Genomic DNA, 112,986 nt, shown 5'->3' on the forward strand with positions numbered 1-112,986 from the left:
TACCTGAGGAAATATTAGAGGAGCATTTGACTGAAATGATGTGCTAATGGAGGAGGTAAGCATGTAATGACGAAACCCATTAGACGATACACTCAGGCACAGTGTCCACTCATTAGTGAAACAAGGATTTGTTACAAATGTGTTTTCCCTCTTTCCATTGCCGTGAAGCAGTTTGGCCTTTTAGCGGCAATTCCCTTCAGTAGTTAACCATTACATTTATAAGCCATTCAGTGCATTAATTAAGTAATAAGATATTTTTTTTATATATATATATAGTATTTTACATATACTAAATGCTATTTTTTTTATTTCAGTCTTTTTTATTATTAAACTATATGTGCACTTTTTAAATGTATTTTGCTTACTATTTCACTTACTGTATATTAATTTATTTTATTATTTAAAGGTGACATATTATGCCCCTTTTTACAATATAACATATTTCTCTGGTGTCCCCAGAATGTCTCTGTGAAGTTTCAACTCAAAATACCCCATAGATCATTTATTATATCATTTTGAAAATGCCTATTTTGAGTGGAAGCTGAAACACACTGTTTTTCGTTCCTGTCTCTTAAAATTTAAATGAGTTACTGCACCCCGCCCCCTTTTACAGAATAGAGCACTGCCATCACAGCTTGTAGCTGCTAAAAACATATGTTTAGGTTCTGATTATCATATTTATCACGCTGAAATCATGCGTTTTAAACACACAGACAGAAAGCAGTCAAAGTTACTGGGTAAATTTTTTAAATAAATCCTTGGTTGGTAGATTCACCGAAGACCTGATTATCACACTTAAAACCTGAAATGGTTTTGGTGAAATGGTCAAATGGTCCTTTAAAAAAAACAAATAGTTTTTGTTTAACATTTTGCTATCAACACAGTAGGAAAAGTGTCGAAGAGGAAAAAAATAAATAACATCTTTCATTTAAAATTATCAGAAAATATGAACAATGCTTACAGCCACTGCAAAATGAAATCCCTTTTTAACCAAACAATTGATCCCAATGTGACAGATGAAAAATACTCCCATACATCAGACTTCGATCTGCCATCCTTATTCTGCTCTGTCACTCATCCACAACCTGGCCTCTAGCGTAAACCTGGATGAGGGCGTAAATATGGTAATATGGGACAGTCCGTAAGCACTCGTGGGAGGGACCTAAACAGTATGACATCATACTGCTCATAAAATGTATTAAATGTTTAGGTTTTTGGGGTATTGAAAAAAGGAGTAACTGGATTTGTTATTATTGTTGGGTTGTGTGTGCAAACACCTTGCAAAAGTGAATTTTACATCCCCTTGTATTTTAGTAAATATTTTTATAATACAGCGATGAATTCAAGTTGATTGGGACTCTTTTGCCAATGAAATGACTAGAGGACTCAATCACCCAGACCCTGTACGAAATGGTGCGATTCATGCGTACTTGCAGATTTGTGATTGCTGTTGCATGCGCATATCTGTTAAATCCACGAGACCGTAGGGTGAGCACTTTTGCCGAGCCAGCACTAATGGTGTCTCCACAGCAGAAGGGTTACTGCTGCCCACACACAGCTCTGAATGTCTTTTTCCCTTTGCTGCTCCCTTTTTGATAGTAAACAGGGTTCAGGCTTTTCATTTTCCGTTGGTAGTACACAATGTAACTACAGAAGGGTCAAGTTTTGAATAGGAAAATATCAAATATTAAAATATAATGAGCGAGATGCTATCGGTCTAATCAGATTCTATAATCAATGCTAAGCTAAGCTAAAAGTGCTACCGCCAGACCCGGAGATCGGTAAAACTCAACTGTTTAACTCTAGGATAGTTGAAAAATGAGCCTATTTTCCAAAATAGTGGCGTGTTCCTTAAGTGTCTCTTTAATTTAGTCCTTAATGATAGTCCTTTCATTTTAATAAAGTAGCTGCAATGTAGTTAGCTTGTTCATTATAGCTACTTCCAAACTATTGTTTGGCAGATGTTTATTTGCATTAAATTGTAATCACCTTCTAACTTGATAATACAGGTTTAAATTGGACCATGTGTGCTAAAAGTTAGGCTGCAGCCCTCATTGACAGATGCCTGCTTTGCTAAGTATTTCGGCTCTCAGCTCCTGTTGGGATGTGTAAAGTGTAGAAATTTCTTGAATTTCTTTTTTTTTTTTTTTTCTGATGTTTTTGTTTGGAGATGCTGGAACAAAACAGATACTGCCCTCATACCAGCAGGAAATAGATGCAGAAACTGAAGTCCCACGCTGAAACAAACACCTGGCTTTTCGTTTTCAACGGCGTGTGTTCGCAGGGTTACAGGTGATAGTGGAGGTCTAAGCCCTGTATTAAGACGTGTGTGTGCTGGTGCTAACACCTCCCACTCGCTGTATCCTGCGCTGAATCTTTTCCTCTGATTGAGCCATAGTCGCTGTGAATGAGTAATCAGCAGACATATTGAAAAAGCAAAATCAATGCATCCTTTGGCATTCAGCAGCATTGCTTTTGTGTATGGTGAGAGGCTCATTCATCAGTGCTCTTTTAACACTGCTGGAGCATCCAGGTTAAGCACTTTGACAGGGACACCCAATTGATTTCTGTAACCTTGGACTCAGAGTTCCTATTATTGAGCTGAAATAACTGAAAATAATACATCATTAGTTGTATTTTTTGCCCACATGTTGTCCTATAATGTGATTGTTAAAATGCTAAACTGCTTTCAGTTATTCTTGAATGCTGGGACAAAATAGGATTCCAAACTGAAAAATAAAACTTAATATCAATTAATATTTTCTAGAGGTACTCACTTGTTTTGGTATTTTCTGCTTTTTTTCATTTCAAATCATTTTTGCAGTCAACATTGTCAGATATTAATGTATCAAGTAATTATTAGTTATAAATAATTATAAATATAGGATTATATATAGTAAACTATATAGAATAAATATTTATGTAAACATTTTTATTAACTGTCAATTTTAATATATATATATATATATATATATATATATATATATATATATATATATTTATGTCGCTATAGACACTTTTCATATTTTATAATATAACATTATATATTGCTTTATTAGTTATATAAAAAAAAAATTTATGAATACTTACTTTTTAAACAAATTGTGTGTTATTTTATATTTTCCTATAAATAAGTTCTTAATTATCAGAACAACAATTATGAAATATTCGTGAAATATTTACACATTTTCAAATGCATTCTGTGTGTGTGTGTGTGTGTGTGTGTGTGTGTGTGTGTATATATATATATATATATATATATATATATATATATATATATATATATATATATATATATATATATATATATATATATATATATCACATTTTATTTTCTTATTTTTATTTAATCAAAATTTTCTGATGTCATTTGAACTCATAGCAGGAGAAATATGGAAACCTTCAGGATGGAGACTGACTTTGATATTACCTTATTATGTTACCTTATATTATGTTACCTATTACCTTATGTTTTCATGAATAACGGATGGTGCTGAAAAAAGGTAGGGACACAGCTGTGATACAGTTTTATTTATGAGCTAATCTTTTCAGATGATCCTCCTCCTTCTGCCAGGACATGATGTTTCTTGGAAAGATCCACATTCGTATTTCTGCTTCGTAAGTTTATTTTCTAAACCTGTGTGAGTTATTGTGCCTGTGTGGTCTGAACATAGATGATTTTAGGGGTATAGTGAGTGTTAATGTCATAACCTTCATAAACTAAAGAGAAAATTATACATTTGGTACATATGAACACACATGGTGCATTCTGTATCACAGATCTGCTCATAAATGATGGAATTGTACATCCTAATGCATCCAATTTATCAGGTTTATCACCTAAATACAAATGTATTTATAGACATAGTTTATATAGTTTATCATTTAGGTTTTTTGTTAGTTTCTCTTAGTATCTCTCAGCAACCAGTTAGAGACCTTATAAAGGAGAAAAGATAAATGAGATGTGCATGAACATTATCATAACCTCCACTCCATGAGGGACCAGAGACATTGCATTATCAGTTCGCAGAAGACTAAAGCAGCTGCATTATTCATCTCAAGGTCACAAATGCAGGTGAAATGTTGTAAGCGGTGATCTCAGTTGAGAGAGGGATCTCCAATTATACAGGTCGCTGCACTTTACGCACACATATGTATTCTGGTGCAGTGAAGTGCAGTGTGTCTGCTGTTCACACTCTAGTTGTGAGTCTCAGCGAGGTCGTGTGTTGTTATTACATTATTAATATAAGTGTTCAGCAGAAGCACAGAGGAGCACGCCGCACTATGTGACACACTTTCAAAAGCTATAACGTGGTCTTCCTCACAGTAGAGTTCAATCTGTCACAATGTTTGTGTGAAATGTTTCCCTGTGTGTTTATTAGTTGATATTTTATTTGATAGTTTCCCTCACAGTGGCCTTAAAACATGAGAAACTTTTCATGCACAAGACAATATATACAACTGAATGGCATTTCTTTTAAAGAAAAACAGAACAAGCAGAACTTTTTCAAGCCGAACATTGATTTAAAATGATTTTATGTTTATTTGAACAACATACCAGTGTTAAATGTCAATGTTATGGGACTCACTTCATCCAATAAAGATCCCCCAAAAAAATTAAGTATAAAAAATAAAATGAAAATGAAACGTTTCAGTATTTGTTTGCAGATGCCACTTTGGTTGATTTATTGCTGTTTTCTGTAATAAAAATAATACACGTTTCTTATGGTTCCAACTGTTATTTTGTTAATTTAGTATAACTTGGATGCTAATACAGTTTTAATTACTATTTAGATTTTATATACTGTATATATATATATATATATATATATATATATATATATATATATATATATATATATATATATATATATATATATAGTAAGGTTTCTATTTGTTAACATTAATTTATGACAAGTACTTCTGAAGTGTTTATTAATCTTAATGTTAATTTCAACATTTAGTACTGCATTAAAATAGAAAAAGGTTGTTTATATTTAACAATGTTATTTAATAATTATTATATTGTTTTATGATTATTCAATTAATCAAAGAAAATGTAAAAAATATTATAAAATTATATAATTTATAAAATATTATAAAATTATCATGTCACCTGTCTGTGACTTTGCAATTAGTTTTTTTTTTTCAGTTAATATTAGATAACTACATTATGAACTAACAATGACAAATGCTTAATCATTTATTAATCAGAATTAGTTAATTTCAGCATTTAGTAATACATTATTAAAATCAAAAGTGTACAGTATATGTTAATATTATTGGATGGCAATGAGTTTACATGAGCTAACAATAAATACTTGTATAATTATTAGCATGCAAAAAAATTCATACTGTAGCATATCTAATATTTATTGTTAATGTTATTTAATGCTATAACTGATGTTAACAAATGAGACATTTACTATTGTAAAGTGTTACCTTTTACACACTTAGCTTAGCTGAACTAAATGTATATATAACTAAATATATTCATTATATATTCAATTAATCTTTAATTTATATTTATTATCAAGTAACAAAACAGTTTTTTATCATTATAATTATTTTAGTTTCAGTGAACAGCAATAACCCTGGTTGCAAGATATATTTCTTTTCTATTCCATCGTCTGTCCTGGTGCTGTTTTCTTGAATCAACTCTACTATCAAGGGGACTGGTTTAATCAAGAAAAAAAATTCTGGTTTACTGTAGCAAGTTCTACACCGACTCTCTCCACGTTTCACACAGGGAATATATAATTCCGGTGGAATAAACCTTGTGGGAAACATTGGAAATGTTTCTGTCTGTTGTTTGGGATTGTTTCAGCCTCGTGCAGGTCTGTATGGAAATGACTGTTGCATTGATGCAGGAGAGAGTGTGATATTTCTCTCTCAATATACATTCAAGCTCTCCAAAAGCACCTGTCCTGGATGGAAGGTGTGAGACCATCTCATAAATCTTAAACTTACATTTACGTAGGGTAACTTGGGCCACTTTTCCCCATTTATCTCAGTGACAAAAATGGCTCAATTTACCTGTGTAATCCATATTACCATAGAACTGCTTTGTGTGTGTCTGCACACCCTCCGTGGGCAATAAAACCACAAACACATGCAAAACAACATCCAATTATGCATCCATTTCCTATCGTCTGATCATGCAATAAAGAAGCACTTCAGCTGTCATCATGTTTTCTGTGTCCAGAGCTGCAGAAACCATCCCTGCCCACTTCTCACTCTCAAGCCATTATTGTAAAATGCAGCAGATAATGTCATGTAAATGTACAGCTGGCTGCCTCTGAGCCTTTCTAAACAGTTTCTGCTGAACGTTGCTCTAATGTACAGATTTTTGTTGTTGTTGTTGTTGTTGAAGTGGCTGGCGGTGAGAATCGTGACGGGCGATTGGAGCGCTACATTTCTACTCTTCTATCTGTCTCCATCTCTTCTCTCTTATTTGGTCAGAATATGTGCACTTTGAAAAAAAATTATGTTAAAAGCAGCACCTAGCTTGAAAAGTGGGCAGTCTGTCTGAGTCATTCCACCCCTGCAATACATTTACATTTATTAATTTAGCTGACGCTTTTATCCAAAGCAACTTACAATTGCTATATATGTTAGAGGTCACACGCCTCTGGAGCAACAAGGGGTTAAGTGTCTTGCTCAGGGACACATTGGGGTCTCACAGTGGATTCGAACCCGGGTCTCTCACACCAAAGGCATGTGCCTTATCCACTGCGCCAACACCACCCCTATAAATATACAACACAGAACGAGTTCGTTTGCAAAACAGAATGAAAAACAAAGAATAAAAAGGCCACAAATCAATAAATAACTTATATAATTAAAGTAGTTTTAGTCTATCTGCATATACTGTTGCTTCATGTTTAGGTTGCTATACTAACGTCATATATAGCCAAAAAACATTTTGTTCAAAGTTGTGGTACTTTTTTTTTTTTTTAAACAACACAGAAATTAAAGTTGCTTGATAGAATAGAATAGAATAACTTTTTTATTGATTCGTTTTTTTAATTCTGTATGAATTGTCATTGACCATAAAGAATTTTTGTTGCTAAATTTGTTTCTAAATATCATTTTTTAAAGTGATTTTTAATTGTTGACTCAATTTCAATAGGAAGTATAGCTTATATTTATTTTAATAAATAATAATTTAAAATAACTTGTTATAAAATAACATTGACTTTAAGCCAAAGATTCAGATTTTTCAACTGGTTTGTGACTGGGCTGGAATCACTCTACTGTTTCTCTGCTGCATTCACAGCGATTCTGCAATGCCAAAGTCTCCTTTTGGTCTCCTCTGCTCTGCTCATCGCTCCCAGAGGGATTCAGAAACACATTCTCCTCTCACTGCACTCCGGGAAACAGAAAACATCTCACTGAAGATGTAGAGCCTGCAGTGAGGGATTTGCATATACTGCACCTATGGAGGCATGTAGCATTACATCACTTGAAAATCAATGGATCCTCAGCAGTGAATGGGTGCCGTCAGTCCACACAACAGATAAAAACATTATAAAACGCCCATCCAACAATTAATGTCTTATGAAGTGAAAAGCAGCGTGTTTAAAGAAAATCCATCTTTAAGACATTTTGAACTTAAAATGTGCCCTCTATCCTATATTGCTTTCTCTAGTAGAAAAGTTGTCGAATCAGGAGAGAAATATGCAAAAATCAAGAAAAGGAAAAAATAACTATTCTAAACAAATATATCTGTCAATTTTGATGTGAGAGGACAACAGGAGATGAAAACCTTTTAACTGGAGGTGTTAATATGGATTATGGACTCCTTAAATTAAGTTACATTTCTTAGTAATCATAGGTTTATAGCTTTTCACTTCACAACACGTTAATTGTTGGACTGGAGTTGTGTAGATTACTATTGTGATGATTTTATCAGCAGTTTGGACTCTCGTTCCAGTGGCTACTCACATTTTCTGAACTCACATTATCAGAAAGTGTGAATATGTGTCTGTGAGTTATACTGTATGTCTCAGCCTTCTAACTGTGAGCTTGGGTTGAGTAGACAGTAAAATCGACTGAGTAAAGAGGGAAAAACACATCAGATCCTTTATATCAGCGACAGTTCAATATGAGACAGCAGGCGAATGTTCTCCTAGCTTGAGAAATCTTTCAAAACGTAATTTCCCCACATAGTGCTGAGCTGGCAGAGACAGAAAGAGCTGTGAAATAAATGCTGTGGTTTTCTGTATCTCTCCATGAAAGTTTTTCTTCATATCTGCATCCTAACGTTATTTTCAATATGTCTGTCAAAGCCATGCATAGATATGCCGTTATGAACGCCTACCTTTCTGAAGAAAATATGAGTGCTGCATGCTTGCCTGTGCAAAAGTTGCCAAGGAGCTGATACTGGCAAACTGTGTAGTTACTATGGGGTTTCTAGGTGGTGGCTAGGTCATTTCTAAATTCATTTTTTGCCCATTTTTGTTGACTGTTATCTCAGGGCTCGACATTGACAACATTTCACATTGGTGACTATAGGGGATGTATACATGACACCGTTTACTGTTTATCAACCTAAAACAGAAAATGTTTTGAGTGTTTTGGCTATTCAAAATAATACTGTTATCATATCAGTGAGAAATGTGTCAAAATGGTGCAAGTGTATCAAGTTTTGAGTCTATAGGACACGTAGTATTTCTTTATAAAGTGGCATCACCAACTACTGGCCTGACATGCATAAAACAGTGTTTTTAGTCATTTCTGCAGGAAATGCATTCATTTTGATCAATGTTGTCATCTATATGTAAAAAAAAAAAAAAAAAAAAAATCAAAAGGACAAAGGAAATCCTTCTACATTTTTTGTATATTGTTGTGTAAACATACCCTAAAATAGTATTTGAATTAACACAACATAAGTGTGTAACAAATAGTGTGTGAAAAAAAAAGTTCCTCGGTTTTATTGAAATGTAACCTTATAAAGTCTTAAATAACTTTATAATAAACATCTTATTTACCATTTCAAGAGGTCTTAAATTTGGCCATGGAAAAAATAGGAATTGCTAAGCAGCCTAATAATAAAACATTTGATTAAGTAAATAAAACAGCGCTGGATTTTCTAAGTCAAAACATGGTGGTTATATGGAGTCTCTTTGTTTTTTAATTAAATATGCATAAAGTGTGTGTGTGTGTGTGTGTGTGTGTGTGTGTGTGTGTGTGTGTGTGTGTGTGTGTGTGTGTGTGTGTGTGTGTGTGTGTGTGTGGGTGTGTGTGGGTGTGAATACGTAAACACAGTTATATAACAAATAACACATATTTCAAAACTTATTGTATACAAATAACAATTAATATTTCAAAACCTATAGTGCTTTTTGTCATTGCACACATGCTTATTGGGAAAAATTTAAGTGTCAAGCCCTGTATCCCTTATTCAGTTTTTGATCTGAATAATGAAATATTTATTTGTATTTTTATTTAATTTTTTTGTTTATGATAAAAAGGAAGTAAATGATTTGTGTAACTGCACCTGGAAAATGGCTCCTGTGTTCCAGTTTGTTTCGTCAGACAGCTAATAAGCCAGATCTCCCGTAGGACGTCCAGGTTATCGCGGAGCCTTTGACCCCTGAGAGTGATATCATTGAAATCAAACGCAGTAACACAAGCAGCCTTAATGATAATGAAGCGCAATGAGATCCCTGCTCTCTCTGGGATAATGGGAGAATGTGAGCTCACCGCTCTTAATGAGTGTAATTAGAGAGAGAGCGTCTGATTCACAGAATGAGACTCGTCACACAGACGTAGCCGTGGCCCTCTCTGTGCTGAGGTGTTTCAGAGACGGCCGTGAGAGAGACTGTGGCCCTCTAATGACGCAGAGGACCCTCACGGTCTGGATGGTGCTGTGAACGTGTTTGTGTTATGAGCTGCAGATGTTTTTTTAATTAAGCACATTACTTATTGTCATTCGCTCATGGCCACAGCATTAATTAATAAGAAGTTGGTTTAGTGTAAGAGAATGACATGTTTCCATTCGCAGGCCCCCAGTGCATTAATTAATTATATTATTTGCTTAATAAAGGGGCGCTCGCATTTTGTCATGGAAAGGACACATATTATGATGAAATATATAGGTGAATATTTATTTTTATAGATTTTTTTAAAGGGGTCATGGCCTGAGAAATCAAAATCCCCTTCATCTTTTGATATAAAAGAGGCCATTGTATTATAAAAACATCCTGTAAGTTTCAGAACTCAAATCTTTCAGATTAGTCTAATATTGAAGCCAGTCTGCCAAAACAACAGCTTGTGGAATGTACCACTCCATGATGTAATAATGTGGATAAGCTCCGCCTCCGCAGAAAAAGATCAACACCTGCTTCTACTTCTACATCACTGCCTGTTTAGCCAAGCCATAAAGTCTCTTACTTTATGCTCACCTAGGGTTGATAAAATATTACAAATAACTGTTTCTATTTTAATATGTTGTAAAAATTGTATTTATTCCTGTGATGTAAAGCTGAATTTTTTGCATCATTACTCCACTCTTCAATGTCACATGATCTATATGCTGATCTGAGCTCAATAAAAATTACATATTATTATCAGTGTTGCAAACAGTTGTGCTGCATTGTGAGTTTTGTGGAAACCATGATGAATTTATTCTATATTTTTTAATAGAATGTTGAGAAGAAAAGCTTTATAAACACTTAATGCCACTTTTGAGCAATGCATCCTCTTTAAATTAAAGTATGATTTTGTATAATCCTAAGTATAATTCTTCATTTCTTCTTTGATATATTTATCACTCTTCCTTTCTTTTCTTGATATATATGCTAAACTATAAATGTTAAAATCTGTTATATTTAATGTTAAAAAGTTTAAAGTAACACAAATTACACAAATTACAGCCCAATTTTTTTAAATGTGATTAATTTTATATTAAGATTTTATTTATTTATTATAATTATTATATGATGTTTTATTTTATTTTACTAATTTTATTCTGAGCCCTCATAAAAACATTAAATGGGCTTACTGTATATTTTTTCCTGTCTACTGTGTTTGACTTCACAGCTGAAGATACTGAATGGTTCTCGAAGCAGTGTGTTAAAACACCACAGACCCAAGCAAGAAGACCTACCAATTTGTTATGTCTAGCATACTAGCCATAAAGCCAATAAGCCATATTAAAGAAGGTGCTTTAACAGCAAGAATATGAGTATTAGTTCTATGTATTATGTACATAATGTATTACATAGTCAGATGTGGTAGGTGGATGCTGAAACCTCCATCTGCATTAAGAGAATAAATGTATTTTTACATGTTATTCTCTATTCAGTGAATGCTAAAACTCTGGCAGTCTGGACCTGAGCAATAAAGTTTGAATGTGTTCAGAAAGCAAGAAATGAGGACAAAAGGGACAGATTAATTCAACTAAATTGCATAATGCTGGCTGTCGCTGTGGTGCAGTAACTTGAGGCGTTTGTGGACTTCAGAAAATGTCTGAAATCATGCCTTTTGAGATGTCTTACATAACAGAAACAGAATATAATCAAACTAACTTGAATAAAAGTGAATTCATAGTATGTATGTATACTGAGCACTAGTGTACGGGGTAATGCATTACAAGTAACACATTATTTTTTTCAAGTAACTAAAGAAATGACTTTCTTTTTAATTTACAAGAAAATATCACCATTTATTGATTAACAGCTCTTCTGTCTCTATGTTGAGAGAAATCAAGAGTAAGATGTCACTGTAGTTTTAGAATAAATGTGAACATGCATTAATTAATAAGATTAATGCATTAATCCCCCTCGCAAAAAACAAAAAAACAAAAAAAAAACAGGCTAAGTATTCCTCAAAATAAATAAAAACAGCTAAATGCAAACCTGCAATAATTTAATGTTAAATAACACAAATATCCTTTATGTATTTAATGACTCTAGATAAAAAAATATATATATTGCTGAAGTGTATTGAACTTTCTTAATTTGTGTTTATTGTACAGACGTGAATTTACTTTCTCTTCAGCCTCAGACTTATTCATTTGGCATTTGGTGTGAAAGGACTTTTACGTTTACCAAAAAATTTTACTTTTTTATATTAAAATCAATCAAGCAAGCCCTGTCCAGATTGAAAAATTAATGCAAAGTAACATAACGCATTAATTTCCATAATAATGAATGTAATTTGTTACTTTTTTAGAGAGAAACGCAATATTGTAATGCAATACTTTTAAAAGTAACTTTCCCCAACAGTGCTGCACACATCTGTTCTTACTAATTCAAACCCTACAGAGTGTCCTACATGACCTCTGAACAAAACATGATCCCATACGTTATTGTAATCCATCTTTTGGGACAGACGTCAATTCCTTCACTCCCCAGGCTTTGAGAGGTCAGAAATAAGTCTTGGGTATGTGCGGTTGCATGCACAGGTTTAGTCTGGGCTTGACACTGAGATCATCCTGTAGCTTGCTGCAGTGGCTCAGTGTCAGCCGGCCTGCTGCGGATGGCTTCTGTAATTGGTATAGTGTTTTTCCAGCTGTGGATGTGAATTGATTCAGTGTTGGAGAAGAGCGGCATGTGGACTGACTTTTCAGCATGTGGTGGGAAGTGAGGAGTGAGATTTGTTCTGGTGTGTTTTCTCAGGTCCTGCCGGAAGGATCTAGAGGGTTTGTGGTCGTAATGCAGCGAGGGGTTTTTCGTCATCCATATGAGCAGGAGGTCAGCCAGGCCCGATCTTATGTGTTTGGGTGGTAAGATGACTCATAATAAGTGAGTTTTGCAGTGTAAACAAATTAAGATGGGTGAGCAATAAATCAGTCAGTCATTTTGATCAAATAAACCCCTACTGACTGTTTCAGGCGTCACCATGAAGGGGTTTATTTATTTATTTTGCAGTGTCTCTTTCTATATGCTAGCCGATACTTCCCAAATAAACATGAAATATTCATTTGAATGTAAATTAATTAAACAATGTAAGTAGAAGGAAAATGTGAAGTGATATGACAGTATCTTCATTAAGTTACCAAAAAAGAGTTCTTGCATTTTAATATTATTTTAGTTAATAGAAGCACATTTTCCTGAAACTCTGATTACCATGATGCCAAAAATACTCCTCTTGATTAGTGTAATGCAATGTAACACAATGAATGATTGAATAAATGAATAGCCTACATAAATAAATAAAAGTATTAATGCATCATGGTTGTATTTGTTTTTTACTGTTAAATTTATGCTCACGTAATAAAATTCATTTACAGCATTAACTTTACAAAATCCTTAATCCTTAATAATTGCTGAAATCCTGACAATAATGAATGTAGAAAAATCAGCTTTTCATCACAATAACATACATTTTAAAATACATTCAAATAGAAAACTTTTTTTTAAATTTAAAAAAAATGTATGTGTTTACTTTTTTGGATGAAGTGCAGCCTTGGTTGATAGACTTTTTTCAATAAATAAATTATTAGAATATTACTGACTTTTGAACTGTTATGTGTGTGTGTGTGTGTGTGTGTGTTTGTGCCATTCACTCAATTTGCATTAAGGAGTAAAACACTGTGTTTAGTTGTAATAAAAATACATGCATACATACATATATCAGTGCAAATACAGTTTTATTTATTATTAGAATATCTTAGATATATTTTCCTTCTGATTTAAGGGTGTAATGTGTGGCCTTATTGTGTTTTGGTTAAGGTTCCCAATCCTGTTCTGAAGCTTTTGTCAGCATCTCATGGAACGTTCTTGTCTTTAATCTAGAGTAAAGCTAATGACCTCCTGGGAAATGTACACGTGAATCGATGTCACATCAACGTGTTTGGACAAAGCTCGGCCGAACATTTGGTCATAGCATCTTTCATTATTTGGAGGCCATTATGATTCGGCATGCCTCATCTCCTGCTCGGAGTAAAGCTGTCCGTGCTGTAGGCTTCCCTTGACTTTCAAGAGAGGAAGGGTCTTTTGAAGGAGAAGAGGCAGAGAGGGCTCAATCGATCAACTCCTCAAAGAAGATTTTGAAATGGGTTTCTCTTTTATTTAGCAGCAGGGCTGTCAATCATCAAAGCGGCGGGGGGAGAGAGGAGAAGGGGGCCGATCAGTTCATACGCGAATGTAAATGAAGATCAGGCACATCGTGAAGGTTACAACCACTGCTGAACTTCAGCAACTGTTGATCAGACATCTGTATCATTAGATCCAAGCGCCATTCACTCAATTTGCTTTATGAAAACATTGAGCTGAAGAATGAAAATTATGTGGCCCTTAAAGGCCACCTCACTGAGTTTCACATTTGATATTCATCTCGACAGACGCTCAGATATTCTCATTCTCAAATCTTCCAAATTTCTCCATTTGTGACCCACAGAAAAAAGAAAGTCAATTTGAGGGTGCGTAAATGATGACAGAATTTCCATGTAGTTAAATGTAGTTATCATGTTTAATCTTAATTGAAGGAAGGATGAAAACACATACTAAAGGTTTGGGGTCAGTAAGATTTTTTTTACTTCAAAGATGTTTATTATGTCACAAAACATATGTTCTGTTTCAAATAAATACTGTTCTTTTGAATGTTCTATTCATCCAAGATTTTTGAAAGAATGTATCACGGTTTCCACAAACATATGAAGCAAGCGAAAGTGAAAGTCATGACATTTGCCATTCTCAGAATTGGTGCTTTGCATTTAACTCATCCAAGTGCACACAGCAATGAGAAGTGAACACACACCCGGCGCAGTGGGCAGCTATTGATCCAGCGCCCAGGGAGCAACTGGGGGTTCAATGCCTTGCTCAAGGGCACTTCAGGCATGGGTATTGAGGGTGGAAGAGAGCGGTGTTCATTCACTCCCTCCCACCTACAACTCCTGCCAGCACTGAGAATCAAACCAGTAAAAGTCTGGCTCTCTAACCATTAGGACACAGCTGTCCCTATAAGCAGAACAACTGTTTTCAACAGCGATGCTAATAATAATAATAAATGTTTCAATACATCTTCACACAGAAGACTGGATTAATGATGCTGAAGATTCAGAAATATATTACAATTATAATAATACAGATTGTAATAATAAATTGCAATTATATTTCACATTGTCTACAGTATTTTTCTGCTCCTAATATACACTTCTTATAATCCTGCAAAATTGAACAGTAAAGAAAATAAAATAGATTTTAAAAAAGCAGGTCAAATTCAAATTCTTGACTCTCACATAAAACCTTCTCTTCCCGAGTCTATTACGTTGTTTCCATGTATCTGACTTATTTTAATTAAGATGTTTCCTTTAAACATGTTTTTGAATTTGCAATTCAGAGCCACTTCTGCAGTATCTGCACTGTCAGCATGTTTAAATGTGTCTTTACATATCACCAACATAGAATCGATGTGCTCAGAATGTGTGTGCCATTTCACTGTTATCTGACTGATTCAGACGCGCTGTTGGCCTAATGTACACTGAAAATATTTGACAAAGGTGAATGTGTGTACTGTACATTTCCATATAGACCAGTAGAACCCTGCAGTGCAGAAACTCATCTGTCCTGTACGAAACGACACACGAGAGCTGCACATGTGACCTGCAACGCATTGTGAATTCCCAGCTTGCTGCATAAAAAAACAGACAGAATATCTCAGCAAAAGAGGACAAAACTGCTTCAAATAAAACAAACTGCAGTCTTGTTTCACAGGATTGGAGAAGACTCATTTGATTTTTATTTTATTACATTTTTTATTTTGAAGACTAAACATACAGTAACAGGGAGATTTAACCAATAGCAGAAAAAGCAAAAGGTAGCTACTTTGAATATGTTGCAGTGAATGGGTGCCGTCAGAATGAGAGTCCAAACAACTGATTAAAACATCACAATAATCTACAAGTAATCCAAATGACTCCAATCCATCAATTAAAGTCTTGAGTAGCGAAAAACTGTTTGTACTATCACTTTTGGAGAAAATAGAGACAAATAAACACAAAAAAATTATCAAACTGCAACAAAAGTTAGTATAAATAAATCTAATTAGGCTGATGTCATGTGTGTGTACATTTATGTAAATGTTATGTATATCTATGTAAATGTGTGTGTGTGTTTGACTGTGAAGCCATTTGCAAAAATAATATGACACTGAAAAGCAATACTGTTGGGAAAATCTACTGAAAAACTAGGTAGTAGTAATACTTTTAGTTAGTTATTTCCCAATGCTGATTGAAACGATTCAGAACATACTGATTTTCTTATGCATATCAGCAGCTTTAGCTAATGAGTGAAGTGAGCGAGGGTTTTTTGAGAGGATTCAGGTGTTTAAATGAGCATTGTGTGTTGGGAGTCGCAGCTTGAGCTGTATGCATAAGGAACAGGCAGACTGTCAGACAAATGAAGGTCCCAGACTACTTGTTTCTCCAAAGATTGAGCTAATTGAGCAAACAATAATTTTGTCATTCAGGATCAGCGCACACTATGCAGATGTGTTTTGAAGACAGCTGTCAGGATGACTCTGTCTGATTAAGTCAACAAGGAGTCTTATCTAAGTATGCTAATTTTGTTGAGTATTAATTAATTTTGGGCAGGAAAATAACTTTTCCTGCAGCTTTCAAGCGCCATCATGGAAATAATTTTTGTTGTTGTTTTTTTTTTTTTTTTGGTCAGGGTGAAGATGCAGGAAAACATATTTGCACCTCTCTATTTAGTGTATGTGGGCAAAATCATAACCCAGTTTAATTTACTGATAACACTTTTTTATATATGACTAAAACTCTTCAGGGGCCCGAGAACCAGCAAAATTGCCACTTCACTTTTGTGATTATTTTTTTTTCAGTCTATTGTGTGCTTTGAATTTTTTTTTAATATGAAGTGAATGCACTTATCCAAAGCAAGCGAACAATCACCACTTGTACACAACAAAATGTTCCACCATTGTCCGGTGTGTTTACCCACAATACCTCAGTTGAATCATTTCATGTCCCATATATGAAACTATCACAGAATCCTGATGGAGCTCCTGCTCTTTTAATGCAGCTGGTGTCGCAGAAGGCTTTGGAAAATATCTCACATCTACATTATAGAATATCTCATATTGTATTTTTGACAGCACCCCTGAGCAGCGGGCCGTGACCTGATTCAGTGGTTCATGCTCCATAATGCATGGCTGTCTTTAGCAGGGCAGGCGCAGAGCTATGGTTCAGTGTGCACAAGAGCAGGGGCTATTAGTGCTGGATAGATGGATGAGAGAGAGAGAGAGAGAGAGAGAGAGAGAGAGAGAGAGAGAGAGGCCTGACAGACTGAACCCACACATTATAATTACATGCTTATTAGTTAATCAAATGGTGGTGATTTAAATATTTTCTGAGGAAAGCCCTCAAGTGATAATAATTTAAAGGCTTTGCAGTATAGGGTGCCAGGGGCGGACTGGCACCCTATACTGCCAGCTGCCGCTGTGCAGGCTGACGTGCAATAGGCTGTTTTGCAACTGCGAATTAATTGACGGTTTTATGAATCTACGAATCAGGCGATCGCGGAGTGAAAATGACACTACCACATGACCAAACATCAGCGAAGCACTGCCTAATTGGCTATATCCAGAGGCAGGCTTTATCTTAGAAAATGCGCAAAAAATGGAGCCGTAAATGCAAAGGAGGAGTAGAGAGGGAACGAATAAAAAGGAGAAAAGCCCTGGCCACAGACGCAGCAAATTGCTGCAAAATCCCAGCCATGTTCACCAGTAAGCGAGCAGGTCGGTCAGAATTACATTTATATTCACTAGGGATGGGTCGGTTCACTGAAAAATCCGAACCGCTCGGTTCACCACACTCTTAGCAAAAAGGGTTCATTGGGGTTCTATATAGAACCATAGGGTTCTTTACTCAACTCCAAAGAACCTTTTATGCTAAAAAGGTTCTATAATGACAAAAAAGAACACTTTTGGCACAAAGGTTCTTTAGGCTATTATTCATTCGTATATTACATTATTCTGCAACATTTTGTATTTGTAATTAAATTATTTTTTGTAGTAACTTAATATCACATTTTAATCATGCTGATTTTTGGAGATAAACTGAAATGGCACTCTTCGATGATATTGATATAAATATATACATTTTCTAACCCCCATATCTTGAATTTTGTGATCATTCACATGCATTCATAAATGTATTTGAATACCCCGAATAATGCACTCGGTCAAAATACACTATTAAATACACTACTAAAAGCCTATCCAAGTACAGCAATGATTCGCTAACCCACTTTGAACTCCCGAACTGACTCAAATGATTCGGGAACCCACTACGAACTCCCGAAGTGACTCAAATGATTCGCGAACCCGCTACGAACTCCCGAACTGATTCAAATGATTTGCGATCCCCAAACTGACTCAAATGATTCACGAACCCGCTACGAACTCCCGAACTTATTCAAATGATTCGCGACCCTGCTCTGAACTCCCAAACTGACTCAAATGATTTGCGATCCCCAAACTGACTCAAATGATTCGCGATCCCGCTCCGAACTCTCAAACTGACTCAAATGATTCGCGATACCGCTCCGAACTCTCAAACTGACTCAAATGATTTGCGAACCCGCTCCAAACTCCCGAACTGACTCAAATGATTCGCGAACCGGCTTTGAACTCCCGAAATGACTCAAATAATTCGCGATCCCCAAACTGACTCAAATGATCCGCGAACCCTCTTTGAACTCCCGAACTGATTCAAATGATCCGCGATCCCCAAACTGACTCAAATAATTCGCGAACTCTCTTTGAACTCCCGAAATGATTCAAATGACTCGCGATCCCGCTACGAACTCCCGAACTGATTCAAATGATTCGCGATCCCCAAACTGACTCAAATGATTCGCGAACCCGCTCTGAACTCCCGAATTGATTCAAATGATTCGCGATCCCCAAATTGACTCAAATGATTCGCGAACCCTCTTTGACCTCCCGAAATGATTCAAATGATTCGCAATTCCGCTACAAACTCCCGAATTGACTCAAAGGATTCGCGAACCCGCTTTGAACTCGCGAATTGACTAAAATGATTCGCGAACCCGCTTTGAACTCCCAAATTGAATCAAATGATTTGCGAACCCGCTACGAACTCCCGAACTGATTCAAGTGATTTCCGATCCCCAAACTGACTCAAATGAATCGCGATCCCGCTCTGAACTCCCGAACTGATTCAAATGATTTGCGATCCGGCTACCAACTCCTGAAATTATTCAAATGATTCGCGATCACGCTCCGAACTTCCGAACTGACTCAAATGATTCGCGAACCCGCTCCGAACTCCCAAAATGAATGCCTTCTCTCTATTAGCAAAACTAAACATGCTAGCTAAACTCTTAGAAAAATATATGTGCTTTTATGATTTATAAGGTCATCAGTAGTAGGACTGTGATCATGGGGATGTACAATCGATCGCTGCATTATTAATATAGATTATTGAAAGTGCATATATTTCATATTGCAAAGAAACTCAATATACAGAGTGAGAGAGAGGGGGATTCAGGGAAAGATTATAGAGACAGTGAATGCCTTGATACTTCTTGATACTTCATTTGATTATTTTGCTGTTAACAGTCTAAGGATTTTGATTTATTATTTAAGTATGACCCAATTCAAACAACTGAAAGAGCCAAAGATTTTAACAGTCTGGTGGACACATGAATTGGGTGGTGGTGACGGCAGCAACAGAGGTAGCCTGGTGTAGAGTCAAATTCCCGGCCTGATTTACTGTCCCAGTCCGCCACTATAGGGTGCATTCCAAAAATTCGTCCAGCTTTCTCTGAATGTGAATATGATTATTCACTTTTGTCCACCTAATGGATAATTTTTTCACAGGCTGTGCCAAAGTGTTTCCACACTTATTTTAGGCTACTATCATAAATCTAGCATATTTAATCATAAATATAAACGTTTATTTATTCATTTTAAAGCAACGATATGTAGTTTGTGTATTTTTGTGACTTTAGAGCCCCCTACGGTTAAGTGAGTGGAATTGACTTAAATTTCACAAATAGCCTTAAGATGGTAATCAAAAATGACTGCACTGTTCTTATGAGACGTTGTTTTATGCCCAATGTGAAATATCACTCCAGCTCAGGAGCAAAGAGTACTAGAATGCTGTTTAGACTGAAAGCCACCTAAATGTAATATTCTCTTAATTACCAAAGTCTAAGGGGCACCATTGGAAGAAGTCATTCTGTTAAGCAACAAGTCCATCAAACATCTCAAGTCATAGGCGGAAATAAATCTCTAACATTGTAACTTACATACATCTGCGCGTCCGGGATTCAGTCAGCGAACGCGCGCGAACTCAAAACTGATGAGTTTCAGCGATGAATCATCTTTACGCCTCTGATTGGCCTTTGCATTCCTAAACTCAACGGAATCGTGTGTGATTGTTTATAATGCGCGACACTGTAAAAACACCTAAAATGAAATAACGGTGCAACATGAGCATATATTAATTTAATGTCGCAATCAACACTTTCTATTCATTTACATTTTGTCATAATAGATTAAAAAAAAAATTGCAGGGGCATTTTTGCTCTGCCCTTGTCTCAAGGCTTAATAATAAAAAAAGAAAGAAAAACAAGATACGGTTGCATAACCTGCAATTGCAAATGCAAAGGCAAAACCTTTAACTTGTTGTACAAAGAAACTGGGGAATTGCAAAAACTTTCTTCCCAACTTTAGCCCTGCTGTTTACAACCAGATGCTTTATACTCTCATATCCCTTAAAAAGCATGCTGTAGTAGACAGAACTCCAATAATGTGCCAGTGATAAATAGGGTATGAAATAAAATATGTTCAATATTTAAAATAAACATTTAGAATAATATTAATAGTAAATGTTACTCGTAATATGAATTATATAACCTATTTAAATTATAAATTGAATTATTTAAAAAAATACTATTTTATATTATTATTACTACTACTACTACTATTACTACTACTACAAATAATAATGTTAACATTTTCAGATAGGACAATATTTTAAATATGATATGTATTAAATATTAAATGTAAACTATTTAAAAAGTACTCTTAATAGAAATGATTATGTTAATGTTAATAATTATTAATAATACTTTTCAGATGGAACAGTATTGTAAATATAATATGTAACAAATACAATATATATGTAAACAAATTAATAACCTAAGAAATGTTTCCATTCATATGAATTATTTATTTAGATTATATATACAGTATGCAGTTAGCAGCATGGGTCATTTAACCATCAATATACCATCTGAGCCCAAAGACCATCTCCGCTGACTGTTATGATGTCATTTTCCTGCATTTGGGTATATATGTTTTTAAGATGTAATAAACCATTGACTTGCCATTGACTTGCTGATTCACATACAATTTTTTAAAGGATAGTCGAGGATAATATTTGGTTTCTTTCTTCGCTGTAGTTTTGTGCTGTCTTGCGTGGCTGTGTTCCATCATACTGCTTTTTATATTTGTTATTGGATTGCCAATGCATGAAACAGCGGTTTACTGGCCGAATGATGCTGAACTCATGCTGTATTGACGGAGGGGAGCAGAGAAGACTGCGCCTCATAAAATATCGAACTCACAGACAAATTTAATTGGGCTGCTAGAATATCTGTTTTATTTTCCTCCGCACAGCTTTCATTGAGAAGGACTGAATGTTCGATCCTTTGAGCATATCTTATGGAAATATTTGTCTGCGTTGTGCAATTCCTTTATTTTGATGTTAAAATTGAATAGCAAATTATGAATTTAGTCTCTGGCATAAAATACATTCAGTATGTTAGAAATATATTGACTGAGTATAAGACCAACTTCCAGTCTAAGAATATTTTATTTCTTGTATAATGCAAGCGTCAGCTAATTTATGAGAACAAAATGTTCCAGATTAAATCTCAAGGAAAGTTGGGGAGGGTACAGTAGATAGTGTAGAGCCTGTAGCATGAATTAGATTTAATAATCCCCAGAGAAACCACTGAATTGTCTGTCCCAGTTCCATTTTTCCTTCTAATTAAAGTGTGTGCTAAGATTGATAACAACATCCTTAATGGAGATAGTATAATTACTTTATATTACATTTGTTTGTAGCTTCAGTTAAGTATGTACAGTATGTGTAAAAAAAAATAATAATAAGATAGGGCAAAATGTCTTGTTTTCTGAAATTTTTTAAAGTGGTCATACTATGAATTATATTTAAATTAATTGTTTAAAAAATTTTACTTTTATGTATTATTTTTTTCTATTATTTTGGGGAAATTTTGGAAATATGTATCTATTAAATATAACAAATACTCTCATTAATTAATCTAATTTTACTCTCATTAGTTTAATATATAATATATATATATATATATATATTAATATTATTTTATATTACAATTTTATATTATATTTAAGAAAAAATAATAGCTTAGCCAAAAATTACAATTTTCTCACATTCAGGTCATCTAAGATGCAGATGAGTTTGTTTCTTCATCAGAACATATTTGGAGAAATTTATAATTTCATCACTTGCTCACCATTTGATCTGCAGTGAATGGGTGCCGTCAGAATGAGAGTCCAAACAGCTGATAAAACACAATATTCCACATGACTTCAGTCCATCAATTAACATCTAGGTTTCCTCCGTTGTCCTCTCAAATCAAAATCCACTAACATATTTGTTTAGAACTGTTTTCACATGTTAACAGTGCTTATTTTATCTGTGCATATTTCTATCCTGATTCAGACAAGATGACTTTTTCAATGGACAAAGTAATGTTAAGGATAGAGGACTAAAATCATTGTTTATTAAATGCAGCTTTTCACTTCTCAAGACATTAATTAATGGGCTGTGGTTGTTTGGATTATCGACTTGTGGATTATTGTGATGTTTTTATCAACTGTTTGGACTTTCATTCTGATGGCACCCATTCAGTGCAGAGGATAGTTAAAAAGTTTTGTGGGTGAATTAATATCCGGCGATTTTGCCGTTTAAGTAAATGTATTGTGATTTAAGAATGTTTAGATATTTGTACTGCAGACAATGAGACAAAAATACTCTTTAAGAATGAATTCTTTGCAGTGTATAATTATAAACCTGAAAAATATTCACTGCATTTAGTGTGACAACTAGCCCCGCTATATATACTTTCCCTCCACCAGAGAAGTACATATTTGGGACGAGCTTCCGAGAATGTTAACCTGGATAATAAACTTCTCTTTGAATTCCACCGGGTTCCTGTGAGACGCGTCGTTTTTTGAAAGCAGATCTTTGAGGCACAAAGGACTGTACTGTGAATGCTGAGATCTGAAAACCCATGCAGCACCACAGCAGAGATCGAGAACATGCGGGCGGCCCGTTCCCCTCCCACCGACACATCTGTACTGGGTCCCACTGGCAGTACTAGTGTGGCACGTTGCAGTGTACGATGGGTAATTAGCCATCATGGGAATATTTGTGGGACTGAGATAAGTAGATGGATCCTTAGCGGGGTTCTCTTGAAACCCCTCCGACCACCCCAAGAGACAAAATCTGTCTCTTTTTGAGGACTAAACCTGCATGAACATCATGTACTAACCAGTTGACAGACATGGGGGAGACAGATAGTGTTTGTACTTGTACAATATTTGAAGAGCGAGATGCACTGCAGTTCACGAGACAGAAAACGAGATTCAACACACAACTGATTTGTGAGGAATACAACACATTTCGTTTAGCAAAATAGTAATGTTTTAAAACTATTTAAATAGATTTTTATTATTTAAAACATTTACTTACTTTTGTAGTGACATTTTTATTCTCTTGGTTAGTCTGGGGGTCTTTTTTTTTTTTTTTTTACAATGCATTATTGGATGTCACATTTGTAAGAGTAGGACCTGCAGTTAACAACTGATTGTAAGAAGAACAGTGCCATACTCTAGTGCATTGTTAATGAAATATTAATTATATTTATTTATTTTATTTTATTTTTGGGGGGGGGGGGGTTGTATACCTCTATAAGTTTTATTTAATGTATTTTTTGTAAATTCAATACTTGAACCTGTTAATGTTTTTAATTTTTTGTTAACATCATGTTTTCAGCTTAACCAAAAAACTTTTTAAACTGTTTGTTTTAAATTAATAATAACAATACTGCTTTTAAAAAAGGACAATAAAATAGGACACTTTTAATTATAAGTATTTAAAATGTATGTTTATATAATTATATTTGTAAATACATTATTTTCTAAATTATTATTTATTTATTTATTTTATTTTATAGTATTAAATTAAGATAAATTAATTATTTTTTTTATTTTTTTTTTTGCATTGGACCTGTAATGCCACAATGCATTATGTGATTGTATTTTTCCTTCAATTTTTCATCTTTTCCTCTGTGCTTATCTCACATCCATAAAGGCTCTTGACCTGTCATCTTACCGGCAGCAATATGGCAATCAGATGTTTGACCTGTAGAAGATAGAGACACCAGGGATCAATCACATCTGAGTACAGCCAATCAGGTTATCAAGCCAGCTTCATGCTGAGTCAGTTAATTGGCTGTCCAGTTCACACAGTTCACACGTTCTTCTCTCCGAAGTAATTGAGATGGTCTTCACAGAAAAGAAGATACTGTAATTGAGCTCAATCACTCATAGACATCCGACGGTCAATCAGTGGAGGCTTCTTTGGAGACCTGGAACATGTCGGCCTCATCAATACCAACCACGGAAAGAGCTAAATTCTCTGCGGGGTTTTAAAATGCTGATAAAATGGTAAGTGGGAAGGTATTCTATAAAATAATTGTATAATGTTTTTTTGTCTGAGATATTTCTTTTAATCTAGTAGTTGGTTGCTAAGCAGCTGGTATAAGTGGCTTGTCATTAAAGCATTGCCAGGTAGACTGTTATTTTAAGGGGTCATGTTTTTGTCAGAGATAATGATCCCGGGAAGAGACTGCCTGCTAATGCAAAAGAAATGGAGGGAATCAGTCAAGAACAGATAACATGCTGGAGGAGGAATTGAGAAGGAGATGAGAAATGGATGTCTGCTGGAAGTGGCAGAGGAATGGCTCGGGGAAGAGGAAAATCTCTGAATGATGAATTCATATGTCAGAGGTAAGTAGGTAACAGGTTACAGAAGAGATTCGCTTTTTAAAACGCAGTGTGCCACGATTTGTGCAGATTGGGTGAAATGTTTAAGCTCATAAACAAAACCACCAGTCACAGGAAGTGTGGAGTGATTTGTGACTCTGTCTGATTACACCTCACTAGGCATCAGCCAGTTCCCAAATTGCTTCATAAATGGTAACAAATGAACCCATGAACTGCTAAAACAATTCAGATGGTTTTTTCCTGAAGTATGTGGAGATCTTCTATAGCATGTGGCATATATCACTGTGTTCTCTTGGTAATGACATCATAATGACTCTCTTAAAGGAATAGTTCACTCCAAACAAAATTCTGTCATAGGTTATTCATTCTTATTTTATTACATATGACTTTCTTTCTTTCATTTGTTTTTTTCTTTCTTTTTGGGACACAAAATGCTGTCTCGCTGGCTCTTTTTCACACAATGACAAAAAAAGTATTCTTCTCTGTGAATTGGGCAACATATACAAGTCTGCAGAGTACATCTGATAGATTCATAGGAAGAAAAGACCAAAAGTTAGGTTGTTCAGAACATCCTTGTTTTGGTGCAAATTTTGTCATTACATGCCAGTAATGCCATTCTTTCTTTTGTGGAGTGCAAAAAGAGATGTCACAGAAAATGTTCAAGCTGCTCTTTTCCATTCAATAAAAATTACTAGGATTTTTAATACGTAATAAATGGGTTTTATTTTAATATTTTCATTTTTCATTTTTTGGTTTAGTTATGATTTTCATTTGTAATAATTTTATTTAATTTAGTTTCCAAGGCAGAATTTCTAATTTTACAATGTTGCATCTAATATATTTCAATTCAGTTAAAAAATACTTATTTTAAAACATTTTAAGACTTTCAGTTAACAGTATTAACAGTCAGTTAACATTTACAAATTGTTCTAAACAAATCAAACAGATGTGTAATGACATGAAATTGACTAAATGATGACAGGAGGAAAATTATTATTTAGAGGGAACTGTTCCTTTAAGGTGTTGAGCTTCAGGCAATAACATTTTGTCATTTCTTTGTAGACATCCTCAGAAACTGCTGCCAAAATCTTTCCTACTGTCTTAGAAAGGAATAATAGAAAAACTTTAATCTCCCCTTTTTCATATCCATCTTTTTCTGTCCCTCTTTGTCATCTTTTTTCTTTTTTTATAAGCATTTTTCGCCTATGTGTCTGAAAACTGGATTTACTGCCAGCAGTCAGTCTCAGTACAGATTCATGTGAATGTTTGAGTTCTGGTGTCCATGTTGTGATTATAAACAGAATCCCTGCATAGTTAAAGAGAAGCTGTGTAGGCCACGCTGTGACCAGCTGCATGAGTCTCTTGTTTCCATAGCAGTCTTGTACCAGCCGTTCTCTTGCTGCTGCATGAGCTGAAAATTCATGTCAGGTTGACAGTGTTGAGAAAGATGAAAGAGTTCACTCAAAAATTAAAATTATGTAATTAATAACTCACCCTCATGTTGTTCCAAACCCGTAAGACCTCAGTTTATCTTCGGAACACAGTTTAAGATATTTTAGATTTACTCCAAGAGCTTTCCCGAGAACGAGTCAGTCTTTTGTTCGTTATCTGGCTCGGCTCGGTGTTCATCTTCAGTTCTCTCTTCACCGCAGTTACATCGAATGATTCGTTCGCGAAGCGGACAACATTACACTATAGTGTTGTGAACGCGCTCACAACAGACACGGAAGAGAAGACTATGCTGAATAAAGTCGTAGTTTTTGTAATTTTTGGACCAAAATGTATTTTCGATGCTTCAACAAATTCGAACTGACCCTCTGATGTCACATGGACTATTTGAAGATGTTTTTTTTACCTTTCTGGACATGGACAGTAGACCGTACACACAGCTTCAATGGAGGGACTGAGAGCTCTCGGACTAAATCTAAAATATCTTAAGCTGTGTTCTGAAGATAAAAGGAGGCCTTATGGGTTTGGAACGACATGAGGATGAATCATTAATGACATAATTTTAATATTTGGGTGAACTTACCCTTTAAATGAATCACTGAATCATTTATTTACATAAACAGTGTGAATGAACAGATTCAGTAAAAAAATAACTAAATATTTACTCAGATTAATATAAGCATTTAATTAATCAGTTCGCAAATTTTACATATTTTATTAACTATTAAGAAAATACAAGGACTTGAGTCAGTGAATTATTTATTGAAATGAATGGCTGAATGAATGAACTAAAAAAATCTGAAAATACATGTTTGAGTTTTTTTATCTTGATTTTCTCAGTGGCAGAGCAATAAAATAGTACAAAATGAACATATTTTATTTTAGTTTTTGTGCTTCACCACGAGTTGTTGTTAAAAAAAAAGTTTATTAATGTAAAATCTACAATTTTCATATATGGAAACTATAAATATGTAGTTCAGTCAGTAGCATTAGTACTTTTAGTAAGTGACTTCCCAACATTGCAGGCTAATCCTTTGCGTTTAATTGTTGTGACATCTGTCAATGTCATATCTGCCGATGTCAACATTGTGAATTCACTGTGTTGCCAAAAGCAGTTTGTGAGCTGCTGTTTGACTTGCTCAAAAGCGCCAGTTCGCGCAGCCTTGATGTTTGCTGCATTTTATTCATGTATTCAGACGGCACGCTGCTGGGGTCTCAACTCTCCCTCCTTTCACACAGGAGACGGCCCGCTAAGGTTAACACCTGTCCCCGAACCAGTAATCTGCTCCATATTAAACATCTCAGTTAGACCGTGACCCGCATAATATAAAGCAATTATTATTTCACAGCAAGTCTTCCACACGGCCTAGTGAGATATTACCAATTTGGCAGGTTTTTCATTGCAAAGCGTTTTAGCACCTAGTGTGAAATAATCTTAGCGCTAATCACTAGTAAAACCAAATTAATAAGTCTAAGAAAGGTACACAAGTCTTGAGTGGGTTAGAGGTTAGCAGCCACGTCAATAAAATCAATAGGAAAAAATGAAAGGCACACAAGGGTTTCTTGTCTTGACAGGCCATCAAACTACATTCGTTGTTTTAGATTTCATGATCATATTGAAAAGGCAATCAGATGAAATTAAATATTACATTTTTAATAAACGGATGAAGGGTGGTGTCAGCAGCAGCAGCTGTGAACACTAAAACTGATGAAACGTACCACAACACTTCTTCACAGATAGCTGAGAGAAGGTTCATCCACCTCAATCTTTCCGTTTACACAGTGGGTCTGACAGAGCGATAATTGGAGAGGGAGAAACTCAAGTAAGCTGGAAAATCGAAGTTCACAAATTAAGCATGATTAGTCTTTTAGCTGTTTCTAGGTTGAGACGCATTCACAACCTGCTCCAGGCATGCCATTCTAGGAACAAAACCAAGAGAAAATGCAGCTGAAGTCTAAAATTAAAGTGATGTGTGGGAGGAAAAAAGCCAATTATGTTTCGTTAGATAGTACGTTTGGTCACAATGTCCACCTGTTTCAGTTTCAGGTTGCGGAGGTGTGAGAAGAAAATGAGCAGCTTAAGAAAAAAATGAGATGTTATTTTGACATTGCAAGTTACATACACTAAAGTTCATTGTGTCTGCCTTTAACAATTTCTAATAATAAGTAGTTTTTGGCTAGTTGGATGGTGTATGCATCAGTAGCAGCAAAAGTAATGTCTCACTAAATGTCTCAAAGGGTTTCTGAAGGTCTTAAATAGGCTTAATTCACCCCTCCACAACATAAGGCCTTTAAAACAGCATTAAATCAGAACAGAAGGTCTTAAATTGAAAAGTGGCATTAAATGCTGCATGTTTGCAAAATGACGATATGAAGCTGTTTATGAGAAATTAAAAAAAAAGTTTCAAATTCAAAAAAATTAACAAATATCTGTAAATGAAAACTTCTTTTCACTTTAAATAAAGTTACATTGGTGTTACATTCATTAAGTTACATAAAATTAAGTCAATTGGTGGATATATATATGTGTGTGTGTGTGTGTGTGTGTGTGTGTTTCTTTTTTGTTTCTTCAATATGAGCAGTTACACAGAAATAAAGACTAATGCCCATTTTTTCTCAAGTCAATGGATCTTGATTTAAGAGACCTAAGACATATGCATTGGAAAACAAGACAAATATACAAAGGAATAACATTAGTTTTCCTCACTTTATTTCTTACATTTTCTTTACTTGGTCTTGAAAATGCTTAAATTGACTTTTATATAAGTCTCAAAGTACTATAAAATGCCATAACGAGGCCTATTGTTTAGTTAACAAGTGGGGAATCTTTCTCATTTAATTAATCTCGATGCTAAATGGGAATCCAGGGAGCATGACTCATGTTATTGGGATCTCAAAGCTTATCTACCATGTTTGGTAATAACTTTTTTATCAAGGATATACTGAAAAGGTGCGCTTATGTAATGGCTAACAGCATTAGCTGCTTAAAAAGTTAGGTTAATAACATCACTCACCTGGTATAATATAACATGAAACTGGCAAGAGTTTTCACCCTTGACTGAAACGATACTTGACAAAGCATAGTTGTCTGATTCTGAATATTCATGTGACCTGGTTGACACATTAAACTAGTTTTTTTCCAAAGAAACAAAAAGTATAATATTTCGTCACTAATTAAATGAGGATGATTACATTAATGTTGTTAATGTAACGCACTTATACGCTCTATTTAAAGTGCCTGACCCTAAAAACGAGTGAATCATGTCAATATTTCAATTCTTGTGAGCACTGTTTCTTTAAAACAAACATGCCAGCTTCTTGGCAATTGGGTCAGTTGGTCTACTGGCACATTTGAGCTCCATCCATGTGCGTCGCTCCTCTCTCAGTGTGGCCTGTGTCAGTCTCCGTCACATTAACAGCTAATTAAGATCTGAGTGATTTCCTGTGGGGAGTGTGTTCTACTTAACCATCTTCCCAAAGCCTGTGATTCCCACATTAATCTTCCACCCCCCCGAAGAACACTTCTATCGGTTTGTGGTTCCTCGGGAACCAGTCTCATCTTGGAAGTGATGAACAGGATTAGACTGAAATGAGCATTCAGGGAAGCTGAAGAGAATCTGAGAGAGGGATATTTCAGTCAAAGAGCCAATTGCTTGTCTTTGTTACACTTTTTAAGTGCTTTGCTTTACTTGAGTGAAATGGTATGATGGTTTCTAATCGGAAGTAACCAGCAATTCTACTGGCAATTAAATATTACCAGATCATAATCAAAGATACTGATGTGAACACTGCCTCGATGTTCAGATTAATGGGATGATCAATATGGGTTAGAACAATAAAACCTTCATCTTCATCCGGAAGAAGGAGGTGGGAACCGGCGGACAATCAAATATAGACTTTAATTACAAAAATAAACACAAATCAGCCCCTCACGGACGACTGGTGCGCACAAATAAACACCAAAACATAAACTAAAGCCCAGGCCTGGTCCTCTCTCGTCCTTCACTGTCGTCGCTCCAGTTTTATATCCTTCCATCTCCACCGTGGGACTCGAGACCGGTGGTGTGTCGCAGGTGTCGCTCATTTCCCAATCAGTCCACCGGCCTCGCTCGTTCCCACATCCCTCGGACCCCGCGCCACTCGTCACAATGGGATTTTCAAATACCCGTTTGTAAGTTTTACATTTTGAAGAACATTTTGAGTATTTGTTTGCTTTCTTGAATATTAGATATTCAGATACTGAATATTCTAATTTTATCTCATGAATTCAGGGTTGTGTGCCATTACAAATTAATGTGAGAGTGCCTAATTAAAAATTAATTTGCTGACTTTGAGTTGAACTTCATTTGAGGTATGCAAATAGAAGTAACAGACGTGTCAAGGAATTTGTTTAACCACAGACAACATCAGAGGCGTCTTACCTGGGCTAAGGAGAAGAAGAACTGGACTGTTGCCCAGTGGTCCAAAGTCCTCTTTTCAGATGAGAGCAAGTTTTGTATTTCATTTCATCCTAGAGTCTGGAGGAAGGGTGGAGAAGCTCATAGCTCAAGTTGCTTGAAGTCCAGTGTTAAGTTTCCACAATCTGTGATGATTTGGGGTGCAATGTCATCTGCTTTTGTTGACCCATTGTGTTTTTTGAAAACCAATGTCACTGCGCCAGTTTACCAAGAAATCTTGGAGCACTTTATGCTTCCTTCTGCTAAACCAGCTTTCTGAAGATGTTGATTTCATTTTCCAGCATGATTTGACACCTGCCCACACTGCCAAAAGCATTTGGTTAAATGATCATGGCCAGTAAACTCACCAGACCTGAACCCTAGAGAGAATCTATGAGGTATTGTCAAGAGGAAAATGAGAAACAAGAGACCAAAAAATGCAGATGAGCTGAAGGCCACTGTCAAAGAAACCTGGGCTTTAAGACCACCTCAGCAGAGCCACAAACTGATCACCTCCATGCCACGCAGAACTGAGGCAGTAATTAAAGCAATAGGATCCTCTACCAAGTATTGAGTTCATGTACAGTAAATGAACATACTTTCCAGAAGGCCAACAATTCACAAAAAAAAAAATATATATATTATTGGTCTTTTGAAGTATTCAATTTTTTTTAGATATGAGCCAAAATTATCACAATTAAAAGGACCAAAGACTTAAACTACTTCAGTCTGTGTGCATTGAATTTATTTAATACATGTGTTTTACAATTTGAGTTGAATTACTGAAATAAATGAACTTTTCCTCCACATTCTAACTTATTGAGAAGCACCTGTATATCAAAGTCATTTTGTTCTATGTACTTAAGTTGTTGCTTAGTAACAGTGCTCATGAGACGTGTGATTCAGGTGGAGTTGGCATTAGGTGGAATATTAACTCTGATGAAGTGTTGTTGTTTTGACAATATTTCATGAAGTGTTTCCTCCCAAATGGTGAAAACTTTAAGGCAATGCTTTCAAACTCCTCCTCAGCTCAGAATGATTTGTTATCTCTTGTTATCTGACAGGCCTGAATCAACTCGCTGAGGACTCCAGCTGCCCAAATTTATCAACTTAATATCGAGTTCTAGCTTAAACTAATTTTAGGGTGATTCATTTCATATTGAAACAGGAGGTTGGAGCGGTATATTGAAGAGCTCGGCCTGTTTTTAATCATGATTTGTTGCTTGCTAATGAAAAAGAAATAGACAGAGAAGGATGCACTCGTTCTAGAAAGCATGAGATTGAACAAACACTTTTTATAGACCTATATGCATAGAAAAGCCATGAATATTTGTGATCCATTTTCTTGAAAAAGAAAGAATAAATTGATAAAATGCATTTCTCAGCTAAAATGTACGTTGCACTAGCTAACAGCAGCATTTCCTATTTTCATTTAGTTTCGCTTTATGCACTAAAATTCTAACAAAAACATAAACAATAATCAAATTTTAAATGTGTAGAAATATTTAAAAATGAATAATAAAAACTACAGAATCACAGAATAAAATGACTTAAACCTCAACAAAAATTAAAATGGAAACAATATAAAAATAAAAAATTTGAAAAACTTTCTAATGCAGTAAAAAAAAAAAAAATAATAAAATAATTTTATCTTATTTTCTAAACTTAAAAACAAATGTTGCTTCTCTCTCAAGCTTCTAAATCCTCATATGAACTGTGCACATTGTTTAGGAAAAATGAAAAAAAAAAAAACAATCTGCCATTTTCCATGCTCTTCAAAATCCTTCAGGCCTTTTATTTGACTAATTATGAGTTTATTGTAAATACAACCATCAACAAGAGGAAATGAGCACCTCACCATGGTACATTATCAATATTTATGCTGAACTGTGCTTTACACTCAGAGTCAAGTAAATGAATAATTTGTCAGTTAAATTTTTTTGTTGTTTGGTGAAGACTTACTTTTCCTGGAATCAAATTATTAACAAGCAACAATGTTTTTTTGTTTTTCCATGAACCCAGGCAAACAGCATTATACTAAACATTATTCTCATTTCAGCGGATTGAGCGAGCCGAGGCGCCCCTCAGGGCTGGATCCATGCCCACCAAACTGATTAGCATTGCATTTCCCGTCCTGCCTGCAGTAATTACTGTCATTCCAATAGGATAAAATTGATTTTCAGAAAGTGCTTATAAGAAAACTTCACTTTTCTGTGTTTTAAATAACCTTTGAAATCAAAACAGAGATGTTTACTCCATATCTGTTTGCTTTGAGGCCACACTGTATGGGATAATAATAATAAACATAAAGGCAATTGTGACTTTTTTTTCTCACAGTTCTTGAGTTTATATCTCACAGTTTGGAAAAAAACTGAACTGTACTATGCATTTATTACATAAATTCACAATTCTGAGAAGTAAAGTCTTAACTGTCAAATACAAATTTGTATTTGCAAGTGCATAAAAGCTTGTTGTCGCTGCTTTTTCCACCATATGTGACTTTTTATCTCTCAATTCGTACAACTGTGAGATAAAAACAAGTCTCACAAAGTTACAAGCTTTTATCTCACAATTATATTAAATTTAAAATTTATGCATTTAGCAGACGCTTTTATCCAATGTGACTTACAGTGCATTCAGGGTATCAGTTTTTACATATCATGTGTTCCCGGGGAATCGAACCCCCAACCTTGCGCTTGTTTGCTTGCTAGCGCAGTGCTCTACCAGTTGAGCTACAGGAGCTATTATTATTATTATTATTATTATTATTATTATTATTATTATTATTATTATTATTATTATTATTATTGACACCTTGTGTCAAATCAAATTTGGAGATGTTAAGTTAATTTCTGGGGGGGGGGGTTATCAAATTTGCAAGCATATATCTCACAATTGTGAGACATAAACTCAGAATTGCATGAAAAAGCTGAATTGTGATAAAATCATAATTCTGAGAAGTAAAGTCTGAATTAGATATACAAGTGCAAAAAAATTAATAAATCTTTTGAATTGTGGGAATTTGTGAACTAGTAAGAGTCTGGTACCATAATTTTTTATTTCTGGTCATTCCCACAGTTTTCCAGTCTCTTTTTGATTACAACCCTGGAGGACACTGACCGCAGTGTTCTTCCCATGATCATTCTGGATAACTGCTTCGGGCCTGTCTCTTTAAACTTAAATTTGTACCAGCAAAGCCCCGTGGAGTCAAGCAATCTTAAGGAGCTTCTTTCAAACCAAGTGTAACGTTTGATGAAACACATATTCATGGGCCATTGTTCACACAATGTGTTCTGTTATAAACCTCCTTTTATTTCAAACTGTGCACTGCTTCATTTGTTTTAATTAACTTGTTTACAATTCATGTGGCAGATTTTCCTGCCGCCTGAACTCTGAATGCAAAACAGCTGCTGCCCGTGATGACATGATCATATTTCTCTTGTTCTATACCTTGAATTTCCAGAAACCATATGCACCATGGTCATTAACACCATAATGCAGTCCAATTTTTGTGTGACTGACAGACAGTGTCTGAAGTTTTTGCACCCTGTACAAATAATGACCAAAGAACAAGTTTATTTTTCATATGCCGGAAAATCTGGACGAGTACGGCGAATCATGATACATGCAGCCAAGTGATTTATGCATAATCATGGCCATACTTTTGAGTATGAGTAAATCATCACTTTCATTTGGGTTTGTACAGTTAAATGATATTAGCTAGTTGAAAATGCATGCTTATACAGAAGAAGAATTATGTTTGGCATAATATTTTCAGTGTACTGTGATGCATCCCTTCTTCCTTTCTACATTATTTAGATAGTTAAGATGATATTAATGTTTTCTGAAGGGAATATTTGCATTGAAGTCCATTTTAGTTTTTGCTCTCAGGAGTAGGTAATTTAAATGAGACTATTGTTGCAATTAAATGTTTTAAATGATGTGAACACAAGGGGGAAATGACAGATCTCAGTCAGATCTGAGAGTTTACGGCTGACCAGATTTCCTCTCGTCTCTTCAGACTCTATATACAAGCGCATTAGCATTATCAGTGCAATAGCTGCTTCAGGCAACATCTCTGTTTGTCTATTGCTTTCTGTGATTCATCCAGAATTCAGTCTAGACAGGGCAAACGACAGTCAAAGGAGACAGAGAAGCGTAATGGAAATAAATCTGATCATTTGTTGCAGCGCAGAATAAACCGTCTGTGTTTTGAGAGAGTTTGTAAAGGGCAGATGCTTGTTAAAGCACTCGAGTCGTATCCCGTGAACTTCTCTCTCGACTCGAGTACTTACTCTGCACAAATGTACCAGACTGCTAATTAAAACTTGGACAGATTGTGTGCAGATTAAGCGTGACCGCGAGGACGTTGTTCGTTTAATAAGCCTCCAATCGGTAGGCCTCAATACATTTATGTGATTATAGGCTTTGGGAAGTACCAAAAGCTCACGTTTCTAATATTAACTCTAAAGCACTGCATGCATATGAACCAATATTACAGTAGATTTAGTATTTATATACTTGAAATTTGAATCGGTAACCAAGAAAATTAATGTAGTGTCAATCATATGTAATAAATTACACATTACAATTTAGATAAAAGCCACTTTTCTCATTCAAAACCTCTTACATCCAATATTCATAGATTATAATACTGATTTTAAGTGATCTGAAGATTTCTTCACATGGAGGTTTCTTCACAATACCTTATCTGTTCTCAATTAATTAAATAAATACGGCAGCTGGACTGGGAGTGTTCACAAAGGTGAGTTGAAACTTGTGAAGAGAAGCAGAAGAATGGCTGGTTGTTCGCAATGAGTAATCTTAGACTCATATGATATGATCCACCAAAAAATAATAATATCTGGAGGGGTCGAGATAACATCTGAGTTATTAGATGCCTGTTGAACACTTGTGATCCAGCAGACGGGAACAATGGCTTCATTTTTAACTCAGAATCAATCAGTCTTTTTCTGATTTACTAAACAAACGATGAACAGCCAGATCATATGCTGCGTGGCTTTGAAGTTAGTTCAGGCACAAAGGCCAATGTTGGGAAGATTTGTCTCAGGCCAGGAAAAATGTGGTGATGCCCTTTGGCTTTCTTGGATTTAGAACCAGTGTGACATAACCATTCTTCATCTTAACCCTGTATAGCCTTACGTATAAAATAATACCAAGAAAATGTACATTTGTAATGTAGAGGCTTTAGGAATTAATGTATCAAATATGACGCAGTATAGATTTTATATAGGCTTAATAAATTCACTTGATTCAGTGGGTGACATTATAATGTACATGCACCATTATTAAAAATGCATGTATGCTAAACATCACTTTCCAAAGACATGTACTGTATATAATGCCCTTGTCTTGAGGTCAATCGCTGTTTAACTTTAAATTCAGCATAGTGCCTGTCATATCTTACAGCGCTCTCATTCGCATGCTTAATACCTCGTCCTGATTTGTAATTCAATGCACCTTCCCTTCTGTGCAAGCATTCGTCAGCTTGACAATGTGAAGCTACTCACCTAATATGTTTGTGCACAAAGTATATTAATGCGTAGGGTATGTAAATCATTCAAAATACAGCAGCAGGCAAAACCAAGAAAAGCTAACTACATAAGCTGCATTCTCTAAAACGGCTGGTGAACAGCTCAGGGACCTGTTTTATGAGCTATACAGACCTTTCTATTAAGCAGATGAGAAAAAGTCACTCAGGAGATAGATTGTCTTTTGTGTCCCTATCTTGTATCATCCACAGCATTATTATTATTATTTTTTTTTTTTTATGTAGTCATTTTAACACACAGGTGAGATGGAAGTCGCATATGCAAACAGGCAGAGATCATAAGGACCACCATTACCTTTGTATCCTTTTCTAATGAAATGATTAAGCGTGAGGAGGCCGTCTTTAGTTACTTGCTGCCTCCTGTTGGACAGAAAAGATAATTACACATCAATCAGTTTTAGTCTAGTGCTTTTCGCATTTGTAAATAAATATACACTCACCTAAAGGATTAATTCTACGTGGCATTGATTCATGAAAGCATTCTTTAGAAATGTTGGCCCATATTGATAGGATAGCATCTTGCAGTTGATGGAGATTTGTGGGATGCACATCCAGGGCACGAAGCTCCCGTTCCACCACATCCCAAAGATGCTCTATTGGGTTGAGATCTGGTGACTGTGGGGGCCATTTTAATACAGTGAACTCATTGTCATGTTCAAGAAACCAATTTGAAATGATTCAAGCTTTGTGACATGGTGCATTATCCTTCACAAATGCTTTGCTGCATACCTCCGTTGTTATTTCATTCAAAGTTGCTCTTCTATCAGCTTGAATCAGTCGGCCCATTCTCCTCTGACTCCTGGCACAACAAGGCATTTTCACCCAGAGGACTGCTGCATACTGGATGTTTTTCCCTTTTCACACCATTCTTTGTAAAATGGTTGTGCATGAAAATCCCAGTAACTGAGCAGATTGTGAAATACTCAGACCAGCCCGTCTGGCACCAACAACCATGCCACACTCATTAGTAAAAATATTACTTAGAAATATTCATTGCACAAACTCCATTTTCCAGTAACCAGTAACCACAAACGACTGTGATTGGTCCATTTTACAAGTGACACTTGAAAAAGCATAATTAAGGCCTATCGAAGCTGTTCAAATATACACAAATTCTGTTCCACTACTCGGCACATTTTTGTCTTTTACCCATTTCTGTGAAAAAGCCAGTCTCCGTCATCTACTTGTGGTGTCCTCCTCTCCAGCAGGGGCAGTAGTGCGCTGTTCACAGTCCTGTGGTGTCCTCCTCTCCAGCGGGGGCAGTAGTGCGCTGTTCACAGTCCTGTGGGGTCCTCCTCTCCAGCAGGGGCAGTAGTGCTCTCTTCACAGTTCCGTGGTGTCCTCCTCTCCAGCAGGGGCAGTAGTGCTCTCTTCACAGTACTGTGGTGTCCTCCTCTCCAGCGGGGGCAGTAGTGCTCTCTTCACAGTACTGTGGTGTCCTCCTCTCCAGCGGGGGCAGTAGTGCTCTCTTCACAGTACTGTGGTATCATAGAAGAAGGAGAGCAGCGACGACGACAACAACAACAACAGCTATTGGCACCTGTGCGGTTATTGCCTAATGTGCGCTATCAAATTAACATTAAACATTATTAAATCAATTTGATTTATTTTTTTAGCATCAGGGCAACACGTTGGATCTTTTAAATATCTTAATGGTGAGTGAGATGTCATGACAGCCTGATTATATTGTAAAAGGAAGTTGTTTTTCTGTTGTAATGGCAGCTTTAAAATGTCTCCTGCTCATCCAGGATGATCAGATCTAGACCATAAAACTCCCGAAGATATCCAAAAAGCAGCAGTGAACTCTTCTCTGAGATCATGGCCCAACAGAGAGGAGTCAACAGCCTTCAGTTCAACCAAGACCAGAGTGAGTCTTAAGTGTAGTTTCCTTGAAAAACATCCTGCTGTTTAATTACGAATGCTGATAGGCTGATTGATTGATTATTTATTGTTTATAGTATTTTAGAAAACTGTTACCCTTAGTGCCTTATTGCAAATAATATTGTCTGTAATAGTTAAGCAACTCTTTACCACTAATAATTATTTGCTAAAAATAAAAAAGTCACTCAATATTTCATAAAAAAATGTGTGATTGACTGATTACCTTTTTTATGGCCAAAATAATACTAATATAACTGAAACAATTTCATGATTGCAAATGAGAAAAGAAAAAAAGTGCATTATTGATAAGGTGGATTTTTGGACTGATTAAAGGGGATATAAAGCCAATATATCAGGAAAATACTTGTTAGTCAGTATTAATGATGTACTAATGATTTTTAACTGTATTCATTAGTTTTTTTATTATTATTATTATTTAGGTTGTTTCTGTTGTGCCATGGAAACAGGTGTTCGTATTTACAATGTGGAACCTTTAATGGAAAAGGGCCATTTAGGTAAGAGAATTCTGTGTTTTTCCTTTTTTTTTAAAAACAAACAAACATATTTGTAGCATTGTCTGTGTTGATTTGGTTGATTGTAGATCACGAGCAGGTGGGCAGCATTGCTCTGTGTTCAATGCTTCATCGATCAAACCTCTTGGCTGTTGTGGGAGGCGGCGTCAACCCCAAGTTCTCTGAAATCTCAGGTACACTGGGAGTCTTAAGTGCACTTATATACTTAGATAAAGTACACTTAAATTCAATTCAGACTTTAAATGAGCCATTCACTTTCTAAAGTTTCATCTTATTTCTGGCAGTATTAATTTGGGATGATGCTCGGGAAGTGCGAGACCCTAAGGACAAATTAGTCCTTGAGTTCACGTTCACCAAACCAGTGCTGGCTGTGCGCATGAGGCATGACAAGTAAGACACTCAGCCATAAAACAATAGTCTTTACACTTAACAATTCTGATCGTACTAATAATGTCTCATATTATATCTTTGTACATGAAGAATCATCATTGTCCTGAAAAACAGGATCTATGTGTATAGTTTTCCTGACAACCCAGTCAAGATGTTTGAGTTTGACACTCGAGATAACCCGAAAGGTACTGTGAGCAACACTTGCAATTTCAAATAGTTTCATCAGAAAGAGGCTTGACTTGTTTTGTCTATTTTTCATCGCTGTGTTTTTGCATTTGTAGGTTTGTGTGACCTGTGCCCTAGCTTGGAAAAGCAGCTGTTGGTTTTCCCTGGGCACAAATGTGGCAGCCTGCAGTCAGTGGTAAGGCTTATGTGCAAATAGTTATAAAATATTACAGTAGTGAATTTAATTTTATTAAAACTTACAGTCATTTATTAAATGAATTAACTGATTTTTTACTTTAAAAATGTAAATTTTGTAGTCAAAATGTAGATGTAGAGGAGTTTGTTTCTTCATTAGAACACATTTGGAGAATTGTATCATTAGTGAATGGGTGCCGTCAAAATGAAAGAAATCCACAAAACTCCAGTCCATCAATTAACATCTTGTGACATGAAAAGCTGCATGTTTATAATAAATATATCTATCATTTAGATAGTTTAAGTTTTAACCTAAAACCATTGCTTCTGTCTAAAATATGAGTCCTCTAGTAAAATGTGGACTATTATTCTTACGGCACCCATTCACTGCTGAGGATCTAATTGTAAGTCATGTAATGCTAAATTTCTCCAAATCTATTTCGATGAACAAACAAACTCACATACATCTTGAAAGGCCTGAGAGTGAGTGAGTTTTCATCAGATTATCTTTTTTGTGTGAACTACTCCTTTAACGTACTGTATTTGTAGTAATGTAGTGTTATTATTTAACATTGTTCATGACTCTTTGGCAGGACCTTACCAACACCAAACCTGGCACATCATCTGCTCCTTTCACCATCAACGCCCACCAGAGTGAAATCGCCTGTCTGGCACTGAACCAGTCTGGCAGTGTGGTTGCGTCTGCGTCCAGAAAGGGCACGCTGATCCGTCTGTTTGACACTACAACACGAGACAAGCTAGTGGAACTACGAAGAGGAACAGACCCTGCTACGCTCTACTGGTATTGTATTTGAGCTTCTTCTTTATCTAGATTCCAGCTCTGCTCACTTTGGACATTCTCTTAAGTTCCTGAGGTGCATCCTGGGATATTTTCTGAGCAGCATTGAAAGTGTTCACATAGATACTGAACACCTGAATTCACTTCACTGTCTGAAACTATCCAAAAATCAATTCACAGAGAATTTTTATGTGTGAATATCGGTTCCCAAATGTTTTTTCCCAGCCAAACTACTAAGACATAAAATATTTATTTGAAATATCCCCTGTAAATGTAAATTAAAATGTCAATAATTTAAATGGTTCTGTGATGTATGATAATGGTCACACACATGCAAGAAAACAGATAAAATATTCATAATATATATTTTTAGATGTTTTATTTTAATTATATAACTGTATATATGTGTGTATGTGTGTATATATATATATATATATATATATATATATATATATATATAAAACATTTTCAAATGTGTGTAGGGCTGCACAACTATTTCATTTAACAACATATTAAAATTATTTTGCATTATTTTTATATATGTGATTTCATTTTACATTTGATTTAATTATTATTATTCTTATTATTAGCTTTTCGTGAACCACATTTGTGGAACATTTAAGTAACATTTACATAATTTAAGTAACAATTTCAGTAATATTTCAGCAGAAGCCTTTAGATCAAAAGAAAACATCATTTGATCTGAGTATGTCCAAACTTCTTCAGTGCATATTTGACAAATAAATGCATATTGCTGGGTTTTGTTGAAGAAAAACATACAGCTCCTATTTTGATGATAAATGAAATTAAACAGCAAAATTCAATAATTAATGATATGTAATTTTTGTTGTTTACAGTATTAATTTCAGTCATGACTCATCCTTTCTGTGTGCATCGAGTGACAAGGGAACTGTGCACATATTTGCTCTGAAAGACACCAAACTGAACCGCCGTTCTGCGTAAGATTATTCAAGTCATTGAATTGCAGTTTTCCTTACATTAGCCGTTCTTTAGAAATGTTGTTTTAGTTAGAGTCACTTGGTTTTATGTGTGGTTTCTTGTCTTCTCTAGTTTGGCGCGAGTAGGAAAGGTGGGTCCGGTCATCGGACAGTATGTGGACAGTCAGTGGTCTCTGGCTAATTTCACGGTGCCGGCTGAGTGCGCTTGCATCTGTGCCTTTGGGAAGAACACCTCCAAAAATGTCAACTCTGTTATTGGTATGTGGCATTTATTCCAAGACATTTGAGTGAACCATTATTGTTCTGTCAGTTTCTCATCACTTGTGTCTCTCTTTAAAGCCATATGTGTTGATGGTACATTCCACAAGTACGTCTTCACCCCTGATGGAAACTGCAACCGCGAGGCTTTCGACGTTTATCTGGACATTTGCGATGACGATGATTTCTAAAGCTGGAGATATGTAAAACAGTAGCCTCTTTAACAGAGAACTGTGCTGGTTGTTCCGATGCTTATTTCTGTGAGATTATGTTACTGCCTTGTATAATCAAATGTATATAAAATCGGCCTGTGAGTAAAAGTCTTGTTAACTTTTATCTTATCACTCCACGTGCAGGAGTTTCAAAGTCTGTGATCGTTCACTTGTTCTTCAGAGATACTCAGCCTTTGAACACTTTTGAAGGTTTTCTCATAATTTGTTTGTCCTGTTGGTGTCCTGTTACTCTTAAGGAATAAGGTTCCTTAACCTTAAAGGAACTTTATTTATGAATCAATAAAGCCTTTTGGGTCTAAATATATATAGAACAAGGTTTTGGCTTTATGATGTGTTTTAAATAATAGATGGTACAACGTCTAATAAGATAAATCATAGATTTTATCTATAACAAATCAACCCTTGTATTTTATGTTACACTTATGTAAAGAGAAAATATGCTGACTAGGTTTCGATGCATATACTTCAGTTCAAAAGTTGTTTATGGAAGAAGTCTGTTATGCTCACCAAGGTTGGATTTGTTTGATTTAAAAAAATGATAAAAAATAATGTTGTGAAACATTAATACAATTGATTAGAACTGTTACTCTGAAATAAATATATTTTATTTGAATACATTTTTAAAATGTAATTTTATTCCTATGTTGGCAAAATATTTCAATTTTGAAAACCGTTTCAGAATGTACAAGAAAAAATTAAACAGCTTCATATTTTTGGGGAAACTTGATATATTCAGGATTTTTGACTTGGAAAGTGAGAATTAACTGCATATATTTGAAATGGAAATCTTTTGTATCATTATATTTCTATCTTTTGATCAATTTAATGCATCCCAAAAGTATAAATTTCTTTAACAAATACAAAAAAAACAACAAAACTTTTGAGTGTAGTTACATGAAAACATTTTATATATCAAATACATTAGATAGGCAAATTTAAGACGCCCATTCCTGTAGCTTATACAACAGAGAAAATACAAATACACACTATATGAATCTAAAAATAATACTGTAATATAAAAAATAAAAAAATACTGATATATATTAACAGCATTGCATAGTTAATTATTCATTTTTACATTATATGCATTACTGTATTTATATTCATAACATTTTGTAAATACACAATAAATATTAGTGGACAGTTCTGTCAGGCAATGTAATAAATGGGTTTATATCAGTGGATATCACATTTACAAGCCACATATTGTCAGTTTTCGGTGCACAGGTCTACTTTTGTAACTTATTAAGAAAAAGATGGGTTTTCTTTATCTGATATAAACAGCACGACAGAGATAGATAACACACGTTTGCATTTGTATTTGCATTCACGTTTACAGACATAAAGATGATGGGTGTTGAGTGAAGGGAGGGAGTGCTTGCGGCTCATTATTACAGGCGGATGTGCTGAACTGTCCGTGACAACGTCCAAAAACACGCCACACGACCGAAAGAGCGCGTCCCGAGTCGACCAGAGACGGTGGAGGTGTCGTGTTGGCTTGTTTTTGTTGTATGACAGCAGAAGGTTGTTGAGTCTCAGCTGGGATTTCTCCTCAGAAAGTGAGTTTTTGTCATGCTAACATGCTAGTTAGTCTTCGCTAACACAACAGAAGTGACAAGTGTAAAATACTGAAACACTTCATGACTTAAAAGCTCTAAAATAACAATAATCTAAGATTTAAACGCTTTAAGAGTATTAAACGTGATTATTTATATAGATAACCTGTGTAAGTTAAATGTGTTAAATTTACGGTTGCGTTTGTGCTAGTTTTAACTAGCTTTTAGCCTTAGCACAAAACCATAAGCTAAACTGATCATTTGAAAACATTAGATTGTTCTGTATATAATTTTAATTTATTAAAAAAAAGTATTTTGAACTTTAACACTGATATTTTAATAACTGACAGGACATTTGCAACTGGTTAGCATGAATTGAAAGCTTATACTGACATTGACAACAAGTAACGTTATCTTTTTATTGTCAATAAAAGCGAAGGGTTCTCTTTTTTATTAATGACACGCTTTATATTACATTCAGTATGGTAGATTTGACATCGTGCGACCTTCCCTTTTCTACATGTTTATGTGTTTGGCAATCAAAGTTACTGCATGTCATTTGCGGAGGTTGCATACTAAATCAGTTAATTACATATTAAAGTGGCATCACAAATGATCTTATCGTTTTTTAGGCACAATTTAGTCCACAAGGATGGCTTCTCGTAAAAAGGTGCTTCTGAAGGTGATCATTCTCGGGGATTCTGGGTAAGTGTTGGCCTTCTGCTCCAATGATGCCTGACAGTGTTATTTAATTAGGTTCTCAGATACATAATCTTCGATTATACTATAATCGCTCTTGAATTTGTGTGCTGCAGGGTTGGGAAGACTTCTTTGATGAATCAATATGTCAATAAGAAGTTCAGCAATCAGTATAAAGCCACCATCGGTGCAGACTTTCTTACCAAGGAGATGATGGTGGATGACCGACTGGTGACGATGCAGGTACTAGTCTTTAGATGTGATCCATTTTTATTTAGCATATTATATATTAATATATAAATAAGGGTCACCATCATAAATTAAAGCTAAACCCTTTTTTTTTTTTTGAGAAATAAATGTTTTGGCAACTAAGTGAAAGCATTTTTTTTTTATTTTCAATTTGTTTTAATATTTAAAGTACTAAAATAAATAAATAAAGCAATATAAACATTGAAAGTAATACAATTACTAAAACACACAAAATAACTAACTAAAATTAAAGTTGAAAAAAAAATATCTAATTCAAATTATTAATGCATAATTATGCATAATTAATATTTATTAATTCATTTTTATTTTAGTTTTTTTACCTGAGGTCCATTTACAATGTTAGTTGAGTCTTTCGAAAAATAATATTTAGTATATAATGTATTTGTTTGTATTATTATTTCATGACGGTGTGTCACCCTCCTGACAACCCTAAAAATGAAACCGTTTTTTTTTAAATATATATATATATATATCAAGGACATTTTGATTTCTAATAATATGGCCCTTTAAATGCAAATGATGCAGCACTGTAATATTCTCCTGGCTCATGTTTCAGATCTGGGACACGGCAGGACAGGAGCGTTTCCAGTCTTTGGGTGTGGCTTTTTACCGCGGGGCAGACTGCTGCGTGCTGGTGTATGACGTGACCGCACCGAACACCTTCAAAACCCTGGACAGCTGGAGGGATGAGTTCCTCATTCAGGCCAGCCCTCGAGACCCAGAGAACTTCCCCTTTGTAGTGCTCGGCAACAAAATCGACCTGGAGAACAGACAGGTCGGCCTTTTCTCAGCCTCATAGAGTTTCATGCTTCCATTTTGACTTCAAATTCTCAGAGGAAAACCCCCATTTAATTTCTACATCTCATCTAAACACGGTCTTCTTCTGTTGTCTTATAATGATTGTTGTACATGTACAACATTTAGTTGAGGTTTTAGTAATTAAAATGGTATTTTTGTCATTTTATTGGTTTTTATCCTGCCTGATGTCCACTTAAAATGTTCCTTAAGTCACCTATAAATACTCTATCTTACAAATTATCACAAAGTATTTTTGTTTAATATTATTAAATCTATGTCGAAGTCATAGAATCTGTTGTTATTGATTCTATGTAGAAGTCTACTGGAAGTTATATTTGGGCAACAAAAGCGTGCACAGTAATGTTTGTTTGTTTTTGGCGTTGAAACCATCTATATATTTGTATTTAATTTTATTTCAGTCTGAATCTTTTTATATATCAAGTTAAACTAAATGAAAATTAGAAATGTTATGTTGGCAACTATCTGAAATAAATTTAGATTTTATTTCAATCTACATTTTTATTTTAACAATAACATTGATTTTAAAATCTGATTGGATGAGCCATGTATCAATTTACTGTATTGACCAGTTAATCGCCTTTGTGCAGGTGACAACGAAACGAGCCCAGGCGTGGTGTCAGAGCAAAAGCAATATCCCATACTTTGAGACCAGTGCAAAAGAGGCCATCAACGTGGACCAAGCTTTCCAAACGATCGCTCGCAATGCCCTCAAACAGGTACGCACCGTTTGACATGTCCAATAACAGCACCTCCACTCTGATGCTAACGTACATCCATCTCACAGGAGTCTGAGGTGGAGACGTACGACTTCCCAGACCAGATCAAACTGAGAGATGACAGACCCGTGTCCTCTGGTGACAGCTGCAGCTGCTGAGACGGGACGCTTGGAGATAGAGGGGACCAGAGAGGCAGAGGAGAGCCAGTGCGGGGCGGACCGATCTCAATGTGCAAAACATCCAGCATTCAGAAGAAAACCCTTCCTTTCCAAACTTGTATGTAAAGAACTGTTAGGAATTTAAAGAAACGCCCTGCTACAGCATCACTTTTAAGGATATTATTTCTATGAGAAAGATTAAACATGATAGTTGTTTCTATTATTTACAAGTGATATTTCTTTTTGTTTCTGCTTTTGTTAATTCCTTCATCCATGCAGATTATAGTCTTTCAGACTGGTCTCCTGTTTATATGTCTGTCTGTGCCTTTTACTTTTTTTTTTCTTTTTTTTTAAGATGTAGAAGCAGTCACACTTCCTTGAAATTCCTTTATTTTGCCAAATCCTTTAATATGCTCAACTTAAATCGATTCTTTAGCTAAAACCACACACACATTCAAAATAAACAGCCCAGCATGTCACAATATCAAATCTTCAGCAGAATTTAAGAGCTGCCAAAGCTAGAAAGAAATAGTCAAAGTCTGTGCCTAAGGAGACCCACCTACACGGTACAGTCTTCAGTACAGAAAGGCTGGTGGTGTCGAATGAATGCTTTGGGGATCTGGGAGCTCACGAAGTATTAAGTGCAATCATTTTAACAATGCAACACGATTCCTTTCACTTCGAATGAAAGCGTTTCCCCAGTTTTAATGGATGAATGTAAAATTAATGATTAATTCCTGTCTTGACCTCATACTGTTTAATTACTCAGTTTACAGTTTATTTTTATTTTTCTATGTTCATGTAGTAGACATTTCTAACGGCTCATCTCACTGACCAAATTATGGGTATGATGTAGGTCAAATAAAGGCACAAAATGCGAAGGAAAGCTGAAATTGAAGAGCGAGTCCTGACATCCCTTGAATCCATGTGATTTTTTAAATGTCTTTATTTCTGTCAATCAGTATTGTAGATGATTTCGATTTAAAAACTCTTAGTGATGTCTGCCAATAGAAACACATTTGTCCCTCTTTTATAAAACAAACACCTTTCCTTGAACACTGTTAAATCATCTCTCATCAACAATGCTCTATTAATAAATCTTTATTCAAATGACAAAACACTGGATCTTGTGTTTTGGCTTCTGTTACACCAAAAAAACTTAAAAGGAACGGTTCACACAAACATTACCCACCCTCAAGCCACCCAAGATCATCAGAACAAACGTAGCATTACATCACTTGCTCACCAATGGATCCTCTGCAGTTAATAGGTGCCGTCAAAATGATAGTCCAAACATCTGATAAAGACATCACAATAATCTAATTAACTGTCCCTGTTGTCCTCTTGCATCAGAATTCAAAGGATTCTCATATTTCTTTAGAACTGTTTTGGACTGTATTTGCTTGTAAACTGATCTGAGCGTATTCCACTTTTCCACTGGAGAGAACAATATTACAAACACACTTAATTGATGAACTGGAGTTGTGTGGATTATTGTGATGGTTTTTATCAGCTGTTTGGACTCTCATTCTGACGGCACCCATTCACTGCAGCAGATCCATTGGTGAGCAAGTGATGTAATACTAAAATTCTCCAAATCTGTTTCAAAAAAGAAACAAACTCGTCTACATCTTGGACAGCCTGAAGGTGAGTAATTTTTCAGTTTCAAGTTAAATTTTTGGGTAAACTATTCCTTTAACACAACTCAAAACAATTGACTTGAGACATTATGAAGTGCTGCACTTCTCAAACAGAGCAAAAGCGAATTCTTTATGCTTTTTGAGTCTTCGCAGTCCATACTTGAACACATGGCAGATGATGATTCTCTTGGACATCTCTCCTCTTTATGCTTTTATTTGTCTCTCGGAGTGTCATTGTGAAACAGGCGGTCCAAATACATCCATAGTTTCCATCACCAGACACAAATGGTCCAAGAATGAACTTACAGAAACACGAAGAATACGAGCTTCATCTGCGGTCCATCTCCTATAAAGACATGAGCAATAATCAGATGTTTTATTGTGTATAATAGGAATATTCCATAAATTTAAACAACACACATATGTCTATCACAAATTGTGGTTGGGGGAATTAAACCAGTGTGCCAAAGTGTGTCGACCTAAATCTAAATTAGGACAACTATTTGTAACTTTTTTTTTAGGTGATCGTCCATGTGGTGTAACTCACACAGACAGCGTTTGTCCTGATAAATCCAGGTTTTTAGTGATTCCTCCTTTCCTGGGTTCAGGATCAGGAGATAGAGACTGCAGGGCGATAGTTGCCTCTCTCTCGGATGGGAAAGGGACCTTTAAAAAGCTGATGATTTGTTTAAGTTAAAGCAAATAGTACTTTAAAAACATCCACCCCTATTTCTCATTCAGTTACCGATCTACTGTGCTACTGAGCAAATCCAGCAGTGCAAGCAGGTAAGAGCTGTAAAAGATTAAATAAATCATAAGATATAAAAGCAGAATGAATTAATTATTTTAACATTTAGGAACAGCAGTAAAAGGATACAATTCAAGTTTTCTTTCTGAACCGTTCTCAGTCATGCAAGCCGCCATGTTGACATGTTTTGTAAGGCTTCCGATTGAAAGCGGCATTTTCGTCGTGTTTTTATAAAATATAAACTTTATTTCCACAGAGTAACATTCGACAAAGATCGATTTGATTTTGCAATAAATCCTGCATTTAACAAAAATGTTTAATGTTTTCTTATATTCAGTGTTATGTTAAGAGATTATTGTACACGTGGTTTAGATTATCATATGTAAAAAAAAAAATTTTTTTACAATGATCATATTTTAGATCGTCTGGGACAATAAAATCTATTAAAAAATACAGTTGCAAAAGTAGTAGCAAAAAGTTATTTAAAACATAAATATCACGCGTTGATAAGAATTTTATTATTATATTATTTTGTTAAATTATTGTAATTAATAGTATAATAATAATATTTGTGATTTTTACTGCAGGTAAGTCCGATACAACGGAACATCTTTTATTACATGCTTTAATCTCTAAAATCTTAAAACATAAATATTTTTCCATTTCTCTATGTTATGATGCGACGTGATTTTTACAACGACCATTATAATAGTAATATTAATAAGCTTATTTTGTTTCCTGTTTTTCATTTACTGTTGCATATGTCTTTAGGATTGAATACTTAAAAGAACTTAGGCCTGTTATTTAGGCTAGAAAACAATGTGCTAAGCATACAACGTAATATATAAAGAAATATGTAACGTAGAAGTCACTTCTGTTCTATTTCATCTTTATATGGTCCTCTGTTTGTTCGTCTGAATATTATTATATATATATTTTTTTTAGATATATACTTATTTTATTTTGACAATTATTTTTATACATTGGGTTTTGTTTATTTGGGATTCAAACACCTTAGTTAAAACAGAAAATAAAATGGATTTTGAACATGTAAAACAAGGAAACATGATGTAATCGAAATATGTAAAACCAAGTACTAGGAGGTTATGAAATTCATAATTTTCCATAATTTAATAATAATTCTTCAAATTCAGCTTCACACTTGAAAAGTTGCTATAAAAATATGCAATAAAAAAAAACTATACAAAAAGAAAGCATTTTAAAATCCCACTATATTTTGCTTGCTATTTAATGTATTAATAGTGTATTTTAGGTGTTTGGTTTCATTTAATCAAAAATGTAATCAAACTTAAAAAGAAATATGTGAGACAAAATACTAACAAACAGTAAAACTCGTGTTCATTTCACTTCACATTTGAAGTGTTTCAGAATATAATTTGTAATAATAATAAAAAAAATTCTAGATCTCTCAAGTGTATTTACTGGCTAATTATTTTTATTAACACTGTATATCTGTTTCATTTCAACAAATGCATCTTTCCTTTTGTACATTTCAAAATTCTACAATTTTCAGTTTATTTCCAGGTTTAAATTGGAAAACCAAAACCATCTCAAGACTTTTGGAGCCCACTTTCTTCTATGAAAACTTTCCTTCCTCATTTTTGGAAACTGACTGAATAGTGATGAATTCTCAGGATGAATTTATTGATGTTGTGCAACAAACATCTATAACATCAAACTGCTTAAGAAAAAAAAATCCATACCTGCTGCACGTGATGATGTCATAAACACATTTTAGCTTTTCCCCCTAAATGTTGGCTAAAATCAGGTAAATTTGACTTCAGTCTCTCATGAAGGAGAAATGGTTGATAGGCATTTCCATGTAGTCTGAGAGTCAATGGGTTTTTGGAAAATTACAGGTCTATGGTGTGTGTGTGTGTTTATTCTTTAGACCACTCATTCACGTTATTCAGTAAAGATGTGGGTGTGACTTTCCTGCCCTACTTCAATAGTAACAAACAGGAACCTGTGTGAACAAAGGTAATAAAACCAAAATAGCAAAGTCTCCAGCCCAGTGTAGACTAGTCTACAAACCAGTGAGCGCTTTGATCATTATCAGTGTAATTAACCCTTTAGGGGAGGAAATTTCTTTAGGCTAATGAAATTCATTATGGAAAACACATCACTTCCTCCAAAGCCTTTGCGACATCCACTGATTAGACACTGATAAACACTTCTCTGTCAGACCCAGCACTGCAAACGATGGGAACGGATGCTTAGTCAACTACAAGCTACATATGTCTGTTTTCATTAAACCCCTCAGCATATTTAAAAACAGCTTGTTTTGTACCTTTAGCACATTTACCTTAGGTTACCATAAGAAATTAAACTTAAAGCATTAAATAATAAAGATGTGCATAATTGAAATCAGTCAAATTAAATCCAAACCAAACATGCACTGTAGCTGCTTTCATTAGGTCTCATTGAGAATGGCCTGCCTGAGGGCAAAATCATTTATCTTCTATATCATTACTGAAAGGGTATATCAAGATCCTCAAGATGAGAATGTAAACCACACATCATTTAGAAACATAAGAAATCTGAGATTGTTTTTTATGATTGGTGTTTAACAGTTTAGATTTGCTACACTCTTAAAAGTTAAAGAAACAAACACGAAGAACCTTTAACAACAATGGACACTTTCTGTGGCATAAGAAGGTTCTTCAGATATTTACATTAATAAGAAGAAGGAAAAAAACTCTCTTTTAGAACCTTTTATTAGTGTATAAGGTGCAACTTTAAAATGGACAGTATTTGCAATAAGTATATCTTTTTTTATCTAAATCACAGATGACAGCTTTCAAAATGTGCTGTAACGAAAGTTTAAATATCTAACTGGAGATAAAATCATATCAGGTGGGTCTGCATTGATATCATCCCGTGAATATTTATGAAGATACGGAAAGTTTGAGCTTCCAGGAATCTGCGTTCTGATTGGTGGTGATGGGGATTTATGAGCCGTCAAGCTCAGCAGAAGATCTGTATAAAGCTGAGGCTGTCGTCAACCTGAAGCACAAACTCACAGAATCAGCAAACTCCTCCTGTTCTGAGTCCTTGGTTTGGTTCTAAGTGCAAACATGCTCCTTAAAGGCGGATTTGTTTTACTCCTTGTTTTGGTTGCATCTGTGTTCGGAGAAGATCAAGAACCTGCACAACCAAGACGAGCACGATTCTCTGCCAACAGCCCTAGTAAGTAGTATTATTTCCTTTAGTGAATTGTCTGCTGTAGTTTTTTAGAGTGTGCATGGGCAAATTAGGATGGTTACTAACTGAAGGTTGTATGTTCAGTTCCAGAACTTCACCTTTGAGCAATATCTAAGCAACTTTAAGGACTGCCTATCTAGTAAAAATGTCTACTTTCAGACTTCTTTGAACAAAAGTACCTCCTAAAAACGTATTTATCTTCTTCCTCCAGCTGAGGTTGCCCGCTGTCTGAACGGTGCTCTGCAGGTGGGCTGCGCAGCGTTTGCATGTCTGGAGAATTCGACTTGCGACACTGACGGCATGCATGAGATCTGCAACACCTTCTTTCACACTGCTGCGATTTTCAATACAGAGGTACAAACGCTCATTGACCCGAATCCAAATGATGCCTTTTTACTTTTCGGTTGTGTAGCCTAATGCAATGCAAGCAGAGCCCTGAATGCAAGTCATGTTCGTTTTTTTCCAGGGTAAGACGTTTGTGAAAGAGAGCATCAAGTGCATCGCCAACGGTATCACCTCTAAGGTCTTCCAGACCATCAAACGCTGTTCCACCTTCCAGAAGATGATTGCTGAAGTGCAGGAGGAATGCTACAAGAAGCTTGACATCTGCGAGGTGGCCAGATCTAACCCTGAGGCCATCGGAGACGTGGTCCAGGTGCCCAGCCACTTCCCAAACAGGTATACTTGATTGATGTGCGCGAATTGGTCCATAGTCTTACAGGGATAGTAGACACATATGAAAATTCGGTACTCAAAATTAATTTTTTTAATGCAGCTTTTTTCTATATGATGGCAGTTCAAAGCAATAAATAAGTCTAGACTATTTGTTCATGTTCATTTTTACTTTCATGCAATAATCTGTTGCCAAACCAATGATACACATAATTGTAAAAATAAATATACTAATTATAAGGTGTTAAAATGATAAAAATCCTAATGCAATATACTGTACAATGTAAGGTAATAAATGCATTAATACACTTTCTATATTATTTTGCAAGGAGGATGCAAGCTATTTTCTGAATCTGCTAGACTTCCTAGTGCAGTAAAGGGTGAAAGTATTTCTATCGAGCCAGTTTACAATAAAATAATACCTTAAATTATAAGATATATGATATGAAATAACAGTTTGCAATAGCAAGAACCCTAAAGGGCTGTTTTTGTATGACTAAAATAACTGGAAGCAAACGACAGCGGAAGCCTGTTGTCACGTTAAAATAAGTTTGATATTGTGTACTATATTATAAATCTTCTGGCTCCATATATGATGAACTTTAAGTCAAACTTGTTTTATGGTGCTAGGTAATGTTTATATTTTTTGGAGATTTACCAAAATGAAATGAAAAAGAATTTTAAGAAACATTCTGCCACAATTTGTGTTTCTCAGAAAAAGGAACACCATACAAATATGTATGCTAAATGTAAATGTTAACAGAATTAACAGTGTTAACAGTATTCAACTGTACATTCTAAAGCATCATTCCTTGGTGTTGCAGGTACTACAGCACACTTCTGCAGAGCTTGATGGAGTGCGACGCAGACACCGTGGAGGTGGTGCGAGCCGGGCTGGTGGCCAGACTCGGACCTGATATGGCCACACTCTTCCAGCTGCTTCAAAACAAGCCCTGCCCACCCGAACCTGCTGCCGCCGGGTCTTCTGGAGTGGAGGGCCACACTGGCTTCCGCTGGGCTCCCATGTTCAAGATCCAGCCCAACCTGCGCAACAGGGACCCCACGCACCTCTTCGCCAGGAAACGCTCAATTGAAGGGAGCTCTTAGATTCACATCTTCACTCTCCATTTGCAACATGCATCATGCGAAGATGATAGTTAGTAGTGCATTAAAAATGTAGTTTTCTTACAGGACACATTGTAAATCGTTGCTTAGTTCACAAAAACCAACAACTACTTGATTCTTTAATTGCATTACATTCAACGTACATGCCAATGTCATTTATAGCAGAAAGAAAATGTTTTAGAGTCTTAATATTTATTGTAATTTTGGTTTATGGCCTTATGCAAGAGAGGCTAAATTGTGATGTGCAGGATATTATCATGAAAGTTTGGGGAAAAAAAGGAAACCTGTCACCTGAATCAACTTGCAGGACAGAAGTATTTATTAGTATACATTGAAAATAATTTATATTTATTTTTCCTACCAAATGTAATTTATAAAGTATATTATTGTTTATTGTGATCTTAAACGAACTGTATTCTTTAAGAGAGAAAAAACTACTTATTTCTGGATATGTTTCAGATATGTTTCCTATGCTGGTCATGGGAAATATTATATAATAATAGGATCAAGAAGGGCGTACTTTTATCATGTTGGTGATTATTGTATAGTTGATGTGCTTGAATAGAAATAAAACTTCCTGATATACTAATTTGTTTCATCTTTCATTGCTTACCATGATATTGCTAAAAGCATCCATTAAATTATACTGTTTATATAGAATCTAAATCTAAACTCAGCAAAGCGTAATGTTTACTGTGTTCGCAAGGGGGCGCTGCTTTCAAACACGTCGTGCTCTTACAATGTACCTGACAAAACACTCTTTTCCTTATGGTCACACATTTCCCCTAACAATGAGGTGTAACACTGAAACTGTATTTTCATATTCGTTTGTTACTTTTACGTTACATTAGAGATCATCTCGTAGGCCTGTTAGAACTACACAATTTTCATAGCTAAAAGAAAAGTTATATACTAAATAAAAAGTTTGTAACACAACACAAAGGCTATGTCACACAAATATTGAATTTTTCTGTTCTTCAGTATATAAAAAAACATGTATTGTTGATTGCCTAAATGACAATCCTGCTCAATGATCAAGCTGCAGTTTGGTCAAATTATGCAAAAAGTGTGTACTTAATCTAATCATAAATGGAAAACATTAAGTATTTCCCCCATATATATATATATATATATATATATATATATATATATGTGGCGTCCATGGTCAGGAGTGGGTGAAGACACAGTTCATTTATCTCGACCTTGATCCTTTGCATTGAATACATTATGTCATTGACGAGATGATTTTAACCGCATGCTTTTCTAAAACAAAAGCCAATTTCCGAGCTTCCCAGAATCATTGCCCAAAACAAAAGTGGTTTGAAGCTGTTGCCTAACTGAGACCAAACAAATAAACATCTAATCAAGTGATCCTAGAAAGCAAGAACGTTTCTTAATTTGATCTTAAATGTTTTGCGTGCAACAGGAACACATGGGGAACAACTGGTATAAACAGACAGACAATATGGTTATTATCCTAAAGTAACATCACAAAGGCTTTAAATTAGTCTTTCCTGCATAAATGATGATGAGGGAAAGAGCAGACAGACCGATCAAGTTACAGCTTCTAATGTATGTTAGTGTTTATGAGACAATGGAAAAGAATAAAGTAATTGTCTGTTGTACAGCTAGTATAAAATATGAACACCCTCTCATTCTGCGGTCATATCTTATTTTGGCACATGAACACTCATTAAATGTGATTTTTTTATTCCATGCACATCATAGTCTGACTCTTTCAGTAGGCTGTTTTCTTTCATGAATGGTCTATAAATAGATTTGTATTATTTGCTGTCTTTTCTAATATTTGCCACCAATGCAGTTTCATGTGTACTTTGAAAACTGGAAGGCTGAATATCTTTTTCGATCAAACGTGTCAGCACATCAGCCCTATCGTAAACACACAGACACAGACACACAGCTAAACAGGTGTCAAGACACCTTGACACCAAAACTACGAGAGCTTAGAAACAAACACAATGAGTGACGGGGCCATCACCAACACCTCAACGAGGAGACAGCGCTCAAAACACTGAGTGTGTGCAGACAGTGTCGAAAATGTCTTTAATAGAACTCATTTTAAAAGAGGAGATTTTCATATTAGTAAGAGAAAGAACAAAAATGACTAAAAAGCAACATCTACACAGCAGAAATCAGTGTGTGTGCTAAGAGTCCTTTAGGTTTGATTGAATGTGTATAATTTATTGAGGCTATAATTAGCCTACTTTTCAAGTGGCCCAATGCTAAATCATAATTTTCTTCATAAATCAACACTTGCTTTTCTGAAAAACACTGAGATTTGTTTCTTCTTCTTTTTAGAATTAAAAGTGCCATAATGTACTGTTGGAATTTTCTCGTGCGAAATCCAGTCATTTAAACAGGAATCAACGCTTTTTAGGAAATTCGCTGGAGGACGAAGAATTTCCTTAGTTCAACAACAGGTACAGGCCTGTCACCCCGAATTTGACCACTGAAGGTGACTTGTGTGAGGTGTGCTTCACATTGCTTAATAGACAGTGGACCTTTTTAGCTGCTAGAATTTCACTAATGTGACAACGTTTTAACAAGCTGTTACATAAGAACTTCAATACTAAAGTCTGTAGCTACTTAAAATGTTAAAGTACACAACAGATTCAGAATTGACATTTTATGTGTATGTTATAGAACAAAAACAAGAACTTGAAAAGGTATTTTCTAGTGCTATATATAGGAAGGTTATAAAAGGTTTATTAGGCTACAGCTTCCACAAAATGTGAGTGTATACTTGAGAAAGCAGTAAGGCATTTACCAACTTCTTAGTAATTTGTGTAGAACAAAGTTTATCTTTAAGTAATAATAAACTACAAAACTTTTTTTTTTTTTTGCCATTATTTTGATGGGACTGTTTGCTGACAAGAAGCAAAGTGGGAAAGTAAACCAAAAAATGGTTTACTTAAAAATCTAAAATCATTATTGTAAAAACCACTAGGACATTCCAGAAGGAACATGTGGCTTGCAATGCAGATAATTTTCCAAACTAAGATAACAAACTGAACTGATCTATATCACACATGCACAACAATGATGGAAGTGCCATTAGACATGCTTTTCTTAGTCTTTAGCCTACAGCTTGGTAACGTAACACCTTTATGGAGTACAAATAATCACATTTGTTTGCTCAAATGTTTGTCTAGAGGTCATCGGTTGTAATGACAGCACTGTCACTATAAGAGCACTCCAGTCGTTTATCCAGGACTTTCCTGGATCATCTGTCAAAGGTGATAATGGTTTTCGTTTAATTGCACCTCATGGCCCATTAGCTGCTCATAAAGGCAGGTGTGTAGTCCGTGGATAGCTTTTACAGGGGTGCAATGGCACAAACAGACCAGCAGATGTGACTCCTAACGGCTCCTATTTCCAGGCATTAATACAATTATGTCTCTTTCCTGCCAAGAGCAACAAGATTACTGAGATTGAAATGACAAAGATGCTGCAAGGCTTCTAAAGGATCGAGCAAAAGAAACACCCTGTAATACAAGTTACTGTTGCCTGGCGTTTCATGCTAATCATTTTTACAATTAGCCTATTTAATATCCAGTGCCAGTGTAAAATTCGCTCTCACAATGACAGGGTTCTTAGTGGTTGCTAAAGTGGTTAATTATAGTACTTATGTTGCTATAGATAAAACCGGCAGCCATATCACCCTGGCGCCCGAGACTGGTTGCCCACTGAAGCTAAGCAGGGCTGAGCCTGGTCAGTACCTGGATGGGAGACCTCCTGAGAAAACTAGGTTGCTGCTGGAAGAGGTGCTAGTGAGGCCAGCAGGGGGCGCTCACCCTGTGGTCTGTGTGGGTCCTAGCGCCCCAGTGTAGTGATGGGGACACTATACTGTCAACAAGCACCGTCCTTCGGATGAGATGTTAAACCGAGGTCCTGACTCGTGGTCAGTAGAAATCCCAATGTGACCTTGGCATCCTGGCTACATTCGCCCATTGGCCTCCGACCATCATGGCCTTCTAACAATCCCCATATCTGCTGATTGGCTTCATCATGCTGTCTCCTCTCCACCAGTAAGCTGATGTGTGGTGGGCGTTCTGGAGCAATATGGCTGCTGTAGCATCATCCAGGGGAATGCTGCACACTGGTGGTGGATGAGGAGATACCCCCTGACTATGTAAAGCACTTTGAGTGCCTAGAAAAGTGCTATATAAATGTAATGAATTCGAGAGTTACTAGTCCATTTATGGCAGTTCTGCATGCTTGATAAGAAGTTTCTATGGAAAAACAGTCCACCAATGTATCTATAGATAATAGAAACCTGAATTATTTAATTTTGAGTTTGATTTAGATTGTAAAATAGATTGCCATATTGGATTCAATCTACTGTAAAACTGCTTAGCATTAATCAAAGACGCTCGCTGAAGTGCTTTAGTTGTCTTGTTTCACTGCAGCGAGAGTTTTTCCTCCTGATAAACAGCCTGACGATGTTGTGTTTGCTCTTGTTGTTGGAGTGGTAAATCGATGAGGGGCCAGCGGAGGAGAAAAACACTTTCTTCTCACCGTTAATCATGCACTTAGCTCTCAACATGAGTGAACGATTCGCATTTAAGTCAGCAACTTCTTATGTTCATCTGCCCTTCCAACAACCTCTGGCCTGCAAGGAGAGATGTTTAGTCCATTTGTCATTTATTTCCTACGTGCAAGAGCTACGTATACAAATGCAAGATTATATTTTATATATAACATTTTTTTATTTATATACCCACAGGAAAGGCAATATCAGTCAGCTTATTGACAGCCTGAATATAAGTGCATGGCCACTGCCTCGAAATTTACATCAGGACATACATAATCAAACAAGTATCAAAACTCTATTCAAGAACACAATTTTACACTGTTCCTTACAATAAGTTGCCAATCCTGTCATATAAACCCTGTCGTTTGAGAGTCTAGCTTAAAATAACGAAGAAGCTACAGACATGCTATGCTTTGAAGCTGGTGCTAACAGATTGTCAACCACCATGCTGATGCTAAACAGACATGCATATTCCATCTGCTTCATATTAATACAAACTAAACATTCATTCACCCTTGAATTGAGTGTTTCAGGATGCTGCATTCGCACCTTACGATCGTAACAGCAAGCAATAGTAACAGATTTTATTTGTAGCTTATTTTAACATGTATAAATCTGTGTGACACCAACTTCTAAACAGGCACAAGATGACATTTTTAACCATAAGTTATTCATTTTTCCACAGTGAAAGAGAAAATGCAACACAGTCAAAACCAGTCCGAACATATTTGATGTTTATAGCTAAAGTGTGTAATTTCTGCACGACTAGCATTGCCAAACAGCAGAAAATATCAACTGTTTTCAAACAGGTTTCCTAAACTTTTACTTTATCTTCCATTGGTCGAACAAACAGATTCAAGATACTGGTCAAGCCAATAATGCTACACTGAGCAGGTCAGGATCAAAAAGACACATTTTTGAGAGTGCAATAGTGTTTACAGTTTTCAGGGTACCGTCCTTCAAATGGCGTCTTTGAATCGCTGAGAAACAAGAAAGTATCTGAACATCTAAACAACAAAATTACACACTTCATTATTAATAAAATATCCTATTATTTTTGACCAATGAGATTTCATTGCTGCAGAAATAGAATCCAAGCAATGACAAAATGTCACCATGTTTGAACATAAAAGCGGATAACTCGTACAACAATCATAATAATTATAATAGTAATATAAAAACAGTGTTTATATAATTTCATGTTTGTACAATTTCACTACATTTACTTGAAATTATTTCTCCACCCCATTGACTTTGTTGGCATTGATGACCATTTTATCCTTCTGTGATGCTTTGCGAGCATCTTATTTGTGAGGATCGATCCCACTGAAGGACAATTGATGGACAAAAAGTTTGATCGTTCCCTCTCTGTTGTGATCTGTCTTGTTTTTAGAGAGTGTGCTGGTCCTCCTGCTTGTGTTTCTGTGCTAGAACGGCCCAGGCTGAACTCCTCAGTCTCTGAGCCTGCGGAGGTGATGAGTCAAAAGAAGCAGAAAGATGTAGAGAGATCCTCTATGAACATGGAGGTCCAGGTGTTCTCTACTGTCAGCGTTTTGTGAAGGATCGTACAGTTTGTTGTGGGGGAACTGTCAGAGGGATACAGGGTTCTTCAGGTCCAGACTCTCTTAAAAACACTGAGTCCTGCTCGGAGGAGCAGGTGGAACTCCGTTCATTCAGGATGACCTGAGAGTACATGGGCTCCAGGGGAACGGAGAGGTCCAGATACTCCTGTAAGGAAAACATATTAATTAATAAGTCATTCCCAGAATGCACTGCAATGAGAACAGTGAACATCATGTTGGCAGATACATCAGCATATTTGCATTTTGGGGTTGCTGGACATTATGTGCATTTCATTTCATTCACTTATGAGGATTAATTTTGAGTGGGATGTTGACATAAAAGGCAGCTACCTACACAGTCTGCAGGCCTTACCTGATTGGATATCATGGACAGAGTGCGATCAAGGTCTTCTACAAGCTGTTTAAAAGTTGGCCTATGTGTGGGAACCGCATGCCAGCAGTCTTTCATCATCAGGTACCTGGAAAAAAAAATCTATTATATAACTGTCATTATGTGAAGACAACATGAAATATTTTTTGTATTAAATCCTATTGTGCACAATTTATCAGTGCATTTCAGCATTAAAAAATTTAGTAAATTGGAAAATAGAGTAATAAAAGGTTATTATGCATTTTTGAGTGGTTTATTTATTTATTTAAACAATGATAAAAAAAATTGATTTTAAACTATTGATTATTATTACTTATAATTTTCCTATTAAATATGTAGTCGGTTTCACACAATATTTTAATAATAATTAAGTAATAATGATTATTGTTGTTTAAATGAATTACAAAGTTGGTTTCATTCAAAATGTGTTACATAATATAAGTAAAAAATTTTTTTAAAGATTTTATTTAACTAAAAATGGAACTAAAATATAATTAAAATAAAATACATATTATATTTTTAACAGACAAACAAAAAATACATGGCATGTTTCACTTAAAAATGTGTAAAATTATAAAGTTAGATGTTTTGTGAATTAAAAGTTTGAAAGGTTTTGTGTAATCAAATTAGAAGAATCCTCTTTTAGTCAGTAATTATAACATTTGAAAGGGCCATACATCTCCTGAGTGCAGGCTGAGGGTCTGTCCATGCGATGACCTTCTCGTAGTAACTTGAAGAGCTCTTCCACAGGCACTCCTGGATACGGCGAGCCCCCCAGAGTGAAGATCTCCCACAGAAGAACACCAAAAGACCATCTACAACAAGAGAACACTCAGTTGGTACCAAAACAACACCAAAACAGAACATCTATAAGAGCACTATAAAACACGAGCCATCTTACACGTCACTCTGATGCGTGTAAATCCTGTCAAACAAAGCCTCAGGTGCCATCCATTTGACAGGCAGGCGGCCCTGAAGAAGAAATAAAGACGTTCAATTTGTCATAAATTTACTTTTGGCTCATAAATAGGACTATTTCAAGAACTGACTGCTTACATTTGTTGTCTTCTTGTAGTAATCTATGTGATGAACGTCCCGGGCCAGACCGAAGTCTGCTATCTTCATTACATTGTCCTCTGTTACAAGTACATTGCGTGCTGCCAAGTCTCTGTGGATGCACTGTTGGGGATTGCACACAGACCAAAACATTTTCATTTCAGCCCACATTTTGAAGACATTTTTTAATAAATCGTAAAATGCGTCAACAATACCTTTTTGGACGCCAGGTACTCCATGCCACGAGCCACCTGGTAGGCACAGGAGACCAAGTCTTTAATGGACATGCTCTCCACGGGCACCTGGTCAGGATTGTAACAGTACTCCATGCCATGTGGCCGGCGGGCACGCAGATATTCCCGCAGGTTTCCTTTAGAGGCGTATTCCACGATGACATAAAGAGGGCCTGGATGAAGGAAATAAAGAGTGTTTTGAGAGGGAAAATCCTTACGGTGTGCTCTAACATCTTCAAATGCGTGTGACTGTAAGAATCCTCAGATGGGCTCTTACCATCCTGGGTACAAGCTCCGAGCAGGTTGATGATGTTCTTGTGTTTTCCAATCATCTTCATCATCTCCATCTCTGAGATGAGGTCAGATAGGTCCTTCTCAGTGGCGTCAGCTAACGAAAACATGTGGAATCGTGATGAGGTCTGGTTCTACACGAGTAAACATCTGATAGATAACGTGGTTTGTTCTTAAAGACCCCATGAAATAAAAAGTGGAGTTTTATGACAATGTCCATGTCTGTTGGAACTACATTCCGAAAAGGTATTTTTTAAATAAGAATTTTTGTCGGATTTGACAGAAAATAAACATCTAAACCTTAAAACAAAGAGAACACTTTTGTTGTCACTTCATCCAAAATCAGTAAGATCCCTTAGATATTGTGTCAAACCATTTCATGGGGCCTTTAAGGCTTTTACTTTGCAAAACCACGTACATTTCAGCATCTTCACGGCGACTTTAGTTATGCGGTTGGGCTTGTCTTTGTCCACTCCAATGGCTTCGCCCATCACCACCTGGCCAAAGCAGCCCTCTCCCAGAGGTTTCCCAAGTACTAGCCTGTTTCAAACAAAAACAAAATTGATAAATGATGCCTAGGTTACAGAAGATAAGAAGCAAGAGAAGTTCAGATTTTGGATGAGCAGTGTCTGTACCTCTCTCGGGGCACCTCCCAGCACGGGTCCTGGGGCAGCTCGTACTCGGACACCCCTGACAGCATGGGCGACCCGCTGGAGGAGAGTCGTGAAGGTCGGACCAACATCACACCAGAGTTCAGAGAGGAACTGGATTCCACCGACACCTGAAGAGTGGGGAAGCAGAATGGGGGCGGGGGGATTAAGGGTCTTTAGAAGGACACAAGCGCTCTTCTTTGGACAGCATGCATCAAAGTCCTTATCTGTTACCTGTCTGCGGAGAGGAATGCTTTTGGCCAGCTTATGGACGGCCAGCTGGCTGTTGAAGTTGCTCTTCTTGGAGGAGCTGCGGACTTTGACGATGGTGGCAATTCCTACCATGAGGAATATGAGGAAGAATCCGACGCAGTAGATCAGCACCTCCAGGTAGGACTGACTGGGGACTGCAGAGGGAGTGGTGGGGGCTTATGGGGCAAAGAGAATGCTACCGTCAGTTACAAAAACTAGATTTAGAAATCTTATGAAGAATTCCTTATTTCTTTTATTCATATATTGATTTCAATTTTATTGCTATATTTTCAATAACTTTTGTCATTCTGTTGTGTGCTTTTGTAATATGTATTTGTTTTTATATATCTAAAGTTGAATCTATTTTCATTTCAATTTTTGTTTTTGTTAATTACACTAACCCGGTTTCATAAGTAGTATTTTGTCTCAAAAGAAGATTTAGCTTGATTTACATTACAAGCAAAATAATAAAAAAATGTAAAAAAGTTACAAAAATATATTACATAAAATTAAAAAGACTTGTTTTCAACAGAAATTCTATTTTTAATTCAGAATTATATTTATTTTAAGTACAAATAGAAAAAATATATATTGATTAGGATTATATGGAAGCCAGGTTCTGTCACTGATCAATAAAAGGGTAATTTCAACTTTTGATCTAACAATTCTGTCATTTTTGACAGTGCTTTGGACTGACACATACTGGTAGATGCTGGTGACAGGCACACACACACACACACACACACCGCTCTGTTTTATTTCATCCAGTGCATTTGACACTATTGGCACTGAGAAAAGAGCACAAGATTCCTTTGTTGCCGCATAATGGCTCCTTTGTGGCGTTGTATTTCGCCCCACATTCTCCATCGGCATGAGGCTGCAGTCATCTCATGCACAAGTATGAAACAGAACCATCCTGGCCAAATTGTCCTGGGAGGCCAAAGTTACACATGGCTAAACCCGAATGGTTGTTATTAAATTAGAGCTTTGTTCAAATAGAGTTGAGTTGTTCTGCAATAGTATGCACTGGTTGAAATAAAACAAATTCTTCAGATGATAAGGAACTAATTTTGTGATGCTTGATCATTAATAATAATTTTTCCCACAAGGAAACCCATATTAGTTAGTGATCAAGCTGATAATCTATAGATTAGAGGAAGTGACATCAAGTGACGGCTATCACAGTCACAAAACTCTACAAAAAATAGACAGCAACTTCATACAGTGGTAAAAAAAATATTTTAATGATGCAATGATAATGCAGCACCAAGTCACAGTAATTTCAGATTACAGTCAAAGAACTATAGCGCTGCTCCAGAATTATAAAAGTAATTAGATCCCATTTTAAGGCATTACATTCATGCTCCACACAAAAGGTGATTCAAAAACTAGGTCATAATTTTGTGGATGATTTTACTCAATATTTTTTGTAACATTTTGAGCAGAGGTTCTCAACCAGAGGGCCGAATAGGGGGCTTAGTAAACTTCTAAGAAGACTCGATATGACTTTAAATGATTAATATAACATAAAACAAGCATTAAAATAAGCCCAAACAACTACAAAAAATAAATAAATATAAATATAAATATCATAATATATATATATATATATATATATATATATATATTTTTTTTTTTTTTTTTTTTTTTTTTATTCATTTCTCAACAATGTTGTAGCCCATTTTAAAAAGTGTAAATTAATAAAGTCTTGGGCTTTGATTAATAAAACTCCATGGGCATTTTAATAATGATACACCTGTCTATTTATGCCAAATTATAATATTTGACTTTATAAAAATTGTGAGTTAAACATTTTAAAAAATGATCATTTTTAATCCTTATTGACTAAATCATGAAAAACTGAAAAGTCATGAAACCGATTATTGTTGTGGACTTAGGGGAGTCAAAAAGGTTGAGAACCAGTGGAGGAAATTACTGATTCGACATCTTAGCAATATTCAAATCGAATCTCCTTTCTGCTCACTAGGTATTGGAACAGAAATTTTGTGCTAAATGTTCTCATATCAGTCTGCTTACTCTCAAAATTAGCTCATTTAATCTGAATAAAGGTGACTTGATGTACACTAACCACTCATTAAAACAACAAAGATAGCAGGTCAGAGCGAGAAAATGAGGTATTTAGAGAAAGTTAAGTAGAAGAGGTGAAACCGTGCCATAATTGGTGTCATTTGCCAGGTCGATGGGAAGTAAAAACCCCTGAGGGCACCTAAGTAAGATGATACTTATAGGGGAAGATGTCACTAAAATCCAAATGTTTGGTCTACTTGGCATGCTGGTGTCACGCATGGGTGGTTGTGCACCTGTGGACGGCCACACACATTCCCATGAAACACCTCGGCCTTTGTCAACGGTGCAAAATATACACCAGCTAAAGTGATAGCAGAGTAAATGCTCTTTGACTTAAACGCGGATCACCTGAAGCTGGCGAACGACACAAACAAATGGCCACTGTTGGGAGCGATTGATGAGAAGGAAAGGCCTAGAGAGGACAGGAAAGAGTTGCCGGATACCTTTAACAACGGTCAACCAAGCTGAATGATGGGAGATCCCAATTGAATTGCCCGCCAAGCAAGTATACACCCCAGCATCCTCAAAGGACACATTCCTCAACTGGAGCACCTCCATCTCCTTGTCGGTGGTGTTGAGGCCAGCCGTCTGGAAGAGAACGAGAAAAGCAGACCCGAGGCCCAAGACATGAGGGAAAGGAGGAGGAAGCGGGACCACGCTGGATGCGCAGAAAACCACCTGAAACCTTTCCGTCACCTTTAGAGGGATCAAATATTGCTGCCCAGCACCATCACCTTCAATCTACCTCCACCCACATCAGGCAAGCCACATGGAGACTCTCTCCAGCAAGACCCAATCCATAGCGAGGGAGTTGTCGCCATTGGTTGGGTCAACTGGGAATTTCCATGGCATCATGGGATAGGAAAACCCAAAGCATGAGAGAAACCCAAGGCTAAAACCTCTACAGAGATCGAGATCACGTCAGACTATCCTTGGTCAAGTTACCTTGCATGTCAAGTCTAAGGACAGTTAACCAGGCTGACTGATTGGCTTCTCCTATATAATTGGACACTTTGCATATATACTCGCCGCCCTCTTCTTCTGTGATATTGTAGAGCGTCAGCACCTGGGTGTCCGAGCTATTGACCCCCGAGTGCTGGAGATGACAAGAGACCAAATTCATCACATCGGATCCCAAACCAAGACATCCTAATATGTGTGGACCACTGAAGAATCTGCTCCATGTAGGTCAGACTTAAGCAAACTGACAGCATTTCAATGTAACCCCTTACCTTTAGGACGCGTACGTAAGGGAGTCCATCAGGTCCCAGTTTGCTTCCGTTCACATGTATGTGTTTGAGCCACTGAATGTGAGGCTGGGGATCACTGAAGACCTTGCAGACGAACTCTACATCACTGCCGACCACAGCCGTTCGGTTTGCAGGAAGACCAGCGTACAGGATGGGCCTGTGAGGCGATCGCTCTGAAATATACATGTTTGTCAGATTTGGATTCAAGTGCAATATTTACTCCTAAACTGCCACTGGTTGATACTGAGAGATGACTGACCCACTACATCCAGCTGATAGGTGTGATTGATGCTTCCGTATTCGTTCTCCACAAGGCATGTGTAGTTGCCCTTGTCTGAGGGCACCACAGACTCCATGATTATGGTCCACATGTGTTCCCGCAGCTGAGAATGGAAGAAAATAAATATTATTTAAAATGTATTCATGCAATATTTACTCCAAATACACTGAAATTAAAAACCAAATCTGCATAACCCATTTACAAATCTCTTACGTGAAATACATTTTTGGCTTATTAATGGCTTAAAATGACTTATTTCAAATTAAAGACACCATCATTTACCATACAGATGTCTGAAAAAATAAAAGAACAATAGTTAATCACTTTCAGTTATACTGACCAACGTGATAATAATAATCTTTTAAAATTCTTACATAAAACAAAACATATGGGTAATAGGTAATAAGGTTATGAATCATGATTCTGAAACTGATTCACAGAAATGAATCAAACTTACTGAATGCAACTTTTGCTACTCAAGTTTAAAGACACTAAAACATCAGTTTTAAAGCTCTTGTAACTGCAAAAGTACTGCAATAATGCACCCTGAAGGGAACGTAATGGCCAAATAAACATCAAAATCACTTCAGGAATTAATAATATTGCTTAATTTTAATTGCTGGTCACTGAATGTTCTAGCACATTGTGCTACATGTTTTCTTGATATTTGCACACTGTCTCTCAATGTTTAGTCCTTTTTATCATTTTTGCCAAGCTCTAATCACTACGGCTAACTATAGTATGTGTAACCAGAGCTGTGATGTTTCCTGCACGTTTACATCAGGGTGTGTGTATTCAGGTGTCGGGTTCAGGGTGTAGAGATTCAGGCTGGGATTTTACCCTATTGTAAGCGGAGGTATCAGGTGCAGGGTAAATGAGGGCTGTATGTCCCACATAACAGTGATATCAGTCAGGAACTGAAGTCTGCTCAGGTGCAAACATACCTTGTAGCCCCCGATGCGCTGGTCTCTTTTGAACTCTTTTCCATTCTTGAGCCAGCGTAGTTTCGGCATCGGGTTTCCCTCGGCCTGACATCGGAATTTCACAGTTTTGCTGGCCGGTACGGCATGAAGCTTCTTCTCCATCTTTTCAGGCTGGGCCCAATGAGGCGCCATCGCTACAGAGGAAATACGTCATTAATAGGTTTATACAATTCATCACTTGATTTTCTTCCCGAAAAAGAAAGTGCATGCTTACGTAAGAGCTCCTGGCTACTTGACGGCTTGTTCTCCTCTGACGATGACTCATCGTCGTCCTCATCCTCAGAAGACGGTTCTGCATGACCTGTGACAAAGTGGACAGGATGTGCATCAGAGAATACATTCATACAGCTGCCCATAAAGGTCAGAATAAAGCATCCACAATTCATCATGCACAATTTGAGTGTCACAAATTCAGCAAATCACATGCAGATGTTATTAGTTATTTGTCCGTTTGTCCGTATATAAAATAAGTTATAAGTGTTAGATTTAACCAGTCATGAAGCAAATAATAGCAGCAGGTTGAGAAAGGAGAGGCTTCTGACGCTTTTATTTCTGAAATTATTTATGTGTTTACAATATTCTGGTGATTTTGTATTCTTTGCTTGATCTGGATATTGAACCAGAACGAAGTAGCGCATCCACCCTTCACAGAGTGTCTGACAGTGAGAGCGCATGAGTCACCGCAGGCTCCGCTCCAGAGCCGTGCCCACGCTTCCATCACACAGACGCAAACACACACACTCTGGGGAGCTGTCTAACAAATTCACCACTCAACGCCTGACACATTTCACAGCTGAAAGGAGAGAAATGGCCTCACAGTGTCCCAGTTATTCATCTATAACAACAAAACAATCTCAAAAGGCTACTTCAACTAGTTTTTAACAATTTTAGAAGACAATAAGTGGTGTTTGCCTGTGCAAAACTTACCAGCATGATGCCAGGGGGTTGGCTATGTGGTTACTTAGATCATGTCTGGGTCATATTTGAACCAGATTTTAAATTTAAAGGAAATAATTATATTATTTTGTAAATAGAGAATTAAGCCTTAAGCATTAAGGTTTTTAGCATTCTAACATTTTCATGACAATTAAGCATATTAAAATGAAGCAAATTACAGTAATGTAAAAAAAAAAAAAAAAACTTGGAATGTTAAAGATTTAATTGTAAAGTATTTATACATCGATATAGTATCTGTTGTACTGCATTTAAGTAATTAAAAATAATAAACAAATTCCAACTGAAACATTTCATGTATTTTAGGTATTTTAGGAATTAAAATACCCTTTGCGAAAAAACAAAACAAAAAAACAACAACAAAAAATATAATATCTGAATATTACTTTAAGGAAATCATATCGTTTATGCACATTTTCTTATCAAAATATGCACCTTAATTTAGCACATTTAAGTTTAATGCACATTTTGAGATTTTACGCGATCTCAAAATGTATATTAATATTGTGGGTGGAAACATAGCTAATGCAATGCTAAAAAATATCAAGTTGAATCTTATTGATTGTAAAAAAAAAAAATTACAAAAATAAAAATAAAAAGTTGAAATTACTCAACTTATTTTGTAAGTTAAAGTAAATGTAAAAACATAAGTTACCATGACTTGTGTGTCAAAAGATTCTGTATGATTTTCTGGTCTCTAAATATAGTACAGATTCCTCCTTCAATAGTAGTTAATATGACATTTTGACACTGGATTCCTTGTTCGTTTGCTTAGAAAAGTAGCAGAGCAACTCTGTTTAACAACCCAGATATCATTTATGTCCATAGCCCAAACTGGGCAAGTTGTGAAGAAATGTGTTTTTTCAATAAGAAAAAAAAGACAAAGCTCATCCCCTCCAAGCTCTTGCAAGACATACCCGTCACGTTAACGATGAAATAGGTAGAGTGGTTGCCGAACAAGCTTTGGACAGTGCAGGAGTAAAGCCCAGAGTCTGTCAGCTCCACTGACCCAATCTCCAGCTGGCCCCCGTTCACCCGCATGTGGTCTCCATTCAGCACTGCAGCATGGTTTTTAGACCAGATGACTGCGAGGCCTACGACTGGGGTCTCGTCTTGAGCCAAGCACTGCAGCACCAAACGCTCCCCGGGGAACAAAGTGTACAGCTCCATTTTCACCTCTGTTCGGATTAATGGTGGAACAGAAGACCAGCAGTTTGGCAAAGGTGGTAACTGGATCCAAATCGGAGTTTTAAAACAAAGTGTGAGACAAGACATGACTCTTGTCCAAAGAAAAGGGAAGAACCGCAAAACTTAAAGTTAAGGGCCATGACTAACAAAAGAGAGATGAGCAAAGCACCATGGAGAAAGACGACTATGGAAGTGATGCCTCACAAACTTAGAAAAATGAATGAATGGAACTATAAAAATATGGCAGAACCACCACTAACAAAAGAAATAAAGAAAACTGCGAAGCCACAAACTAAAAGATGAATACAAAAAAGATTAATATGGTTTGGGTCTCACAAAACCTGTCGTCAAGACCACATTTGGCCATATTTTAACGTAAGCTTAACACAAAGTAATTATTATAATTTGGACAAAATAAATGAAGCCTTGAGTGTTAATATTTTTAAATGATAACATTATGACAATTAAGCTATTACATAAAGTTTAATGTAATTACTACAACGCAAATAATCTTTAGACAGGAATGTGAAAAAATATTTTACATTTGTAAAGTATTTATACTTGTAAAGCATTTAGTAATTTCAAAATAATTATAATCATATTTTTAAAATAAATGAAAACATTGTATAACAATTTTAGGTACTACAGGAATATAATGTCTTCTCTTTGAGAACAATAAAAATTAGAATAAAAAAGGTAAAATATTTTTCATAAAAATAATGTCACTATGCACAAAACCGGACATAGTTGTATATTTTCTTAAATACACTGCAACAAAATTTAATTAGAAAATATAAACATAATAACTTTTTTTTTTAACTGTAATGTGGTCCAAGTATGTTTTTGATGAGATTCACCCACAGATTCAACATTGCACTAAACTCAAACACTTTGAATCTAAAATGCAAGCTTGCTAGCAAGAAATGTGATACTTCCTTTACCAAATAGGGGGAAGTTCTGCAGAAAAAAATCTAAACTGTTTAAAGATTAACCTCCAGTGGCCCATTACACTTATTAGGCCTGAGTTTCAGTACATACAAAACAAAAGCCCCAAAACCCCTAACGCCAAAACATACGGCTGTCCCATTCAAAGAGACCCCCCACCATCCTGAAGTCACCTTAATTGTCAAACAAACTAATCCATCCCTTTTGTCCTCCGTAGTGTTTCATGACAATGCGAGCGGATCCGTAAGAGACGGAAAGGGGAAAGAGAGCATGTTTGGAGAGACGGAGAAGAGCCTGTAACAGCAGGTTCCTCGGCTAGTTGTCATGGAGATCTCACTTGAGCCAAGTGGAGGTATTTCCTGGATCACAGGCCCCTTAATCCTGGCAGGGACGAGAGGGGGTTGGGATCAACTTTCCCCTCAGCCAATTTAGCAAAAAAAGCAGGGTGAGCAGGAAAAGTTGAGGCTGAGGGAGATGCTGGTCTTGAAAATAAAACGAGAACTGACGTCTCATCTGATATCCTTCCATTCCCTTTATTTCCAATCATTCCCGTCACTTTCTGGAGAACAAACATGACACACACCCCTAAACCTCAAATTTACAAGAAAAGCCTTAGAACTCACTTAGAACTGCAGTAAATAGGGCTGACATCTCCCAGCATGCCCTTTGATGCATTTATACTCAAATGAAATGCCTGGCTGTGACTGTTGTTGCAATAAATGTTGTTGTCTAGCATTAATTCTTCATAGACGCTACGTTCTCAAAACTCAGGCAATTTGATAATACCTAGAATATCAAAATCAACTGCGGGCGGCAGATCCTTTTCCTATTTGGCGCCTAAACTCTGGAATAACCTACCTAACATTGTTCGGGAGGCAGACACACTCTTGCAGTTTAAATCTAGATTAAAGACCCATCTCTTTAACCTGGCATACACATAACATACTAATATGCTTTTAATATCCAAATCCGTTAAAGGATTTTTAGGCTGCATTAATTAGGTAAACCGGAACCGGAAACACTTCACATAACACTGTACTTGCTACATCATTAGAAGAATGGCATCTACGCTAATATTTGTATGTTTCTCTCTTGTTCCGAGGTCACCGTGGCCACGAGATCCAGTCTGTGTCCAGATCAGAGGGTCACTGCAGTCACCCGGATCCAGTACGTATCCAGACCAGATGGTGGTTCAGCACCTAGAAAGGACCTCTACTGCCCTGAAAGACAGCGGAGACCAGGACAACTAGAGCCCCAGATACAGATCCCCTGTAAAGACCTTGTCTCAGAGGACCACCAGGACAAGACCACAGGAAACAGATGATTCTTCTGCACAATCTGACTTTGCTGCAGCCTGGAATTGAACTACTGGTTTTCGTCTGGTCAGAGGAGAACTGGCCCCCCAACTGAGCCTGGTTTCTCCCAAGGTTTTTTTCTCCATTCTGTCACCGATGGAGTTTCGGTTCCTTGCCGCTGTCGCCTCTGGCTTGCTTAGTTGGGGTCACTTCATCTACAGCGATATCGTTGACTTGATTGCAAATTAAAACAGACACTATTTCCACTGAACAGAGATGACATCACTGAATTCAATGATGAACTGCCTTTAACTATCATTTTGCATTATTGAGACACTGTTTTCCAAATGAATGTTGTTCAGTGCTTTGGCGCAATGTATTTTGTTTAAAGCACTATATAAATAAAGGTGATTGATTGATTGATTGATAGACAAGTGCCAAAAAAAAAAAAAAAAAAAAATTCCATAAAAACATCAATATTACCCCTCCCTTTTATAAGCCCAACAACATGCAACATTAGGAGTTTGCTTTCTAAATTGCTCTTGAACTTCGATTGTTTCAGTGGCTGAACTGGTATTTAATAGTCTGGGTAGTACTTTTTACTTTGTGTATGGTTTTTGAGGATGACGACACGTCTTTGCTAGCATGTGGCTAATTAGCTAGCTTCTACCAAGCTATGAACTAATTTGAAGCAAAATAATGTAGCATTTGATTTGAGCAAAAGTTTGGCTAATAATCACCAAGGCAAAATTTTTTTGCTGTGTTTCCATTACCCTTCAAATTGTGCAAACTGAAATGGCAAACTAAAAAATGTACAATAGAAACGTACATTTTCTCTAAAAAAAAAAAATAGCAAAAAAGTTTTACGCTCTTATGTGACGGGAAAACAAATATTGCGCAAAACTGCAATAGAAACAGTTTTTTTTTCCCGCACTCACAGGTTACCTGCCGTACATAAAGGACACATGATCATAATCCTTTGATTAAAAATAAAAAAAGTGTGTGTGGGGACTGCGATATATGTGTACCAACATCACAGTCACTTATCGTGAGAGGAAAAAATTAAGTTTAAGTCGCATTACATGAGTGAATAGAAAGACCATCATCAAGTATTTTTTATCAACATTTATAAAATTAACTAAAGTTTTGCGCAAATCTTTAAAGGAAATTTTTTCAAGGTACTTTGATGAATAGAAAGTTCAGAAGAACAGCATGTATTTGAAATGTATTTTGTCAAATTACAAATGTTACTCTCACTTTAATTAATTTAATTCATCCTTGCAGATTAAAAAAAGTATTAATTTCTTTAAAAAAATAAATAAATAACAGAAGATGCCATTTAATATTTCCATATATAATTTTTTTTTTTTCTAGGCAATCCCATGCACTTTTTCTTCCAAAACGGTTCACATGGACAATGTCCAGTCAGAAAATCATACAAAGCTACTGCACAAGCTTCAACTAAAAGGAGCTTTTTGCAAATAAAACAGCACTGAGAATAAAGATGCATTCAGATTTGATCCTCAACAAGCCAAAATTCGAACCATTCCTCTGGTAAAAAAGCAACAAGGGGAGGAGCGCACCTCCTAAACAGCCGAATTGGAAGCACATTTTGTTTACAGAAGAAATTCTGTGGAAAAAACACTTGTTTATGACTGCTACAAAACAATCTAACTAAATTAAAACTCTTAACATTTTCCACTAAACAGAAAGAATCTCGATATGCTCCTACGTCATTCTTCCCAGTCTGACCGACCCAAAAACACAAGCATGATTTCATCAGCGAGCCGTACCAACACACATCTGTGTGCTTCAGATTCAGACCGCTCCGGACTGGCTTCTTGGAGAAGCAGAAGAGAACGTGTTTTCTCAGAGGGAGGCGGAGGCCCGACCCATTTGTCTTGGTCAGTCTGTCCAAGCTGTAGTGGACAACATCTGTCTTCACCTCATTATTCATCCGCGACATCTTTAAAAGCCATTGCATATCAGATCATTACGAGCCTTTTAATGAACTAAAGCTTTAATAAAACAAGCCTTGAATCCTTATAGCTGTCTTTCTCTCTACATGGACCAGGATTGGTGCAAATCTCTGGACTTGGCTGGGAATCAGTAGAGGAAGTCATAGCCTGGAAGGATTGCTGCTGGGATTTCCTGCCTGGCTAGTAATAGTGCTGGGCACAGAGTAACTACAACAAGTCAATTCAGGCTAAAAGGCAAACAGACCATTCGATCAATGCTATCCAACAATGGAGCAAGAGTTTATACAGCAACAGGATACAGATTATTACTTTTCACATACAGAAGAGCTCTGTGGCCCACTGTGTACAACATATCAGTGTCTTAAGCGGCTGTGAATGGACAGTATGTCCACATGTATGCAAACATGCATCATCAATAAAGCTGTAGACAATCGAGGCTGTGCTGGTGCCAGACTGTAACAACAAAATGTATGTGTGTGTGCATATTACCACAATTAGATAAATCAAATTTTAGCTGATATAACCCTATGGTGCCAATATCTCAAAACCAAAAGGTAAGAGAGAAGCAGCTAATGGGCATTTCAGATTAAATATATAAATTATTCAAAGCCATTCTCCCACTGCTATAGAGGTCTGTATTGTGTTTGGAGACCTTTTAGCACATTAAGGAGTCTTTGCAATGCTGTGCATTCCACCAAGAACCATCTGAACCTCTAAGGTTTCAAGAAAGAGTGAAAGACCCCGAAGCTACTTGGATGCATAAAGGAAAAGCATCTGGAGTCCTACAACACATCAGACCCTAATGAGTTCCAGCTCCACTTGTTAACTCCACATCAAAAATGGAGCCGTGACCAGAACTCCGCTGCTGCATGAGGTAGAGCCAAGTGTAAACTGAACATCAAATGAATGTATGCGAGCCTAAATCACGCAAGGAAAACTAAAACGGGCTGCTTTTGTCCATTTGTTCAGATTAGAAAGAGCCTGGAATTAGACATGGGAACAGGGAAAAACTTACCTTGTTCGGTTACTGCGGGACGTGCGTGGGCCAAGGGGAACTGAGCTAGAATAACCCACAGGAGAAGCAAACGCCATGACTTCATCTTCCTGAGAGAAGCCATGCCAGGGCAGCTGGGCGAGGAGGGTGGGCCGAAACAGTTCATTCACACAGCTGTGGGCAGTACTGGCCCATCAACACTGGCAGCATACAGCTACCTGCCAAAAAAGTGAAAGACAAAGTGAACAGGAATTAAGTCTTACATGCTATGAAAACATACAAAGGAGGAAAAAATAACTTTTCATTGGATTGATCTGGCTTTTTCCCATTATTCTTTATTGGCATCAAAGATCCTTTCAAACGTGCACTTTTCATTGCACAAAAGGGGCTTTAAAGTGGAAAAATGCTTTCTTTAGATTATTAAATATTCTTTACACTAGAAACAATGGTTCTTTTGAGAACAAATCACTGGGGAACAAAAAATGGTTTGTATATGACATCAATGTAAAAGAAAAACCTTTGAAACTTTAATGTGTGTGTTCTAGAGGGTTATGGTTGGTTAGAATGGTTGCTTACACTCTTTATAAATAAAGGTTCTTTATCCCATCAATAGTTCCTTGAAGAACCTTTAACATTCATAGAATCCTTGCATTCCACAAAAGTTTCTTTATAGTGGAAAAAGTTTATTTTAGATAATTGAAATGTTCAAGCAATGGTTCTTTTAAGAATTGTTCACCCCCAAATGGTTCTGAAAACCCCATTTTCATCCCCTGATGTTTAGAGATCCAAAAAAGTCAAGTTGTAATGCTATTTATGAGTTGAGCGCATATAAACTCCACTACAATGTAAATACTTCTGAAAAGTGTTCATTTTAGTGGAGTGTTCATTTAAAACCATGACAAAATTAGTTTGGCCTCAATTAGGTTTTAAATGTAAACGCTGCACACTTTGTACACAATTAATGAAAATAAAACTTGCTAGAAAATACTACTCATCTAGATGACAAAGTGGCGACAGGATTCAGCGATAAATCCATGTCCCATAATTCTTTGTGGCAATACAAGAATGATAAACTACATACATAAAGCATCAAATGAACATTTGATATGCAGTCTTTACCTTTTATTTTCTAAATGAGTCCAGTTTATTCTGATCATAATCATCATATAACACACATCGTATAACAGTAGGAACAATTTCAAGCAACATAAACCATTCAAAAGTTTAAGGCCACTAAACTTAACACTAAAAAAATGTTCTTGATCAAATCAAATATAAATCAAATCAAAAAATAAAATGATTTCTGAAGAATCATGTGGCACTGAGGACTAGAGTAATGATACTGAAAATTCAGCATTGCATCACAGGAATAACTTACATTTTAAAATATATTAAAATAGAAAAAGTTATTTTGAACTGTAATAATACTTCACAATATCACTATATTTTTTTTATCAAAGAAATGCAATCTTTGATGAGCATAAAAGAATTCTTATTCATTAAAAAAAATCTTACCAGGCCCACCAGTTTCCACTTATAACTATATCAAAAAGCCACAAAATAAGCTCAACTACACTCACGCTCTGCTTACAAAGACCAGACCCCTCTCATTTACTGAAATAATAACGTCACCTGGGTAATAAAGCCCATCTGGTACTCACTAATTCGACTTCTAAGGCTCCTTCATTGTACTTAAATATTAATTAAGTTTGATTCCTTCATTGCACTTAAATATAAGGTTTGATTAGGACTGACAACTGTTTATGCATCAACCCATCACCCACTAAATAAGCCACTAATAAATAATGGAATAAAAATCTCCTAATTTCAAAGTAACAAGTATCTTATGACATCAAATTTAAACTTAACTTAGAAAAAGCTGTAACTTTGGGACTAGAGACCTGGAAAGTCAAAAATTGGTTCAAACATGGTTTTCCCACAAGTATGAAGAAAACAGAGGCCCCATACCTCTCGACCCCTCACCCGACAGCAGCTGGGCCCTGAATAGGTGTGGAAAAGGCCATCCCGGTGGTGTGAAACACATCTGTTAATGCTATGCCCCTCTTAGAAACGCCACTTGACACTTGTCTTTCCTCGGGACCCTAGTCACGCCTCCATCCCTGCCAAACATTACGCAACAAAAGTCTGTAATCTGCCGGTTGTTTTTGTACCCCCTCCTCCAATAATCACGCTGCAGACCATTTGCTCTCACACTTTCAACTTCACTCACAATTTCCAATCTGAAACAACACAACTTGGTGTTATATGTTTAGCTCTCATTACTGAGAATGAAGGGAATTAGAGTATTAGTGAATGCAAACAAAGTTGTCAAACTGATTAGCACTGTTTTCGCAAGTCTCAGCTTCGCACAAGTGTGTTTAAAATACTCAACCATGATGCATTTTCATCTAGAAGAGCTAACGTACAGAAGCATCTAATTCAGTTAATTATGATCACCTCATTAGAATGATAAATGAAGGATCTCCATTAATTACTGAAAGCTGTCGGACAGTTTTATGCCAAAGTAATTCGGCTGAAGGCAAGTACATGAAGAGACAGTCGTTCTGCGGTGGGTGGCAACCCTGAATGAAAAATCCTAAATGCTGGTGTGCAGCGGGTTTATGATAAGGCCATAAACGCAGTTCATTTACCTCACAGGCGCTGTCCATAACCATGTCAAAGCAGTAAAATTTAAGAATCTATTAAACTGATGAGAATGTGGAGTTATTCGTGGAACTTTTTCACACATGAAACCGCGGCACGCCATCGAGTTTCAAAGAAATGTTATTGGATAAGCTATAAAACTGTTTTTCAACAACAGTCATGAAAAAGAAATTGCTAACATGTTACACAGTTCCACCACCAGTCTGATGGATTTTGAAACAAAAAAAATACCTATAAGTAGTGGCTACTTATGCTATTCTCTTTTGAAAGCCGCTTTGGACAAAAGCATCTTTTAAATGGATAAATGCAAATGAAGAAACTTCTACTGAACTATCTCCACCAAAAGTGGAAAACAGCATTGAAACCTGCAGTCCTTTCAGAGTTCTCCACAGTAATGCAAGAGGAGCATTTGAAAAGCCCATTGTGATAATTAAAGGTTTGGGTTTGCTGTGTTCCCTACCCCCCTGAGAGTCCAGCCCGGACCCTTAATTACTATGCTGCTGCATCCATGCATGACATTCCTCGACTCCGTGTTTGTTTTGGGAGATAGTCATGCAACCCATCCCAGGACCCTCACACAACCCCAACCCCCTCTCGACTGCCTAGGTAGTTATCAGGCTTTACACCAGTAATTGTATAGATTAGGAAAGGAAATCCAACTCGAATATTTTGCCCTTTTCCTTTCCTACCCACACCTCCGTTGGCTTTGTTTTGCATAATCACTGATGCACACTAAAAAAACTCCCAAAAAGGGGAACGAACATTAGTGGTTATGTAAGCTCTCAAAACTAGAGGTTCTCTTTTTTGGCATCAGAAGAGACTTTAACATCAACCGAACCTTTCCATTGAACAAAAAGTTCTATAGTGGAAGAATGTTATTAAAATTTTCTTCATACATAAAAAAAGGTTCTTTAAAGAACTTCACGGTTCACTAAAAGGTTTCTTTGGGGAACCGAATATGTTTATTTTGTGCCATTGCTAAGAAAACCTCCTTCTGGAAGCAATATTTTTGCTCTGAACTCTGAATATAAAGCTTCAGCTGCAGTTTAATATCCAGTTATGCTGACAGTGATATTGAAAAGATTACCAGGAAGAAACCAGCAGCAGGAATAAGTCCCAGCGGGTGACTGAGCAGTGCTCTGACCAGGTGCACGGACGCGGCTTGTCTTTCAGCGTATCCAATATTACACATTCAATTTGGATGGGCTCCAGCTGACACAGTCGACTATGAGATTCGGCTGTAACTCAACACAAGTGCCACAATAAGTCAAGATGGGCTCCTCGGGGAGGGAGGTTGCGGTTTTGAAAAATATCGGTTTAATTTATGATTCATCTCTGAAATTAATGCTGGTGGAATGAGGTAGTCATCCTCAAAGATTCGGACATGCTGACACATTGACTTGTGATCAGAAAGTGACTCTAAAAGTAAATTAGCGTAACATGTTGAGCATGGGATTGAGGATGTTATTGACTAAGATATTTAGAATTACTCTACTAGTGCATCTTTCCACCTAAACTCTACGACAGAGGTCGGCCAGGGAGTTCAGACCACATCAGTTCAGTTAAATCACAAAAACCCCTGATTTATCATTAACACAGATGCAGATTGCCCTGGAAAGGTTTGTTTCCTCAAGGAACACAATGCATCCATAACAAACACTGGACAGACAATGCCACCTAGGGTTTTACAGCTCAAAATAGGTCACTTTTCATATTCATTGATATGGAAATTGAGGGAACACAATGTAGCATTCTTATTCTACTCCTGCTGTGAGCACCTATTCAGTGTTTGTCTCTTCATGAATGTGCAAACACAATGCAAATGAGAATGATTTACTTTAAAAAGCACAACTAGGCTATATAAGCCTCTATTTATATTTATATTGCAATCATATATAGCCTATACCAATACTTCTGGATTGACATATCTACATAAAACTTGCAAAAAAGTTTCTTTAAATTGAAATGTGTCTGAAGATAACGTATTTTTTGGCATGCATTGCGTATATAATCTTTCATATAACTAGGCTTATTTACAAAAAAAAGACCATCAAAGGCATCATAACACTAAACATTATGAGGTTCTTCACAAAGTTAAAAGCACTCACCTCTGAATGGTATTATGAGCACTGGGTTGTTGAAGTGGCGCTTCTTTGTGGGAGTTATTTAGGTTTGTGAAGCATTACTCCAAAACAAGCGATCTCTGTAGAAAATATCCCACGCTGAATTGAATCAAAACAAGCCACTCAGTCAGATTTCTCTCGTGCAGCTCGCCTGGTTTTTTGCAAAAAGTAGCGAGTCGCGTTTAAACCAGTTGAACCAAACAATAGGTTTTGGTCCAGGTGCGTAGATAACCAGTCAGAAAACTTCCAGGTCTTTGCTCTTTGGGAAGTTTTTCATTCATAAGCTCGGGCGGGTGTCTCGCGACGCACGGAGATTTACGAGTCACACCGAGGTAAACTGCTGCGAAGTAGCGTGTTTGTCGTGCGCTTTCTCTGTCGCTCACAGCAGCGATTCTTCCCCTGGAAAGACATATGAAGGAGGTTTTTTTTTCTTCGTACCTCCCACTTCCAGGATTTGAGGATTCAAGAATTCCACTGCCCCCCTCCACCAACCCCAGCGCGATCCCATTCACCTCTGAAACTCAATGCAGATAGACTGCTCAACCTTACCAACTCACTACTTTTTATATTTATTAGACAAACAGACAGACAGACAGATAGATTAGATAGATTTTGCTTAGTACTTAAACTGTTACAGATAAAATCATGTAACTTACTTCAGAATAAATTGTAGATTCTCAGGCAAAATGTGATGCAATTTTAAGCTGCTAATTTCCAACCATGATGCTAATACAGCTAACTAAACATTGGATGACAGGAGTGGGGTAACTTCTATAACACACATTTAGAACTTTAATGTTGTCTATATGGAGCTTTTTGGCATCTCAAAGACAAAGGAAGTGTGGGTAAAATGTGCCCTATAAAGTTTCTGGATCCACCAAGTCTGGTTAAAAACATTGGTTTGTCATGATTGTGACTCTGATTGAAAAAAATTCTTAAATAGACACAATCTCACACACAAAATTGTACAATTTATTGTTAGATCTACACATTCTTTACCTCGGTACAATGGAGTTGAGTGTTCAGTAAGCATAAATACTGTTTAGGAAGTTAGTAGTCTAATTTACACACACACACACACACACACACTCCTGCATCGATCAGAACGTGGATTTGAGCTGTGGTCATTTGTAGAAAGCACGACATTGTTTGGTATTGTTCTTTTAGATTGTTTCAATAAATGTGTTTTTGAAGCAAACTTTATTAGGTGGCTGAAGTATTTGCTTCTATTGTCTGACTGTTACAATTTACCTCAGTATGTGTTTCAACCTGTAATGGGGTAGATTGTAACAAAGGCACTGACATCAACTTATAAAGGCTGTGATTTTGCTGCAGAGGTTTGAATTGGTGCCTTTTGTGATGAAAAAAATGTGGGTACTTTGTATACAATTTTGAGCACCATTCCTAGTCTCCCCTATTTATAATTTGGTCACATGAAACCTCTGATGACAAATAGGCTAGAAGTAAAACAGAAAAGCAGTTCAAGTTCTAAATGACTTTAAGTGCATTTGATGAATTATCTTTTTACTGTGACACTGTTGTATTTTTCAAACTGCTCCCCATGAGATGCTTTACATCAACATTCAACTCCATTTGCTCACTTCCCTTTCAGAGTGATTGTATCTCCATCTGCTGACCCCGTCCAGCTCTCTCAGTCCACACACCACACCTGCTTTATTTATGAACGTCTGATGTGGTAAGTGGATGACTTGGATCATAGAAAAACCACCTAGTACGGGTCTAGGTCCCACAGCATTAACATCTGGAGATCCGTTTACAGGGGTTTTCACAGCAGTGTTTGTGTGTGTGCGTGTGTGTGTGACTTTAAGTCTGAAAACGAGTCTCTGGTTACAACTACAATGTGTTGAATGTATCTGAAATAAGTATGTACACATTTTTTTGATGAATTAAAGTAGCATTGATTAGTTACCACAATTACCTATTCAGTATAGGGAACAATTGAGAGAAAAATACATGAAGTATATTTGGAGATAATGGTCAGAAAAATCATGTCTTTGGTGCGTTAAAATGAATAAATAAATAAATAAATAATCAAATAAGATAAAATTAAATACAATAATAAATCAATAATACAATCAAATTAATAAATTATTCAAATAAAATAAAAGACTAAAATATACAAAGTAAGAAATATATAAATAATACAAAAATAAATAAAATTAAACAAATAAATTAAAGTAATTCAAATAAAGAATTAAATCAAACAAATTAAAAAAATATTTTATTTTAAAAAATCTAAATAAAATTGAACAAGAGTTTAAAAAACCGTCATAAACATAAATATATTGCGTGATTTAGCTTGTAAAAAATACATCTTTGTCACTATTTGTTACCTATTCATTTCTATTGTGAAAAATTAAGAGAAATATCTGTGAAATTTGTGCATATAGAGATAAAAAATGTTGATTATGGTTTTTGTACTTCAAAATGAATGAACAAACAAACAAATAAAGCCAAATTAGGAGGAAATAAATATAATAATTATGTCTATAAAAATAATCCAAAAGCTTTGGATAGGTTTATTTATTTATGTATTTTGTATTTTCAAATATATAAATACATACATACTAAAACAAACAAATTAAGAGAAATATTTATTAAATAATCTAACAATTTTGGGTATGGTTATTGTACTTTAAAATGAATAAATGAATAGGTAAATAAATAATAAAATACAAATAAATAAATTAATAAAAAATACAAATAATAAAATGAAAACACAAACATTATTTTTCATAAAATACAAAAATACAATATTTAGATTTCAACTACATCTATTTTAAAAAGAGCGATCTGCTCATCCAGCATGGTGATCTTTTTCATGTTCAGGCTAATAGCACTTGTTCCAATCAATAACTGAAGTAACACTTGCATTTTGTTTGGACTCCGTCCTGCATTACATTATAAGCACTCAAGAGAAGGGACATTTACCGTTGTAACTGAAGGGTCAAACACTGGTTAAATCACAAACAATGAAGGGACATTTCCACAGTATCAGTAACTGACAGCAGAATCAATGCAGTAGAATCAGCAATGCTGGCATCTCAGCCGTTCGGCTTCCACTAACACACTGATGGATGCCGTCGTTGAGGGGAGTCCACAATAGTAGATTGTTAAAAGAACTGATATATACAGTATGAATATATAACACTGGATTACCGAATATATAACACTGGATTAACGTCATTCTTTGAACATCTGTCACAAACGTTCACTATTAACAAAATATTGCAACAGATGTGATATTTTATCTTTTTGTCCTGAAATATGAACAGTACACAGGACTAAATGAGAAGGTCATGCATCTCAAAATGACGCTGGAGGCAGATGCAACTATTTTGTCAGAAGTATTGATTTTCTCACAACAGTGGTCTCATTTGCTTATTTTCATCTCAATTATCAGGGAGTGGCTGGATTTGTACCTGGTATTGAAAACTTTTATCAGACCTGTCAGAAAATAGAGAACAATAGCAGCAAAAGACAATACGGATAGCCATTGACTTACATTGTATTTTTTTCACCATATAAGTCAATGGCTACCGTTAACTGTTTGGTTACCAACATTCTTCAAAATAACTTATTTTGTGCTCAATGGAAAATACAGGTTTGAAAAAACTTGAGGGTGAGTAAATGATGACAGAATTTTTGATAGATGTTTTAAAAATAAAAATGAATAAAAACTATTAAGACATTAAAAAATGAATGAAAAATAAGAAAAACACAACAAAATAATTAAAATGAAAATGCCTTGAAAATGTTACTTGAAATAAAATAAACTGAATTAAACTATATATATATATATATATATATATATAACTATATATATATATAACTATATATATATATATTAAAACCTAAAAACATATTTTATTTTAGCTAGTTTCCAAAGCAACATTTGTCATTGGTTTAAAGTTTAACTTAATGTACTAATATAACTAAACTATGCAGATATAAAAAAAAAAAAAAACTACAATTAAAAACTATTTAAATAGAAAGGACAAAAACACCAAAAAAATATTTAAATGAAAACAGAAAATATACAAATAAAAACGTATTGTTAAAAACTAAATATTAATAAAAACCATAAAACCACTTCAATGACACTAAAATAACACTGTTTCAAATGATATACAGAATATTCTGCAACCATATATAATAACCCTATTAGTGACATCAGCTGAAAAGGAAAATGGTGCAAACCATTAATTTATAATTAGATATTATATAAATTCATTTTTTTATTCAGTATAATATGCACAAATGAACTGTGCACAACAGGGCCATGAATGTGCATTTGAAAAGTATATAGGGTAAATAACAAAAAAAGTCAATGTTTTTTGTTATTTATTTAGCTATTGGCATTTTAGACACATTCCTCTCACTAGATTCCTGCATTTAATTTGACCGCTGTTTCCCTCTAAAACAGGCCTGTGTCAATGTCTGTGTCTGTACTCACACACCGCGGCCAGACAGGAACACGCTGCTCTCAATGTGGCTGTTTTACTAGGCATCCCCTGACATGACCTCGTCAGCTTGCCTTAGACTGGCTCAGAGAGGACAAACACCTTCATCTTGACCCAAAATGAGTATAATACTACATTCACAATAGATTATATAACAACATTTGTTCGTTTGGTGTAGCCTGCTGCAGGATTTATGATTCGAACCTTTTCCTGTTTTAACCCTGGAGAAAGATTCAGATTATTCAGACTCTATCTTTTGTATTTTTTGTTATACCCCACAGCACTTTCCTTTCACACTAAGCTAAAACTGTGATTTTTTTTTGCTCATTTGTCATCATCCTGGTTTTTGCAGCTCTTGTGTTTTTGGATCAAATTTTACATCACAGGTTAAAAAAATACTAAACTGCTCGTACTTTGTTGTTTTAGAAGATGCTACACTGTATACTATTGTATTTTAATAATATATTTTCCAAAGTACATTGCAATTAGAATACAAAAAGGTTAGGCAGGTTGTTAATTGGCATCATTTCTGCTGGAAACTATGGTCATTTTCTTCTGCTCATCCATAATAACAGGCATTCATTACAGTGAAAATCACAGGCTGAGAGTGCTGAAAGCCACCCTGCGATTTTTCGTAATGACACACAGCCTTCATGGTTTATGGTCTTCATGTCCTTGTTTTGCCACCGACATTGACCTTGCTTCAGTGTTATGAAAGTATGGTGCCTATTAGAGAACTGAAGGATGATACGTCCACAGATATAAACGTCTCAGTTATTATTTGTTTACTATAAAAAATCATAGCAACAAGGTTGACATTTTAAGATCACAGCTGCTGGCAAATATAAAGCAAAAGATATACTTCAATTCAATTCAAGTTTATTTGTATAGCGCTTTTTACGATACAAATCATTGCAAAGCAACTTTACAGAAAATTAAGTTTCTACAATATTTAGTAGTAGCTTATCAGTGGTGGTGACTGTCAGTTTGTGTGCATATGATAGGAAGACGTAGTCAACCGATAAACACTATTAACAGCAATTATTATATGATGCGATCCCACTTGTAGCAATATTTGTTAGTTCTGTATGTTGTTGTGTAATTTGTCCTTGCCCTACTTGTCCTTGTTCACTTTCTGATGTCATTAAGACAAAGTTTTGTTGATTAATGGACTAGTTCTTTAACCCTTTAACTGTCACCCCGTCCCGTATATGGGACGCCTACATTTACTTCACTATATTACAATGAAATCTAATCTAATCTTGACAAACTATATATCATTGGAAAGGTCTAAGACTCCCAAATATATATTTTACCAATGTTTTTTGTTAAGAATTATGTAGGAAAAGTAATAGATTAATTTATGACAAGATGGTACCCTCAAAAATCTACATTATAACAGGAGTTTTGACCTTTGTTTAAAAAAAAGACTTCTTCGTCGCCTTTTTTTCTATCACATTTTAGAAATCATCAGAAGTTATATATCACTTGAAAACACAAAATCTCAAAATCCATCCTTTAAAACCCATTTTAAAAGCAGACATTGCATTACCATGTAAATGGTACATCAAAATCATGTTACAAAATGTTTTCAGTCATGAATTATACAAATTTAGCTTTTTATCATGCATATTCAAGTCTATCTTCACAATCGTGAGTGACAGTTATTAATGCTTCCCTGCTGAAAAAAGTATTAATTTATATATTTTTTTAAACATTCTTGCGCCAAAGTACACCAAAGTTTCCATTTTAGATAATACAAAATAATTTAATAAAAAATAAAATAAACAAATATTTATATTTTATAAATATTTATAATATTTATAAAACAATTTAGAATATTATTTAAAAAATACAAAATATTATAAATATAATATTCAAGTTCTAAACATAACGTAACATTTTTGAAAGTTGTTTGATTTTTGTTGACACCTTTAGACAAACGACTACATCAACACACTAAAATACAACATTAGCTATTTATTGTTTATTAAATGAATTTTACATATAAGCTGTAGACACAAATTGACCTGCCATTAAAGCTTCTCATTTGACCTCAAACAACCTGTTATTATTTCTAGCAGGGATGACATTCTGTATTGACGAGGTGTTTTACTTATTGATAGAGCTGCTTTTGTATAAATTACCTTTAATGTTTTTAATATCTAATGAAAGTGAACAGATGCTCTGGCACCAGCAGCTGCTTTGATCACAACACAACTGTGGCATGCAGCACGGCCGAAACGCAGTCAGATTCACATTCATAATCAGAATCAGAGGAGGGTTTACAAAGGCACCTTGTAATCAGGCACAATGTGCAGAACACATGTTAGCAGTGGCGGCCAGAGAAAGATGTGTTGGTGGTATTGCATGAAACTGATCAAAGACTTTATCAGCTGTAAATGATTAGCACTCGCAGACTCACAGCTTCATGTTGCTCTTTTTGCAAACGAATTTGAATGTTTTCATTTCACGCTCACTGTCAGGTTCTCCTAAACTTAGTTTCTTTATAGAGGAAGCTGGTTTTGGAAGCTACTGACACTTTCCTTTCGGAAAATGACATCCAAATTCCAAGGTTTGTGGTGCCTCTTAGTTGTTTTCAACTCCGAATCTGGAAGTTCTGAAGTGAAGCGAGCCGTTTAAATGTGCCTGGGTTAGTCCTCTCAGCATTTAGGAAGTGTTAGCGCAACTTTATGCCACAGTGGCAGTGATGGATGCTGAGGAAAGCAAAATGCGGTTTTGCCGGGCAAAGCATCACCACACCCAGATCGCCAGAAGGAGCAATCCGGCAAACACAGATCCGACGGAAAGCACAGAATGGTGCAAACCGTTATGATTTGCAGTTAACCAGTCTGCACGAAGATGAATGTATGTGCATGTCATATCATGATCAGTGAGATCACAATGCAGGCTGTGGACGGCCACACAGCTGGAAATGCAGTAATGGTGAGGTCATGTGGTAAACGGTTGCCACTTCTGTCACGATCGTCCATTAAATGGGAAATGTATCCAGTATTTTCAGTATCTGAAAGCCTGTCATTACTTGCAAAGTTCACAAGGGTTGCAGATTTTCAGAAAATTACATGCTTGCGTGGTTTAGCATCATTGCATATTCACAACCCTCTGTGGTGCACCAACAAATGAAACGAGGACCTTAAAGAACAAAGGGTTAGTGAATACCTAGGTCTGCGGTCGTGCTGTGAATTCTGCACAGGCAAGACACAGTTGGGCCAAAACCAGTCTGTTTTGGTACTTTCTGATCATGGCCAGAGTGTGGCTTTGTGCTGTCTAGGGGTTCGGTTGCCCAGTTCCTTCTATGACCTTGCATTTAGTCATACTGAGAGATTCACAGGAGGATAAAAATAACCGCTTCAATATAAACACGATCAGGTTCCCTGCGAAAAACAAATGATTTCTTGACTTCCAAAACCTATTTTTTTTTTAATGTTGCTTTGTTGTTTAATTGTTCTACTTGTTTTTAACTAGTTTATACTTTAAATAAATGGAAAAGATGCACTTATAAATACAGGGAAGCCTTACTGTTTGTCGCTTCACAAGTAAATTTATCTTGTTTTTTTAGATATTGTAACTGGAAAATTGGACAAAGCCATGTGCTTCCAATTTCTTCTTGCACACATATTGATTGATTAAAAAATATGAAAAAATAAAAAGACTTAAGTTGTGCCAATGACTTTTGCTTAATATATATATATTTTTCTTTTCTTTTCACAGACAATAAGCTATTTCATGAATCACAAAATAAAGAAATATAGAAATGTATCATTAGAGGACGATCTTAAAATGTCAACCTGGTTATGCAATAATGGTTTTGCAGAGTAAACTCATGATAAAGGTTTATTTTTGTTACTATATTATAAAACAAACTATAACTAAATCCACGAAAAATTTGAATTTGAATTACTTAAACATTAGCTGGAATAAAATAAATACAAAAATTAATAAAAAAATTATAATCATTCAGTTTGACTTCACTTTTACTAAACCTAACATTTTAATCAAAATGAATGAAAGTGACATATTTTTACATTTTTAAATTAAAACTTATAAATATTAATTTAAAAAAACTATCTCACCAGTTGTTTATCAACATGCATATTGGCTTTTTATTAGTATTTATAAAGCACATACTAATGGATTATGCGGCATAATAATATTTAAGATCCCTTAATCCATTCCATACCCAAATTTAACGACTACCTTAATATCTATGAATACGCAGCAAATTAGGAGTTTACTGAGGCAAAAGTGAGAATTAGTCCCCAAATATGTGAACAAAATAGCTGTTTCTAATAAACAGTTTCATGACCCTGATCCCTATAAACTGTATTTTTACTCAATTTAACAATTTATCTAATAATCATTGAAACACGAATAGACCAAAACACGTCAGGATTTTGAGTTCCTGGAGATATGATTTATGTACTTCTTGAACACTTGTTCTTTGTCTTCTAGTCGTATGAGTTTCTTGTGCTGTAAGGACAGACTGCTGTAATGTTCCCCTCGGTTTTTCTGCTTTCAGTCATTTTTGATGGTGAGATGGATGGAAACGTTGTTGTGAATAACACTGGCTGGTCGGGGAGTGTCTCTGGGTTGAAGCTGGAGTTCGTGGCAGGGTCTGGGGCTGAGGTTTGGAGACATTGATGGGCTGAGAGAGCAGCTGGTGGACGGGCTGCTTGCCGAGGAACCGTCCACATTTCCGTATTTTTAACCTTGCCTCATTCTGTGGCGAGTGCCATCCGTCACTGTGCTGTGCACTTCACACAAGAGTTCAACCGCTGGAGATCTGGCGGAGATCTGCATGATTTGAGTTAAATAAGGGACCGTTTAGATTAGTTAAAGAGAAGGAAAGCATTATTTACACAATCTGAAAATGAGGGAAATGTTTTTGTGCTTTAAATGGAGCGTTCACCCCAAAATAATTTACTCACCCTCATGTCGTATCAAACCTGTATGCATTTCTTTCTTCTGAGCAAGTTTTTTTTTTTACTTCCACTGACAAAAATACCATGAAAGTCAATGGGAACTGAAATGGTTTGGTTTCCTTCATTCTTCATCATAACTTCTATTTTCTGCAGGAAAAATAAGTCATACAGGTTTGAAACAATATGAGGATGAGGAATCAGTGACTGATTTTTTTTTTTTTTTTGCAAACTGACTTAAAGACATAGTTCACCCCAAAATGAAAAACTCACCCTGAAGCCATCCTCTGTGTATATGACTTTCTTCTTTCGGATGAATACAGTCAGAGCTCTTCTAAGCTTTATAATGGCAGTGGATAGTTGTCAAGATTTTGAAGCCCAAAAAAGTGTGTCCATCCATCATTAAACATTCTCCACGTGGCTCTGGGGGGTTAATAAAGGCCTTCTGAAAGAAAAGAGTTTTACACAAGTTTGAGTAAAAAAAAAAAATCAGTATTTAAAACTTTATAAACCGTAATCTCTATAGCTTCCAATAACTGTTGTACACAGGTAAACGAAAGAGTGGCATCCGATGGATGACGCAGGCGTGGGGTAATCTCCGCTGAGAATTTACTATTCTCACAAGAACCAAGTTTTGTTTACAGCGAAGGAAAACCTCTCCTTCTTGGCTTATATCAAAATCTTATATCGAATTCTCCAACATTTTTCTTTACAAATACTTTTTCGTACTTCTAATTCGTGGTTTGTTTAGTTTTGCTCTCTCCTCTGCACTTTCACATTCATCACTTCTCACCGAAGCTTACGCTACGCCTACGTCCTTACGTCATCCGCTGGAATAACACTCTCTCGTGAACGCACGTCCGACAGAGAGCAGAAGCTAGAGATTACGCTTGATAAAGTTTAAAATTGATATTTTTCTTATGAAATGCATCAATTCACTTCAGAAGGCCTTTATTAACCAGAGCCGTGTAGTACTTTTTATTATGGATGGACACACTTTTCTGGGCTTTAAAATCTCAACATTCCATTCACTGCCATTATAAAGCTTGGTAGAGCCTGGACATTTTTTAATAGGACTCCAATTATATGAATCTGAAAGAATAAAGTCATATACACCTAGCTTGAGAGTGAGAAAATCATGGAGTAATATATATATATATATTAACACATTTTTTTCTCAAAATAATAATCTGTGGAAACATACGGTCTCAATGTGCTCTCTATTTAATCTCAGTCGAGTCTAGGAGAAACATTCGAGCTATTAAAAATTTTATTTGTGATTTTCTTTTTAAAAAATCTTCACATTTTCAGTTCATGTTTTTTTCTATTAATGTGGTCGATAAGCAACATAACATATATACAATTTATACTCACACTATAGATGACAGAACATCCTGTGACTCAATGATCAAATAAACCCTCTATGTGGGTGTTTTCTCCACTGTGGGACGCCCCATATTATTCTTCCTTGTGCAAATGAGGCATAACAGTGCCTCTGATCACCTGACACAATCAAACTCCGTCCACATTCAGTTTAATGTTACAATGTGTATGTATACAAAGTCCAAACTGAGAGTATTTACACTTACTGTCTCTGTGCCATGGGCAGGGATACATCGGTAGACCGCTGGGCACCTCTAAATCTCCGGAGTTCGGAGAAGCTGGGACCAGGGCCTTCGTCAGCAATCACCAATGTTTATTGTTCAAGGAGTGAGCAAATGCTCTGCGGGATCCTGGAGCAAACAAATACACCGCAGCCTCAGCAGGGCATAAACACTGGCAGCCCCCCTCGCCCTCCACACAGGAAGCAGCTCTGCGGACGGGGGGTGTGGAGGACAGCTGAAAACACACATGCCACGCTACGTCAACATTCACGGCCACATTTACAGACGTGTCAAATTTAGGATATCCGAAGTGGTGGACTTCATTTCCTCAAATCATGAGACAGATTTCTGAAGCTCGTCCAAGATCTGACTGCTAGTTTTAGGATGAGAGTTGCATGGTTTCTAGCGGCTCGTTCAGCAGCTGGAGCTGTTTTATCTTAATTGAATGTCTTGGTCAAGTTGGTTTGGGCAGGTAGACCACCTGACGGTATTTTACAATTTTTTTTAAAGCATGCAATACTGCCAGAATAACACTTTAAATCAGCAGTTCTCAACCAGGGGTCTGAAACCTCCAAGGGGGCTTCATGTTGACTCAAAATGATAAAAATAACTAAAAATGTTAAAAATAAATAATTAATTTTTGTCTCTTATGAACCAGGATTCCCATCTTCTTTGAAAACATTTACAGTATGAGGCAACTTCATTGTAAAAGCATGACTTTAGATCATGAAGTCACGTTAAATCTAATAAGAATTTTATTTCTGTTTAGAATGAATATACATTTATGCCAAGCTCGAAATCCTTTTTTTCAGGCAGAAATTGTAAATTGTATATGATTTGTCCATTATTTTCAGAATTTCAGAATTGTTATTTTGATTTGATTTTTTTATAATTTATATTTTCACTTTGTTATTATTATTTTTTTAAGTTAAGCTTATTTAATTTTAGGTGTTTAGGTTTTAGTTAAACTAAACAAAAAATGGCATATGCCAAGTGAAATAAAATCTGTTTAGGGTTTTTAAAAACATTTCATTTCAGTAAATGTTTATCTCAAGTATTTTTAATGGTTTTAATTTAGTTAACTTTATAATCCAGCTTTCTTATATGTAATTCTGGATCTACTAAAGTAGACACCAATATTATTCAAGCAACAGTTCAGCTACAAATAAAAATTCTGTCAACATTTACTCACCCTTTTGTCGTTCCAAAACCATACACTGTTAATATCAAATATCATAATATTCCATAATAAAGTTTAAGCATACAGTGACAAGTGGCTATCAAGTTCCATAAAGGAAAAAGAATCATAAAACGAGACTACTGTGCCATAATCCAAAAAGTATTATATAACAGTTATTACAATACAAATATCGATTTATGTATATTTTTCAGCACTTTTGGCCATGGCTATATATGAACAAACAAAAGTGCCCATATACCAACTTCAGTCATCAGGCATATTCATTCAATAGCATATTTCCTGATTATGCCATGAAGCCCCTGTGAGCCCGCGATGGGGTTTCCTGTAAGCGTCTGGCATCGATTCAGGCTGCTGCTCTGTAAAAGAATGGCAAGTTAGAACCAGAGCATTGTCTAAATTAATCAGAGATGATTTATGAATGTTTCTTTAATAAAAGAAGTTTCAGAAGCCCTGCCCTCTCATCTCCTCTCTGAGGCCCAATGTGGCGCCAGCTGCCACCAGCTCCAGATGTGTTTCTGTCTTTTCTCCACACTGTACCCATCGACCACACATCTGGAATCTGGATGGTGCCAACAAAAGCCCTGCCGACTCTCCACCACGCCTCTACATCTCCAACAACACACGTGTGCGGTTTCCTCAGCAAGACTGCTCAGTGTCACCCATAAAAATTAACACACACACACACATGCACACATAGACTCTCTCCAGCTCAGGTGTGTGGGATTCATAATTCCTGAGGGAAAATATCTGAAAAGTGTCTTGTTTTGTCATCAATTTTTTTTTTGTTAGAGCAGCCAATGGAGAGCATGCTTTGGGTCCAGATAACGTAATTTTAACATCCACCAGCAGAGGTGACCTGGCCTGTTTTTAAAGTGTATAAAGTCTATTAGTTAAAAAAAAGTGTATATTTAGCAAATTATGCAACTGTGGCCACAGAAAGAGAAACAATGGGTGGGTTTATGATGTGCATTTATTACACCAGGGATTGTGTAATTTTACCCATTGGCACATCAGGCCTTGTGTGCTGGTGACAGTGTGTGGGTAAAATCTCATGAATCCCAAGAATACTACAAGGCCACATGTCAATCAAAAAAAAAAATTTTTTTTTTATTACAGTGTCCCTTAAAGAAAAAGAAGCACCTATTTTTAGAAACATTAAACAATTTCCACCATGAAATTCCTTTCAAAAGCAATCATTAATGATAATAAACTGCAATAATAAATCATACTGACTAATGAATACATATTTTTATTTAAATATATAATATCTGTAAATTAATAATAAATATAGTAAATTTGATATTTGACATCTTTTATGATGTTGTAAGGCATGTTGGTCAGTTGATTCTATATAAATTATGTTTTATACATAAATAAACTTTTACTTTGATAACACGAACATAAATGTTCAATAAAAAATATAATTTAAAATAGTATAAATATAATTTTAAAGTTCTTATGCCTTTATTTGCATAAATGTTATAAAACATCCATTATAAAACTTTGTTTTAATAAATTCATTCCATTTAAAACACTAGATTACAGTTTTTTCAAGCGTAAAACTGTACTATACATACATATATATATATATATATATATATATATATATATATATATATATATATATATATATATTATAGTCAAGAGATTTGCAGTGTATAGGATTTTTTTTGATTATTCATACATTTCAACATTGATAACAATCACAAATGTTTCTTGAGCAGCATATCAGATCAGAATAATTTCTGAAAGGTCATGTTAAGAATGGAATAATGATACTGAAAATTCAGCTTTGCATTACAGGAATAAATATATTTTTTTAATATATTCAAATAGAAATCAGTGATTTGAAATTGTAATAATATTTCACAATATTACTGCTGTTACTGTATTTTTAATTAAACAAATGCAGCCTTGGTAAGCATAAGAGATGTCTTTTAAAAGTTTATCTACCAACCCCAAACTTTGAATGATATAGTGTAAATCAGGACATTAGTGGTTTTGGTGAGCCTCACACATGCATGTTAGTTTAAAACAGAAGGGCAGTGGATGAAGGTTTTCTTGTGCTACTAAATAGCACCTTTACTCCTGTATTACCATAACCAAACATCCCAACCACAGTTATGAAATAACCTGCGTTTAAGTCCCGCTGGCATTTCACACATTTTCTGTTGCTTTGATACCACAGAAAAACCCAACTGTACTTGGATGATAAATGAAGTGTTGTTGTATCATTCTGGGTTTTGCTTAAATACTCCCTGGTGACTTAAAAACAGAAACAGTGGTAGATCTTTTCTACAGCCAGCATACAACACAGGCCGTCTTTAATGCAACCCAGATGGCCATTAGGTCTAATAACTCTGCGGTCGTCCCCGCTGGGGCTCACAGGAAAGGAGTGGGGAGTTCTCGGGTCAGGCCGTCCCTGGGCCGGACGCTGGCGGGCCTGTGGGTAGAGGAAATGGGCGGGAGGAAGGGCCACATGTGCGTGTGGGCGAGTGTGGGCCGGCTACTGGAGCCAGTCGTGAAGACCGTCCATTTGAGGAGGACAAACACACACTCATACCTTCACACCCGACACTGAGGGACCGAGAGAGAGGAGGTGAACGTGGGGTGCTTGACCGTGCACCATTTCTGAAGTTGCAACTTTAGTTGAAAAGCCAAAAAAATATTTAAGCAGGAAATGTGTCTTGAAGATACACAAGAGCAGTGTGACTGAAAGTGCACGTAAAAGTGCTGGAAAAATGACTTAACTGCGAATGCAGGATATTCCGCAGAAGTTCCTTGGAAATACGGCGCTAAAATAACTTGTAAACATCCGAATCCAAACCTCATACCACAATATCAATGACTTATCTAGTCCAAACAAAATGTTGCTTGTAAGTTTCCCAAAAGTGAAGCACCTGAAATAACAGCAGTGCTGGCTGAGTGATTACCATATTCATATACCAGCACTGCAGCAATGATGCATTTTTGTTGGCCAAACCAGAAGTGAGCATCACCTTGGTTCTCTTAACAAAAGAAAAAACAGGATTTTTCCCCCTTGACTTTCAGATTATTGCAGAAAATTAGATTTGTGACCAACAAAACCAAACCAAACCAAATAAATGTTTAAGCTTCTTCATGATAATCCTCTCAAACGAACACAACTTTCATGTATGAAGCCTAATTACAATCTCCTGATGTAAAACGCATAATATCATAGGATATAAACTAAATACAAAGTCTTATGACTTCAACGTCACCACCATGAAGCTAGATGGGTTTACGTGTTCGGTGTGATGAAGTGTAGGCCCATTTAGCCATTTGTTAGCAACTAAATTTTTCAAGACAAGTAAAACTTTAAAAAGGAAGTACTGCAATATGAAAATATCTTGAGCTTATGTTAACCACAGGCCTTTCGGGCATTTAACCAAAAACCTATTGACAGGGACGCTAATAACCTAACTCATTTCCAGGTTTTGGACTATAAAAAAAACATCCCTGCAGAACTCTTTATTAACCAAATGCTGTTTTAAGAATATTATGGATAAAAGTGCCTTAAAAGTTATTGTATGACTACAGAAGACTTGGAATACAGTGCACGAGTTATATGGAGTAGCTTGGAGCTTGACAGATCTGGTCCTTATTCAATGTCATTACATTAAAAGTTTTTTTAATGGTGTTGTTAAGCACTATCAGAAGCAATTATATATAACAAAATATTTAAGTGTATGACTTATGAACACTAATAATCACAATTCCTCCGCCAAGTAAGAAAGGCACATTGTTAACTCGACGTACTTACGTAATTTGGCTCATCCGTCCGGAACTTTTTTAATTCTTCTGAAAATTGTACAATTATTACTATAACATGGCATCTGTCAGAGTTCTGCACAAGTGTAAATAATATTTATACCTAATTGCTGGGCAGATGTTTAATACTAGCCTACAGGGAGTTCAGGCAGCAGCAGATCTGTTCATCTGCTCCTGTCGATGGTTTTTCCACACACTCAGGTCTAATCAATCAATTTCTGTGGCAGCGCATCCTGGCGAACAGGTTTCACGGTCTGCTACAATACTTATGTGCTGTGATGAGCTACTGACTGTCATGGATGAGCGGAGACTGTTCCCCGAAGGTGTAGATGGCAGCACGGCTCATCAACACGCATTGAGGGTGGTGTTAGAGACACTGCTGCCCCTGCTGGCGGCTTGATGATTTGCAGCATTATGATTTTCATCTGTTGTTTTATGACATAGCATACCCTAAGCAAAGTAAACTTATGTTTCGTATTCATCGTTTAACGTTATCACTACTGACATTTTTTATATGGTTTATGATATTTTACTCAAACAATTTATGTTTATGAAACACATCAAACAAGGCTGTTAAGATTTTGTGACATTGTCTTCACAATTAAGCACATAAAAAGTCTTATTACTGTAATTAATTTGACCTTTTTTCTTTTTTAATGATTCCTATTATCCTCAATAATGATTATCATTAGTTTTGAACTATTTAGCATTCAATATTTGATTTACTGATGTTGAATTTGATTTAAATTTGGGTATAGTTGATTTTAATTTAAATAATTAAGTCATGACAACAATTTTTTTAAATAGATAATCAGTGTAAATCTAGTAATATTGCGGTATTAGTAAATTTTAAGAACTTGTTTTTTAATTATTATATTTTCTGTTTTGACTTTAATATTAGTTGGGAGTTTTAGTCATTTTATTTATTTATGTATGTATCTATGAAGTTATATAGAGAGTGCTTGTTAATATAAACTAAAACTAAAAAAACTGAGAAATGATGCCTTGGCAACTAGCTGAAATTATTTCATTTTAAGTAAAAACTAAAAAAATTTATGGTAATGAGACTAAGAGTGAAGAGTAATGAGATTGAAATATCTGTGCTAAATTGTCATAAAAATCAAACAATCTATACAAACCATACAGCATTTGTTAATCCGATCAAATTTATTAAGATACTAACATTAAAATTCTCCTCTTACAATAAATGAACTGTCTGCCCTGAAACAATGCATTGCAATTGTGAAAACAGTAGAAAATTAAAAAGCCAAAAAGTCCTTTCAGTCTCCAGTGTTTGACTTTATTGGACCATTAGAGGGCTGGGGACATTAAACTAGCAGGTTTCAGCAGATGTTTTCCTCTCTGCATGCAGCACAGTCCAGAAAAGCCACGTAACAGTGAAACAAGCACAACAGTTAAAAAAATGACACGTATGAAAATGTATCAAACTTCGTATTCGCAGAACAGCCACATTCCTAAATAAGAATCAGATGCAAAAACACAAATATCAGACCCTCAGTTCACAGACCAGCAGTGACACATGTAAAAGCTTGGCACAAATATACAATGTAATGCAGAACATCCCAAATCTTGAAAATCTTGAAAAAATAAATCTTGCATTGAGAAATGGAGCAAACACCATCTATAATAATGCAATGAATCACAATAAATTATCTGAGGCAACAGTAGACAGCAGATGAACAGATAATATCAACAGGCATAAGGTCACATGACAGTAAGTTTGCAGGTACTGTCGGTTTTTAATTAAAGCTGCTCCGTGAACAGGCTGGAGGAGGCTATCTGACACTCTGGGACATGTGCAGCGGTGTCAGCATCTCCTCAAAAATGGCACCCTTCACGTTGGAGCCCCGCAGGTTCGCCTCCTGAAGGTCACAGCCGGACAGATCACAGTTCTGTTCGACAAAACAAAAAATAGAAGTGAAGACATGACAAACTACCAAAGGATTCTGAAACAAAACTGATGTGCGCTCACCTCCAGATCGGTTCCTGCCAGAGTGGCCCCCCGCAAGTTACAGTTCTTCAGTTTGGCGTTCTTCAGCGTGGCCACCCGGAGGTTTATACCCGTCATCTGACTGCCCTCCATATCCACCCCCTTCAGATTGGCTCCTGTGAGGAAATGACAAGAGTTACATACTGGGAAATATGAGATCCAAGAGAAGTCAAGTGTGCTCAATTTACCCTCTAGATTCGCTTTAAGTCCTGCGGGATCTTCAAAATTACAGCCTTTGAGGGATGCCCCTTCTGCATTGGTGCAAAGCATTTTCACACCCTGTAAATTGGCACCCTGGGAAAGACATGCAAAAAGACCAAATCAGTGTCACAGACAGAAAGACATAAATGCAGGATAAATGCTACAACAAAAGGAACCAAAAGACATGAGTGAATGTCTAAAATATGATATCCTTACATCTAGATTGGCGTTGGAGAGGTCTGCTCTCTCCAGGTTGGTACCACAGAGGTTGGCGTGTGTGAGGTTACAGCGGCTGAGGTTGGCCATCTTGAAGTTGATGTAACGCAGATCAAGACGAGAGAGATCCGCCCCGCTAAAATTCAGGCCCTGGGAAAAACAGTTTACATTGATATAATGTACAATAAAATTAAAAAATACATCACTGTAAATATTCAGTTACTTCATACCTGACATCTAAGTTCTGATTTAGTCGGAGTGGCAAGCAGAAAGCGCACAAACTCTTTGCGGGAGATGGGCGAGTGGTCTTCGGGAGGCTGGGAATTCTGAAGCAGGACGAAACAGCCCTCACTGTTATTTATGTCCACATTAAATAAATCACATTTTCACCTTATTGTAGGCAAGGCAAGGCAAGTTTATTTATATAGCACATTTCGTACACAATGGTAATTCAAAGTGCTTTACATAAAAGAAAGTAAAATAATCATGAAGAAAAATAACAAAAATAAAACAAGCAATTTTAAAACTTTTAAAATGATTAAGACATTTAAAAACAGTTAGAAAATGATTTTACATAAAAATAAAATAAAATAAAACATTGAAAATATAGTGCAATCAAAGCTAAACTTTTTAGCTTTTTTTCTTACCTTAATAACACCTTCAAGCTGCTCAGCGAGACGTTCAATTCCAAAGAAACGAGCTTCTTCAAGCACCCCTGCGTAAAATAACCCTCGATAGGTACTCATTTCACATGCAAAGAGTTTAGCCAATCATAACAGAGCTCATTTACATATTAGAATGTGTGTTATACAAAAAAATATAAAGGTGCAGTTCCAAAAGCAGTTTATATGTTGTATATACCATGTCTCTGCTCTCTTACCCAGCAGATTGATGCCGTCATTAATAATGAGCTGTCCATGTCTCAGGTAATTTAATATGGGCTCAAAGTAATCTGGACTCCGATCAATGAGATACGCCCCTTGCTCGTCCTGTTTGTTTCCCCATACATCTGCCAGGAAATGACAAAACAGAAAGAGCAATATGAATAGAAGTACATGCACAAATTATATTTGGAACATTAGACACTGGTTCAGTTCTCACCCTTGTCTCTGAACATGTGAGCCAACATGCTCTCCGGTTCTTTGACCAAAGTGCTCCTAAAAACAACCACAGAAAAGTGTTAAAGCGTTAGATTAATCACACAGCAACAGCTGTGACAACAAAAAAAGGTTAAAATTAAAATACATGTCAAAATTAAAATGAATTATAGTTAATATTTTGCATCACTAAAAAAGATTTTGTGACATGATTTCATTAAAATTGACAAATTTCCCACAATAATTCCCTTTACTGTAATGATGTAATGTTTGAGTTGCTCAAACTTTTTAATGCAAAGGGCCAATTAAGTAAATGCTGCATTAACTATACTAAAATAAAATGTTTTAGATATTTTTTTTTTTTACAAAATGTAAGTAACCAAAAATTTTTTGAAATGAACTTCACTTAAGGTTTTTTTTTACATTAAAAAAAATGTCAAAACAAAAAAAAAAAATTAGAAATTAAGATATGCTGTAATGACATATTTTTCCCTGCTCTTGTGACATGGCATGGTGGTTTGGTTTGGGCATCTCTGCTGTAATGCATTCAGAGATTTTGGTTTTTTATTAATTCCCATTAATTTCATCTGTGAATATCATTAAATATGCTTAACATCTTAATAAAGAAAAAAAAGTTAAAATCAGCATAATTAAAGGCATGACAACAAATAAAACCAGACTAGTATGATCTGTTTTTGACATCACCGTGTGGTTGTGAACCGTCGGCCTCCCACATTGAGGGTGATCCAATCAGTGTGTGCCCAGGAGAGAAACTCATGTGAACTTTCTATGTTATTTGGTGGATCTGTAGGACATTATTAAATTAAGACATTTTAAGGCAACTGAACACAGATCTAAGAGAATCACACACCAAATCAAAGTTATTATGTTATACTCACCAACAAAATAATCTCCTTCCGATATATACAAGACATCATCATCTCTGTTCCAGAGAAACAGCATGTTTTATGTTTATAATAATATACACATGTAAACAAAGCGGTTGTATGCACTAGATAGCTAGTTATTGTTCTTACCTAATAAGGGCTATATCATCAATATGACCTCCTTTCCCATTGTATATATTGGCAGCTTTTATTCCAAATTTTGTGCTTGCAACTGACAGTAGATCAGCTAGAGTTCCATAAACTGCCACCACCTGATAAAATATTGAAAGGAGCAACAACGTGTGATTTATTCAGGAAACACGCCTTTAATTATATATTAGGCAGACAATAGATAACAAAACACACTCACCTTGCCATTGTATGAGGTTCCATTTACAAACAGCGTGACTCTTCTCATGTCCGTGCTTGTATTGTGACTCCTCAGTGTCTATAATTATTGTTTTTAAAGTCCACGTTACTGTAATTCATTAAACCATTTCCGACTACTGAAGAAGGCTATTTACTTCCGTCAATACTGCGGCCAATCAGGGACTTTGAAAATAGAGCGCGGTACAACAACGCAGAGTCCAAAGGTGGGCGGGATTAAAGGACCGAATGTCTTTTCTGATTGGTCAGGTTCGATAGAGCAAAATAATAATATATTTTTATTTATTTTTTTGTATTGTGGATTTACATTTCAATGGATACTGACATTTCTCTCTTCTCGTCATTTAATACAAAATTATTGTCAAGGCCGATTTTGGAGTAACACGTAGACGACCAGGTCACGTGGTGTTTGTTACTTTTCTCAGCGCTGGTTGTAATGGTCGAATCAGTCAAAACTTCAGCAGACTTGAAAACCACTACTGTTAATAACATCAGCAACAATGCATAAGCAGACAAACACTTAAACACTGCTCTTTGTTTACATACTGCACAGAAGCTTATTCCAGACAGCATTAAATTATTTATCATACTGAATTTACAAAATTAAATGAAAAAGCGACAATTGAAGAAACACTTAATTTATTTATGTTTTATTTCTATTTTTATGTCAGGTACTAACTAATGAGATTGATTTAACAGGTGATATTTTGTATGTGTTTAACTGTATCAAATACTAATTTAAAAAAACCTTACTTTTTTTTTTTTTTTTTTTTTGAATGGCTCTCAATGGAGAATTCGTCTTTCTGAGCCATCATCAACAAGTGTTAAAATGACCAGCTTTATAAAATAGTAAATTTTTGTGACTTTTACGATATTTCATGCTCACTATTAGCAATTAACTCTAATATGTTATTATATAATTTTAATATAGTAAATTTAGGGATCTTTAAACTTACATTAAAAAAAAACTAATATGAATTTCTGGTGTACTACAAAGTCACACAGACTAAATGTGACAAAACTTCAGCAGACTTGAAAACCCCTGTTAACAACATCAGCAACAATGCATAAGCAGACAAACACACTGCTCTTTGTTTACACAGAATGCACAGAAGCTTATTTCAGACAGCATTAATTTATTTATCATACTGAATTTACAAAATTAAATGAAAAAGCAACAATTGAAGAAACAGGTTTGTACATTTGAGTCCTTTTTTCGTTTATTTTTTTGTTTTGTTTTTTAACAGTTTGAATAGCAATCCACTATGCACAAGGCTTATGATGATATTTCTATCTCTATCAAAAGAAAAGCAACCAAGATGCTCTGACCTTCCAATGAAGACACTGGAGTAAGGCGATTCTTAGGTTGGACAAACTGGACTTAAACGCAACCCTGTTACCCCATCATCCCATTAGAGAGCAGCTCTCTTTCAACAAACACTACAGAAATACTAGTGCCAGAAGAGCTTCTAAATCCATTCGGCCACCCTCTGCCTTCGATATCCACATCGATGAGATTTACAATGAAATAACACACCATCTCAGTCGTTCTGTTGAGTTCATGCACTAATCTGGAATTTGGGGAGAGTCTGAATTTACATCGAGATCGTGCCACAATGATGAGACGTCTCATGGCAACGTAAAAATCACTGGATGACTTCATTAAAGCTTCAGTCAACAGCTCTGGTTCTCGAGTTAACAATATGAGGATCATGGGAAATGTTCAGAGGAAGAACGTGACTCGAAAGGGCTGATGTTCGCATCAAGTCAATTTTTGTGCGGTAACAATTATGCTTTACAACTTAAAGCTGACAGACATAATTCTAAGAGCAAAAAAGACAGTAAACAACTAGAAAGTGTTTCTTAAAAGCCGGCCCTTTTCATAAACCGATGATTCCATGTTAAAATGTGCTGTATACTAATAAGAACACTTGTCGACGTGTCAAGCAGCGATAAATCTAGCTACCTACCGTGTACTTCGTATTTCAGTATACATTATTTAGTTCCCTTGAGCTATAGAGTGGTTTCAGCTTCGAGATGGGAGTCAAGAGAAGGGACACAGACAGGAAACACAGTAGTGTCCATTAAAGTGAATTGTTGTAGTGGTGAGCGATGCCTTTTTCTATTGTATACGCTCGTCATTAACAAATAGGAATAAAAATACTACGCTGATAATTGCGACATTTAAAGAAAATGATCGATCTCTTCGGTTCTGGAATGAAATTCTTACAACAGAGTAAAACATTCACCTTCATTTTTCATTAGAATAGATATGACAATATCATACAGGGCAGGGTAAATAGTGTAATAAATATCTAAAGCGCTAAATTGAAGCATTGGCTTTGAATGAAACAATAGTTAACAGTATTGACTGATGCCCTGAAAAGCCTTTTTGTTGGTGTTTGTTGGGTGCAGAACCCGGTGGTATCCTGCCCCAGTGCCATTCGTCGGGTGTCCCGAATGAGAGCTGGGCAGGGGACACGGAAGGCATGCCTTAGCTGCGGATGGGAGGCCCGGCAGGTTCGCTGTCGGGACGGGTGGGGAGGGAGGGTAATAGAGGGAGGCCAAGCGAGAGAGGAGAGGGATGTGAAACCGCAGAGATGAGGGAGGCCAGTGGCCTTAAACCCCATTAAAATGTCTTCCGGTGGATGGCACGGGCGCGATCTTCCTCATATTCCTTCTTGGAGACCCACATCTTCTTAAAGGTGTCGAGTGAAGCCAGGATAGATCCCCTATACAAAAAAAAAGGAAAAAGGTAAAGTAAAATACACTAAAACATTTTTTTAAAAACATACACTAACATTCAAAAGTTCGGGGTCTGTAAAAATGTCAAATTTAAAACAACTTTAATTGAATATATTTTAAAATGTAACACTGATTTTATGTTTTTCTACTCTTTTTTTTTTTTTTTTTTTTTTAAATACTTGAATTTTATTAATTAATTTTTTATTGCATTTCAGTACATTTAAATTTTATTTAAATGTACTGAATACAATTTTTATATTTTATTATTGTCATTATGGTTTTTGTCTTTTTTATTATTTTTGGTTTATTAAAAAATTTATTTAGGTGTAATTAATTTTCATTTTAATTTTAGTGCTTCAACTTAAGATTTAATGGTCTTAAATTAGATTAAACTTATTGTATTTCCATTCATTAATTTTTTGTTCTTTTTTGTCATTTTGGTATTCACTTGTCTTTTTTATTTTTGTTTAAAAAAATAATTTAAGTGTAATTTATTTTACTTTTGTTTTAGTTAGCTATCAACTTCAACTTAAATCTTTAATTAGCTTAAACTAGCTTAAACTTCATTTTTTTTATATATATATATATATCTAAAAAGGAAAAAATAATATTTCATTTTACTCAAGCTTTAATTCAATTAACAAAAATGTTTTAACAGTTTTAGTTAATGATAACCCTGATTTTTTAGGAATCTTTTTGGGGAATATGAATTTTAAAAGAACAGTATTTACTCTAAATACAAATCTTTTGCAACCTTATAAATGTCTTTACAGTCACTTTTGATCAATATAATGCATCCGTGCTGAATAAAGGTATTAATTTCTTGTAAATAAATAAAAAAAACAGTAGTAAATCTTTTTTGTGTAACATTGGCATATATATACACATTGCTCTTACCCTATCCATGTTGAATAAAGTCTCTCCTGTGGTGCAGATATCTGAAACAAGAAAATATATATATATTTAAAAACACAGTTCTCACACTAAGCTAACATTTCTTAGCCGTAACAGAGTCACCTTAATTTTAACGTCTTTGGGTGCAAGTTTCTTCACTTCGCTTAACAACCGGTCTCCAAAACCTGCGAGGAACAAAGTAAACATAGTGAACATAGTGTCTCAGTTCTGTCACTGGATGGAGAACTGAAAGATGCTTTCGACTGATCTCTTCGCTCTACCTTTGAGGAGCGTGGAGCCACCAGACAATACTATGTTAGAGAAGAGCGTGCGACGCAGATCCATGTCTGACTTCTGAATGGCGAAAGCCAGCACCTCATGAATTCCCTCGCTCTCATCTCCAATCAGATCAGGCCTGAAGAGAAGCTCTGGAGCCCTGAACCGGGCTGGACCGATCTGCAGGAGATAAACCGCTGTGAGTAACACATCAACTCAATGTGAAATTAAAACTGAATCCATTTACATTCTTAGTACACAATTCTGTTGCTATCATGAGTGAGTTATCGGTCCACTTTATCCCAACAAAGGAACTTTTGCCACATTATAGAAGGTTCTGAATGTCATGTTGACTTCAGGAAGAACCTGAACTGAAACTCCACTGAATGTAAACAAAACCAGGATATGATGCTACACTAACATATATGAGCCATTTCATTCTTACATCTAGAGTGCTTCCGTCGGGGAGTGTGTATTGAGCTTTTTCAGTTTCTAGAGTTTCATCCTTCTGGGGGTTGAGGGAAAGGTAGCAGGCTCTCTGGAAAACAAAACAGCATTTCTTCATCGTTTCGTATCTAGATTATAATTTCCACCAAGAAGGAGCTGCAAAGAACATGTCGTATGAATCCCGATGTGGTGTCTCATACCTCCTTGATGGTGCGCACGACCTCAAACTCAGCAGAAGTGTGGAAATCGTAGCCTTCCTTGCGTAGGAGGAGGCGGAGGTATCGGGAGACGTCACGTCCGGCGATGTCCACGCGCATGATGGAATGTGGAATGGCGAATCCCTCGTATATGGGGACAGCGTGTGTCACACCATCACCAGCGTCCAGGACCACACCTGTGGTTCGGCCTGTGGCGTATCTGTTAGACAGGAAACATGTTTGCACGAGAGAGGGAACAGGAAGTCTGATATCAGGAAGAATGAAATTCAAAGCAATGAACTCACAAACTGAGCACCGCCTGCATGGAGATGAACAGCGCCGGCACGTTGAAGGTCTCGAAGAAAACCTCAGCCGCCCGCTCACGGTTTTTACTGGGGTTCAGCGGCGCTTCAGTCAACAGTACAGGATGCTGTGAGATCAACATTAAATATTATTAATGTCTGAATAATAAAGCGCTGTGCAAATTTTTTTTTATGGTAATCAGAGATCGAATGAAATATAAGCTTAAACTTTATTTTCAGGTGATATTGCTACAGAAAATTACACAAATAACTATTAAATTAGATTAATAAACTACATGTAGTCACAATAGGGTTATGGTTATTGTGAGGGTTTAAGTTACTACTGTAAACATGCATAATTTACTGTTGTTATTATTACAGAAAGTGCATGTAGTATGTAAAAATATAAAACTTTTTTTATAGATGCGATTAATCGTTTGACAGCACTAATAAACACATAATACATCAAATGTAACACCGTACCTCCTCGGAGAAAGTCTGCAGCTGTTCCTTCGAGTACACGTACTGCCAGATGCGCTCCATGTCATTCCAATCTTTCACAATACCGTGTTCCATAGGATAGCGGACAGACAGCAGCCCCCTGTGCTCCTGAATACAGAACAGAAATAAATAACACAGAAGGTTTTTACATTCTTATAACAGCATGAAATCAAAACTATTTGTCTAAGTTATAATAACTTTTCTTTTGTATGGCATACATAAAACATTATTAACCAATAACATCACAAGTTAACAAACAATATTATTTGGAAGTATTATGGAAGTTGACTGTATCATGAATGTAAAACTTAATAGAGAGACATTCTTCAATTCAAATAAAAAAAGTTTACCTCAGCTTTGGGTCCAATGAAGAGATCACCTTCAAGGGCACCAGCCATCACCCGAACATGCTTGGGCCGTCCCACACTAGAAATACACCATTCTAGTTATTACATTACATTCACAACACATTACATTACTAAAATAAATGCCAGATGGTTAATATTACATCAATAAACCCAATTTATCTTAAAATTGTTTGGCAAGGATTTTTATTGTTTTTTAAAAGAGACTCTTATGCTCACCAAGGCTGTATTTATTTAACCAAACAGAAAAAGCGGCAATATTGTTATATATTACTGCAAATTAAAATAACTGTTTTATATTTGAATGTATTTCAAAATGTAATTTATTCCTGAGATGCAAAGCTGAATTTTTTCATCATCACTACTCCAGTCCTTCAGTGTGACATGATCACATGATCTTAAACTTTTGAAAGTTACTCCAATATAGTTATATCAAGAAAATAGTTACTTACTAATTTGGGAAACAGTATTTAGGGATCTGATCTCCAGCAAAGCCAGCTTTAATAACTCCAGACCCCTGAAAGAGAAAGTGTAAAGCAAGTTACAATGGTCTACAATTGTCCAGGAAGGTGGTTCAATATAAACGTGCAATATAAAAGCTCAAACAGTGAATGTGTTGTAAAATGATTCATATAATGATCTGATCCCTCCTTGTTTGTTCTTGAGTCATGAGACAGCGCTGGAGGGAGACACCAGAAAACCAACCATCTGTAGACTCCAGAAGAGTAAACAACCTAGTTTCACTAAACATCACTGATATTTTTGTAGTTCATCACTGATAAACTTTTGATAAGTTTTCATAAATTTAGCAACCTGTCAAAGAGACATTCAGACTTTGAGATCTCCCGCCTTAAATCTGATTAACAGTTGGGGCTTATTATTTCTCCATCTATAGCTGAAAACTTTTAGCATTGATCAAAATCCATTTTCTAACTTATATTAACTATTTCATACTAATAAATGTGGCTGTGTATATAAGGCGGGGTCACAGCCAGCCATCTTAGCAACTATAACTCTCAAATACAGGATTTTATCTGACAGCTATTCTTTGACAACCATGCATTTTGCAGTATTTCGTTAATTTGTACAACGCTGAATCATTTGTTGAAGTTTGAGACCAATTCAAAGCACCATTGAAATCAATGACAAATCAGCTTTACAGCGATGCATCAATCTGAGCAGCTAATGCTTCAAGATAACGCAATTAAGACGGATATTACACTGTTCTGCTTTACATACTGAAAACAATCAGACGTGCATCAGACTGTACATATTATAATCTAAATAATTATAATCCTAAACACCTCTCAATTAGCATTGGCCGGCTAGCGCTGGCTTTGGCACAATGGCATTAGCTTTAGCCTCTTAGCACAGACTGGGTGTGGAGGGCTGCTGACATCATACTCACATTATCAATCACAACCGGCTGGTTGGCTATAATATCGTACGACTCCATGTTCAGCCTGCGATTAGGTGCGTTTTTCGGTCAACTCGTTCGCAAGAAGCACCGTTTATGATTTTCTGTTCATGTAAACAAAAATAACCGTCGCTTCTTAGCAGAATAACCACAGGCTGAGCGGTGATACGTCAACCGAACCGCACTGTGGAGGGAGCCAATCAAACCCGACTATCTAGGAGATGAGTGACAGCTCATTTAGCCAATAGCCACCTGGTTCGTAGACGCAGTTTGACAACCTCCTGTTGTTTATTTATTTTGAATGTGTTTATTTTTATATATTTATTTATGTTATGTTCAGATATAATTCGAAATATATGTATTTAATTAAATGTATTTGTCAATAATTAAAATAGTAGCAGAGAGGATCCTTAATCATAATAAAAATCGAATTGCCATATTTAACAATTATTCAATACACATAACTTACTCTTTAGTTTCATGCATGTATGCTCTTTCATGAAGTGAGATAATATATAAATAAAAATATACACCAAACGAAGCATTCCTGGACATTTTAGATAGTTAGGGACATTTATTTTGACTAAGGGAAGTGGCTTATCCGGAAGTTGTTCTTCATGAGGTTGTCGTTCTGTCCTCCGAGAAATTGAAAGTGTCTGAGATCTTAGAGATCTAAACTAAAAATAACGCATATCAGAAACATTTACATCTACAAATCATCTTCAGGTAAGGATCTTTGTTTGAATTCGGTTAACAATGTTGTCTGAATTATATGTCTCGGTGTGTTTATAGCTGTTAAAACTTTGGTTAGTTTAATGCGAGTCATTCCATATGAAAATAGTGCTGAATTAAAACAAAATTTACATTTCAATTGTTTAAATTAGGAAATGCCCACTGACATGACATTCATACATGACTAGGGCCTGATTAATAACTAAAAAAAGCAAATATAATAAGATAAAAATGTATTGTTCATCTTTTATACAAAGACATAATTTAGTAAAATAAATATAATTGGCATGTTACTGTATGTATCATACCGTGTCGTATACTGTAATAATAATAATAAAATAAAAAATTGTAGATAATTATTTCATAATCCGTTTAATAAATGGCGTTGATTACCATATTATAAGACTAAACGTATCATGCATTTTACTATATTTATTTTACTTACAGTAGAAATGTTATTATTGAACATTGTGATGTGATAAATCAAATATGTTTGTACTGAAGAACTGCGTTCACGTCTAATGGTCTGTATTAGGTGTTGGACATTGAGCCTGCTGTGGCTCACTCATGGTTGAGCTGGAGGGCGTGGATCGAACCTGACACAAGATGGCCTGTGTAGATGAACCTCCAGAGAAGTGAGTTTCTCCATCAGCTGTGAATCACAGGACTGGTCAGTATAACTAATGGTCACTGGTAATCTGTTGTCCGATGACAGGAACTGCTGGGTGTGTTTTGCTACGGAGAAGGAGGATCGAGCTGCAGAATGGGTCAGCCCGTGCCGGTGTAAGGGCTGCACCAAATGGATCCATCAGTCTTGCTTACAGCGATGGCTTGATGAAAAACAGAAGGGAAACAGCGGAGGAGCCGTCAGCTGCCCACAGTGTGGCACTGAATACCAGATAGTTTTCCCCAAAATAGGTGAATATTTGCACTTGACCATTTTTTTTAAAGGAAACTTACTGATACATTTTTGTCATGGATTCAAACATTATTGCATACTTATAATGCACCAAATGTTTTGGATAATTAGCTCCTGATAAGAGTGTAGTTCTCCAAGCTTCTGCTATTAATTTTTTTTTTTACTGACTGAAATTGCCATTGAAGTTTAAATAAATTAAAATACAAATATTAGATAAAATCTTTGCAACTAAAGGAAATTAAAAAAGTGTAATTTAAAGTGCTAAAATGAGTAAAGCTAAATATAATAGATGGAAATATAAAAAAGTACAAAAACTAATTTAAAAAATATTTAAAAATAATTAAAATGAAAATTTTATTAAAAAAAAGCTTTTTAAAAAAGTACAAGTAAGAAGTAAAGTAAATATAAAAAGTAAAGTAAAAACTTTTAGTTAAAACTAACATTTAAATAAAAATAACTCAAAGCTTAATAAAATAAAAATAAAAAACTAATAAATGTATATAAAAAGCAAAAATTATTAAAAAAAAAATACTCAAAAAAGGCAAAAGCACATAATGACTAAAATGTAAATATAACAATACAAGTTAATTCAAAATTTTAATTACTATATTATATAAGTATTAATAAAATATATATTTTTTTGTTTTACCATTTAAAACAATAATCATATATTTATTTTTTAGTTTTTTAATTAGCTCAGAAAATGTGACAAAAGTGGACAGATTCTGCGTGGGCTTACTAATGACTAATATTCTGATTTTCTGTTTGGCTGATATTCTGTTAATTTAATAGGGAAGTGTTAAGTGTGTGGTTTTGTCTCTCGTCCAGGGCCTCTGGTGTACTTCCTCCAGCAGGTCGACAGAGCTCTGTCCAGGGCCAGTCCGTTCGCCGCGGCTGGAGTCGTGGTGGGCACCATCTACTGGTCAGCAGTCACTTACGGTGCCGTCACGGTTATGCAGGTGTGTTAAAGACAGGAGGATGAGAGGAGCTTGGCTCTTTTTGGCTCTTTTGAACACATTTTTTTCTCTGTTTTCAGGTGGTGGGCCATAAGAAGGGTCTGGATGTGATGGAGCATGCAGATCCTCTCTTCTTACTCATGGGTTTACCCACCATCCCCGTCATGCTGGTCCTGGGGAAGATGATTCGCTGGGAGGATTACGTGGTGCGGCTTTGGCAACGACACTCCTCTAAGCTTCAGGTCTTCAGCGGGCTTGTACCTGGTATGTGGAAAATGGGTTAAACTTGGCAGTAGTTCATCCCAGTGTTATTGGTTACTAAATCTAAAATTATTTCAAACTTTTAGTTTTCGTTTCTTTAATGAATAAAAATAGATTTTTAATCAAATGTAAAATAAAACTTTTTAATAAAACTTAATTAAAATAAGTTAAAGTACTAAAATTACTTAAACGGCAATAAAAATTAAATAAAAAGCTAAATATATTTTAAAAATGCACACAAGCTAATAACGACAAATGCATAACAATAAAATGAATAAAACCTGAACTAAAATGAAAACTGAAAAAAGCTAATTCATCAAGTACTGATATTACTAAAACTGAAATAGAAATAAAGCTGAATATATATATATATATATATATATATATATATATATATATATATATATATATATATATATATATATATAAAATAAATAACTAATAAATGAAAGTTAATAAAAATGACAAAAGTACACAACTCTTATCATTTAATCACTAAAGTAATAAACCACTAAATCTATTAAATATATTTAAATGTTTATTATACTGTAATAGTATATAAATTAACATAATACAAAATTAAATCTATATAAAAAGTCAATAAAAGCTCATGTAAATAACATAAGCACTTATTAAAATGACTAAAATGAAAACTAAAGGATTATTAATTGAAATATTGAAATTACTCAAATTAAATACAAATAAATTGAGCTAAATATAATTGGTTTTAATAAAACAAAAACCAGTACAAAATGACTAAAATTGAAATGAAAACCAAAAATAAAGGCAAATTCATTAAAGTATTGAAATGACTAAATTTCAATACAAATCAATTAAATATTATTGTTTTTTGTATGAAAATACTTTGCAAAAACTAATAAAAATTACAAAAGCACATAACAAAATAATAAAAACTCAAATTACAATAAAGATGGAAAAAATTTGAAAAAAACTGCCATTTTAGTAAATTTTTGGTGTAAACTGTTCCTTTAAATCATCTTAGCATTTGTGATTCAGTATCACAGTCTTACCGTAGGCTTGTGCTATTAATAAAATATTTAAAAAAGCATAATTTTACAGCAGAGAATATCATTTGTTGTGCAGGTGTGGGCCGTCCTCTGGCCCGCATCCCAGCAGATGGCAGTTACGGAGCAGACCATCTCTCTGTGTCTCGCACCCTGTGCGGCGCCCTCATCTTCCCCTCCATCGCCAACCTGGTGGGACGCCTCCTGTTCCGCAGGGTCACGTCAAACCTGCAGCGCACCATCCTGGTGAGAGTCGAAGGCGTTGAGAGTCTCCCATACATTAGGAAGTGTGAATCCTAACCCAGTTTTCCTCTTCCAGGGCGGCATTGCGTTTGTGGTGATCAAGGGAGTGCTGAAAGTATATTTCAAACAGCAGCAGTACCTCATCCAGGCCAACAGAAACATCCTGAATTACCCAAGGCCCGAGGGACGAGCAGAAGGCACTTTTGAGGATGACAATGAAGACAGTAGCAATGAATGAAGACGATGCACTTGAGGAAATCAACAAATGCACTGTAGTGTAGGATTCTCAGTATAAACAAAGACATATTTACAGATGTTTAAAGACGTCATTTTTCAGTTTCACGTGACTCTAAATCAGCACAAACACATATTTGCTATGTGTTACCTAACTGCAAGGGTGACTGAAATACTTTCATCGGTGAGAAACGTTTGTTGGGGTGTTAAAGTGCCTGTAATAGCAAAATACACCAGTAGATGGCGCCAAATGCAAAGCTGGTACCTGCACTGTGCACTGATGTCTCTGATGATGAAGACATTGTCAGTTAGCCTGCAAATGTAAGCAGTTCGAGAATGAGTCTGATTGAAGATGATAAGCACTGGCTCTTTAATGACAAATAAAGGATAATATACCCACAAACTTTGATAGTGTTAATAGAAAATCTGATTATTTTCTTTGTGTGTAATACTTATTTTTCTCTTTTGGACAGGCTTCGTAAACTGCTTTTGAAATAGGATGAAAATACTGAGTGAATCCTATAATTTTCTGAGGAAGAATATTGATCTTTTGTATTTTAAGGACGACACTTACTCACCAATGGGTCCTCTGCAGTGAATGGGTGCCATCAGAATGCGATTCCAAACAGCTGATTAAAAACATCACAATAATCCACACGACTCCAGTCCATCAATTTACATCTTATAAAGTAAAACTCTGTGAGTTTGTAAGAAATAAAGCCATCAATGTGTTTTTAATTTCAAATTGTTGTTTCTGGCTACAATATTTTTTTCATAATGCTACTTTGTCCAGTGAAAAATTTGTCTGGTCTGAATAAGGAGAGGAATATGCACAGATCGAACACCGTTTACAAGCAAAAACTGTTCTAAACAAATGTGTGGGTGGATTTTGATGTGAGTGGACAACAGGGTATGGACTTTTTCCACTAGAGTAAGTGTTATTACTACAGACTGGTTTCGTACAAACAAACAACTTTTACTTCTGAAGATGTTAAATGGTAGACTGGGGTTATGTGAAATACTTGTGTGTATTATGGTGTTTTTATCAGCTGTTTGGACTTGGACGGCACCCATTCAATGCAGAAGATCAATTGGTGAGCAAGTGATGCAATGCTACATTTCTCCAAATCTGATGAAGAAACAAACTGATCTAAATCTTGTATGACCTGAGTAAATCTTCATTTTCGGGTGAACTATAGCTTTAAAGGATTAGTTCACCCAAAAATGAAAATTAGGCTGCGTTTTACCCTTTAAGAAACGAGTAATGATGTTTATTTAAATAGAAGTGTTAATTATGTAGTCGTGGGGGGTGAGGTGATGGACATGATTTTCCCGCTCCCCACTGGCGTGTTTGGCACAGCC

The 112,986-nt window shown here is 35.8% G+C and overlaps 8 protein-coding genes and 1 long non-coding RNA gene across 11 annotated transcripts; 4 read left to right on the forward strand and 5 right to left on the reverse strand.

The window, feature by feature from the left end:
- The first annotated feature begins 37,988 nt into the window (after positions 1 to 37,988).
- LOC113110233 (WD repeat domain phosphoinositide-interacting protein 4-like) lies at positions 37,989 to 42,233 on the forward strand. The gene is made up of 11 exons (XM_026274319.1): positions 37,989 to 38,171; positions 38,265 to 38,383; positions 38,838 to 38,912; positions 38,999 to 39,103; positions 39,215 to 39,320; positions 39,411 to 39,505; positions 39,602 to 39,681; positions 40,274 to 40,482; positions 41,337 to 41,438; positions 41,551 to 41,696; positions 41,778 to 42,233. The coding sequence occupies exons 2-11, from the start codon at positions 38,335 to 38,337 to the stop codon at positions 41,885 to 41,887; spliced, it is 1,077 nt and encodes a 358-aa protein (XP_026130104.1). The 5' UTR covers positions 37,989 to 38,171; positions 38,265 to 38,334; the 3' UTR covers positions 41,888 to 42,233.
- A 1,033-nt stretch (positions 42,234 to 43,266) lies between these two features.
- On the forward strand, positions 43,267 to 47,060 carry LOC113110235 (ras-related protein rab7-like). Its single transcript, XM_026274320.1, has 6 exons — positions 43,267 to 43,488; positions 44,118 to 44,190; positions 44,301 to 44,427; positions 45,011 to 45,229; positions 45,861 to 45,989; positions 46,058 to 47,060. Exons 2-6 carry the CDS (start codon positions 44,138 to 44,140, stop codon positions 46,145 to 46,147), a joined length of 618 nt encoding a protein of 205 aa, XP_026130105.1. The 5' UTR covers positions 43,267 to 43,488; positions 44,118 to 44,137; the 3' UTR covers positions 46,148 to 47,060.
- A 172-nt stretch (positions 47,061 to 47,232) lies between these two features.
- Positions 47,233 to 48,774, reverse strand: LOC113110236 (EKC/KEOPS complex subunit Lage3). The gene is made up of 3 exons (XM_026274321.1): positions 48,665 to 48,774; positions 48,335 to 48,463; positions 47,233 to 48,133 (listed from the first exon to the last, which is right to left on the reverse strand). The coding sequence occupies exons 1-3, from the start codon at positions 48,748 to 48,750 to the stop codon at positions 48,019 to 48,021; spliced, it is 330 nt and encodes a 109-aa protein (XP_026130106.1). The 5' UTR covers positions 48,751 to 48,774; the 3' UTR covers positions 47,233 to 48,018.
- Positions 48,775 to 51,404: 2,630 nt separating this feature from the next.
- On the forward strand, positions 51,405 to 54,108 carry LOC113110237 (stanniocalcin-like). Its single transcript, XM_026274322.1, has 4 exons — positions 51,405 to 51,745; positions 51,972 to 52,114; positions 52,227 to 52,438; positions 53,257 to 54,108. Exons 1-4 carry the CDS (start codon positions 51,634 to 51,636, stop codon positions 53,537 to 53,539), a joined length of 750 nt encoding a protein of 249 aa, XP_026130107.1. The 5' UTR covers positions 51,405 to 51,633; the 3' UTR covers positions 53,540 to 54,108.
- A 4,159-nt stretch (positions 54,109 to 58,267) lies between these two features.
- LOC113110238 (fibroblast growth factor receptor 1-A-like) lies at positions 58,268 to 79,709 on the reverse strand. 3 transcript variants are annotated; one of them, XM_026274324.1, is made up of 18 exons: positions 79,276 to 79,709; positions 76,472 to 76,623; positions 74,525 to 74,721; positions 67,363 to 67,449; positions 67,110 to 67,282; positions 66,145 to 66,268; positions 65,868 to 66,058; positions 65,581 to 65,731; positions 62,530 to 62,723; positions 62,281 to 62,426; positions 62,064 to 62,185; positions 61,632 to 61,742; positions 61,337 to 61,527; positions 61,122 to 61,244; positions 60,967 to 61,037; positions 60,743 to 60,880; positions 60,048 to 60,153; positions 58,268 to 59,840 (listed from the first exon to the last, which is right to left on the reverse strand). In XM_026274324.1, the coding sequence occupies exons 3-18, from the start codon at positions 74,667 to 74,669 to the stop codon at positions 59,658 to 59,660; spliced, it is 2,256 nt and encodes a 751-aa protein (XP_026130109.1). In that variant the 5' UTR covers positions 74,670 to 74,721; positions 76,472 to 76,623; positions 79,276 to 79,709; the 3' UTR covers positions 58,268 to 59,657. The 3 variants fall into 3 exon arrangements, with proteins under 3 accessions (XP_026130109.1, XP_026130108.1, XP_026130110.1); XM_026274323.1 differs by lacking the exon at positions 76,472 to 76,623 and having other exon boundaries at positions 79,276 to 79,708; XM_026274325.1 differs by lacking the exons at positions 65,581 to 65,731; positions 76,472 to 76,623 and adding an exon at positions 65,079 to 65,223 and having other exon boundaries at positions 79,276 to 79,707.
- An 8,042-nt stretch (positions 79,710 to 87,751) lies between these two features.
- LOC113110499 (uncharacterized) lies at positions 87,752 to 90,703 on the reverse strand. The gene is made up of 3 exons (XR_003293165.1): positions 90,304 to 90,703; positions 88,988 to 89,159; positions 87,752 to 88,589 (listed from the first exon to the last, which is right to left on the reverse strand). It is a non-coding gene; the product is annotated as an uncharacterized LOC113110499 (long non-coding RNA).
- Positions 90,704 to 96,476: 5,773 nt separating this feature from the next.
- Positions 96,477 to 100,294, reverse strand: LOC113110239 (BTB/POZ domain-containing protein KCTD9-like). The gene is made up of 12 exons (XM_026274326.1): positions 100,094 to 100,294; positions 99,874 to 99,995; positions 99,736 to 99,779; positions 99,542 to 99,641; positions 98,841 to 98,896; positions 98,620 to 98,748; positions 98,387 to 98,454; positions 97,970 to 98,065; positions 97,740 to 97,889; positions 97,511 to 97,616; positions 97,305 to 97,438; positions 96,477 to 97,224 (listed from the first exon to the last, which is right to left on the reverse strand). The coding sequence occupies exons 1-12, from the start codon at positions 100,139 to 100,141 to the stop codon at positions 97,108 to 97,110; spliced, it is 1,170 nt and encodes a 389-aa protein (XP_026130111.1). The 5' UTR covers positions 100,142 to 100,294; the 3' UTR covers positions 96,477 to 97,107.
- A 932-nt stretch (positions 100,295 to 101,226) lies between these two features.
- actr1b (actin related protein 1B) lies at positions 101,227 to 107,449 on the reverse strand. Its single transcript, XM_026274327.1, has 11 exons — positions 107,246 to 107,449; positions 106,290 to 106,354; positions 105,823 to 105,898; positions 105,455 to 105,580; positions 104,975 to 105,099; positions 104,673 to 104,889; positions 104,471 to 104,563; positions 104,031 to 104,205; positions 103,873 to 103,934; positions 103,753 to 103,793; positions 101,227 to 102,842 (listed from the first exon to the last, which is right to left on the reverse strand). The coding sequence occupies exons 1-11, from the start codon at positions 107,291 to 107,293 to the stop codon at positions 102,740 to 102,742; spliced, it is 1,131 nt and encodes a 376-aa protein (XP_026130112.1). The 5' UTR covers positions 107,294 to 107,449; the 3' UTR covers positions 101,227 to 102,739.
- Positions 107,450 to 107,829: 380 nt separating this feature from the next.
- LOC113110242 (E3 ubiquitin-protein ligase MARCH5-like) lies at positions 107,830 to 112,027 on the forward strand. The gene is made up of 7 exons (XM_026274328.1): positions 107,830 to 107,980; positions 108,522 to 108,621; positions 108,702 to 108,904; positions 109,734 to 109,864; positions 109,942 to 110,125; positions 111,227 to 111,393; positions 111,467 to 112,027. The coding sequence occupies exons 2-7, from the start codon at positions 108,593 to 108,595 to the stop codon at positions 111,626 to 111,628; spliced, it is 876 nt and encodes a 291-aa protein (XP_026130113.1). The 5' UTR covers positions 107,830 to 107,980; positions 108,522 to 108,592; the 3' UTR covers positions 111,629 to 112,027.
- Positions 112,028 to 112,986: the final 959 nt, after the last annotated feature.

The sequence above is a fragment of the Carassius auratus genome, chromosome 10 (assembly GCF_003368295.1).
Source record: "Carassius auratus strain Wakin chromosome 10, ASM336829v1, whole genome shotgun sequence".
In the NCBI taxonomy this organism is placed as follows: domain Eukaryota; kingdom Metazoa; phylum Chordata; class Actinopteri; order Cypriniformes; family Cyprinidae; genus Carassius; species Carassius auratus.

Coding starts and splice junctions, on each gene's coding strand:
- LOC113110238 (XM_026274324.1), bottom strand. CDS start 74,669: ATGAACTGTTTCGGCCCACCCTCCTCGCCCAGCTGCCCTGGCATGGCT. Junction 66,269..67,109: donor AGCGCATCGGGGGCTACAAG/GTATGTTTGCAC, acceptor TTCCATTCTCAG/CTGCGGGAACACATGTGGAC. Junction 65,732..65,867: donor CTTACGTACGCGTCCTAAAG/GTAAGGGGTTAC, acceptor TGTCATCTCCAG/CACTCGGGGGTCAATAGCTC.
- LOC113110239 (XM_026274326.1), bottom strand. CDS start 100,141: ATGAGAAGAGTCACGCTGTTTGTAAATGGAACCTCATACAATGGCAAG. Junction 98,455..98,619: donor TGACGGCATCAATCTGCTGG/GTAAGAGAGCAG, acceptor TATTTTACGCAG/GGGTGCTTGAAGAAGCTCGT. Junction 97,225..97,304: donor TGGCAGGAACCGATCTGGAG/GTGAGCGCACAT, acceptor TTTGTCGAACAG/AACTGTGATCTGTCCGGCTG.
- LOC113110236 (XM_026274321.1), bottom strand. CDS start 48,750: ATGCCGCTTTCAATCGGAAGCCTTACAAAACATGTCAACATGGCGGCT. Junction 48,464..48,664: donor TCAGAAAGAAAACTTGAATT/GTATCCTTTTAC, acceptor ACAAATCATCAG/CTTTTTAAAGGTCCCTTTCC. Junction 48,134..48,334: donor TCAGGACAAACGCTGTCTGT/GTGAGTTACACC, acceptor ATGTCTTTATAG/GAGATGGACCGCAGATGAAG.
- LOC113110242 (XM_026274328.1), top strand. CDS start 108,593: ATGGCCTGTGTAGATGAACCTCCAGAGAA. Junction 108,905..109,733: donor GATAGTTTTCCCCAAAATAG/GTGAATATTTGC, acceptor TCTCTCGTCCAG/GGCCTCTGGTGTACTTCCTC. Junction 109,865..109,941: donor GTGCCGTCACGGTTATGCAG/GTGTGTTAAAGA, acceptor CTCTGTTTTCAG/GTGGTGGGCCATAAGAAGGG.
- LOC113110237 (XM_026274322.1), top strand. CDS start 51,634: ATGCTCCTTAAAGGCGGATTTGTTTTACTCCTTGTTTTGGTTGCATCT. Junction 51,746..51,971: donor ATTCTCTGCCAACAGCCCTA/GTAAGTAGTATT, acceptor TTCTTCCTCCAG/CTGAGGTTGCCCGCTGTCTG. Junction 52,115..52,226: donor CTGCGATTTTCAATACAGAG/GTACAAACGCTC, acceptor GTTTTTTTCCAG/GGTAAGACGTTTGTGAAAGA.
- actr1b (XM_026274327.1), bottom strand. CDS start 107,293: ATGGAGTCGTACGATATTATAGCCAACCAGCCGGTTGTGATTGATAAT. Junction 103,935..104,030: donor TGGCTCCACGCTCCTCAAAG/GTAGAGCGAAGA, acceptor TGTTCCTCGCAG/GTTTTGGAGACCGGTTGTTA. Junction 102,843..103,752: donor CTTTATTCAACATGGATAGG/GTAAGAGCAATG, acceptor TTTTTTGTATAG/GGGATCTATCCTGGCTTCAC.
- LOC113110233 (XM_026274319.1), top strand. CDS start 38,335: ATGGCCCAACAGAGAGGAGTCAACAGCCTTCAGTTCAACCAAGACCAG. Junction 38,384..38,837: donor TCAGTTCAACCAAGACCAGA/GTGAGTCTTAAG, acceptor ATTATTATTTAG/GTTGTTTCTGTTGTGCCATG. Junction 39,682..40,273: donor GTGGCAGCCTGCAGTCAGTG/GTAAGGCTTATG, acceptor ACTCTTTGGCAG/GACCTTACCAACACCAAACC.
- LOC113110235 (XM_026274320.1), top strand. CDS start 44,138: ATGGCTTCTCGTAAAAAGGTGCTTCTGAAGGTGATCATTCTCGGGGAT. Junction 44,191..44,300: donor ATCATTCTCGGGGATTCTGG/GTAAGTGTTGGC, acceptor TGTGTGCTGCAG/GGTTGGGAAGACTTCTTTGA. Junction 44,428..45,010: donor ACCGACTGGTGACGATGCAG/GTACTAGTCTTT, acceptor CTCATGTTTCAG/ATCTGGGACACGGCAGGACA.